Source organism: Triticum urartu, chromosome 7A (genome assembly GCF_056163025.1).
Source record: "Triticum urartu cultivar PI428250 chromosome 7A, HENAU_Tu73, whole genome shotgun sequence".
Classification (NCBI taxonomy): Eukaryota; Viridiplantae; Streptophyta; class Magnoliopsida; order Poales; family Poaceae; genus Triticum; species Triticum urartu.
In genome coordinates this window covers 749237266-749380451 of record NC_141879.1, presented here as the reverse complement: position 1 = coordinate 749380451, position 143186 = coordinate 749237266, and the positions used below count along the sequence as shown (strand labels likewise).

General features: G+C 45.7%; 9 protein-coding genes and 2 pseudogenes across 15 annotated transcripts; 4 read left to right on the top strand and 7 right to left on the bottom strand.

Annotated features, from left to right (window-relative positions):
• Nucleotides 1-20532: 20532 nt before the first annotated feature.
• LOC125522628 (uncharacterized) lies at nt 20533-21555 on the bottom strand. Its single transcript, XM_048687670.2, has 2 exons — nt 20935-21555; nt 20533-20807 (listed from the first exon to the last, which is right to left on the bottom strand). Exons 1-2 carry the CDS (start codon nt 21460-21462, stop codon nt 20709-20711), a joined length of 627 nt encoding a protein of 208 aa, XP_048543627.2. The 5' UTR covers nt 21463-21555; the 3' UTR covers nt 20533-20708.
• A 16761-nt stretch (nt 21556-38316) lies between these two features.
• Nucleotides 38317-42765, top strand: LOC125524709 (uncharacterized). Of its 7 annotated transcripts, none has more exons than XM_087534935.1 (10): nt 38317-38429; nt 38861-39624; nt 39716-39780; nt 39890-39944; nt 40177-40219; nt 40362-40672; nt 40793-40924; nt 41037-41182; nt 41372-41468; nt 42309-42624. In XM_087534935.1, the coding sequence occupies exons 3-10, from the start codon at nt 39728-39730 to the stop codon at nt 42402-42404; spliced, it is 933 nt and encodes a 310-aa protein (XP_087391061.1). In that variant the 5' UTR covers nt 38317-38429; nt 38861-39624; nt 39716-39727; the 3' UTR covers nt 42405-42624. The 7 variants fall into 7 exon arrangements, with proteins under 7 accessions (XP_087391061.1, XP_087391065.1, XP_087391066.1 ...); XM_087534939.1 differs by having other exon boundaries at nt 38328-38429; nt 38865-39624; XM_087534938.1 differs by lacking the exon at nt 38317-38429 and adding an exon at nt 38498-38659 and having other exon boundaries at nt 38865-39624.
• A 10261-nt stretch (nt 42766-53026) lies between these two features.
• Nucleotides 53027-53966, top strand: LOC147962771 (uncharacterized). The gene is made up of 3 exons (XM_087534301.1): nt 53027-53124; nt 53166-53899; nt 53941-53966. The coding sequence occupies exons 1-3, from the start codon at nt 53027-53029 to the stop codon at nt 53964-53966; spliced, it is 858 nt and encodes a 285-aa protein (XP_087390427.1).
• Nucleotides 53819-54862, top strand: LOC147962770 (uncharacterized). Its single transcript, XM_087537218.1, has one exon. It carries the CDS (start codon nt 54032-54034, stop codon nt 54758-54760), a length of 729 nt encoding a protein of 242 aa, XP_087393344.1. The 5' UTR covers nt 53819-54031; the 3' UTR covers nt 54761-54862.
• A 10989-nt stretch (nt 54863-65851) lies between these two features.
• LOC147962769 (uncharacterized) lies at nt 65852-67072 on the top strand. Its single transcript, XM_087534671.1, has one exon. The coding sequence runs from the start codon at nt 65858-65860 to the stop codon at nt 67070-67072; it is 1215 nt and encodes a 404-aa protein (XP_087390797.1). The 5' UTR covers nt 65852-65857.
• Nucleotides 67073-73395: 6323 nt separating this feature from the next.
• Nucleotides 73396-74106, bottom strand: LOC125519652 (protein VACUOLELESS GAMETOPHYTES-like). Its single transcript, XM_048684383.2, has one exon. It carries the CDS (start codon nt 74104-74106, stop codon nt 73396-73398), a length of 711 nt encoding a protein of 236 aa, XP_048540340.2.
• An 8718-nt stretch (nt 74107-82824) lies between these two features.
• Nucleotides 82825-88169, bottom strand: LOC147962768 (uncharacterized). The gene is made up of 4 exons (XM_087534300.1): nt 87266-88169; nt 85322-85504; nt 85118-85148; nt 82825-83929 (listed from the first exon to the last, which is right to left on the bottom strand). The coding sequence occupies exons 1-4, from the start codon at nt 88167-88169 to the stop codon at nt 82825-82827; spliced, it is 2223 nt and encodes a 740-aa protein (XP_087390426.1).
• A 301-nt stretch (nt 88170-88470) lies between these two features.
• Nucleotides 88471-92295, bottom strand: LOC147962767 (disease resistance protein RPM1-like; annotated as a pseudogene).
• A 1741-nt stretch (nt 92296-94036) lies between these two features.
• On the bottom strand, nt 94037-96691 carry LOC147962766 (uncharacterized; annotated as a pseudogene).
• Nucleotides 96692-101334: 4643 nt separating this feature from the next.
• Nucleotides 101335-107272, bottom strand: LOC125525123 (cysteine-rich receptor-like protein kinase 44). Its single transcript, XM_087537832.1, has 9 exons — nt 107022-107272; nt 106338-106446; nt 103461-103563; nt 103212-103345; nt 102850-103111; nt 102361-102589; nt 102102-102252; nt 101774-101989; nt 101335-101703 (listed from the first exon to the last, which is right to left on the bottom strand). The coding sequence occupies exons 1-8, from the start codon at nt 107138-107140 to the stop codon at nt 101786-101788; spliced, it is 1311 nt and encodes a 436-aa protein (XP_087393958.1). The 5' UTR covers nt 107141-107272; the 3' UTR covers nt 101335-101703; nt 101774-101785.
• A 21748-nt stretch (nt 107273-129020) lies between these two features.
• LOC147962765 (basic endochitinase A-like) lies at nt 129021-130449 on the bottom strand. Its single transcript, XM_087537833.1, has 2 exons — nt 129830-130449; nt 129021-129611 (listed from the first exon to the last, which is right to left on the bottom strand). Exons 1-2 carry the CDS (start codon nt 130411-130413, stop codon nt 129224-129226), a joined length of 972 nt encoding a protein of 323 aa, XP_087393959.1. The 5' UTR covers nt 130414-130449; the 3' UTR covers nt 129021-129223.
• Between the last annotated feature and the right edge of the window lie 12737 nt (nt 130450-143186).

Here is a 143186-nt window from a genome sequence, read left to right as displayed (position 1 = left end):
TTAATGAATGAACGGATGGATGATGTGTTTTCATGTGAACGCGATCGCACGACTGTCGACAAAGGAAGGGGGACACTTCATGCCTGTGAGTGTGCTTCAGAGTCAGATGCACGAGGCCAATGTTGGCGCCGTCGTCTCTTCTGTGGCAGCATTACACGGTTTAGGCCTCGGGGACGAGCGTTCATTTTTTCCGAATCCAGTTCCATGGGTGTAGACTGAACAAAAATTAAGTTCACACCCATATGATCCAACCATCATGTAGAACCGAGTAAATAGCATAAAACTACTACTTTACAGGTTAGGGTTCTAAAAAACTACCACTTTTTAATTTTTCTCAGAAAGCTACCAGTCGAGCGGTCCGCTGTTTCAAAAAACCCCTAATATCCATTGCTTAAAAATTAAACCTGTTTATGACATGTCGGGCCCGCACCTAAACATTTCGTTTATTTGACCGTGTGTTGACCGTTAGCTGACATGTGGGGCCCACATGTCAGTTTCGTCTTCCTCTTCTCTTTCCCTCTTCTCTTTCTTCTTCATCCATCCCCTCTCCCAGCCTCCCCATGGTCGAGGTGCTCGCCGGAGCTCTTGGTGGCTGCCCGCGCAGGCGAGGCAGGGCGTGGCCGCCGGCGCACACAGGCAAGGGGGGGGGGCGTTGCGGCGGCCACAACCCATGGGCGAGGGGCGGCGTGGCTGCGGCCACAAGAGAGGGGCGGCGTGGTGGTCGGCACAGGCGAGGAGCGGGGTGGCGGCGGCCAGAGGCGAGGCAAGGCGTGGTGGTCGGCGCCAGCGAGGGGCGGCGTGGTGGCGGCCAGAGGCGAGGCAGGGCGTGGTGGTGGCCAGAGGCGAGGGGCGGGGCGGTGGCCAGAGGCGAGGGGTGGCGTGGATCCGGCCGCCGCTGGTGCGGCTCGCCGGCCGCAGGAGGTGCACGGCGTCGGCCCGGAGGAGCAGGCATCGCGGTTCCAGGCAGAGGCTCGAGATCGAGCTCCAGCCATGGCGTGTGCGCCTCCTCTGGATATGGGACCTGATTGCTTTTTTTGAGAACTTCCAAGGACCTGATTGCTTTTTTCGGACACTGACACGTGGGCCCCACATGTCGGCTAACGGTCAAACACACAGTCAAATAAACAGAATGTTTAGGTGCGGGCCCAACATGTCATAAACAGGTTTAATTTTTAAGCAATGGATATTAGGGGTTTTTTGAAACAGCGGACCGCTCGACTGGTAGCTTTCTGAGAAAAATTAAAAAGTGGTAGTTTTTTGGAACCCTAGCCTGTAAAGTAGTAGTTTTATGCTATTTACTCTGTAGAACTGTAAGTTTTCTGGTGCAAACAAGCAAGATGCCAACTTCAACAGCATTACCATGTTGAAAGGTTATTTATAATCAATGAAAGATCATCCATACATAGTGGTGAAACAGGCATACAGTGACAATTGTCGACAGACAAAAGACCATCGATAGAAGGTGAAAAGAAAAGTGAACATAAGCTAACAACGGTGGTCACCGGTGACTGCTATTTTTCAAAATGCAGTGTGAGAACGCAGTTTTTGCAAAAGTGAGGCCGCATAATGTAACGACCAAAGAACATACACAGTGATGACAATTCTTGACAAATAAAAGACCATCATAACAAGGTAAACGGAAAACTGGACCTAAGCTAACTAACAAGAATGGTGACTACCATGCTAGCTGTTGTTCTCCTGAGAAAAAACTCCTGCATTCATGATGAGGATGCCCAAGTACGGTATTGTTTCTCCTCACCCTCCTTTAGGTTCAGTGCAGCACTGCAGCTCATCCGTTAGTTCAGTACGGTATTGCAGTTTATCTGGAAGTGTGCCAGCATAATGTACTCCCTCTGTAAAGTAATATAAGAGCGTTTAGATCACTACTTTAGAACCTATATCTGAAAGTGTGCCAACAATATTGAAGGAATCTATTAATTTGAAAGAAATTGAAGCAGCAATATTTGAGCGCCCTTCAAAGAACGTGCCTTTTCTGGCACAAAAATGAGAGACCAGAGGTTGCGTGAGCAGTTAGAAAGTACTGCAAAGAAGTTTGCTAAAAGAATTAAAAGCAGTTTAAATTGCTCATTTAGAACCTTATGTGTTGTATAACTTGCATATAGCATTTCACCTTTGCATCAGTACCCCCCCCCCCCCCCCCCCCAAAAAAAAAACACAAGGGTTAAGATTAGTCCATACCTCTTCATAAGAAAGGGCATGATGGTCATATTACTCTTCACCCGCCATATACGTGTACGTTGTACATGGGTAGCATCACACAAACCGGCGCACACACACCTCTGTCCTGGGTCTGGCCATTTTTTTCTTTATAAATATATACGAATATATATGTACATCATGCCATGATGTCATGTGGATATGTGCGATCGGTGCCACCTGGATGCGACTAACAGCTAGCTAGGTCGGTATTACTTGTTTTTGGACCAACTGTACATACTACTACTTTCATAATGCCAATCGCATCTTAGATATGATAGTTTAAGGGGAAGTTTGATTACGCTACCCTGTGCGATTGAGATGCGTGATGCTACATTATTGTTGTAACGAATGGCCTTTCAGTGGCGTGAGCCAAAGTCCACTAATAATCCACATTGTGGAACGATAAGCTAGCAAGACTTTGTAGAAATCTTAGTTTGTATAGAAAATAAGTACCGAAATGACTCCTTCACACGCGAGCGTCACAGCACGCGGATCGCCCCGCTCAACAGATCAGCTTCTAAAAGCTTGTTTTATTTCTTTTCAAATTTTTACTTTCCCTATTAAACGTGCTGGACCCACCCTGTAATCAACATATAATCTCTCCCTCCTGATTTTAAGGGTGGGGTGGGGGGCGTAGTTTCCCTGAACTGACACGTAGCACTTTACATATAATCACGTAGCACTTTCCTAATCAAAGCGAAACACAAAGAGGCTGTACACTTTCCTAACCCAGAAGACAACGGCCGGTCGGAAATCGATGGCGCCAACGCGCGAGCACGAATTAGCCTCTCCCAATAAGTACTACCTTCGTCCGGGTTTAGAATATATATGCACATCATGCCGTGATGTCATGTGGATATGTGAGATCGGTGCCACTTGGATGCGACTAACAGCTAGCTAGGAAGGTATTACTTGTTTTTCCGATTAAGTGTGATTACTACTTTCATAATGCTAATCGCATCTTGAATATGATAACTTAGGCGTTGTTGACTCTAGGTTGATGTTACGCTACGCTGAGCGACCGAGAAGCATAATGAATTGATGATGCTACATTATTGGTGTAATAACTGATGGCCTTCCAGTGGTGTGTGCCAAAGTCCACCAATCCACATTGCCGACGGCATAAAAAAAGGTAATTGCTACGTTGGTCTGAGTCTGAACAACAAAATTCATTTGCGCGTAGAGATCCATTATCATAGTCCTTACTGAATTTCCTTTCTTGTGACAGATACCACGCTTGAGCATTCAAGAAAAGCATTCACGGTAGCACGCTAATAGCGTATTTTAAAATATTATTTATTTTACTGTGGTGTGCTATTTTTTCCTTGCTTGGTGTGCATGAAAAAGCGTAGTTGCTACATTGATCTGCAGTCTGAACAACAAAATTGATTGGCTCGTAGAAACCCATTAAGATACTCCTTGTTATTTTGCAGATGAGCCCTCTCATTATTTACTAGATCAGGATTATTTTGCAGATGAGTATTATTTACTACTCTACCTCCTATCGTTTGTTAGGACTTAGGACTTAGGACATAATTAATTAAAAAAATTAAAAGGTCATAATTAGGGCATGTACAATGGTTTTATGTTAGCAATGCCACGTAGGATAAATGATGAGGTGGAGGAGAGAGAAATCATAAGAAAAGGCTTGTCTTCTCTTATTTAAGAGAAGACAAGAGATGATCTCTTAGCACAATTTGTCTCACCACATTTTTAGGAATAGCTAGTTATTTAAGATGAGGCTAAGATATGACCCATTGTAGACATATTTTTTTGCCTTCTCTAAATTACATGCAAGACTTAATATAAGACTATCTTATCAACCATTGTACATGCCCTTAATTAACTCGTCTATCTAAAACAAGATATCCTACCCTTCCAAATCAAGAAGAAAACGTCCACTTACCGTTCCTAATTCGGAAACCAGACAGTCCACTCTCCCAGCCTTTAGAACTTATGCACGTGGCCCTCCAAAATGTTTTTTTAGAATCATCCAAAATGGTTTTGGTATAATAGTATTGCCACAGTGATGGTGTTTTGCTGAAGTTGCAATCAAACATGGGTAATCTCTCTGTGTTATCACACTCTGAATCGAGGAACAGAGCACGAGATCACCACGGGAAAAACGGATCTCGCTCCCGTGCCGCTCCCGAGCGGCACCGGGGCGCCCCAACCCTAGCAGGCCTCGCCTGCCCACCATCTCCCTCCTTCCCAGCCGCCGCCGGCGCGTGCCGTCGGGCAAGGCCCGCGCGGTGCCGGCGGCGGTGGGATTTCTCTCTGGCGGCGGGCGGCTCCTCAGCGCTCTGGATCTGCGTGTGGCGGCGGCTACATGGGGAAAGCTCCTCTGTTCATGGCTGCACGGGGCAACGATGCAGCTCCACTTCCTGCATGGGCGTCCTGCTGCGGCGACTTGATGGTCGGGCGACACAGCTCTCCCTCGACGGCAAGACTGCCCTCTGCTGGATGGGCGCCTTCATGCGACGCCGGCTTGTCTCTTCTTGTGGCTTAGCTCCGGCTTGCTGCAGGGCGTGGAGGCAACGAGCTCGCGGGCTCCAGCGACTCACAGACCCGGCGTGGTTGCTCAATTCAGATCTGGACGGCTTGGTGGTGATGATCCAGATTCGATCGGTCGAGTGGGGTGACTGCAGACTGTGTTGCAGTGACCTCTCGCGGCTCCGCGGCGACGGTGATCACCGAGGGATCTTCGGGAGGGTTAATCTCTCTATGTCCAATGGTTGATTTCGGTGGTGAGATGCAAACTATAGATGTCGGCTTGACGCAGAGGAATGGTTGTGCAGTGGCGGCGGTCGTCGTATGTAGCTGCTGGTATTACGGAAAAGTGGTGGCGACAACACTTGAGTGACTTCGAAGGTGGTGCTGTGAGCACCCGGTCGCGAGATCCGGGGTGAAAGCCTAGGTTGACCTGAGCTGGTTATACCTGGCAATGGCGATGATTTTTTACATCGTTACCTTGTTGAAGGCATTGCTCGGATATGCTGGCACCGATTCTTCAGGGTGAAAACCTAAATTCAGGCCTTGGTGGTTGGATCCGGTGACGGCAACACTTGAGTGTTTCTCCCTTCTTGAAGGCGTTACTGTTGAAGAACCTCGTCGTCTATATGATGTCATGAGATGGTTGGTGCGGATATGGTCGTTGATATAGTTTGCCGATCGTGGATCTGATCGCTTCGGGTTTTTCTTTTACTCGCCTACACATAGCTTTGGTCTTATATGGCTTTGCTATCTGGCGTGTTTTTTGGTGTGCGTGTGTTGGTGTTGGCTGTGTACATCTTAGCTATGCAGAGCCCGAGTGTGTGCTTGTAAGTGCATCTAGTGCCCCTTAGTGATTTTGGTGTATTGAAAACTTATAGGTTAAGGATCTAATGTGTTTATGAGTGTACACGGGTCTATAAGTCTATGAGGAGTTTGATATTTACAGATAAAGTCGACCCCTAAAAATGAAGTTCTTCGACTGAATACTTTGATATTCTAAAGACTTTATGAAGACTTTGAAAGTGAAGAAATTGGTGTGACCTTGAAGACTTGATATTCATTCGAGGAACATGGAGCGTGAAGACATTTGTTTTCGTAGTTTCATTTTCTCCTTCATGAGTCATAGGAAACACCGTACTGTTAAAGGGGGTCGAGGAAATACTAAGGAAAAATTTCCAAGTGATGCTCAACTCAAAATCCTACACCTACCAATCCCTTCGAGTGAAGCCATTGGAAATCTCATACAGTTCAGTCAATTTCTTCAGTGACAGAGACGCGGTTCTTCTGGTCACTGAGGACTTTGTTCTGACTGAGGAGTTAGGAATTCACCAGTGCGAATTGCCTACACAGTGAGAAACATGATAGCCCTGAGGAATTTGTACCTCAAATTTCCGACCGTTGTTGTGCTACGCGCCAGCTGTCGCAAAATATCTTGTCCATCCAATGGTCATATCATTGAAGGGCATTTATGTCTTATCATGTCGGGCCACTCCCACCAGATGTACAACTGAGATAGCAGTTGGAAATGGTCTACCAAATCATTGTCTTGACCAAGCCAACTGGTTCTATTTCCTCAACACTTTCATTTCCTCATTACTGTGTTGCATGTTTGTTCATATCTGTGTTTCAAGACCTTGACTGAAGACTTTCTCAATTTCCTCAGTTCAATTTCTTCAGTCTGTTTGTCTTCATCTTGTGATATCCTGTGTTTACGCTTTCTGTACTCTGTGTTTGTTTTCATTTCATCATGATGATCATGCATGTATTCTGTTATGTTTACTTCTGAGTACTTATTCCGCTGCAAGTAGTTCTTCGCTAAGGATTTCCTCACCGGCAAATTCCTCAGTGAAGAATTCATAAAAATCGCCTATTCACCCCCCTCTAGTCGATATAACGCACTTTCAATTGGTATCAGAGCCCGATACTCCCTTGTTCTGTGTGATTTTGGTTTAACCGCCTGGAGTTTTAGTTATGTCGACCGCAGGTATGATCAAGGTCTTTGCTGGGTGTCCTACCTTCGATGGGACGGACTACCCCTACTGGAAGAACAAGATGCGTATGCATCTTGAGGCAATTGATAACGATCTCTGGTACGTTGTGGAAAATGGTGTTCCCTCCGTCTCACCCTCACTGAACGCTACCGATGTGAAGAGATTCAAGCAACTCGATTCCCAAGCGAAGAATATCATATGTGGCCATCTGAGCAAAGGACAGTATAGAAGAGTGAGTGCTTTGGAGACTGCCAAGCTTATCTGGGATAGGCTGTCCAAAGTGAACGAAGGAGTCTCAACTCAGCGTGACTCTCGAGTTGATGTTCTTCACAATCTCTTCAACCGCTTCAAAAGACTCGACAATGAAAACATTCAGCAAACCTTCGATCGCCTCACTGACATCTCAAATGAGCTTCAAGCACTTTGTGCCACTGACATCACCGACCGTGAGGTGGTGAAGAAATTGCTGAGATCGCTTGATTCCTCATTTGATACTCTGGCACTGATGATACAAGAGCGTGCTGATAACAAGTCCCCGCTGATATCCTCGAAAGGCTAAACACTCATGAGTTCCAGCTTGCTGAAAAGAGAGATCTCAATGGTTCGAGCTATGGCAGATCACGTGCACTGAAGGCCAAGGCAGTATCGGAATCCGTAGATGAAGACTCTGGTAGCAGCCTTGGTGACCCTGAAGAACTGAGTCATGATCTACCACTGCTTGTGAAGAAATTCCAGAAGTTCTCAAGACGTGGTCGCTTTGGAAAACCCTCAAGGAGCAATGATTCCTCATCTAGTGACTACAAGAAGAGGCTTTGTCACAAGTGCAAGAAACCTGGACACTACATTCAAGATTATCCTTAGTGGGAAAAGGAATCAAAGAAGAAGAAATACAAGGATTACAGTTCTGATGATGCGAAGAAAAAGAAGAAATCCTCAAAATCTTCATCATCAAAATCCTCAAAGTCTTCATCTCACAAGAAGAGCGGCTCCAAGAAGGCTCGGGCATTCATTGGCAAGGAAATGGACTCTGATGCTGAATCTGAGGAACAAGAGGAAGAGGAGGCTTCTGAGAACTCCGAGTCTGGTGTGGCGAGCCTAGCCCTCGCTACTGCATTCGTCAGCAAGTCTATCTTCAACCCTGAAGAAAATGACCTCACCACCAAGGCTGATGAAGGCAATGATGACTATCCTCCCACCTATTGCTTCATGGAAAAGGGTGCCAAGGTACCTAAATATACTTCCTCTGAGTCTAGTGAAGATGAATCTGATGAAAATCTTAAGCCCAGCTACACAAAACTTGCTAAGATTGCTGTGAAACAACAAAAGGCTTTTGAAAAGGCTCAAAACATGCTAGACAAAAGTGATGATATGTTGGGTGAAGAAATGGATCGCACTAAAGCCTTGACTGAAAATCTTCAGAGACTTCAGACCAGGTTTGACAACCTTCAAGGTCATCATAACACTCTCTTGTCTGATCATGAGAAGCTTTCTTATGAATTTCTTTAAAGAAAGCAAGATCTTGAGAAGCTAAGAGTGAGTTATGAAGATCTTCAGAAGGAGCGCGATTCATTACTTGCTCAACAAATCAGCGCTGCTCAGGAAGAATTTGTTCCTCCATGTTTGAAATGCATTGAACGAGAATCTGCTAATTCTTCACCTGAATGTTCAAATGCTTCTAATGTTACAAATTCTTCACCTGTCTCTGCTGTCACTAATTCCTCATCTGAGGACATTGCTAGTATCACTGACGATGCAGGGCTGAAGGAATTGTACATGACAGGCATGTACAAAAGCCTCAAAGGGCATCAGGCTCTTTGTGATGTGCTTAAAAAGCAGATCCTCAACAGAAACCCTAGGAAAGAGTGTATTGCCTTTGAGAGGAAACTCAATGCTGATGGTACATATTGGAAGCCTGAGTAGTACCCCAAAACCTCATGGGTTGCTGCAAAGGGACCTCCAGTTGATCCATCTAATTTATCTGGTTATACATGTGAATCTTCTCATTCTTCTGATGAGTCATTTGACTCCAACTATAAACTGTTCAAAAATCAGAATGGTGAAGTATTTGCTAGATATATTGGCACTAACTGCAGGAATGGTTCCCCTATGAAGAAAATCTGGGTTCCCAAAAAGTGCCTTGAAAGTCTTCAGGTGAATGTCCTCATGACACCACTTGTGAAGAATAGGAACCCCAGATCAAATTCTTCATATGGACCAAATTCTTCATATGGATCCAAGTCCTCATACGGACCAAATTCCTCACGTGGATCAAATTCCTCAAAAGGATCAAAGTCCTCATATGAAAATCATCGTGCTAACAACTCTATTTCGCAGGGAAGAGCCAAGGGCTATGAATATGAGCATTATTCTTCTAATCATTATGTTCATAAGTCCTCGAAGAATTTCTCTGCTTATTCATATGCTTACCCTAATCCCTCTTATGTGAAACGAAATGGTTTGGCCTCTATGCCACCATTCTCATATGGAGCTCGCAGAGTGATTAACTCTTTGCCACCCCTTCAGATGTGGGTGGTGAAGAAAAAGAACTAATCTCTTATGCAGGGTCAGGTCTCCAGACGCACTGTAATGTCTGAAGAATTTGCTGGGGACCAGACAAAATTGCCTGAAAAGACGCATGCTAATCATGAAGAAATGAATTTTCATTTCTCACGTCCTCACACTGCTTTATCTGTCTTAATGCTTGATGAAATTGATCTGATGAATTTGATATCATATTCTTCACTGATGAAGTATATGAGTTCGTAAGCTGCACTAATTCATCTGCAGGATGATCAACCCAAAGCCACTGAGTGGGTCCTCGATAGTGGATGTACAAATCACATGACTGGTGACAAGAATCTATTGATGGATGCTCCCTTATCATCATCGCATCTGAAGCATATCATCTTCGCTGACAAAAGCAAAAGTCAGTTATTGGGTCTAGGTAAGGTTGCTATCACAAAGGATTGACGCATGGACAAGGTCATGCTTGTTGAGAACTTAGGATACAAGCTTATGTCTGTCTCAATGCTTTGTGATCTTGATATGGTTGTTGTCTTTGGCAAGTATCGTTGTGTTGTGATTATGGAAGCTGACAATTCCAAAGTCTTCGAAGGCTTTAGGAGAGGAGACCTATATATTGTTGATTTCTCTGCAGATTCACAACCAGCCGTGTGCCTACTTGCAAAAGCTTCAGAAGGATGGTTATGGCATCGACGACTTGGTCATGCGGGCATGAGGAATTTGCACACACTTGCAAAGAAGAAGCATGTCATTGGCATTGAGAATGTCAAATTCCTCAAGGATCACTTATGCGGTGCCTGTGAAGCTGGAAAGATGACCAAGGCCAAGCATCCAGCGAAGACTATCATGACCACTACTCGTCCATTTGAATTGCTTCACATGGATCTCTTCGGTCCTAATCATTATTCCTCTGTTTCGAATGAAGCATCTCAATATGGCTTTGTTATTGTTGATGATTATTCTTGTTACACATGGGTACACCTTGTTACTTACAGACATGAAGTGCAGGAAGTCTTCAAACGATTTTCCTCGAGGGCTTCAACCAACTTTGGTGTGAAGATCAAGCACATCAGAAGTGAAAATGGCACTGAGTTCAAGAATTCGGGTCTCGATGATTATCTTGATGAACTTGGTATTACTCATGAGTTATCTGCTCCTTATACTCCTCAACAGAATGGCGTCGTGGAGCGCAAGAACAGGACTCTTGCTGAGATGGCTCGCACTATGCTTGACGAGTACAAAACCCCTCGCCGCTTCTGGGTTGATGCAATTGATACTGCGTGCCATATCATCAACAGAGTATATCTTCACAAATTCTGCAAGAAGACTGCCTATGAACTCCTCACTAACAAGAAACCCAATGTGAGTTATTTCAAAGTCTTCGGTGCTAAATGCTGGATTAGAGATCCTCATCACAACTCTAAATTTGCACCGAAAGCACATGAAGGTTTTATGCTTGGTTACGGAAATGACCCGCACACCTACAGAGTCTTCAACAATGTTCTTCACAAGATTGTTGAAACTGTAGATGTGCGGTTCGATGAAACTAATGGCTCACAAAGAGAGCACCTACCTTTTGTGTTAGATGAACCAACACCTGAGGATTCTATCAAGCACAAGGCTACTGAATATGTCATTCCTACTGAAGAATCTGTTGAAGAATTCATTCCAGAACGTGAAGAACGTCAAGCTGATGCACCTGAAGAAAATGCTAAGGAAATTGATGCTGAGGAAATTGCTGATCAAATTCCTCAACGACAACCAGCTCATCCTCGCGTTGCAAAAGAAGTGCAAGTGGAGAAGATCATCGATGACGTTAGAGCACCATGTCCTCTCACACGCTCAAAAGCTTCACACTTATGTAACTTTTGTGGGCACTATGCTTTTGTCTCTATCACAGAGCCCACTGAGGTTGATGAAGCATTTCCGGAGCCTGAGTGGATTCAGGCCATGCAAGAAGAATTACATCAGTTCAAGCTCAACAACGTCTGGGATCTGGTCAATCGTCCAGATCCTCGCAAGCATAATATCATTGGCACAAAGTGGATCTACCGCAACAAGCAAGATGAAAACAGCCTTGTGGTGAGGAATAAGGCACGTCTAGTAGCTCAAGGCTACACACAGGTTGAAGGAGTTGATTTCGATGAAACTTTTGCACCTGTTGCTAGACTTGAGGCTATTTGCATATTACTTGCTTATGCTAACCATCATGATATCATCTTAAATCAAATGGATGTGAAAAGTGCATTCCTCAATGGTAAGCTTGAGGAAGAAGTATATGTTGCTCAACCCCCAGGTTTTGAAGATCCAAAACATCCTGACAAGGTCTTCAGACTCAATAAGGCCCTCTATGGCCTCAAGCAGGCCCCACGGGCGTGGTATGATACTTTGAAGGAATTCTTCATGAAGAAAGGCTTCACACCCGGTTCACTCGATCCCACTCTCTTTACTAAATCTTATGATGGTGAACTATTTGTGTGCCAAATATATGTTGATGATATCATCTTTGGTTGTACTGACCAACGTTATAGTGATGAATTTGCCTATATGATGAGTGAAGAATATCAAATGTCTATGATGGGAGAGTTGAAATTCTTCTTAGGTCTTCAAATTCATCAACAGCGCAATGGCATATTCATATCTCAGGAGAAATACCTCAAGGATGTCCTAAAGAAATTCGGCATGCAAGATTGCAAAGGCATCAAAATTCCTATGCCCACAAATGGTCAACTATGCACTGATGAAAATGGTATTGACTTCGATCATAAGGTATACCGCTCCATGATTGGCTCTTTATTGTACTTATGTGCATCTAGGCCAGATATAATGCTTAGTGTTTGCATGTGTACCCGATTTCAAGCTGCACCGAAGGAATCAGACCATAAGGCTGTTAAGCATATTCTTCGATATCTAGCTCACACACCAAAACTAGGATTATGGTATCCCAAGGGCTCGGATTTTGATCTCATTGGATATTCTGACTCTGACTATGCTGGTGATCTTGTGGACCGCAAGTCAACATCTGGTACATGTCATTTCCTCGGACGATCCTTGGTCTGTTGGTCCTCGAAGAAACAGAACTGTGTATCACTGTCTACTGCTGAAGCTGAGTACATTGCTGCTGGTTCTTGCTGTGCTCAACTGCTATGGATGAAGCAAACACTCAAGGACTATGGTGTCAACGTGAAGAATGTTCCTCTCCTCTGTGACAATGAGAGCGCCATCAAGATTGCTCACAACCCAGTTCAGCACTCAAAGACAAAGCACATTCAGATTCGTCATCATTTTCTTCGCGGTCATGTGTTGAAGGGCGACATTTCTATTGAGCATGTGAAGACTGAAGAACAGCTAGCCGATATCTTCGCAAAGCCCTTGGATGAGAAGAGATTTAGCAAGTTGCGGTGTGAGATAAATATCTTAGAGTCTTCGAATGTACTTTGAAAAGGCACTCATCCTAACACTTATGCAAAATTGATGACTTAGATGTGCAACACATGAAGAAACGTTTTTTCTTCAATAAATGAAGAATAACACTCTAAGTGTGAAGAAATTAATGAAGAATTTGATTCTCAGAACCCCACGACAATTGTACGCGGTGTCTGAAATCAGCATTCTTATACGGTGGGTCACGCCACCACAAAAGTTGAGAATCTTCAATTTGAGTTTTTCCTCAGTTTTGAAATTCCTCAGTTGTTCAAATTCTTCAACTTTTCAAAATCTTCACTGTTTCCGTCGTTTTTCTTCATTGGCTATATATATATATATATATATATATATATATATATATATATATATATATATATATATATATATATGAGTTTATGTCCTCTACAGCATTCACTTATGGCTATTTCTTCAAGTTGGTGTTTTCTGCTAAGTGAATGTGATCGGACCCTTCCCCCTCCGTGCTATACTCAATCCAATCTATTCACAAATTCTTCATGTGCGTTCTATTTGAAACTCGTTCAAAATCTTCACTGTGTCCTTGTCAGCTGAAGAAATTGCGAACGAAACATTAAAACTAATCTCATCCATATTTTCGGTTTTGCCGCTCAAACCGTTCCGCATCCCACGATGAATTTTTTATTCACCCAACATCTTACATGATCTCCACCTCTCTGTACGTGGGTGACACATGTCGTGCGAAGGAGAAGGATCAGGGGCACGTTCGTCCCAAATCTTCGGGCAAACAGTTTTTCACTGTCACTATAAATACCCCCTCACCCCTTCCTCACTTCCTTTACTCCGCTCGATCTCTCTCTCCCGCTCGAGCTTCTCAAACACTAGCGCCGCCGCTACTCTATCGTCGCCGGTGAGGAAGAGCTTCACTGCCTCGACCTCGTCGCCGTCGTACTTGCGCCGACCGCGGAAATCTTCACCTCCGCCGCCGCCGTAGACATCTTCCTCCGCCAAGTTAGGGCGTGGAAGATCTACACCGACGAACCTCACTTCTCCATCTCTGTGTTCATCGTGTTCTTCGTTCAGGGTAATTAAAAGTTACTTTTACTGCCCTCTTTGATTCGAAGTTTCTCTACAAAATCTTCAAAAGGTGTTTTATTCTTCAAATCTTCACACACTAAAATACCTCACAAATCTTCTGCTCTTGATTCATTTCTCTAAGCTTTATTCTCTTCAAGATTCCTCAATTGTGTGGATATACGATCTATACAACTCTGGAACCTAAGACAAAGCACGCTTAGTGAAATTCTTCAAGACACATCTGGTCAAATTCCTCAAACTTGTTCTTTTTGAAAAACCTTCTGAGAATGCATATGACCTCTCCAAATTCCTCGCAACTATATTCTGTTCACAGGTACTCATGTCCGCTACTGAATCACTAGGTTCTCATCAACCTAACTCATTTGCAGCGTTCCTCGAAGAAAAACTGCATACTTCTTCAGATAATTCAATTGTTCAAATTCCTCAGCTGAAGAATATGGCAGATGGTAAGAAGCCACAGAAAGGAGGAAACAAACATGAGGTCATGACTGCTTTTGAGATCCCTGAGGACATTTATAAAGATTACTGCACACCTGATGAAACCAAGTTTGGCAAAGAGAATAAAAATCAGCGCAAGGTGCGCATTCAGAGGATAGAAAGAAGATGGGCAAGAGAATGGAAGGAGTACAGATATGTTACTCCAAAATATATGAAGAAATTCGCTCTCAACCCTCCATGCCCAAGACTTCCACTGGCACTTGGCCAAGTGGCTGATCCCACTAGCCTCAAATGCAGTGAGGACTTCCCTGAAGAATGGGCCAGGCGTCAAGCCAAGTTGGCAAGACAAGCCAGAGAAGCAGTGAGGAAATTCAACGAAGATTCTGCTGCTGCTGCTGCCACTGAGGCCTCTGTCAAGCCGAGGAAATCAATGGCAAAGAAGCCTTCTCGTAAGCCAAGTGCTTCACCAACATTGCTCTCACGGCTAAGTTCCTCAGCTGCGCCCTCACGGCCAGGAACTTCAAAATCTTCAAGACCAATTCCTCAAGCTGCTCCTGCATCTGGCCTTGTGCCAAAGGACTGCAGGCATCTCAATTGCCTCTGGTGTCTCAGCAAGTTCCTCAGCTGCACCGAATTCTTCATCCGGCCCCACTCTGCTGAAGACTAAGGCAACTGCTGGACGAGGTCCTCGGCCAAGTCCCAAGAAGAAACAGGTCACCTTCCAAGAGCCACCTGAAGATGATGAGGCTGATGATGATGAACTTGCGTAAATCATCAGAGATAGGCAAGTAAGGGCTGCTAGAGCCAAAGGCACACCTGTGCCACTGCTTTTGGATCCAAGGGCGATCCTCGATTATATTGATCTCTGGCATAAAGACCCAAATACACCTATGCCTGACTTCAAGTTGACACCTGGTCAAAATCACATGCTGACTCACTTCGTCCAAGAGGAGAAGTGGAAGTATGACCAGACCAGACAGATCAAGAAGGCCCAGTACAAGAAAGAGAAGTTTCTGAAGACCAACGTGGTCAAAATGTCGACCGATGAACTCATCAAAATACAGTCTGACATCAAAACCCTCAGCGAAAAATTCGACTCATACTATGCTGATTAGAAAGGAGCCAAAGTCAGGTTTGTGAAACTGACTAAGAAGTTCACCAATGTTGCAGCCCCATCGCAACAAGAAGTTCCGCAAGCTGAAGCTTCTGCTCAGCCCACTGAAGAACATGCCAGCACCGCTGATGACTTTCAGGCTGCTGAAGAAAATGCTAGTTCCAGGGCTGATGACTCCATTCCATCTACTGAAGAAATTGCCAGGGCATCGACTAGTGGTGCGCCTGAAGAAAATGAAGAAGTCGGGGCAACTGCATCAGTTGCGCCTGAGGAAATTCAAACAGATTCCTCAGCTCCACCTGTGCCTACACCAACTCCTATTCCTCCATCTGCATCAGATGTGAAGAAGACCAAGGCTGCAGAGCGAGCTGCAGTGAAGAAAAGGAAAGCATCAAGTGCTTTAGAATCTTCAGCTCCAAAGAAGATGAAGCCTATGACCAGCTCTTATGAAAATCCGATCGATGCTGTTCCGATTTCCACCATGCCATCAAAGGACCTTATTCCTTTTGGTGAAGAATATGAGATCCCAAGCGGATCTGATGAAGAAACTCAATCTGCTGCTTCGTCAGAGCAGATTGATGAGGAAATTGAAGTGGAAGCAATCCGTTCAACACCTGTTGTATCCTCACCAATGCCTCAGTTCACAGCTGAAGAGGCTGGTGTTGAAGAAATAGATGATGAAGACGTGGATATTGGAAGCACAACGCCAGTGATGAATGATGACTTTTGGGATTGTCAGCATCCCAATTCTCCACTCTTCACCCCACTACAGCAAATTCCTCACTCCCCTGCACCAACAATTCAATTGGGCTCTGAAGAAATTCATCCCACCTCATCTGTCCGTGAAGACATTCCAGCCACTAGTGCTGAAAAAACTGCTGTTGCTGACAATGTGACTGCACCTGAGGAGGAACCAGAAATTCCTCAGACCGATGAACCTGAGCTCGCGATTCCTGAGGTCGTGATGCAACTCACTGACACTCCTCTGCCAAAGCCAAAGGATCCTTTCTCAAGGAAGAAAAAGTTCAAGGCTGAAGACTTCTTTGGCGAGCACTTATTCTTCACTGATTATAATCCATATGACTCTGCTTGCATAAGGAAGAGGCGTTTCTGGACTGCTAGTCAAGCCAATTTCTATTCCTCAGTGCTGTTCAACAAAGACAAAGTCTTCAATCATGCACATATTCCTCACGTAGATATGGAATCTCTGCCGTGCTTCGAGCCAGTCCTCAGTGTTCTTGACGACGTTGGGTTGCTTAACTTCTACACTGACATCTATGATTGGAATGAAGAACTCATTCTTCAGTTCTATGCAACGCTGCACATCACAGGAGATTCTGAAGATGTGAATTCATGGGTGCTCGATTGGATGTCCGAAAATACTCATCACAAGGCACCAGCTTCTGAATTGCTTCGTGCCCTACCACTCAGTCCTCCCCTTGAAGATGCACGTTGTGTCTATAGTGAACCTGAGCTTTCAAATCACTACATGCAAGTTTTGATGAAGCCTTTGAAGCCAGGGCAGGCCTCTCGAACCAAATTCCTCGTCAAGGAATTACTGTATGTGCCTCGGACTGTCTATCGCATTCTGTCGAAGACAATGAGTCCTATCAAAGGCCACGACTCAAATGATGAAGAAGTCGTTGGCATCATGAAGAATATGCTTTTCAACATCTGTCATGGCGTTCCCGTCAACTTCCATGATTTCTTCATGAGGACTCTGCCCAATATTGCTATGTCACCATTTGAGCTGAAGCCTTATGCGCCATGGATTATGAGATTCATCAGGACAAGGTCTTCACTCAACTACAAAGCTGACACTCTGAACCACTGCAACTACTTGCCTCCAATCGAAGTCCTCAAACGGACATTTTCCTCAGCTGATGACAAAGGCAAGGCCGCTGCTGTGATAGATGAAGGTATTCGTCCAGTGGATGGTCAATTTCGCAAGGCTGCATCCTACTCCACCAATGATGACTCTGCCACACATGACTCTGCCGCCAACAATGCCAAGAAAAATCCTCAAGCCACAGCACCCAGGGTGATGACTGATCGTGAGTTACTCCTCAGGCTTCATCAGAAGGTTGATCGCAATCATAAATGGGTCAAGCGTCAGTTTGGTTCAATTCTTCACAACATGACTTCAACACACAATGCAGTGAAGAAAAACCACTACTACCTCCATGAAAACCTCAACCGCACCTGGGCTATTCTGTCTCAAGTTTATAGCGCTAAAGATCTGAAGAAAATGGGTCTCAAAGAAGAGTTTGACTGGTCTGCACCTCCTCCGAAGAAATACAAGAAGGTCAAGGTTCCTTCTTTGGTGGCCAGCTCCTATTCTTCATCACGTGACACTGATGAACATGAAGACTTGGACGATACTGCGGCAGGCCCTACTTCAACAACCGACCACAACAACGCTGGCGCTCCTTCATCAACTTGATTATCTTCAGGGGCGTTAGTCCTCAATTTCGATCCTTTTGGTCATTCGACGACAAAGGGGGAGAAATCTGAGTTAGTCTTCAAGCGGGTCTATTATACGGGCGTTTTTTTTGCCAAGTTACAACTCTCGTTCTTCCGAAACTTTTATTGGATCGAGTTGTAAACTTAAACCCGATGGTGGTCTGATACTTCTGCTGCGTTATTCTGCATGCTTATTCCTCGTTAATATTATCGCACGCATGCTGAAATACGTCAGTCACCATTTTTCATCACGCATTTCAAATTCTTCATAGTATATATCAAATGCGTGTATGAATTACAAGATATAGGGGGAGATCTCCATGATTCAACTCTTCAAGTGTGCATTGCTTCAAAAGCAAATTCCTCACTATGCACATCTTCATGGGAAGTTCTTCTATATCTTGCAATCAAATTCCTCAATATCAGTATTTACACTTCATATGTTTATCCCCGTTGAAAACCTAACCTATATTGTCATCAATCACCAAAAAGGGGGAGATTGTAAGTGCATCTAGTGCCCCTTAGTGATTTTGGTGTATTGAAGACTTACAGGTTAAGGATCTAATGTGTTTATGAGTGTACACAGGTCTATAAGTCTATGAGGAGTTTGATATTTACAGTGAAAATCGACCCCTAAAAATGAAGTTCTTCGACTGAAGACTTTGATATTCTGAAGACTTTCTGAAGACTTTGAAAGTGAAGAAATTGGTGTGACCTTGAAGACATGGTATTCATTCGAGGAACATGGAGCGTGAAGACTTTTGTTTTTGTAGTTTCATTTTCTCCTTCATGAGTCATAGGAAACACCATACTGTTAAAGGGGGTCGAGGAAATACTAAGGAAAATTTTCCAAGTGATGTTCAACTCAAAATCCTACACCTACCAATCCCTTCGAGTGAAGCCATTGAAAATCTCATACAGTTCAGTCAATTTCTTCAGTGACAGAGACGCAGTTCTTCTGGTCACTGAGGACTTTGTTCTGACTGAGGAGTTAGGAATTCGCCAGTGTGAATTGCCTACACAGTGAGGAACATGATAGCCCTGAGGAATTTGTACCTCAAATTTCCGACCGTTGCTGTGCTATGCGCCAGCTGTCTCAAAATATCTTGTCCATCCAACGGTCATATCATTGAAGGGCATTTATGTCTTATCATGTCGGGCTGCTCCCTAGGCTATAAATAGCCGCCCCCTACAACCACTAGCTGGTTGGCTGCTCCGAAAGAAACTGACACTTGTCATTTGAGAGCATCCCATCCTCCGAGGACTTAGAGCGAAAATCATCAAGTGAGGAAAATCCAAAACCCAAACCCAAACACCTACAAACCCAAAGTGATTGAGCATCACTGTAGAGGTTGATCCTGCGTGGATTCGACGCTTGTTACCTTTGAAGACTGTGCTTCTTCCAGACGGTTAGGCGTCATGGTCTAGAGCATCCAAGAGGAATTGTGGATCGCCGAGTGACCGAGTTTGTGAAGGTTCGGAAGTCACCTGAAGACTTACCACGAGTGATTGGGCGAGGACTGTGTATCCTTAGCTCAAGGAGAATACGGTGAGGACTGTGTGTCCTCAGGTTTAAATACCTAGCCGCTCCAACCAGATGTACAACTGAGACAACAGTTGGAACTGGTCTACCAAATCATTGTCTTGACCAAGCCAACTGGTTCTATTTCCTCAACACTTTCATTTCCTCATTACTGTGTTGCATGTTTGTTCATATTTGTGTTTGAAGACTTTGACTGAAGACTTTCTCAATTTCCTCAGTTCAATTTCTTCAGTCTGTTTGTCTTCATCTTGTGCTATCCTGTGTTTACGCTTTCTGTACTCTATGTTATCATGATGATCATGCATGTATTCTCTTATGTTTACTTCTGAGTACTTATTCCGCTGCAAGTAGTTCTTCGCTAAGGAATTTCCTCACCGGCAAATTCCTCAGTGAAGAATTCATAAAAATCGCCTATTCACCCCCCCCCTCTAGTCAATATAACGCACTTTCAGTGCTCTTTGGGTTCGTATCCTCTGGATGCTCCTCTTTAAGCTAATAAAATCCACCCTTTATCGAAAAAAATTCTCAGTCCTAACTAAACTGATGTTGGAGGCCATGCAGAAGACCATCTCTTGTTCCCGAAAATGGAAGACATAACCAGCTGCTTTTAAGTCCTCTTGCCGGTCAAGGTTACAACTTCATTTACCAACCTCATTAGGTGGTGCTTGGTTACTTGATATTTACTTTTGTTTCATGTTATCACGTTAATACACCAACATACTGTCTACCATAGAATAAAATCATTGAAAATAAACACCGCATGGTCACCACACTTTTGAGCATTGTCCGTTAAGGCAATAGTGAATTGAATATAAATGTGATGTCTTGGTGCCGGTGAAAGCATCCGCAGAAGAACGGCGAGGGGGTTGCTGACAATCCCGGCTCTCCTGAGGCAGCACTGCCATGGGCCGGATAACTTATATAAAAATTTCTGGTCTGGATCACAATTAATAATCATGGTTTTTATATTTTACATAAACCCCCCAGATTGGATCAGGATTAATAGTCGAGATCAGATATTTCACATAAAGCCATTGTTATTTGCAGATGAGCCATCTTCTTCCTGTGTCTGGGGCTTTGGGCTATGGGTTGTCGCTCCCCCCTTCCCACGTCTGGAACTTCATTCTGATCTAGAGAAGGAACTTGATTCAGGTCATGAGATGAAGTCCTCGGGGATGGCATTGTAGCTGTCAATTACTCTGTGCTAATGGTGAAAATGCACTCTTGCAGTTTTTTACTACTCGACGGTCCAGAAACAATGGTTTGTATATGCAGTTTAATGTATTTCAATTGTCAGAATTTCCAGCCGCCGGGCCGGACTAGAAAAATTCATACATACAAATACTTGCTCTCATATGAGCTGAGATTGCAAACAACCATGCATACAAAGTTTTGAACATAAAGACACTCAATTTGTTACGCGCTATTGTGTGACGAAATGTTGAAGCACTTTATTCGTGTGGACCTGCCAAGTGGATGCGTCAGGAGCATCACATCTAGAAGTACTCTCTGCGTACAGTATCTGCACAGTTAATAGAAAAAAATTAGAAACATTATAAACTTGGTTCTAGAATGCAATATATATGCTGAAATTTATGGAGAAATATAGCGTTGTAGTCAATTGGGCACAGCGTGCAAAGGGAACTTACAGGCAGGACTCCACAGGTCCAAGATGGCGTTTCTAGTCTGCTCTTGGATCCTTGATCGTACAATCTAAGCGTCAAGGGCATCTTGAGCCCCGCGCCGGTGTCGCACGCGACACAGTGGCCGTCGGCGATGACCAGCGTGAGGTCGTGCGTAGGGTCCCGCACCCTGCGCACGACTTGGGAAAGCCGCGCGCAGTTCGGGTGCATATCGAACCCACATGGTGGACAGCGGTAGAGGAAGGAGCTAGGGGCGCATTGCCCAAAGCAAACGTCACATGAGAGGGTTGCGTCGCGGCGGGTCTGGACGAGCGTGAGTGGGTGCACATGGTGCTCGGGGGAGGAGAACGTCTGGGAGTGGCCGGCGCAAGACTCGTGGATGCAGAAGTCGCAGCCGGCACGGCAGATGTATGCCGTGCCGGATAGGTCCTCCCAGCACATATCGCAGCGGAACAGCCCAGTGTGGTGGCGCTTCACGAGGTCGTGCCCTGGATGGGAGAAATGGCTAATGACGATGTCCTGGCGCTGGGCCATCTCCTGCTGCTGCTAGTGAGGAAGGATGGAGCTAAACACGCTTTGTGCTCTGTGTGTTTATGTGTTTGCTTTGGATTGCATTGGAACTGCATCTGCATGGATACTTATAGATCTTCAGAATGCTAAATATAGTACAACAGTTGTTTTTAGTTAAAATAAAATGTGCACTTTGTATACTTTTTGTTTGTGAATTTTGACTTTGCTAAGCACATGTGCCATGCAATTTTGTATACTCCATTATCGATTGTGCTAGCCAGGCTGTCCTTGTCAATGAGTTCCATAGACACCCGAAGTAGTTGCCAAGCATCCTTGAATCAGTCCACTACTCGTTCATGTTTTTATAAAATTGCAAGTCAGCTGGATGACAGCCTAATCGTGCATAGATCATCGTTCTAAACAAATCAATAATCAACCCCTCAGCCGCGCAACACCAAAGACTTATCTACCCACCTCCTTATCTGTCCTTGGATCAACATCCAGAACCTCCCTAATAACACATGATTTGGCGGGGTCCCGTGTGGAATGAATATGTAAGATTGTCCACTTGATTTTACACTGTTTCCATCCTCCATGTTGCCTGTAAACACACCCATACACCTCCTACACACGCACATATACCCACAAGATCACCACGCACTGATAAGTCACTCATTTGATTGCTTTCCGAATTTGATATGCAGGACGATTTCAATCCATTGATTGCATCGGAAAAAACTTCTCTATCTACTTTCCTCCTTCCTCTTTCTACACCCACCATTTTTTATGGCCAGACGCGTAAGTGTTTCCATGAGCTGCAGGCGACCAAGCCGATATGGGTGAGGTCCTACGGTCACTATTGGAACCGCCGCCGATGCCAAGTTCCCATGGTTCGCCGTGTTCCTTTTATAGGGAGCTCGAGTTTCCAGGTAACACCGTGGGTCCAATCTTGGAGGGCCTCCCCCACTAGGGTGTCTGCCGAATTCGATAGTGCCGTGCAACTCTGCAAACATCACTGTTCGCCCAGTGTAGAAAAAGGGACACAACGACAAAACGAAACTATAGATTAAAAGATATGCGTGATTGAAATTGTCAAAGTGAAAATAAAATGCATGTGTGCTTCATAAATACTTGTGTGTCAGCAAGAGATGGTCACGCATGCATATGTCCATCTGACATATGGCAGGTCCTAGTGCAGAAAATACACTGCATGCAAAACTAGAAAAAATAGTGAAACACATCTCCCGTATATGAGTGTTTGATGTGGTGTCACGTGCTGATTGGCTAGCTGGTTGCCGGTACATCCCGGTAACAATAGCTTTGCGTACTTACTACATGCAGGCATCGAAGACTCTTTTTTTTTTTGCATGGAGGCATCGAAGACCTAGTAGAGCGGCAACTGGCACATCTGGGAGCGCAATACATAAAGGAGTACGTGGCAGCCACCACAACTACATGCATTGACCTGATCTCTAGATTAAGTTCGGTTTCACTTAATTTCTGGCACTCAATATGTCCAATTTCTATCAAAGGCCATGCTGTTTTTTTCTAAATGTTTTATGTAAATGTCAAATTGTTTAATTCGATTTAGATGAAGAAGCCAAGACGCCTCGTTAGGACTCCTACACGGCTACACCATATACAGAATACCTACTATCGTAGACATCGTCACGAGGGTGTCTCAGTACACCGAGATCGTGCTTGCGTATGTCGAGAGTGCTATAGTCATATTTCGAGAGCGTTTTGGCATATTCTGAGAGCGTGAGAGCAGCCGCTGCGAGTGTGCAAGCAGCCGCGAAGAGTGTGTGAGCAGCCGTCGAAGCTGCGAGGACCACCCAAGAGGAGATCAGGAAGATGACGAAAGGCGAGGATAGCTCAGGATGGAGCTGAATAACTAGTGCGCTGCTTTCATGTGATCTATATGATTGATGTGTGTGAACTTAAGTTCTAAGTTGCTATGATGGAGCTAAACATTTGCTTCCCAACTACTAACGAACTGTGCAACGTGGTGATTTGTATCGTGTATGATGCTATGAAGATTAAGATGTGACTTTGCTCTATGTGATTGGATAACTATGGAATTAATTGGCTTCTTTATTTATTTAGGTAGATGAAGTGGAACTGGTATGTGATGTACACTGGGAGGAATCCTGGAATTTATGATTCATGTGAGATATGCAAAGAGCGAGTGGACGCTTACAAAAATAGCTGCTATAAAGGATATAAGACTAAAAAAAGAAGCTGAGGGTCATTATGCTAACTATGTCCGCAGAGAAGTTGACGATCATTATATCAATTATCACTAGTAGAAAAGGGGGCAAAGGTCCAGGCCGGGTCAGCCCATTAGTCCCGGTTTAGTCTAGAACCGGGATCAATGGGGGCATTGGACCCTGTTCGTGAGCCCAGGGGCCGGCCGGGCCACGTGGGACATTGGTCCTGGTTCATCTGGACCTTTTGGTCCCGGTTGGTGGGACGAACCGGGACCAATGGGCCTGGCTCCTGGCCCACCACCATTGGTCCCGGTTGGTGGCCTGAACCGGGACCAAAGGCTCCCCTTTAGTCCCGGTTCAAGCCACGAACCGGGACCAATGAGGTGCCTATATATACCCTCGCCCGCGAGCAGAGCACTCCAGTGCTCTGTTTTTCTCTGGCCGGCGAGTGGAGGGCTTTGTGGTGCTCTAGCTCACCTCCTATGCACATGAGGTGTTCGATGAAATGCCCGAGCCACACTAGTTAAGATTTCTCCTCTCGAAGCTCGACCTCAAAGCTCCATTTTCCTCGAGATTTGTCTAGACTTAGCGGTCCGTCACGCCCCACCCCCGTCTTCACCGCCGTCGCTCACCCACGCCGATCTCATCACCGACACCACCGTGGTGAGCCTCTTGTTCTTATCTTCTTTCTGAAAGGAAAAATATTCTTACTTGTATGTTTAGATAGATACTTGTATCATTTTCTTACTTTTATTATTGCATCTTATATAGTGCGATGGTTTTGGTATCCGCCCCCGTCGGCCCTCGTCCTGTCTATGATTCGGATGTGTTATATATATTATCTTTATAACTATTGGTTCATTTATTGTTTATGAAAATTATGCCGACCAACGTGACATAGATTTTATTTATCTAGGATGTATGTGAACCGGAAATTCCAACCGACCCTATTGTCGAGAGGTTAAATTTAGTTGAAGAAGAAAACAATTTCTTGAAGGAAAAAATAAAAAAAATTGAGGAGGAGAAGATGATATTGGAGTTGCATGTTGCGGATGTCGTCGATGATCACAAGATCAAGATGGATGCAATGCGCTTGAAGATTAGAAAGATTAGAAAATATGCCATTCATACCGAGGCTTGGTATCATTATGCCGTTGGATCAATTGTTACCTTGGTTGCGATTATGATCGCCTTTGTTTTTGCATTAAAATGTTTTACATAGTTTCAATATGTATGGTTTAATTAATTAGATGCTCTGGAGAGCTATATGTTGTTAGATGAGAACTATGTATGTACTTTGGTTTTAATGTGATGATGAACTTCTATTAATTTGGACACTTAATTATATATAATGCACGCAGATGAACCGGCAATGGATGTATGGTGACAGACACACCTCCGAGTACATTAAGGGCGTGCATGAGTTTCTCGATGCGGGTGAGGCAAACAAGCAGAATGGTTTTATGTGTTGTCCATGCACTAAATGTGGGAATACGATGTCTTACTCTAACCGGAAAATCCTTCACACCCACCTGCTTTACAAGGGTTTCATGCCACACTATAATGTTTGGACGAGGCACGGAGAAATAGGGGTTATGATGGAAGACGACGAAGAAGAAGAGTACGATGACAACTATGTGCCCCCTGAATACCGTGATGCTGCAACGGGGGGAGCTGGTGAAGACCAAGAGGAACCAGACGATGTGCCCAATGATGCTGCAACGGGTGAAGCTGCTGAAGATCAAGAGGAACCAGACGATGTGCCCGATGATGTTGATCTCCGCCGGGTCATTGTCAATGCAAGGACGCAATGCGAAAGTCAAAAGGAGAAGCTGAAGTTCGATCGCATGTTAGAGGATCACAAAAAAGGGTTGTACCCCAATTGCGAAGATGGCAACACAAAGCTCGATACCGTACTGGAATTGCTGCAGTGGAAGGCAGAGAATGCTGTGCCTGACAAAGGATTTGAGAAGCTACTGAAAATATTGAAGAAGAAGCTTTCAAAGGATAACGAATTGCCCGACAGTACATACGCAACAAAGAAGGTCGTATGCCCTCTAGGATTGGAGGTGGAGAATATACATGCATGCCCTAATGACTGCATCATATACCGCGGTGCATTGCGGTATAAGATCAGACGAGATGACCCTGGTGATGTTCACGACGAGCCCCACAGGAAGAGGGTTCCTGCGAAGGTGATGTGGTATGCTCCTATAATACCACGGTTGAAACGTCTGTTCAGAAACGGAGAGCATGCCAAGTTGATGCGATGGCACAGTGAGAACCGAAAGAAAGATGGGAAGTTGAGAGCACCCACTGACGGGTCGCAGTGGAGAAAAATCGAGAGAAAGTACTGGGATGAGTTTGCAAAGGACCCAAGGAACGTATGGTTTGCTTTAAGCGCGGATGGCATTAATCCTTTCGGGGAGCAGAGCAGCAATCACAGCACCTGGCCTGTGACTCTATGTATGTATAACCTTCCTCCTTGGATGTGCATGAAGCGGAAGTTCATTATGATGCCAGTTCTCATCCAAGGCCCTAAGCAACCCGGCAACGAAATTGATGTGTACCTAAGGCCATTAGTTGAAGAACTTTTACAGCTATGGAATGGAAACGGTGTACGTACGTGGGATGAGCACCAACAGGAGGAATTTAACCTTAAGGCGTTGCTGTTCGTGACCATCAATGATTGGCCTGCTCTCAGTAACCTTTCAGGACAGACAAACAAAGGATACCACGCATGCACGCACTGTTTAGATGACACTGAAAGTATATACCTGGACAAATGCAGGAAGAATGTGTACCTGGGCCATCGTCGATTTCTTCCGACCAACCATCAATGTCGAAAGAAAGGCAAGCATTTCAAAGGCGAGGCAGATCAACGGAAGAAGCCCGCCATGCGCACCGGTGATCACGTGCTTGCTATGGTCAATGATTTACACTACATAATCTTTGGAAAGGGTCCCGGTGGACTAGCTGTTCCGTATGACGCTGAGGGACATGCACCCATGTGGAAGAAGAAATCTATATTTTGGGACCTACCCTACTGGAAAGACCTAGAGGTCCGCTCCTCAATCGACGTGATGCACGTGACGAAGAACCTTTGCGTGAACCTGCTAGGCTTCTTGGGCGTATATGGGAAGACAAAAGATACACCTGAGGCACGGGAGGACCTGCAACGTTTGCACGAAAAAGACGGCATGCCTCCGAAGCAGTATAAAGGTCCTGCCAGCTACGCTCTTACGAAAGAAGAGAAAGAAATCTTCTTTGAATGCCTGCTCAGTATGAAGGTCACGACTGGCCTCTCGTCGAATATAAAGGGAATAATAAATATGCCAGAGAAAAAGTTTCAGAACCTAAAGTCTCATGACTGCCACGTGATTATGACGCAACTGCTTCCGGTTGCATTGAGGGGGCTTCTACCGGAAAACGTCTGATTAGCCATTGTGAAGCTATGTGCATTCCTCAATGCAATCTCTCAGAAGGTGATCGATCCAGAAATCGTACCAAGGCTAAGGAGTGATGTGGCGTAATGTCTTGTTAGTTTCGAGCTGGTGTTCCCACCATCCTTCTTCAATATCATGACGCACGTCCTAGTTCATCTAGTCGACGAGATTGTCATCCTGGGGCCCGTATTTCTACACAATATGTTCCCCTTTGAGAGGTTCATGGGAGTCCTAAAGAAATATGTCCGTAACCGCGCTAGGCCAGAAGGAAGCATCTCCATGGGCCATCAAACAAAGGATGTTATCGGGTTTTGTGTTGACTTCATTCCTGGCCTTAACAAGATAGGTCTCCCTAAATCGCGGTATGAGGGGAGACTGACTGGAAAAGGCACTCTTGGAAGAGACTCAATAATATGCAGGGACGGATATTCTTGGTCTCAAGCACACTACACAGTTCTACAGAACTCTAACTTGGTGACCCCGTATGTCGATGAACACAAGAACAGTCTGCGCTCCAAACACCCGGAGCAATGCGACGACTGGATTACATGTGAACACATCAGGACTTTCAGCAGTTGGTTGGAAACACGTCTCAGAGGTGACAACACTGTTTGTGATGAGTTGTACTTGTTATCCAGGGGACCATCTTTGACTGTATTGACTTACAAAGGATACGAGATAAATAGGAATACATTTTACACGATCGCCCAAGATCAAAATAGCACCAACCAAAACAGAGGTGTTTGCTTTGATGCAGCAACCGAGAGGGGAAAGGACACATATTATGGTTACATAGTGGACATATGGGAACTTGACTACGGACCTGATTTTAAGGTCCCTTTGTTTAAGTGCAAATGGGTCAATCTGTTAGGCGGCGGGGTACAGCAGGTAGACCCACAGTACGGAATGACAACAGTGGATCTGAAAAATCTTGGGTACACTGACGAACCGTTCGTCCTAGCCAATGATGTGGCACAGGTTATCTATGTGAAGGACATGTCTACTAGACCGAGAAAAAGAAAAGATAAGGAAGCGAATACATCATACGATGAGCCAAAGCGCCACATAGTTCTTTTAGGAAAAAGGGACATCCTGGGAGTGGAGGGCAAGACAGACATGTCTGAAGATTATGAAAAGTTTCATGAAATTCCTCCCTTCAATGTCAAGGCTGACCCAAGCATCCTGATAAACGATGAAGATTATTCATGGTTATGGCGCAATAAGCAAATGACACAAGCGAAGAAAAAGTGAAGACTTTCTCTCGCAACTATTATGATGATACCATGCCAAATTTGTAACAGACGAGTATGCTATGCCAACTTTTTCAGAGTTCATTTGAAAACTATGAATTTAGATCGAATTTTCTCTATAGGTGCATCTATGTTCATCTTTTTAGTAAAGTTAATCACAAACTTGTGATTCACACAAATTTCAAAGAATCCAAATTTTAACTATTCAAATTTGAAAACTAATGGCACTAACAGAAAGTTTATAATTTTTCTAAAACTAATGGCACTAACAGAAAGTTTATAATTTTGCTGACCTAAAAGCAAAAAGAATTAAAAAATAAAGCAAAAAACAAAAGAAAATAAATAATACAGAAAACAAAACAAAAAAACTGGAAAAAAAATAAAAATAGAAACAATAAGTATTTTGTTGTAAGTAGAAACAAAATAAAATAAATAAAGCAACAAATAAAACTAAAAAACTAAAAAACTGTTTTCAAATTTGAAAACTAATGGCACTAACAGAAAGTTTATAATTTTTCTAAAACTAAAAGCAAAAAGAATTAAAAAATAAAGCAAAAAACAAAAGGAACTAAATAATGCAGAAAACAAAACAAAAAAACTGGAAAAAAATAGGGCTCGCCCCTGGCCCATGACCATTAGTCCCGGTTTGTGCCACAAACCGGGACTAAAGGGTTGGCCCTCATTGCACCCACAGTTTAGTCCCACCTCGCCAACCGAAGGGCGCCCACACCTGTTTATAAGCCCATCCCTCTCTGCGTTGTTAAGCTCCTCTGAAAGTGAAAATAGATGCCCCTATACAGGAAATTGGACCTAAATTCATAATGAATTTCTCTGAAATTCTTAGAAATTGATTATGAATTTAGGTTTAATTTTCTCTATAGGTGCATCTATGTTCACTAACAGAAAAGTTTATAATTTTTGTGACCTAAAAGAAATAAGAAATCACTAAAAAACTATAAGTATTTAGTTCTAAGTAGAAATGAAAAAATAAATAGCAAAAAAGAAAAAAAATGCCTATAATATTTGTTATGGCTAACTAAAATTACCAAATTGAGTATAATGATAAAACACAGTAATATTAAATAGCAGGAAAAAGAATGACTCAAAAATCAATTTTTATAGTAAAGTTATTCATAAACTAGTGATTCACACAAATTTTAAAAAATTCTAATTTAAACTATTCTAATTTTAAAACTAATGGCACTAACAGAAAGTTTATAATTTTGTGACCTAAAATAAAAAAGAAATCACTACAAAACTATAAGTATTTAGTTCTAAGTAGAAATGAAAAAAATATCAAAGAAAAAACAATGCCACCTACTGGGCCACCACGGCCTGAATACGACTAGAAACCCAACCATGAGCCAGGATTCAGGCCCGCAGCAGGCCCATTAGGCCCACAGGCATTGCAGTGACAGATTAGGCCTGAAAGCCTGCAGTTGAGAGGAGCTCGAGAGGGTGGGCGCAGCAGCGGTTATAAACCACTCCCGATCCCTCTCAACTAGCGAGGTGGGACTAAACTTTTGGGCGCGGGGCAGCACAAGGCCATTGGTCCCGGTTGGTGGCACCAACCGGGACTAAAGGGGGGCATTGGTCCAGGTTTGTGCTGGACCAATGCCCCCCTTTAGTCTCGGTTGGTGCCACCAACCGGGACCAAAGGCCGCATCTTCCCGCCCTTTGGGCTGCTGAAAAGAGGCCTTTGTCCCGGTTGGTGGCACCAACCGGGACTAAACGGGGGCATTGGTCCCGGGTTGTGCCACGAATCGGGACCAATACCTTTCCTATATAACCAAACACTTAGGAAATTTCCCCCACCCGCCATTCTTCTCTCCAAACGCGCCAGGCTGCTGCGCTGCTCCTCGACGCCGGCTGCCCCGACGTCGCCGTCGCCTCCCCTAGCCGCCCGAGGTCGTCGTCGCCACCCGCTCGCCGTCGCCGTCGCCGCCCGCTCGCCGTCGCCCGTGCCCTTGCCCGACGCCGTCGCCGCTTGCCGCCCTGCCCCGACGCGCGTTGCGCGCCCCGGCCCGCCCGTCGCCGTCGCCCTGCCCCGCCCGTCGCCGTCGCCCCGCCCCGCCCGTCGCCGTTGCCCCGGCCCGCCCGTCGCCGTCGCCCTGCCCGTTGGTCCGGCCGGCGCCCCTCCCCTGTTATTTTATATATATTATATATGTTTGTGTATATTGCTTCTTTGTGTATATTATGTATATATGTCATTATATGTATTGTGTATATTGCTTCTTTTCAGAATTTTTTTTCATATATATGTTTGTATTTTGTATTTTGCTTTTTTATAAAAATGTATATATGTTTTTATGTTCTCTGTGTATATATGTTCATATATGCAAAAGTTAGATTTAAATATTTAGAAAAGGATTATCTATATATGTTCTCTGATTTAGTACATTTTAGGTTAGTTTCATTTTTAGAAAAGTTTTATATATTTAGGAGAGGAAAAAGGAAAATAAGAAGAGGAAAAAGGAGAAGAAGAGGAGAGGAAGAAAAGGAAGAGGAGAAGAAGAAAGGAATAGAGGAGAAGAAGAAAAAAAAATCTATTTTTTCTTCTTCTCCTCTATTCCTTTCTTCTTCTCCTCTTTTTTTTCTTCTTTTTTTTCTTCGATCTTCTCCTCTATTCCTTTCTTCTTCTCCTCTTTTTATTTCTTCTTCGTTTTCTTCAACACGAGGGGGGGGGGGTTGATGTAACCCCCTCCCGATAACTTCAACACGAGGGGGGGGGTCGATATAACCCCCTCCCGATAACTTCAACACATGGGGGGGGGTCGATATACCCCCTCCCAGATAACATTATTTTCCTGTGTATGTATGTCGTCGTTGTCGATATTACCCCCTCCCGGATAACTTCGACATGAGGGGCGGTCGATATATATACCCCCTCTCGACTGTGATAACTTATACCGCGGGAGCACCCCCCGACCCTCTCGCTCGACCAAAACTCTCGAGGACACCCAAACCCTAGAAAAAAAATGTCGGTCTCCTACCCCCTCCCGCCGCGCCCCTACCCGACAAACTCTCTCAAGGCCACCCCAAACCTTTGAAGCTTTGCCGAGGCCACCCCAAACCCTAGAGAAGCATCGTCGAGGCCACTAATATGATTCCTTACTATGATTAGCTAGCTAGTTCTACGTTTTCCACTAATATATCCATTTGTCATGTTTGAATAATAATTGCCATGTTGTAAATATTTGTAGAAACTATGGACACCGCCCGAGACGAAGCAAAAGAAGCGTTGTTGAGGGACATAATCGCAGAAGGAAGTGATGCCGTCTCATTGTTTCTCAACGACACCGATGGTCTGGAAGGAGAGGGTGAAGAAGCTGGCTCCGGTGACCTAATGTCGGTGCAAGAAGGAGAACGCGAGGAAGCCAGTTAAGAGGAATTAATCTTTGGACTAAGCAGAAGTCAAATTTCACCCTACCGTCAAGAGGATGATCCGGAGAAGCCAGTTAAAGAGAAATTAATCAAGTCTTTTGCTCTTAAGAGGATGGCAGACCTATTCAGGAGGTGGAAGAAAGTGCTGAATAGGTTTGTCGATAAAAAAGAGACACCAGAATTCAAGGGCAAATATGAGAAGATCAGAGATCACTGGCCCGCATTTGTGGCCAACAAGACATCGGAAAAGAGTAAGAAGATGTCGGCGACAAACAAGAAAAATGCTGCGAAGAAGAAGCTTCACCATCGCACGGGGTCAGGTGGCTACCTCGTAGCCCGTCCTAAGTGGGCCAAGGCTGAGAATGATCTGGTTGAAAAAGGGATCGAACCAGAGACAATGAACTGGCCAGACCGTTGCCGGACTTGGTTCTTCGGGGCTGGCGGAACCTTGGACCCTGTAACAGGGAAGTGCATTTGGACGGACGAGCAACTTGACATACCCTTGAAGAAGCTTCGGTACTATATCAGTGCAGTGCAGAAAGGGACGTTCCTTCCAAATAGAGAGAACGACGAGCTCATAAAGGCCCTCGGAAATCCTGAGCACCCTGGACGGACACGAGGCACGCTAGGCTCCATTCCGTGGAACGCCGGGTTTCCGGACGCAGGCGGTTACAAAAGCCACGAGAGGAGGAAAAAAGTGCAGCAGACCGAACTGCAGGCGCTGCACGCAAGGGTACAAGCGATAGAGGAACGAGAAGCAAATCGCAGCAAACGACTTGCCGAAGCTTCCCCTGAAGCTACCCCGCCATCTCAGCGGAGAAGCAGCGTGGCTTCCACCGAGCTGCTTCAGTCAGAGCTTGTCTTGACGGCTCCTGCCAGCTATCCCGTGGATGCTATCACGGAGGCTCAAAATTGCCACCTTATGACGCAATGGATTAATATGAAGGTCAAGGCGGCCGTTGGCTCTGTTTTTCCTAATGAACCCGGCGCAACTTTTCACTGCTGCCGATTCCAGAAGGATATGCTAAGGTGATGGTGGATGAAATAACGGAGGGATTTGAGGACCTCCCGCTTGACCACCCTACCGGAGAAGGGGAGACTCGGCTAGGTTCTTCTCTGAAGACTACATGCCTATGGCGGAAGGAGCTCATCAACCTTCCGAACTAGACGCCTCCGCCTCCTCCTCCTCCGGCGAGTCAGGGCACTCCGCCTCCTCCACCGCCTCCTCCTCCGGCGAGTGACGATCAGCGCCCTCGGCCGGCTCCTCCTCCGGTGCGTCGCGGCACTCCGCCTCCTTCGCCGCCTGCGCCGGCGCGCCCGAGCAGCCAGCCTCCTCCTTCTCCGCCTAGTCAGCAAGGGCGGATGAGACCCGCCGCCGCTCCGGCAGCTGCTCCGGCGCGTCGTAGTCCTTCTCCTCCGCCTCGTAAGCAAGTAAATAAGACAGCCGCTCTGTCTGTTCGGCTGGCGTCTAGCAGTACAGCCAGAGGCGGGAGGACATACAGATTCGGTCCTTCTCTGAAGACTCCAGAGAAGTTACCATACGAGAGGACCCCGGGGGAGAACGCGAAGATCGCGCGAACCGAAGTGGATGACTGGTTTTAAGGGTTGAAAGCAAAGAGACATCCACCTCCGGAGGAGAAGGTAGATCCAGTTAAAGTGAAGCGCACTCTGGCTGCCCTGGCAAAACCACCCAAGTCTCTGCCGAAAGGCAACTATGAGCGCATTATTGCAAAGACATGGGCCGAAACGGAGCGGTCGGGAAGTGCAGTCAGTTATCAAAGGATGAAAGAACGACGAGCAGCTGGGAAACAAACTGCCCAGCTCGGCGAACAAGCGAAGCAATCGTACCCCCCGCTCAAGGTGCCTAGCGACATCGTCTTTCCGAGGATGGTGCCCGGTTATAGCAATCTTGACGATTACCTGCCCGACGATGTACATTATGATCCCATGGAGGTGTAGATACACAGATACGAGTACGGGAAGCCTCTCATCAAATATGAAAAATCACTAACAACGATGATGCAAAGATTGCATGATTGGTACTTGAAAATCTGCAGAGAGTCTGGGGGGAGGAGTACTTTGTATGCGAGAGTTAAACCGGAGCATGACCTCGTTGGAATTGAACTGTTGCCTATTCCATTTGAGGAGTTCTATCAGTTTTTCAATCAATTGGCCCTCGATAAAGGAACGGTCACCTACTACTGTCTGTAAGTACTACTACTTCTGTCATTAAGTCTCTCTATATAGCTCAGCTCTTTCATTGCATGTATTTATAATTATCCTCACTATATTATGCAGATTGAAGATCGCCGAATTGAAGAAAAGACAAATCGGTGATATTGGGTTCGTTAACACATATCTCATAGATGCAACTGAGGTTGAACATCGTCCCGAAGATACCGAGGCCAACTTGCTACGATCATTCAAAACAAATGAAAACAAAGATATAATACTCTTTCCTTACAACTTCAAGTGAGTGTTACTGTCTTGTGCATATTCGGTTTCCCTTATATATTAGTCCAGGTTATAGTAATGTAATTGATGAGTTATGCATGCGTGCGCAGGTACCACTATATTCTCCTAGAGATTAGGCTTGAGCAGGGAGTAGTAACTGTCTTGGACTCTAAACGAAAAGATCCGCAGGAGTATGCGGACATGACTGAAATCCTCAAGAAGTAAGTTAAATCGATCATTATCCACCATATCAGCAACTTTGTTCATTTCCTGATATCAAGTAATTGTTTTCTTTGTCTGGCAGGGTTTGGAGAAAACTCACCAGAAAAGCTCCGGGACTGCCGAAGGAGCTGCAATTTAGACACCCGAAAGTAAGTACTATAGTAGCATGTTCCGCGCATCTCCTAGTGATTCAAGCGCTAATTTCATCAATACCATTTGGCATTCTTGCTTATCAGTTTGATTGACCTCTGTTTCTTGTAAAGTGGTTGTGGCAGGAACAAGGGAATGATTTCTGTGGATACTACGTCTGCGAGTCCATCCGCCACACGACCTGTGAGCGGGACGGGTACTCTGACGAACAATATGAAGTGCGTAAATAACAATATTCACAATTTTATTTTATTACCATTATTTGTGTTGAGTTTCATTCATTCATATATATATGTATTGACCCCTTTCTTCAAATTAGATGTTTCGGATGCGGAATGAACTCCTAGCACCAGATCGCATGCGAGAAATTCAAAAGGAATTGGCGGCATTCTTTCTTGACAACGTGATCGCTGAAAACGGAGAATACTATGTGGACCATGCGTCCGTAATTTAGGAGATTATATTTGTAAGAGATAATTATTGTATATATGTAGCCGGTAGTGTCCGATAGATATACGAGAACTTGTTGTTCGACCAATCTCTCGGAGAAGGAGAGGTGGTCGATATCACTTCTCTCTGTATGCATATATGTTCATGACGATCTTCTGTTTCCTTCGTTTGCTTACTAGCTAGCTAGCGTGTCTAGTCCTCTCTATACGTATGTATAGTACGCAGCATCGACCAAGCACAGACATAAGAGAGGACACTTCTCTCTATTAATTAGCTATCTAACACAATATATGAAATACCTAAATTAACCCCCCAAAACCCCCAAACCCCCCCCCCTTTCAAAAAAAACAAAAACCCCAGCCACGGAAATGCTGACGCGTGAATGCCTATTGGTCCCGGTTGGTGCCACCAACCGGGACCAAAGGCCCTCCTGCCTGGGCTCAGCGCGCAGGCCACGTGGAGGCCCATCTGTCCCGGTTCTGGTTAGAACCGGGACTAAAGGGTCAGGGCATTAGTAACGACCCTTTAGTCCCGGTTCAGGAACCGGGACAAAAGGCCCGTTTTCTACTAGTGTATGTCCGCAAAGAGAAAAACAACTATGAAGTATGCAAGACCGTGTGGACAAGTGGACGAGTAAATAATTTGATTATCTTTATCCAGCTCATTGTCATTATGGTATTATTATTATTATTATCATGAGGTCTTGCATGTATGTGTATGTATGAATGATGCGACATGAGTTTTTGTACACTAATGTGTACATCTATTTGTATGAAGTTTAGATTATTGCTGTGTTAATCATAATGTGTATGATTGCTTACATTAGTTGTATGTTGTAATGTGGTTTCTTGTATCCTGTAATGTGTATCAGTTGTTGCAATGGCTGGAGGCTGAAGAGGTAGTTGTGGCGGGTGTCAGGTACAACCCGCCAGAACTGATAACATATATCAATGGCAGGCAAGTAGGACCGCCCGCCACTGGATAGGCTCTAACAGAGGCGGGCTCCCCTGAGAGCCTGGCCCGCCATGGCTGGCCATTTGGCGCCCGCCACTACTAGGCATTCCCGCAGTAGTGATGCCTATAACCAACTGTTTGGATGTGTAATGGGTACCCTACCGTTTAGTTATCTAGGCATAACAATTCACCATCTCAAGTTATCTAACAAGGAGTGGATGTTTATTGAAGATCGATTTGAAAAGAAACTGAGGAGCTGGAAGGGCAAGCTTATGTCATACGGAGGTCGGCTAATACTAATAAACTCAGTGCTCACGAGTATGCCAATGTTACTCTTGTCCTTCTTTGAGGTACATGTCGGGGTATGAAAAAGACTGGACTTCTATCGATCTCAATTTTTTTGGCAGAGTGATGAAATAAATAAGAAGTGCATGCTTACTAAATGGGACATCATTTGTAGGTCGAAGGACCAGGGTGGTCTTGGGGTTGAGAATTTATAGGTAAAGAACAGATGTCTGCTCAGTAAATAGATGTACAGACTTTCTGTGGAGACCAAAGACACGTGAGTACAAATTTTACGTAATAAGTACTTACAATCTAAGACCCTGGCCCAGGTTACCGTGAGACCCAATGATTCACTGTTTTCGAAGGGCTTGATGACAACGAAAGTAGCTTTCTTCTATAGAATGAAATTCACCATTAGAGACGGTAATTCGACCAGATTCTGGGAGGATATGTGGTTAGGGAAAATGCCTTTGCCAAAACAGTATCCATCTCTCTATAACATTGTACAACGTAAGGAGGCTTATGTTGCTATAGTGTTATAGTCCAACCGTCTAAATATTTAATTCTGGAGATCTTTGGTAGGTTACCAATGGGAAGCATGGCTACACCTCGTCAGAAGGTTGATGGATGTGAACCTCTCTGATGTGTCTGATAGTATTCACTGGAAATTAACTACAAATGGATTTTTTCAACGAAATCTATGTATTTGGACCTAATTGATTCTGGTCCCATTCCGAAATCGCTACATATTTGGAAGATCAAGGTCCCATTAAGAATCGAAGTCTTCATGTGGTTTGTTCACAAGGAGGTGGTTCTGACTAAGTATAACTTGGCAAAACATAATAGGGAGGGTAATCAAAGATGTAGCTTTTGTGATCAAGATGAAACAATCAAACATCTCTTCTCGATTGTCCGTTGGCCAAACTTTATGGCGCTCAGTTCATATAACCTTTCTACTCCAAATAGTATTCACACATTATTTGGGACATGACTAAATGGAGTAGAGACAAATATTGCGAGGCATATTCGGATAGGAGTATGTGCATTACTTTGGATTATATGGAACTTTAGAAATGACATGGTTTTTAACGGACAAACTCGTATAAATTTTTTGCAGGTTATCTAAAGGGCCACTGCTTAGATCCGTATGTGGTCATTGCTCACTTATGTGGAAGACGGGAGCCTTTGGTTACTAGGTCTGCCCGATGAAAGATGGTAGCTCGGAATATCTACAATCAGTTTTTGATGGCGGTCCAGCAATAGGATAGGTGTTTAGTCATCTCATTCTATTTTCACCGGTTGTGGCATTTTCTACTTTTTTATTCAACTCCGTCTAAGCTTGTTTTGGATCACAGACACTTCGGTCACTTGTCTTAAGAAAGGGGCTTCATGCATCACTCTGGTGTAGAGGCTGGGGTTAATCCTTCTTCCTAAAAAAATTGAAGGGGCAGTTGGCCTTGGTATATATGATGAATAGATGCAAGTTTTTCTCAAAAATCAGAGGGCAATTGGTCGGCATCTTAAATGTAGCAACCCAAGGGGCATCGTGCCCAGATCCATATAATTAGATGAATGAAGCGTGGAATAATGTACATGTATATAAAATAAAGAGAAAGTGCTTAGTCGCTGACTTGCTGTGCTCGTTCTTTAAACAATAATGTCTTGACTTGTGTAGTCACCAAGAGCTAAAATGTGAACCTTTGGTGCTTATCCTTATGCGTATGCATATGACTAGAATATGCTGCTAGCATTATGCTTTCACATGTCTAGATTGTAAAATCGACTATAATTAGCAGTATGTATATTGGGTTGCAGCTGTCATTACACATTCATTACATGTCTAGACTAGAGTCAGACTATAATTAGTTAGCTGTACATATATGGCAACGCAGCTTTCATTACACATTCATCACACATGTCTAGAGTCAACTCAAATTTCTTTTTTGGAAAATGAGTGCAGCCTCCGACCCGGTCGATGAACACATCCGAAAGTCAGCTCAATTATTTCTTAGTTAAAGATGCATCCAGCCAGATTAGCTAAACTATCTCCGTCAAAGCGAGTAATTTAATCATATTTGGATGCAGATCTAGATCTCAATACAGTACCTCTCTGCTATGATATACCACATCCCCTCCCTCATAATATAAGCTTCACAAGACTAGGCGGCTGCAGGGCTTCTCTACAGGTGAGCTCCATTGATGATTTTCCTTTATACTCCCTCCGTTCGGAATTACTTGTCTCGGAAATGGATGTATCTAGAACTAAAATACGTCTAGATACATCCATTTCTGCGACAAGTAATTCCGAACGGAGGGAGTACATCTTTTTATTGATTAACTATGTTTAGGATGATGCTCTGTTTCATCATACCGCAGCTTCATGCATGCTTATTTGCTATCAGTTTGCTGCCAACATGTTAGTTGCCTACCTTCTTTGTCCAGTAAATAAGAGCTAGGATATTTATGGATTATGTTTATGTTAGACATCAAAGTTTTTGAAGCTATTTGCATAATGGAAGATGATCTCTCTTCTGTACATATGTCTGAACGGGGAATCGAGTTTGTTCTAGCTACTGGCCACATAATAATCTCCTAATCAGTTTGCTTTTTCTTAAAGCTAGGACAACTGGGGTGTATTTTCATAGCTGGGTACTAATGGATCACGAACCTAGTACCACAAGAAGTGACCTGGAGAGCATGCTACTTGATGAAGCATCGGAGCCCAAGGCCCAGCCATTATCAATTTTGGCAGAAATTACAAATGATTTCGCTGATAAGCAGGAAATTGACGGAGGTGGTTTTGCAGTGCTATGTAAGGTATGTACAGAGAAAAATCTCCGATGTGGGGTCTCATCGGTGACTATAATTCCCTGTAAGTAGTGGGAGGGGAGTCGGTCACGAGGAAGGACTAGAGGTTAGCGGTGAGATGAATTTGCCAAGGAATTACTAGAGGCGACGAATTTTTCTTTTGAAGGTCCTTAGATTTAATCATCGGAGAGGAGGAATACAAGGTAAAGAAGAACAATGGGAGGTTGGGGGAGGATGATAGCGGAGGAGAGATGAGGGCAGAAGTGTGAGTCTCGTGGTGCCTTATATAGGCGGATTCCCAGCGCATGGTGGACGTAACGTAGTGCACACGACAGCATTGACGGTGATAACAGAGCATCTCCGGTGTGATAGGCATGCTTGGAAGATGTGCCTAAGGGAGCAGAGTGAGACCAGGGTCCAGGGCTTGGCTTCTTGCCGTTGGAAGCAAGACCTGAGCAAGGAGAGAGAGAGAGTGAGAGAGTGGAGGTTAGTGTGCTGGAGGGATGGGTTAGGAGGAGGTAGAAGCGGTCAACAGGGAAGCAACCCCAGTCTCCAATACGGCCAATAATAAAGGTACCATGGTTTCTTTTCTCTTTCATATATACATAGATCGTTTGTGCAACTTAATTTGAATTATTGTTGACTAGGTGTTTTGTTGGATCAGATCACAGCAGGGATGTATATTATTGACTTGATATGTTCCCTGGATGCTCATCCAACAGAGCCATGGTGAGTTAATATATATAACATATTTCTTCCAGTTAATATGTTCAAGTGAATGTGTAGGATGCCATTATCCTCTACAATATACATAATATCCATATTAGTTGTTACACAGGATTATAGCAGGTGATTCGAAAGGAAACATTCACACTTGGAACTATCAGACGCAGGCAAGTTGATGTCTTCTATCAATAATTGTAGTTCTCAATTTCGATTATGTACTGTAGGCTGGGGTGAGCAAATTTAACTGGTCATCACAAAAAAAAACGGCTCTATCAAGCTGGGACAATGTAGGCAACAATCATCTGAGAAAACAAATTTGTAGTATGTTGGCAAATGAAAATGTATGACGTTTTTGAAGGCATCGAACTAACATTGTCGTTTGCATTTACTGGGCTGCAGGAACCAATGGACTCATTTGAAGTCTCAGAGCAAGAGCCTATAGGCATTCTTTCCGGCCAACTCCTTTCTCACTAAGCATTCTTTTTGATAGCGTAAAAAAAAGACTTCTTTTTTCCGCATCGGGATACTATCATGTACGTATAAAGCCATTGAGATGCATTCCTAATAAATTGGTTTCACTGCAGAGGCTATTAAATTTGTTGCAAGGAAGCAGTGGGTGCTGGCTGGGACATCTGATGGCTTCGTCCATGTGTACCACTGCGACTTTGTAACAGAACCGCAAAAGACCACGAGTTTCAGTGCAAGCAGCTTTGATTCACTAGCCGTTCATTCAAGCAAGCGCTATGTGTTTTCATCAGGGTGGGGCATGACGCTTTGGGACTGGGACAAGGGCTGGCAGTGCGCACACGATTTTGACTATGTCGCAAATGAAGTTGCATTTAACCCACATGACGCCAACAGTTTCGCGAGTGCGGCGTATGGTGCAAATGCAGAGGTGGTTTAACCCACATGACGCCAACAGTCTGACACGGCATTCTCCTTTTCTCTCTAAGATTTGACGTAAGACGTGGTTTACTAATAGACCTCAACTCCTATATATCTGGTTGATGTTCAGATTTGGAGCCTTGATTCCGGTCGCCAAGAATATGATCTCCCTGGGCATTCCAAGGGTGTGAACTGCCTTGATTTTTTCACACGTGATGGTCGACAGTATTTGATCACTGGTTCTGATGATTGTACTGCCAAGGTAAAGTATATATACATATATGCCCGTTTTCATTGAACCCCACACTCGTAATGTAGCGTATCCCACATAACATTGCTAATGCTTATAACTCATACTATTTTTATCAAATCAGATATGGGACTTGCAGAACAAGTCCTGCATTCATACACTGGAAACTATGTCTCCAGTTACATCTGTCGTTTCCCTTCCAGATGCTCCGTATCTGATTACAGGATCAAAAACTCACATTGTTCATGTGTGGAGCTCAACTGATTTCCGGTAATTTATTATCAGATTGTGAATTAAATGGATCAATATACTCCCTTTAGATAAAAAAATATAGATGTATTGGATTTCACTGATAATTAAATGTTCACAAATAGGGTGCCTACTTTTCAGGCATACATGCATACATTTCTCACATCTTTTGTATTGTCTCAATTGTCTAACCATTTTCCTCCACCTCAGGTTGGAGAGAATTGTTAACATTGGCGGTGGCATGTGGAGTGGAAGTGATGATTTGGGACGTGTTCAGTCTTGTGTGTTGTTTGGTGGGTTCACGAAGGTACGGGTCCTAGCTAGCATTTTTAATACCTTTTTACCACGTAAGAGCATATATTAATTGCTTCCTTGCCACATGCCTTGTATGTGGAAGCAATGATATAATTGAAGCTAATTAAATAGCTGACAGCCAGCAACCAAGCTTGCCAAACATCATACTCCCTCCATTCCTAAATATAAGCCCTATTAGTGATTCCAATATGGACCACATTCGGAGCAAAATAAGTAAACCTACACTCTAAAATATGTCTACATACATCGGCATGTAGTCCACATTGAAATCTTAAAAGATGTTACATTTAGAAACCGGAGGAGTATCATGTATTTTTAACAAAGTTTTGATTCCCAAACATTTATCTTCTATCTTCTATACCTAAATAGCTAGCCCTCTTTCTCTGAACATGCAAGCATGCCACATCATGGCAGAACATCCATGAGAAAAGGCCCAACTACACTACCATATCTCTCCCAACATGCAAGCATGCCACTTCATCATGATATGCATGAAAAAAGTGACCCATCTCAGCATGCAAACATACATGAGAATTTTCATTCTATTGTGGTATATATATATATATATATATATATATATATATATATATATATATATTAAACATTTATATAGTAATGAAACATAATAAATTATTTGTATTTTTAGTTTTAGATTTTTAAGTTATTACTTCAAATGTTCGTGTTTCATACAATGAATCACATTGAAATATGTTGCAAAATATTTCCGTAAGAACATGCGGTGTATCATCTAGTATATATAGTAACCACATATTTAATATATGCGCAAATATTTTCATTAATGTTGTGATTTCTTATGATTGGAAACTTATAGAGCATAGTATATTCTCTGGCAGAGTTGTTATTGGACAAGAATTTGCAATATCAATCATGCATATCGATGACAACTAAGAAGCAAGAAAATTGCTAGTGATGGCATCGATCGACAATAAAGATTCCTTATTGACATGAGGAAATCCTAATTAATTGTAATGCCAAATAAGGGGGCGGCCGCGGCTATGATGTATATGCTATATCGTAGCCTCTTTTATTCCTTTAGAATTAGATAACTTCATTGAAATTACATTTTATTTGTCATTGTATCCCATTGCCTTGTAGTGGCACAGATATATGAATTGTATTTTGGTGAACAGTTTATGCGTGGGTGTGCTGAGGACTAAAAACAGATATTGTCTTGCTACTGACGAGCTCGACTTGATGTGACAACTCTACGTCCGATTGAAGAGGCTGAGATTTAATTCAGAAGACAAAGTCTTCACCTTATTCTCCTTGATCTAAGATCACTTAGACCTTTCCCAATCACTCGTGGTAAATTTCCAAGGAAGACTTCAGAAACCTTCACAAACTCGTTCCCCGGCAATCAATAATTGATTCTTGGATGCTACGAACATAATGCTTAACCTCTTAGAAGATCACAATATTCAATGGTAATAATTCTTCAATTCAGACAGGACACAATCTTCAGTAATGTTAAATCACTTCGGCTCTAGGTGTTTGGGGTTTTCCTCACTTAGTATTCGATCAGGTTCTCCATAGGATGGAATTTTCTAGATGACACTTGTCATGCAATAACTCGGAACAGCTAACCACCAAATGATGTTCGGGGATAGATATTTATAGCCCGGCCGCAACCCAAAAATGACCAATAAGGCCCTTTCAATCTGACCATTGATAGGGTCAGATACACCTGCCAACTAGCACTCTCTCAGGAACGTTCCAAACGTTCAAACTATCAATTTCGTCACGGTAGAAAAACCACACTGGCAGTTTCCTAACTGCTTAGTGAGGACATTGTCAATAGCGTCTCAAAGAACTTCATCTCTGAAGCTGAAGAAAATAAACTCTATTGCATGAGATTTTATAAGTCTTCACTCGAAGAAATAGGATAGGTTCCCTATGACTCGTTAACAATATGGTGTATCACCTAGACCCCGTTAATAATACGGTGTTCGCCATGACTCAGTTAAGAAGAAAAGGAACTATTAGAAGACAAAGTCTTGATTTTCCAATTATTTGGAATATTTCATTAAGGGTACACCAATTTCTCTATGTATTCCATGCATTTTATGGGTTATATTTGATGGTTAAACCAAATCTTTAGGGACTATTCTCCCGTGTACACTCACAAATACATTAGTCCCTTAACCATTTTGTTGTTAGTACTTCAAAACCACAAAGCAGACACTAGCTACACGTACAGATCACTAGAGAAATGAGAGAATGAGCACATAAATTGTTTTGGAAAGTTCCAAAAATATTTTGGGTGATATGTGCATTGATCATCGGCTTCTAGTGGCCGAAATCTGCTACGACTGAGGTCTTGATGTCCTCCTTGAACTCCACCCTGAGATGCTTGAGCAGCTCCATGATATCCTCCTTCGTGACGGGCTCCATCGCATCCCGATGTAGTCAATATGCTCTCTGTGGATGGTTCTCGATGATAGACGGCACCATGACGCACAAGAAGGAAGAGTTGCTGGCTTTATATACCAAGTGTTAACTACTCAGCAGCATCTCTATTTCTGTCGCTCGAATTGGTGGAACAGAGTGTTGGAGAACGTAGTATTTTAAAAAATTTACCTACGATCACGCAAGATCTATCTATGTGATGCATAGCAACGAGCAGGAGAGTGTGTCCACGTACCCTCGTAGACCGAAAGCGGAAACGTTAAGTAACGCGGTTGATGTAGTCGAATGTCTTCGCGATCCAACCGATCAAGTACCGAATGCACGGCACCTCTGTGATCTGCACACGTTTAGCTCGGTGACATCCCTCGTACTCTTGATCCAGCTGAGGCCTAGGGAGAGTTTCGTCAGCACGACGGCGTGATGACGGTGATGATGAAGTTACCGACGTAGGGCTTCGCCTAAGCACTACAACGATATGACCGAGGTGGAAATCTGTGGAGGGGGGCACCGCACACGGCTAAAACAACTGTTGACATCTATGTCTATGGGGTGCCCCCTCCCCCGTATATAAAGGATTGGAGGAGGGGAGGGCCAGCCCTCTCTATGGCACGCCCCAAGGGGGATTTCTACTCCTAGTAGAAGTAGGTCCCCGCTTCCCTAGTTGGAGTAGGAGAAGAAGGAAGAGGGAGAAGGAGAGAAGGAAAGCCCCCCCCCCCCCAAATTCAGATTGGGCTTGGGGGGGCGCGCGCCTCCCACTTGGCCGCCTCAATTGAATAAACAGTTATGTTCTCATGTCATGCACATTACAAGTGTTGTTATTGCTCTATAGTTATCCATACTTATATTCTGTCTATTCTGCTTTGTCTTAAACAAATATTATTTGAACTGTGTCTCTATCTTGATTTGGCAACAAAAACTAGAATGATATAGACCATAAAGTGACCATGGTACATAGATATATGTTTGTTTCATGCTGTTATCCTGTCCACTTTACTACTGAACTCATTTACCAAAATGAGTTTCATATACAACATGGTAAACATGTGATGTGTCTGCTTGTTTCTCTTTTAGAATGCGGACAAAATATTGGAGAACAGTACACCGTTATCCAATGGTAAAGGAAGTAATGCAGATAAGGTTCAAGATAGTGAGACATCCCTGTTGGTCTCCAAGAAAGCCGATAAAAATTATCTTAACGACAGTGAGGGAACCCAAAAGTCCCGTCTTGATGTAGTGTTCGAGTTACTGGCCACTACTGCTGGCACAAGCTCTTCGAACTCGCTGCCTGAATCAATTCGTCTTCTTGAGTCTCAACTTCAAGTTGAAAGATATCGATCAGATGTGCTGCGATAGGAAGCTGAAGGACTGAGGTAGTCTCTGCAGAATTCAGATGCATATTTTCTGGTGCAACAGCAAGCGCTGGAGGATTTAAGCGCCAAACAAGAGAAAGTTAATAAGCTTGCTAAGCATCTTGCCAGCATTATGGGTACCCAGGATATTGTTTCTTGAGATCTTCTGAAGTGGTTTCAGTTCTAGATTTGTTTTGCTGCGGCGTTTATTTGCGCTGGTCGCCAACTTTGACAACCAGTGTATTTGATATGCTGCTTTGTTCCCTATATTTGCACTGGTGGCGAACTTTGATGCCCAGTGGGTGTAATATGTGTAATAGCCGTGATAGCCTAGAGTTAGTTGCTTGCTTATTTATTTCGTTGTAGTCCTGTTTATTTGTTTGCTTCTAGTCATTACAGTTCTTTTTCTGCGGTTAGCTAGTGGCTGCAATAACCTATTTTTTAAAACTAGGCCGCAATAACCATGGGCTAATATTTACTGTAGTGACACTGGGCCTCCTACTAGCTAGCCGTAGAAATAGTGGGCCTTCTACGGGCCGTAGAAACAATGGGCCTTCTACGGGCCGTAGAAACAATGGGGCTTCTACGGGCCATATTATCAATGGGCCTTATACGGGCCGTATAATCGATTGGCCAAACATGGGCCAAACAGACCGCATTATTACGGCAAACGGGCTAGAGTTGGAATCGTCCGTTCATGGGCCGACCATAACGGGCCATCATTAATAGGCCGTATTTGATGATGCTATGAAATCGGCCCAACATATTAACGGACCACAAACAGGCCGACTGTAACCACGGGCTGAATTTGGCCCACAAGCAGAAAATGACAGTAACGGGCCATAAGTAAACGAATGCTGGAAATGAGCCCAAGAATAAATGGGCTCTGAGAAGGCCGAAAGATAACATTGGCTGGAAACGGCCCAACGGAATAACGGGCCATTAATGGGTATAAAGTGATACACTGTTCATTATGGGCCAGTTTCACCACGGGCCGTTAATGGGTGTAAAGTGATACACTGTTCATTACGGGCCAGTTTCACCACGGGCTGTTAATGAGTGTAAAGTGATACACTGTTCATTACGAGCCAGTTTCACCACGGGCCGTTAATACGCCAAGAGTTACATATGGCCTCATATGGGCCGAAAGACGTCATGGGCCATACATGGGCCAGAAGTGAAAACGGGCTGGAATCATAGTGGATGGCCCAGATGACGCTACTGGGCCTAATTCGAATAGGGCGTAATGGGCCTTGGGTTAGCGGGCTGTAAATGGGCTATATGCGAACAGGCTGTTAACAGGCTTTCCATGGGCCGGCCCGCCACCTTTTGGCCAAGTCAAACGGGCCGGCCTTTTCACAGGAATGGGCCTCTGTTGGGCCGTTCCACGTGTCGACGTATCATAGGCGCCTATCTGACCCACTGACGAGCTGACACGTGTTTCGTCCGGCCAATAAGAATTTTACACGTGGAAATTTCCCATTGGTCGGGGCTGTTAACGGGTTATAGGATCCAAAACCCTACCCGATAGCTTAACGGCGTGCCGTTACGGTGGATGTCACGTGTCGGTCACCCTTGACGAAAGCACTTCTGTAACGCGCGATTTATCGTCATGGAAGTTGACACTTCCGTGATGATAATTTTGGCAATGTCATGGAACACTTCTACGACAGCACAGGTATGACTATCTTGATTCTGTCATAAATTTGTCATGGATGTACATGCATGACAGAAAACGCGACCTACTGTGACAAACGCGTATCATCACGGAAGTGTATTTTTTGTAGTGTAGATAATATTTTTGGTATTTTTGGTATAGAGATGCAAAACTAAAAAGTAAAAGGCAAAGTAAAAAAGCAAAGCAATAAGAAAGTGATGGAGATTGATATGATGAGAATAGACCCGGGGGCCATAGGTTTCACTAGTGGCTTCTCTCAAGAGCATAAGTATTCTACGGTGGGCGAACAAATTACTGTTGAGCAATTGACAGATTGAGAATAGTTATGAGAATATCTAGGTATGATCATGTATATAGGCATCACGTCCGATACAAGTAGACCGACTCCTGCCTGCATCTACTACTATTACTCCACTCATCGACCGCTATCCAGCATGCATCTAGAGTATTAAGTTAAAAACAGAGTAACGCCTTAAGCAAGATGACATGATGTAGAGGGATAGTTTCATGCAATATGATAAAAACCCCATCTTGTTATCATCGATGGCAACAATACAATACGTGCCTTGCTGCCCCTTCTGTCACTAGGAAAGGACACCGCAAGATTGAACCCAAAGATAAGCACTTCTCCCATGGCAAGAAAAACCAATCTAGTAGGCCAAACCAAACTGATAATTCGAAGAGACTTGCAAAGATAACCAATCATACATAAAAGAATTCAGAGAAGATTCAAATATTATTCATAGATAGACTTGATCATAAACCCACAATTTATCGCTCTCAACAAACACACCGCAAAAAGAAGATTACCTCGAATAGATCTCCACGAGAGAGGGGGAGAACATTGTATTGAGATCCAAAAAGAGAGAAGAAGCCATCTAGCTAATAACTATGGACCCGAAGGTCTGAGCTAAACTACTCACACTTCATCGGAGAGGCTATGATGATGTAGAAGCCCTCCGTGATGACGGCCCTCTCTGGCGGAGCTTCGGAACAGGCCCCAAGATGGGATCTCGTGGATACAGAAAGTTGCGGCGGTGGAATTAGGTTTTTCGCTCCGTATCTGGTCGTTTGGGGTACGTAGGTATATATACGAGGAAGGAGTACGTCGGTGGAGCAAGAGGGGGCCCACGAGGCAGGGGCGCGCCCTAGGGGGGGCGCCCCCCAACCTCGTGACCGCCTCTTTTGTTCCTTGGCGTAGGGTCCAAGTCTCCTGGATCATGTTCGGTGAGAAAATCATGTTCCCGAAGGTTTCATTCCGTTTGGACTCTGTTTGATATTCCGTTTCTTCGAAGCACTGAAATAGGCAAAAAAACAGCAATTCTGGGCTGGGCCTCCGGTTAATAGGTTAGTCCCAAAAATAATATAAAAGTGGAAAATAAAGCCCAATACAGTCCAAAACAGTAGATAATATAGCATGGAGCAATAAAAAATTATAGATACGTTGGAGACGTATCAGCTTGCACTTGAGCATACCTGCACGGCGCAAGAGATCACGAGAGTACTTCTTCTGGGTGAGGGCCAAACTGCCACGAGACTGATGAGCGACCTCAATACCCAGGAGAAAATGAAGCTGTCCCAAATCCTTAACTGCAAAATCACGACCAAGTGCAGTCACAAGAGCATCAGCAGCCGTCGGGGATGAACTCACCAGGACAATATCATCCACATACACAAGGAGGTACATGGTCACACTCGGTCGCTGAAACAAGAACAGTGAAGTATCAGCCGTCGAAGGGATGAACCCATGAGTGCGTAGAGCTAAACCCAGGCGAGCATGCCAGGCACGGGAAGCCTGCTTCAGTCCATATATGGCTTTCGTCAGATGACAGAGATGATGAGGCTGAGTGTGCTCAACAAATCCAGGTGGTTGCCGCATGTAAACCTCTTCTTCAAGCAATCCATGAAGAAAAGCGTTATGAACATCAAGCTGGCGGAGAGACCATCCGCGAGAAACCGCCAGAGACAGAAGAAGTCGAATAGTGGTAGGCTTGACAACTGGGCAGAATGTATCCTTATAGTCCAGGCCCTAACGCTGTTTAAAGCCCTTAGCCACGAGGCGTGCTTTGTAGCGCTCAATGGAACCATCTGCATGTTTCTTCACCTTGAACACCCACTTTGAATCAATGATGTTGACGCAAGACGGGGGGGAACAAGTGTCCATGTCTTATTCTTCATAATAGCATGATATTCTTGTTCCATAGCAGCCCTCCAGTGTGGAATACTCATAGCGGCTTGATAACTGCGTGGTTCGGCGGTTGGATCATCCACAACATGAGCCAGGCAAGCAGCAAGATAGGTGACCGTGCCATCGGTGCGCTCCTTGGGACGAACAATGCCACTGCGGCTGCGAGTGTGTGGACGCCACGGGGGAGCAAACACCGGGGCCGGCGGGATGTCCGGAGCAGGTGAGGCTGGTCCATGGGACTCTGGCGAAGAAGAACCGGGTGACGTCGGGCCGGGCGACGGCGGACCAGGCGACAACAAGCCAGGCGTAGGCCCCGGCGGCATGTGAGCCGCTACAGACCCGGGCGAAGTAGGCACCAAGGATGCCCGTGCGGATGGCGAGGGCGACGTTGGAGGGGAGTCCGGGCGAGGAGGTGGCGACGGAGACTGCTCAAAGGAGGCCGTCGCAGGCTCTGGCCCGGTCGCAGTAGCCAGCATGGGCTCCAGCCCAGGCGCGGTTGGAGACGGGGCGCCCGGTGCAGGGTCGAGGACGGGAGGCGGTGCATGCACCGGCCAATCGACGTGCACCACAGGCGATGTAGCGGGTCCATCAGGGAGGAGTTCCAGGCGAGCTCCACGTCCAATTCCTGCACCATGATTAGGTAACAACACATGCAAATATGCAACATCTTCAAATTGGCCAGGCATAAGAGGAGATGAATGCATAAAAGGTGTTGTGGTGGATGGCTGAGGCATGGCAGAAAAAGGGAAGACGGTCTCATGAAAAACAACATCCCGAGATATGTAGACTCGATTGGTTAGGACATGGAGACAGTTGTAGCCTTTATGGAGAGAACTATACCCTAAGAACACACACTTTTTGGAGCGAAAATCAAGTTTGCGATCATTATAAGGACGAAGATGAGGCCAACAGGCACACCCGAACACCTTAAAAAAGGTATAGTCAGGAGTTTCACCTAAGAGAAGCTCAATCGGAATTTTCATATTAAGAACACGCGTAGGTAATCTGTTAATGAGAAAACACGCGGTAGTAGAAGCATCACTCCAAAAACGAGAGGGTACAGAAGCATGAGCAAGAAGTGTGAGGCCGGTCTCAACTATATGGCGATGTTTGCGCTCAACAGCGCCATTCTGCTGATGTGTATGCGGGCATGATAAACGATGAGAGATCCCAAGTTTTTAAAGAAGGTGTTGAGGTTGCGATATTCGCCCCCCCCCAATCTGATTGAACATGGATAATTTTATGCTTGAGTAGACATTCAACATGCAATTGAAACTGTATGAAGATATCAAACACATCAGAGTTGCGCTTAAGAAGATAAAGCCAAGTGAAGCGACTATAGGCATCAACAAAACTGACATAATAGATGTGACCACTAACAGATGTTTGTGTCGGACCCCACACATCAGAACATCAGAAAACACAATTTCAAGAGGGTTCTCTACTTCTCTAGTAGATGAAACGAAAGGTAGCTGATGACTCTTGCCTTGCTGACAGGCATCACACACGGACATCTCTTTATTGCTAGGCACTAATGGAAGCTCATGATGGTGGATTATGTGGCGAACGATGGGTGTGGCAGGGTGACCAAAGCGAGAGTGCCACTGGGAAGGCGACACACGAACACCGTTGAAGACGCACGGGGCAGATGGATCCTCCAAACGGTACAACCCTTGGCTCAACCGGCCACTAAGCAAAACGTCCTGGGTTGCTCGATCCTTAACAAAAAGATTAAAAGGGTGAAATTCACATATGACATGATTATCAAGGGTGAGCTTAGGGACAGATAAAAGATTACGAGTTACTGAGGGTACCCATAAAACATTACGAAGATGGAGCTTCCTAGAGGGATGACTAGTTAAAAGAGATGCTTGGCCAATATGAGAGATGGGCATACCTACACCATTGGCGGTGTGAACCTGATCGTGCCCGTATTAGGGCTGGTAGGTGGAGAGTTTGTTGAGCTCGTTCGAACGTGATCCGTGGCGCCGGTGTCCATGTACCAGGCTGGATCAACAGGGTAGGATGGTGTGTATCCCTACTCGACGCGCGGGTCCTTGCCCTTGGCGGCGATGTGGGCAGACGGGACGGCAGCGATGTGGGCAGCCGAGGCGGCAGCGGGAGGACCAAAGTCTGCCATGGCAAACTGGCGCTCGTTGCCCTTGCCGTCGTTGCCGATGCCAAGGAAGCTCCTCTGAAAGCAGCGGTGACACTTGGAGGCGACATGGCATTCACGACCACATAGCTGGCACACCACCCTAGTGTTAGGGCCCCCACCCAGGGTCGATGCAGGGGCGGGGCTGCCTTGACAGGTGACGGGGCAGGTGGGCGCTGGCCACGAGAGGCCCAGAAGGCCGCCGGCTGGGCGGTGATGGTGGCAGAGGAGCGACGAGCCTCGACGCGTTGCTCGGTGAAGAGGAGGCGTGAGTAGAGCTCGTGAGGAGGCATCGCTGGCTTGGCGTTGTGGACGGCCTCGGCGAGATTGTCGTAGTCGGCGTAGAGGCCTTTGATGACGAAGCCGGCGAACTCCTCATCTCTAAGTGGCCGACCAATAGAGGTGAGCGTGTCCGCCAGCACCTTCATCTTGTTGAAGTAGGTCGTAGCGGAGGAGTCCAGCTGCTTGATGTTAGGGAGTTTGCTACGAAGGGCCGTCGAGCGGGAGGTAGAGACCTGGGCAAAGGCGTGCTCCAGGGTCGTCCAGGCATCCATGGAGGTGGCGGCGAAGAGACAAAGTCCAGCGACCCCGTCGCCGAGGGAACCCTGGATGGCATAGAGGATCGCCTGGTCCTGCTGCACCCACATACGGTGTTCTGGGTTGATGGCTGGGCCGTGGACGGTAGGGATGACCTGCGAAGGACACGTTAATGAACCATCAACAAACCCGAGGAGAGACCGGCTGCGTAGCACCGGTAGGACCTTGGCACGCCAGAACAAGTAGTTGTCCGGCGTGAGTCGGATGGCGATCAAGTTGTCGAAGTGGAAAGGCCCGGTGGGCGTGATTGCGCCAGCAGCAGGGACGATTGGCAGTGGAGCCGCGACAGGATCCACGACCGCGACCGATGCCGCGGGTGGCGGCGCGGGGACGATCGGGATCACGGCCGCGGGTGGTGCCGTGAGCGAGGCTGCGGGTGGCTCCGCAGGTAGCGTCTCCCCCGAGGTCGCCGGGATGACGACGAGTGTCGAGGAGGATCCAGAGGAGGCCATCGCGGGCGGCGGCGGCACGACTGTTGCTGAGGCCGTCTCGGGCGGTGACGGTGGGATCGGTGCTGAAAACAGGGAGCCGACGGCGGTGGTGCCGAAGAACTGAGGCACTGATGGAGCCAGGTGGCGAGGTGGGAGGTTGAGGAGGGCGGCAAGCGTCGCGGGGATAGACCCGGAGCTGGCGGCGCCCGAGGCCGAAGCGGTCATGGCGCCGGCGGCGGCAGCCCTAGGGTTTAGGGTTTTGGTGCGGCGGCGGCGGCGGGTGGGGTGGAGGTGGAGGACCTAGGTTAGACTCGATACCATATAAAACGTAGGTTTTGGGGGAACTGGCTCAACCCTCAAAGAGGTGGCCTATCACATATATATAATGATGACATACAAGTCCAATACCAATAAAATATGGTTTACACAGTAGGGCTACAATACGAAGTCTAACAGGTATATCCCTCATGTTTGGGGACAGTGGACACTTTCTTTATTGACGTGTCGCCTTTCCTCAAAACAAAAGCAAAAACATGATGTCAAGTTATTTCTTTACAGACAGCTAAAAGACCAGGTATAGCACGATTGTGTAATATGTATGGCATATAACAGATCAGAAAGAGGAATTTGTAGGTACCTTACCAAGCTGATCGCTTGGTCAGAAAGAGGAATTTGAGAATAGCTCCTCTGGTTTCCTCCGGGCGTACCCAGCTGACCTGCAATCCATGGACCAAACTGCTCTTGTGGTCGGCGTGGAAGCTCCTGCTCCACCGTCAATCACGGACTGCGACTGGACGGAGCTTCCTGCTCCACCGTCAATCTCGTTAGTATCTTCGGCACCCTGCAGATCCCGGATCTCTTCAGCTCCGGCGGTGTCTGCTGTTCATGGCAGCGCAGCCACCTGGAAGCCCGCCGGTTCCGGCTGTGCTCGCCGCACCAGGGCCCCTGCCTGGTCTACTCCGCGGCAGACCGTGACGACAGCACGGCCACACTGCACCACCTGACCACGGACAAGCTCTGCCACGTCACCATCCTGGGCCCTGCCTTTCGCTCCCGTTATGTCATGGGCTCGTCCCACGGCGGGCTCATCACAGCAGACGACCGGTCCCATCTCATCCTCGTCAACCCCATAACCGGTGCTCAGGTCAGCATGCCGCCACCGGAAACCATGCCCAACGTCGAGCTCCGTTATGACGAGGATGACCACAAACTGGATGGCTACGATCTTATTTACGTGGACACGGTGCCGCATGAATTCCACCGGAAAATAAAGCCATATGGACTTTCACTCGAACAAGGTCGCTTTTGCTTCGACATGATTGTAGCCATGTCGTGCAACCCGTCTAGTAAAGATTGCATCGTGCTACGTGTACACGAGCCTAATAACCTGCTCTCCTATGCTAGGGTTGGGGACACCAAGTGGACCTGGGTTGATACACATGAAGAATGCAAGAACTATGTTGATCTTTGTTACAATAGCAGTGATGGTTTGTTCTATGCTCTTCAAGGTTGTGGTGATGTGCATACCATTGATCTCCATGGACCATCTGCACTGGTGAATATTGTCTACAAGCACAAGGCCGATTACCGTACCGACAGTAAGTATATTGTACAAGCACCATGGGGCGAATTTTTCCAGATATGGAGGTGGGATCGATATCTTGAGGAGACGAGGAGGTGGTGGACGACCACGACGATAATGATGCCGATGAGGTGCGGAAGAGTTAGAGATGATGGGGGCAGAGATAGAGATTGATGAGGACGAGGAGGAATTAGAATTGGACGTGGAGGAGCATGAAAAGGTAGAAGTGGTGGGCGAGAATTTGAAGACGGAGACTGAAACAGAAGAGGAAGAGGAAGAAATAGAATCAAAAGTGGAGGAGCGTGAAGAGGTAGAAGTGGTGAGCGAGGATTTGGAGACAGAGAATGAAACAAAGGAGGACAAGGAGGCAGCAGATAATGCAGATGTGTCATTGGAAGGGGACGAGGATGAGGAGGAGGAGGAGGTGGTGGCAGAGAACGCAGACATGTTTGTGGAGGAGAAGGCGCACAATGCAGATGTGGCGGTGGAAGAGAAGGTCGATGAAAAGTGGGTCATGGAGGAGGACAAAGAGAAAGAGCGCGTGACATCCCGATTTGTTGTCTACAAAATTGATTTTGTCAAACAAAAGCTCACCAAAGTACACCACCTCAAAGATCACACGCTGTTCACGGGTTTCAACACTTCATTTTTAGTTTCGGCGAAGGACTTCCCCACATTAATACCAAATAGCATCTACCATGCGGATGACTTGAACCATAATACTTACTCCAAGAGATTTTCAGATGGACGGTCTTTGATTGACGAGGGCCTTCGGCAGGTTTTTATCTTCAATATGGAAGATAGTAGTTTCACGAATATACTGGTTCCTAATTCTTCAAGATTGAATTGGCCCCCACCGGTTTGGATCCAGCCATAACTTTCTTAAGCATAGATAAATTTATGTACCTACGACAAGAAAGTTGTAAAGTTTGGTGTTTCATCATTTAGGAATATTTTAAAGTTATTCAATCAGACCTTGTTGAAATGAAGATTTCCCCTATCTGTTCCTACATACCTGTAGTTTCATCTCATAGTTAATACAACTTAATATTGTGCAGTATGGTTATAGTTATTTATATTATCTCTATTTATGAATAATATTTGTGATATATATGCATTGAAGGTGGTTGTGTAATTGCTTGTTTTTTATGCAAAAGGTAGGAATATGTACTGACTTATGGTTCCAAAGTTTCAGATTGAACAAATATTATTCAGTTGCTTGATAGCTATCATTAACCGCATCTCGGCAAAACACTACGCATAAAGTACCTTTGTTAGGTCGTCCAAATGTTGAACAAAGATCGTCTTTAATTGAATCTTGGCAAAACAAAAAACCAAATCAAGGGCAGCATCGCGTGGGACTTCAGAGAACCGCCTAATAATTACACTGGCACCTCTAGTAATCTTTTATATTTGCATTGGTGTTGATGACAAAATAGTCCAGTTTTTTATCTAAGCAGTCAACTCTTAATCAGGATGTAACTTCTGCCAAGGGTTGACTTGCTGCTGGACTGCTTACATGAGAATCTTGTCTAAAACTCTAAATAGTACTTTGTTCCAAAATATAGTGCGTCCTCGGTTTCCGCGCTTCAACTTTGACCATAAATTTAACCAATGAGACCCGCAGTCGGTCTCGTTGGTTAAATTTATAGTCAAAGTTGAACCTCAAAAAGCATGGGTGCACTATATTTTGGAACGGAGGGAGTAATGGATCTGTGAGTGCTATTTTCCATACTTTTGTTACGACTATGAGTGGAGCAAATTCCAGTAACGGTTGATTCATACTGGTGGGTGCAGTTACCCCGCAAAAAAAAAGGACTGGTGGTTCCAGTTCTGAACTGCTTCGAGTTCTATCCTGCAAAAAATGCCCGAAGAAGTTCCTGAGCTGCATGGTGCTCACTCGCGAGCACTACGCTTGGTTCTTAACGTCTCTTAGAATCTCCTGAGTTTGTGATATTATCCTTAATGAACTGCAGCGAGTGAAACCCATCTTGGTCTTAGACCAGTTACTCACCAATCGGCTTGTGATGGCCCCATTGCCAACACAAGAAGAAACGTCGGTGGCTGTTGGGACGTGGGTATACTAAGAAAAGGGTCCGAATGAGCAGGAAAGGCAAACAAGAAGCCTGATGGTGGCTGAATGCAGAGGGAGGCGGCAACCTGTGAAATACAATTATCTCGCCTTGTTGTTTGTTGTGGGTCTCTTTGGCAGCACATGAAGCTGGTGGCGAAGGGGTCGGCGTCTGAATTCTTTAGAGCGATAAAAAGTCCTTTATTGAAAAAAATCAGGAACTAGCTTGTATTGCAGTTTGGCATGTGTTTCGAAGAGGGTAAACAAACAAACAAACAAACAAACTGCAAGGGAGTCTGCATTGCTCTGTGACTCTGTCCTCTCTTTCTCCCAAAGCAGAGGAAGGGGTAAATGGGTCTGATCTGTTAGTATTAGCTTGCCACTGGTCAATAGAGGAAGGAATAGAGATTCTATTGAAAAACTTGGAACCAGATAGGGATTCCTTCCTATTCCTTGATGAACGATGCATGTTTGGCCCCATCTGTTGACGGAAGAATTTTCTCCTGACATACCTATGAATGACTTCCGAACTAGCTGATGCAGTTTTCCTAAATTCATGAATACCAGAGAAGTTATTATTTGTTCCACACAAACATGCATCTGTTTAACGTGGATATAGATGCGCTGAGTTGCTTGGATTACAACATACATATTCTGTGGTTCATTCACCTATTTGTATTCTACGGGCATGTATCATCTATCTCCACTTACACCTGAAACTGCAGACTGCTAACACTAAGTTGTAACCATGAGTAGTACTACTACTTAACTGAAAAAAACAGCAGTTACTACTTAATTGTTCACTACATACCCAGATTGAACATGACTACTACTGGAGTTAGTGATAGGAGGAAGGGTACCTGCAGCGGAGAAGAAAGATTCGCCATGGAGGAGATCCCAGCGGTGGCGACTACCATGTACAGATCCATCACTAGTTAGACAAGATTCCTGTTCCTAACGATTATACAAGCTTATTTGCATGATTAAACATACATATCATATCACTTGCAATTTCCAATAGTTCTAAATCCTACAACCACTAAGAGAACAAACATTTGAATACCCTGTAGTACCCAGAACTGAGTTGTCGTGTATTGTTCTACTAGTATGGAGTCTCCGCAGGGTGCTTGAGACTAATCTCCCTTCCCCTCTCGGTTACTAAGCATCCTATGCAGCAAAATCATTAAAACAGTAACAGATTCAGATCTCGCGATGGTGGCTGGCTGGTGACGCCAGTCTTAAGGCGGATGCATTACAGACAACGCTAAAGCATCCAGCAGCATGTCGCTGGGTGAACAAAACGAAGCTTCAGATTTTGCACCTTGCGCTGATTTCATGCTGTGCGAATGAACTTTTAATAAGCACTACCGGCGGCAAAGAAATCAGAAGGACACATAGAGTTCTAAATCTCCCATGGCTGCTTACTTTACTGTTCTGCATCTCTTTTCTCGTGGTTGGTTGGTGTAGGCAGAAATAATTGTCTCCAGGGGAAGAAAAAAATGGTTGGTGAAGATGGGGAAGACAATAGGAAGCTCAACAAGGAAAACAAAGAAATAACCATGGGCTCCTTTAATGGGCTTTGTCTTCTACAACGAGTTGTACCCATGTGTGCTAGCAGTCTACTAACAGATTATATGTGTAAGTTGTACTAGCTTACTTTAATCAGACAGTTCAAGCCTTCGAGCGATGTACATACCTAGATTTCAACAGTGAGCTGTCGTCGGTATATCATAATGGTTGAGTGAGTAATTCCACACGGCTGTAATCCTAGAATACGCCCACATATAATGGTTACACTTTATTCAAAAAGTGAAACTAATCCACCGATTATATCACAAGATAAACCAATCCATCTATTTCTAATTCTATCACGATGAGTATGAGTAGTAAAAACAGAACAATCACTATACCGGTAAAGTCAATAGTACTAATTACACTTATAGAAATCAAGTTGCGGCGTGCCCCAGAGGTTTGGAATACATATGGAGGTAAGTGAGAGAGGAAGAGGATGATAGCTTTTGGTTTGGAACCATGTCAACTATGAAGAATGACCAAGGCAGAATCCGTTTCCAATATTGAATATGAATGTCTGCGTACCCAAAGTTTGCAAGACCATCGTTTCTTCTCTCAATGAAAGTATACCAAGGTCTGAGAAAGAAAACGAAAAACGGAGGACGGCAATGAACTTTCTGTATCTAATGAATTAGTATATGGATCTTTACTGGAAAAATTCTGAAGCAAGAGAAGCTGAGGTGATCATTAAAGTTTACTAATGGTCTTCGGCCCACAGCTTCCACACTCGAACAAAGCAATCCCAGAGTCACATCTAGAAAACATGTTTCATCTAAATAGCTAGTCTGAAACAAAATGAAGAACAGACGACGGCGATTACCTTTTTGATTCTGATGAATTAGTAGATGGATTATTACTGGACTAATTCTGCAGCACTAATTATTGAAGTTTACTAATGGTACTCCACGCATAGCACTAATCGTACCACTGCTTCCACACTCGAATTCAGCACTCCCAAACTGACATTTAGAAAACATGCTTCAGTTTCCCCATGAAAAAGTTCCACAAATTTCCCCAGCCACAGAAATAAAATTCCGCAGGAAGAGCAAGCGTCTCCCCGTGTCAGGCCCCTGGAAACGGAGCGCAGCACTAAATCTCCCAACAGCAGACGAATGCAAACGGAAAATCTCACGAACTTCCGCAAAATCGCTCGCGGGGTCTACTATAGCAGAGAGGCGTAGGAGGAGGCAGGATACCTGAGGCGACGGGGAAGCGGGGGTCTCCAGTGGTGGCCTGTCGTCGTTGGGGGAGACGACGCAGATCGGCGCTGAGGGCGGCAGCGTCCACCTCCATCGATTACGTTAAACAAGGATGGAGTACTACCTTACATTTGGCAACTTGTTTCTCAAAAAAAAATTAACATTTGGCAACTTAATTAAGCTCGCTTTGATTGAGTACCTCACATTTGGTAACTTAACTACATTTGTAAACAGAATAAATTGGGCGTCTCCAATTTACTATTGTGTTTCTGCGATCTGCAAATCAATTATCCATTAATTGATTTCTTCCACAAATATAATGGCATCTATATATATCCAAGCGCGAGGAAAGATCTCCACCATTGCCACCATCAGCTCACACACAATCCTTTCGACTTTGACGTCAAGTAGAGTTGCGCCGGCCGTAAAGATCGATCCAATATGAAGATAACAGTGCTGACGATCTTGCTCCTCATCGGATGCCTAGCAGCTATCGTACAGTGTAAGTATGCGTCACTCGTATACCTCATCAAAACCAATACTACCATTCGTTTTACTACAAAGAAAAGGAGGTTACCACCTATCCATTCGAATTGGATTTCGATTGATGCAAACAACCATATATGTACGTATCATATTACTAACGAACACGTAAGATTTGTTTGATGCAACAGGTCGATTGGTGGCTGGAAGGAGGAGCTATGTAGCAGTGGATCATGCCGGAGCTACAATGGTGGCCGTCAACGCAACCTCATTGGACGAGAGCAAGCTTACTGTAAAATTCTGCATCAAGAGCCAATGTACCCGCGGGAAGGACCCCGATTTGGAAACCTGTTTTTGCTGCCGGAATCTAAAGGCTGAACCGTGCTTCTTTTCGGATGATGAGTGCAAGAGCAAGTGCCCTGCCTGTGACCCCGTGTGCGCTCCTCCACCGGCCAACACCGATGAACAAATGCAGCGTGTAGAAATGGAAAATTAATTAATCTATTTTTTTGTGAACCAAATGAATTTTATGGAAATAAACATGCAAATGTGAGAAAAACAATGAAGTCCTTGTGCTAATACTAATACTGGCTATAATGTGGTATAAAATCCTGCTGCTATATCTATGTTTCGTATGCTGATTTCCTTCCATTTTCTCAGACTATTCATGACCTAACCATATTTTTATGTGAAACAAAATTCTGTCTATCCCGTTTCCAAATTGATCCGTGCATACCGGATCCCATCAACAGCCATCTGTCACACCGCATCATCCCACGGCTGGCAACCCAGATGCCATCCGCAAGAGTCGTCAAGCTGTAGCACATTGCAATCGGCTCCTTGCTCGCATACAAATGTAACTGTTTTCTTCCTGTATATCGGGTGGCCAGCACAACGGCCATGGCCGAGTGAGCTGAGCACCAGTGCATCACCCTCGTCGTCGACGGTGAGAAATCAAACTAGCTAAGTGGTGAACCTAAACAATCTCTAATCATCAGTGCTAATGGACGAACTAATTAAACGACGAAAGCTTGCGAAAGAGCTTCGGACAGGCTGGAAGTGTGCTCCTGGCAAACGGTAGATCATGAAAAAGATCCCGCCGTTGTTGGCCACCGTGTTCTCAACCACCTGTTCCTTGGTCAAGCACTTCCTCCACGATTTCTCAACCGCAAGCTTAAACCGATGTCGCCATTGAACACCCACAAACTTCCCAGTGGCGTATAATACGTCACATCTTTTCAGTTAGCCGCTGATGGGGAGGCCATATACGCGCGGGAGCAGGAGCAATGATGGGAGGCGTACAAGGTTGCACGGAGTGGAGACGCAAGGCACGTGGTCAACATGCTATCCATGGCAATATTAGGAGCTAGATCGATGTGCCAGCCAGTGAGGCGAGAAGAAACGAAGGCGATCGCGCGTGCGCGAAGCCGAGGCCGTTCATACGAGGAAAGATGGTGGCTTCAGGCTTATTCATATATTACTTTGTAAGATCTTGATAAATAATTAATAAATAGCTGCATGCTTCAACTAGATGCAGAGGCCGGGGGCCATGCTTGTTTTAATAAAAATACAAGAAAGCTGACATTTTCAAATAAATAAATATAGTCTAGCGCACTTCAATCGTTGCATTTCACATAGAGCACAATGACCAGGTGAAGCTTAGTAGCATACCTAGCTAGCTAGGGGGGAAAACTTCATGGCTCGTAACCGAGATTTAAGATCCATCTCCAAGAGGAGGGAGGAGGGATCTGAGTAGTAATCCAAATGTTCCATGGACATCTTCTTAGTCTCCAAGTCAAGGACGATGGACACAGTACAAGAAATTGGGCCCCCATTAGGAAAATATGTGTAAGTTATATCAAGCAACACTGCATTGCTCCCCTCACTGGACCATTTGATGATGGAAAACACATGACCGTCGGGAGCGATGTCCAGGTCCAGCCTCCGCAATTTCTCCATCATGTCAATCATGGCCTCTGGAGCCCATTCACCGCTTGGGAGTTGATGCCACATCGATAGTCGAGAACCGTCGGTGGCGAGCATCCTTAATAGCTTGTGCCCGTTCGGCAAGGAGTAGGACCCCAAGTGCAGTTGCTCTGCTTTGAAGTTTCTAGTAGTGGCTGGGAGCTGCACCATCATGCCTGGCTCTGCTGTGCGAACGTCGTAGGTAAGGATCTCGCTGCCATGTTGCACCAGCCATTGGATGATGCCGCCATAAAGAATGACTGCAGTGGCGTCCCGGCTTATTTCACACCACCGCTGAAAGAAAAAACCACCATGGGTGGAGACAGGCCCCCAAGCGCCGGTGGATGACGTGAAGATCTGAATTTTAATGGAGCCTGTAGTGTCTCCATTGGAGCCAGTTGATCTTTCGAGATAGCCTACAAATAGCAAGAAGGAGCAACCAATACCGTCGGCGGCAGTAAGCAAGACAAACTTTGGTAAGCATCCCATATGTTTCGGGATGCATGGCGGCTCACAGAGGAAGTTGTGGTGACCAGCGATTGGGTCATACACGCACAGGATAGGGCAGCTGCTGCTACGAGGACCAGCTCCAAGGAGAACAAGGCCTCCACGGGATGTCACGGGATAGTAGTATCCCAGGAGGTCGTCCAGGTAGCGTGATACGAAGGGAGAGATGAGATTATGGATGAAGGACATGGTAGTGGGCGTGATCGGGTGTAACATAGACAGGCCCCCCGACGCAACCTCCTCCTGGTCCTCGGTATGGAGGTATGATACCATCTTCTTGGGTGACGCGGCCGATGAAAGAGGGTTCGAGGATGCGATGGCGGAGGATCTTGCCCGTGGCGGCGCAGCGGACGAAGGTGATGGTGTCCGAGCGCGCGATGATCTCCAGCAGGAGATCCGCTGGGAGGGTCGATGGTGTTGGACAGGCCAGGCTGCATCGCTTGTTTCGGCGGAGTTTCCTCGGCGCCATGGCTCCGGATTCGGTAGATGTATAATGTGCGCCGGCCAATGCAAGGGAAGGCGATAGAGTTTGGTTGGGGAACACGACGAGCTCGAAAGATGTATAATCACGTACGGGACTAGGTTGTCCATATCATTTCCCCACGCTGGTGTACGTACGGGCTGTGGCCTTTTTCATTTTTTCAATGGGCTGTGGTCTTTTTCATATATTTTCTTTATGGGCTAGCTGATCTGTTCTTTTTCCTATTTTTCTTTTTCATTTATATTGTAGGCAACGTAAAGTTTGTTGGAAATAGACGATATGACACAGAAACGCACTGTTTTTTTTGTTTTTCTTCTCTTTCTCCATTTTTCCTTCATTTATAATCCACGACATTTTCGTGCAAGAATGCTTTTTGAAGTGTGGTAACACTTTATAGAATTCCTTTTTAAAAACCTGAAAACTTTTTCAAATGCATAGTTTGTAAAATAAATGGATATTTCCAAATGTTTAAATATTTTTCAAATTTTATTTTTTAAATGCATTAGTTTTTAAAAATAAATCATAACATGTTTTTTTACAAAGCACGTGTGACTAGTTGCATGTTCACCACTAAACTTGCAACTGTAAGCATTGTAACCCGGCTATAACTGCACGACTCTCGACATGACTACAACTCAACCAGTAGAGGGTTGTCAGCCAATTGCATGTCCATCACTAACATGCAACTAGCCACAGTTTTGTCTGTGGCGACTTTGTGAATCTCAACATGATGTGCCAGCTCAGTTTCTCAGAAGTGCTCATAGAGAAGGGTGTGCATGAGTGTATTCATAGGGATGAGCATATGTGCGTATGTCTGACTGTCTGCATTTGTAGCGTGTTAAAAAAAATCCATGCACGACCATTATCGAGAAGAAACCATATATCATGTATGTACGTTTATGCCTGTGTATGTCGCAATGAAAAAAAGCTAGCATAGCATACGTATGTATAATCGATGCAATATTAATGAGTCGATCAAAGCAGTCGTTCCATTCCAACATACGCATATATCTACGTACGTATATACGGCTAGTCAACTAGTTGCAGCAAGACGTGCACATGCTTTCAAGTGATGTGGACATGACATCATGCATGGTGACACGCACGCACCACATCGATCCCTAACTTAGCGCACGCATGGTGGGCGGCGTAGCTGCACAACTGGCCAACCCAAGACGACGGCCGCCGGCACGCGCGCAGGCTCCGGTCACCAGCGCTTGGCAAGCTCCGTCGCGGCGTGGCCTAAGTCGCTGCAGGTGGGGTCGCCGGCTCGCTACGTCTGATGTGGAACCTTGCCCGGGCACGACCGCAGCCCCTCATATTGCCCTCATATTTGGTCCCGATTTGAGGGGTGTTGGTCAATGCGGACGTTTAGGGATGAAGCGTGGGGTCTGGTTGGGTCACTATTTTTTGACTGTTCACTGACCAGGCGGACTTTTCGGACGTTTAGGGAGAAAGTAGGGGGTCCGGCTGTAGATGCTCTAATGCCCCAGCAAATTTATTTAAAAACTTAATGTTCCGTCAAATAGATATATAATAAATTATGGTATCTCAATAGAGGTGTGATCTTGAAAGATAATTTGGTAAAACAGATATAGCAACCGTGTAAAAATATGTTGCTTTTCTGAATTTATTGGTCGTGTCATCTCCTGTTTCTCTATCTATTGCATCGGAGATCCATAAACGACAATGACATAAAATAAAATATGAAAAGTTGCATATTTATATTTTAGGAGTCATAACATTTTCCTTTGGTTCAGCTAGGGCACCAGTAAGTTCGGTTACCAACAGTAACAAAAAACACTCCACACCGATGAGGCGCAAAAATGCTTTAGTGACCTGAAAATCTGTTTATTTGCATACTTGGCTAGCTAGCTAAGAAAATACTTTCATAGTTTCTATGTGGGATGATAGGTTGATCTCCCAAAATGAGAAGCCCCACTTATGTGTATGCATCTCCTTCGTCTGCAGATCAAGAACTATGAGCTGAGTACATCCGTATTTCCTATATAACTGCAGCAGTAGCACATCTCCGCTCCTCTTCCCGGAGCCCTCGAAATCAATGACTACATCGCTACTTCTGTGGGGGATGTCTGGGCACATCAACCGTAGTTTGTGCTCAATGTCGATCACATTTTCCAGCGACCAACCACAACTTGCTGTGACCGCAGGGAGTTGTCGCCACACTGATATCTTGAACCCCTCTATGGCAAGCAGTTTCAATAGGTTCCCGTCTGGTAACGTTGCCAAGTGGAGCTTGCTTTGATTGTGAATGGTGGGTGGGAGCTTCACCCGTCCCTACGCCCTGTGCCCACATCATATGTGAGAATTTTGACCCTGTAGTACACTAGCCAGTGGATCATGCCGCCACGAAGGATAGCAGTGGTGTTGTACCCAATTGTGTGCATCCACGGAAAGTCAGGGTGGCTCACATGAGAAGTAATGGGCCTCCAGGTATCAGAGGAGGATGTGGCAGCCTGTACTTTGATGCCCCATTCGCACACACTGGTGAAGAGCAGCTTGAAGGAGCAGTCGATTCCGTCTACGGCAGTGAGCAGGACGTACGCCTGCCGGTTGTCCCAGGTAGTCAGATCACCTGTCGGTCTTGAGAGAAAGGTGTGACGGCCCGTCATGGGATCATACACGCAAAGGCGAGAGGAGCGCTCAGATTCGGATTTCTCGTAAAAACTGAGGACGACGAGGCCGCCACGGGACGTCACTGGATAGTACTGGCTAGAGAGGTTGGCGGCGTGACGTAACATGCAAGGCGTCAGGTAGCCGTGGCAGAACTGCACGGCTGGAGACGTGGCCGGGTGGACCGGATTCAGGAGCTGCATGTCATAGGGGCAGTGTGCGAGCATGGTGGAACCCGCTTGCTGGCTGAAGCGAAATATGAACAGCGGACTAAGGATGTCACGGCGGAGGTGCTTACAGACAGCGGCACAACGGACCACGGTAACAAAGTCGGTGCGTGCCACGATCTCAAGGAGGAGATCAACTGGGAGCGTCGTTGCAATCTTTGTTGCCTCCATTGCACCAACAGTCGTGTGCGTTTGAGATGGAGCCTTGGAGGCCTTCGCTTCCTATAACCAGCTAGGAATAAGGAACGCCGGCACGTAAGTCGTCTCCGGGCTGGTGCACACAAACTCAAATCCTCCCTGGCATCTAATATTGCACAATATGTAGCCAGCCTGAATTGGACCGGGGAGAGAATCCTCCACCAGATCGGCCTCGGTCGATCGATCAAGAAATTAGCCACAGATCGAGATCGGACAAGACAATTGGCGTACTTGAGCGTCCAATACGAACCCCTCTATGGCCGGCCGCGTCCAATACATCCTCTAGTATGTGTTCGAGTTTGGAAGCCTTTTTAGCTATATCCATCGTGTGGTCGTTGTCGTCCAAGGAGAGTGGGCCACTTAGATTAGGCCCGTAGATCTTGAGGCAATCTCGTAGGAACTATGGAATCCCAATAAATCCTGGGAGTCCGATAACCCACGATTAGGTGAGGCATGCCCGTTGCAGACTCGGATACGTCACCGGTTCGTATTGCTGTATTATCCTCTAATCTTTATATACGTGTCCCCTTTGTCGAACTCAGTCGACAACAAAGCGTCAATCGTTCGTTCGGTTCTCGCCTGAAAGTTCTTTCCAGCCGCCGCCGCCTCTCTGGAACGGCAATCACTCCACCCTCCCATGGCGGCCATGTCACAGACCGACCAGGCCAGGCCGATGGCGACGGCTGATCTGGAGGCCGCCATTGCGGCGCTCCCCGTCAAGATGCAGCGCCTGCGGGAGTCCTTCCACCGCGTCGTTGCATGCCCGCCTCCCCGCGTCAAGCTCCCCTTCACCTGGGACGACATCGATGCCCACCTCTCCTCCCTTCACTCGTCCCTCTCCCTCCGGTTCCGCCAGATACAGCAGCAGCCCCACGCCGGCGCCCCTGTCTCAACCCCCCACGACGACGAGTCCATCCAGGAGAACCAGGAGATGCTTTGGGATGATGAAGACGCGTCCCCTGTTCAAGAGATGAAGGAAGATAACATCGAGAAAGATACAGTGGGCAAGAAGAAGAATGTAAGCCTCCCACGTCTAGACACAGGCATTGGCTTTGTGGCGGCGCCATGCCACAGGGCGGGAGGAACTCTTGATCAAGAGTTTCGGATTCCGACGCGGGTTCACGCCCCGTGCGCCGGCAACCCTATACTTAAGCCGCCATACATGGGGGCACTCCCGCCTGATGTGATGATTCCTACGCTCGGGCGACAACAACCATACATGGCGTACCAACACGAGTTTCCTGCCATGCCGATGAGCAACAATGTTCCTATGATGGTCCAGCAGCCATACACGCCGTACTTCGGCCAAGAGTTCTTTCCTGGTGTTTTGAGGCAACACACGATGGGCACCGACCATGTACTTCAGAACCAGCATTACATGTCGCACCATCAACCCTACTTCCCACAACACTCCATGTCGCACCATGGGTACACACAAAGGATGCATGCACTAGGTTTTCCAATCCCCCATGAGTTGGACACTGATGCTGTTCCCTATTCATCTTCTTTAAGAAAAAATACATTGGGTGAATTTTTTACTATGCTTAAGACCCTTGAGAATGGAATCCAGAAGGACGTCAATCAAGCAACGATGGTGAATAAAATAACCAACTTTAAGAAGAAGGACAAGTCAAAGAAAAAAGGCAAGTCCAAGGGTCCCAATAAGGCTGGTACACCTGGAAAGTCTAAGAAGATTGGCGCCACTGCTGATGCCGAGTGCTTCTTTTGTAAGGAGAAAGGTCACTGGAAGAGGAACTGCAAGAAGTATTTGGCAGAAAAGAAAAAGTCTGCAAATTCCAGCCCCAGTATGAGTGTCATACATGGGCTTGATGTATTCCTTGCTAATTCATAGTGTAATTCTTGGGAACTGAATATCAGGTGCTCATATTTGCAACTCGATACACGGAATATAGAGGCCTAAGCGATCGGCAAAGGATGTGGTGATGATGCGCGTCAAAAATGGAGTAAAAGTTGACGTGCTTGTCGTCGACGTCCTACCTCTATATTTTTATTTAGGATTTATTTTAGAGATTAATGTAAGACTGGGATTTGCCCCTCGAAAGGTAACTTTTGGGTACACCAAAAAGTATATCGTGGCGCTAGTTATGTAAGACTGGGATTTGCCCCTCGAAAGATATTACTGTGTTCAGCATTGCCTGGCCAGGTATTGTAATTAAGGAGTTGGTCACAGGGATATTGGAATATGGAAACAAGAAAAGAGTACAATCTGATTACGAGGATGATCTAGAAAATGATGGATATCACCAAGATTAATGAATGAATAAGCTAATTAGTTTGTATGTATGTGACCTCATACGATTGCGTCTATATGCATGCACGCTCGTGCTTCCCATCCTTTGCTTTCTGTTGTAGGAGAGACGAAAGAATTACGGCTCTTTTTCTTTTCCGTTTTGATGTTGGTCGTACTGTATCACACATGCACGTACTCGCACGTGCTGGTCATCACGAGGGTTATAAAGCTGCTGCCTGGCGTATGCATGTAGTATTTGTACTACTACTATATCAGAGCCGGACGGACCTTGTGTTAGCAGTTGCGAGCGATCAAGCCTGGTACAACCGTGGCACATGGCCTCACCAACAACGCTCCCGGCGGATCTCCTGCTAGAGATCGTCGAGCGCACCGACACCGCCACCCTCGTCCGTTGCGCAGCCGCCTGCAAGCTCCTTCACCGCCACATCCTCGATCCTTGCTTCATCCGCCGCGTCACCCAACAAGGAGGCATCGTGCCCTCGCGCTTCCTCGTCTACCTCAAAACCCAAAAAGTTTCCCTGCACCACCTGCCCCGAATCTCCCTGGTCCACCCGGCCATGCTTGACGCAGCGTCCTTCTGTGACAACCACCTGGCGCCATTCGTTTCACGCACGGCCAGTGTGTTTTGATTTTCGGTTTGAGCTTTTTTTCGCCCTAGGCCGAGATGGCCGAATTTCGGCCATTTTCAAAAATTTTGGCTGAAATTTGATCAAAATTTGACTGCAATTGGACCAAAATTTGCCAAATTTGAGCAATTTCGGCCTAAATATACTTTTCGCCCTAGGCCGAGATGGCCGAAATCCCCTTTTTTCGGCCAAAAATCAAAACACAAGGCCAGAGCCGACAACCGACTCTACCAATACGTTCCCCTAACATCCCGCGGTGGCCTCTTCCTCCTCCGCCGCTCTTTGGAGTTTAGGATAGATCCCCGCTACAACCTATGTGTGTACAATCCTATGACAGGTGAACGCACCTTCCTCGCTGATTCGCCGGACATCTGCACAGATTACGGCTGTCCGTGGCACAAGTCATTTGTCATGCTTACACCGGCAGACGGCATCACTTGCTCCTCCTTCTTGTTATTGGTGGCCGATCTGAGAAGCTACAATGGACACACTATCAGGATCCGAACGGCCACATCGGGCGGCGCCGGCTGGGGACCTGTCACTCATCCTGCAAATGTTGGCCTCACATTGATTCCTTTCATCGAGCAAAAAGATGCAATAGTTCTTCCCGGTGGAATCATTCACTGGCTGGTTCAGTATTGCTATGGAATCCTTCAATATGATGTCCCCACAACAAAGGTAGGTACGCTGAAGCTTTCACCTATCACCAGAAACAACGCAAACAGGCGCAACCTAGGGTTGGGAATGTCGCCGGGCGGGAGGTTGCGCTTGCTCGTCGTAGACAGGTTCAAGATTTCTATGTGGCTACAAGTCTCACCCGAAGATGGTGGTTGGAAGCCGGAGGCCGTAATCGACCCGAGGAGAAGTTGCAGTTGCTGGTTCCTAACATCCAAGCTATGATTAGCCCTAGTTATGCGTCCATCGAGTTCATGTATTCCGGAGAGAGGTGCTGTGTGGTGTTGCTGCGTGTAAATTCCCTGCTCGTCATTCTTGATGTGGAGACAAAGGAGATGCAGCATCAAGATTATTCGGACAACTCCACATTGTTGGAGGTCGATCTGCTACCGCGACTACAGACCATGAAAATATTTTCCTAGTCGTAGTTAACATACAGCTAGAAAATGCGAGCGAACATTGTGTTTCTCAGTGTGCTATTTGTTGACTATTAAACTAAGTAGGAGAGATCGCGAATGAATCTTTACAACCTGTATTATTTCGTGCGATTTTACCACATATTTCTGTATCCCTCCCGCCCTCCAATTCACTCCAGTATATATCTCCCCAAGCCAGTTGCTTCTTTTTTTCTACCCATTTGCATCGGCGAGCCGTGCGGGAACTCCAGTATGGATCGGCCGCTTGCACGGTGTGCTGTTTACAAACCAGTCGATGAATACACTGTCTGGGCTGGATTGGGCATTAACGGAGCCTGCAGGTCTGAACATGATACAAACCAGTCGATGAATACACTGTAGGGCGGGACTCCATTCATCCCCAAGTCTTCGCACAGCTAGGACTAGGTACGCCTTGTTTCACAGTTAATTAATGATCTTCCTGTTCTGAGAGTTCAAATAAATGGCTATGCTGCCTGATCGATGGAGTATACACGCACAGTAGCTGCTCGATGGAATGCCGCAACAGATGGATACCCTCTCGCTTGGTCCGTCCTTGTGCTGTATCCACGAACAGTGCCAGGGTTGGATTTAACCCTCTCCTCCATCGACGCACATGCTCATCCTAGCAGTTCTATTCAGGGCTATTAGTTCTCTATTCCTTCTCAGTAGCAGGAATTTCAACTATGGACCGAATGCATATGCACAGTGTGCTGTTCACGAGCAACATCAACAGAGTTCTGCAGCTGGAAGATGTGCAATATCGCGAAGCAAGTCGACGTCAATGTCTTAGCCTCTTGCCAACAAGACACAGTCCAGAGTCCACGCGTAGTGGGCATTGGTCAGACAAATTTGAGTCAGGCATCAACCCCAAATTTACTCCTTCCTGCATCTGGTTAAAATTTATGCGGAGGTGCTCGGGCAAGGTACCACCTACTACTAGCTCCTACCATAGATAGGACATAATCGATTACCTGGTCTAGCTAAGACAGAATCTTACTCTTCAAAATCTACTCCCTCCATTTTTGTATACAAGGCCACAAACCCATATTACAGGTACCAAGACAATATTTAATGTCTTCTAAGTCAATGTTGCATGCTAGCTTGTCTCCTTGTTTGCCGTATAAATTAATGTGTATTCTTCTCTTTCAGGCTGGTTGTAATGGGGAGTATCATATACTAGTATCATGCATATGATACTAGTCTATGATACTACATCCCTAATGCATAGTATCATAAGTTGGTATCATAGAGGACTACATTTATAGCCATGCATGACACAAAGTAACACATCATTTAATATGATACGGTATCATGATATGATACTCAAGCCTCTCTTTCTTCATTTAATTCTATGTCACCTCATCAAACTTGCTTAGTTGGCATGCATGATACTATCTATGATACTCCCATTACGGGCAGCCTCATGCACATCAAGCAAATGCTCCCACTCCCGCATGCATGCAAGGGATAGCTAATGTCCTTCTTTGCTATCACTACGAGACAAACACCATTAATATTGCATCGATTAGTGTTAGTGGCCTTATATATCTGCAAATTGTTATTTTGATAGTGGCCTTGTATATAAAAATAGAGGGATTATTAAGAAAAACTCCACTTAACCCCTTAATTATGAAACCAAACAGTCAAACTCTCTGAGCCATTATAAACGATGCTTGTAACCCTTGAAGATGGTTTTGGTGTAATGGTATTGCCACGGTGATGGTGGTTTTGCTGAATTAGTTGCAATCAAACATGGGAAATCTCTCTCCGTAATCTAAGACAGAATCTTACACGAGTAATCTATTTCTCTGTCCTTCTATCAAAACTGATTTTGGTGTAATGGTATTGCCACGGTGATGGTGGTTTGTTCCCAGAAATGAAAGACTTAACCAGCTGCTTTCAAGTCCTTTTGTCGGACAAGATTACAACTTCATTTACCACCCTGGCTGGTGTGCTTGGTCACTCGATATTTGGTTTTGTTTTATCATATCACATGAATACACCAATAGAATGTCTACTACAGAAGAAAGTCATTGACAATTTTGATGGTTGTCCAACACGTTGCACCTTTGCGAAATGAAACAGTCGTCAAATCTATGAAATTCATATGATACACCAGAGATATGAATACTCCACTATCCATACATCCCAAGCGAGATCTGTTGGATGAACAAGTCCGGTGCCGTTGCTTGGTCCATCCCAGAATAACGCCGTAGTCCGGCTTTGGTACAAAGCGGAGAGAAATCTTGTAGTTGTTAGCTTCTTGTTCCCGGCCAGTGACGCAGTCAAAATAGTGACGTTAAAGCGAGGGTGAATTGGATAGAAATGCGATGTGTTGGTGCCGGGGAAGGCGGCCGCAGAATTATGGCAATGGGCCTGGCAACGATCCCGCTTGCCGGTTGTAGCGCTGCCGTAGGCCTGATAGGTAATAGCTTATATAAACAATTCTGGTTTATGTCGCAATTCATAATCTCGGTCCCTTATTTTACATAAACCCCTTGGATTGGATCATGATTAATAGTTGCTATCAGGTATTTTAGATAAAACCTTTTTTATTTTGCACATGAGCCCTTCTTTTCCTCCATCTGGGACTTTGGGCTATGGTCCGTCATTCCCCCATTCGTCCGTCTGGGACTTCATGAGTTGCAGGTGGGAGGCTTGATATATTCTGCTACTTGCTCAGGTATTCAAAAGCAATCATGCTGATGTAGAGGAAGGAACATGATTGAGGTCATGACATGGAGGTCCTTGGGACTGGCATTGTAGATGTAAATTATTCCATGCTAATGGTGCAATACACTTTTTTACACTTGTCTGTTCAGAAACAGTGATTAGTATGTGCAATGGAATGTACTGAATTTGTCAGATGTTTTCTGGCCGCCGACCAAGACTATTTTTATTGCGAATATGCAATCATTGCATATCTTTTCATTGATCGGTCGAAGAGAACAACAGCAACATAGAGGATATCCGAAGAAGCCATCACAAAAAGTGTGGGTATGAGTAGAATGAGAGATACAATGCAACACTAAACTCGCCTAGTTTGTACTCCAGCTGGGAAGGCAAGGAGACGAAACACAGGACACCAAGACCGCGCCACGACCAATGTGAGGCACCTCCATCACACGACGACGACTATAGACCTGACATAATCAATGTAGCCCCCCCCCCCCTACCATAAGCGCCTAGAGGATCGACAAATGGGTTGCAGGACTCGGACATGCCAGAGGAAGAAACCATGGAGGAAGCATCGGCGATGTCGTACATTGCACCCCAGATGCCCACGCCATGAGAAATAGCACAAGCCAAGCACGCCGTTCAAATCCAAATCCAACACCAAGGAGACCTCGAGCAACCAAGACAACGCCTTCATGAACAGGAATGACGGCGTGACGTTGCAGCTGTCCGATCCGGTGAACTAGACCTAGGGGTGACTACCTGTGCCCAAATAGGGTACGAAAGACAGGCCATGATAGTGCCTCCAACAAGGGGGCGTCACCCGTAGGTGTCGCCACTATGAGCACAATCATGTTGAGCCGGGATTTCGCTCTGGCCTGTAATCGAACAATCCCAAAAGCCGCTACTTCTAGAGCTGGAGACATGACAATGTTGGTTGAAACGGCTGTCGCACGGCACCCAACACCAAAGAAGGCACGTGCACTGTCGGAATCACTGCAACCAACGCCAACCTCGCAGCAAAGAAGGCCACCGAGGCCGCCCATGGCCGCGGGCTAGATATAGGCAGGGAGGCCCAAATCCGCCGGCCAAGACTAATAAATTCGGTTCATATAAATACTTGCCATCATTTTGATTTCACATCATGCACAAATGAAAGAATTATGTGTGTCTCAAAAAAGAGGAAGATGCACACTTTATACTGTATTAAAACGATATGAATTGAGATTGGAAACAAACACGAATGTGAAGTTGTGAACATAAACACGCTCAATTTGGTATGCACAAGCTATTTTGAGACGAAATGTTGAAGCACTTTATTCATTTGGGCTTGCCGAGCAGATGCGTCCCGAGAATCAGATCTAGATGAAGTACTCTCTCTGTACGGTATCTGTATAGTTAATGGAAAATGTTAGAACGCAAGATATATGATGAAAACTACGAAGAAATATAATTTTAGTCCAAATTTGGACGCTGCAGCAACCACAGTCTATGCATGCAAGAGGAACTTACAGGAAGGGCGCAGCAGGTCTAACGCTGCGCGGTTAGCCTGCGCTTGGATCCTTGAACTTACAATCTCTGCCTGAAGGGCTATCTGAGCTTGACGAGCGCTGTTGTTCTCGGTGGAGGTCGCTGCACACGAGACGTGTAAGTCGATGTTGCATGCCGTGCAACGGTAGTACGACGCACGCCCCGCGCTGCCGTCGCATGCGGCACAGCGGCCGTCGCCGACGACCAGTGTGAGGTCATGCGCCGGGTACGCATGCTGCGCGCTGCGCACGACCTGGGGCAGCTGCGCGTAGCTCGGGTGCATATCGAACCCGCATGGTGGGCAGCGGTAGAGGAAAGAGCCCGGGGCGCAGCTTCCCAAGCAAACGTCGCACAATAGGGTCGGGTCGTGGCTGGTCTGGACGAGCACGAGCGGGTGCGCATGGTGCTCGAGGGAGGAGAACGTCTGCGTGTGGCCTGCGCAAGAGTCATGGATTGCAAAGTCGCAGCCACTGCGGCAGCCATAGCCGGCGCCGGACAGGTCCTCCCAGCACATGTCGCAGCGGAACGGCCCGGTGTAGTGCCGCTTCACGAGGTCATGCCCTGGATGGGAGAAGTGGCTAATGACGGCTTCCTGCTGCTGGTGCTGGGCCGTCTCTCGCTTGTCTGAGTCGTGTGCTCTACGTGTGTATGTGTTTGCTTTGGATGGCATTGGAGCTGCATCCGCATGTATACTTATAGCTCTCCAGGGTGACAAATATAGTGAAGCTGAGGTCCTTTGTCAAGTAGCGCAACATTTGTTTTTGAGTTAAAATATAATGTGTACTTGTATACCCCATTATTGGTTGTGCCAGTCTCACATTTTTTTCTTTGCCACTATTTGTTACCAGGGTGACAAAAGTTTACAGAGGGAGTAACATTCTATGTGTTACCAAGACTCAACCCACCTCCTAATCCTCCCTTGCATCAACATCCAGTCCTCCCAATACCACAAGATTCATCGGGGTCCACCATTAGATTGAAAATGTAACATTGTCCGCATGATTTTACTCTTTCCACACTCCATGCAACCTCTAAACACACCCAAACGCCACCTACACACACATGTACCCACAAGACAACCACGCGCTCATAAGTCGCTGATTTCATTGCTTTCCAGATTATATACACAGGATGATTTCAATCCTACATTGATTGAGCTAAAAGAACTTCCCTAGCTACTTTCCTCCTTCCCGTTTCTGCAGCCACCGTTGTTTCATGTCCATCTTCCTTCCAGAGCTGAGGAACTGTTCACCGAGTTCTAAGAGTTGCTCATGACAGAGCCTATATTTGTGAGCTCCCACAAGTGCAGCGTGGTGCTATGAAGACACACCTATCATACACCATTGGACCGAACTGTTTGCGATGCGGGCGTTGCACACCTGAGAAAATAAAAAAAATGTGCTAGCAAATGAAACGTTTGTGATTGCCGATCCATCTGGCACGACTTTGAGAAGGGAACTGTGTGCGATATATAGGACACACAGTTCAGAGGATGTTACAATATATTCGAACTAGTTAATGATTTTGATGCTAACACAATGGTTGCATGTGAAACAAAAAATGGGGCAATATTGTTGGTGTCAATGCCGGAGTGGTGTTCACCGGAGGAGGATAAAATCTCAGTATGGGAGGGGGCACATCTCAGTTCAGACAATATACAAGCTGACATAAGCTTCTTACTTTAATCTCCACCTCCCTTCTCTACGATAACGATCGGTACACAGTGGTGGACAACAGCACTAATTTTTGAATTTTCAATTTGTGACTTGTGAGTCAAAGTCATTGCCCCCAACTAACTCAAACATCAGGTTGGGAGAAACAAAGCCTCAGATCTACACTGCCAGTACATCATCCAAAGGAGATACACTGTTAAAACAATAGTAGTCGGCTTGAGATCTCGTGCTGGTGGATTCGCGACCATGTGCGTGACAGCGCTTAACCACCCATCAGCATCCTTTGGTGAAATGAAGTGTGATACTCCATGTGCGTGACAGCGCTTAACCACCCATCAGCATCCTTTGGTAAAATAAAGCATGATACTCCATGTCTCTCTCTTGTGGTTGGTTGGTGTAGGCAGAAAGAGGTTACTTGTCTCTGGGGAAGAAAGGGCAAGAAAGAAAACAATTATAATTTGTTTCAATGAAAACAACGAGCAGCTGGTCGAGATGAGGAAGACATCAGGAAGCTCAATAATGGAGACAACCAACAACCATCGCCTTTTACGGGACCGTGGCTTTTTTACCCTGTTCTATAGTAATTCGTAACCATGAGTACTACTATCTTAGCAGCAACGACACTAGCTGTTTGTCTTGTCATCAAGTTGTTCAATCTTTGTACTTCGAGGATTGAAACAGTGAGTTGTGATCACGTACCTTATCAACTATGCTGATGTATCATTGTTTTTCGGTGGGTAATTGTAAGCACGAACTAGGATCTCTCGATTATAGTTGCTGGAATTGCTCAGATCTCAAGCTAGTTCATGAGGATTCGACGAGAGGAAGGATTACAGACAAGTCTCATACGCCAACTCCTATCCTATCCATTCGGCCGAAGCCGCCAACCACCCGTTACAGTGAGGGGAAGGGAATACATATAGCGTGATTATCGGGCCCATTCTGGGCCACGCAGCCTTGAAGGGACCTGCGTCCTCCTCTTGGGCCTGGCCTGCTCCGTTCTGGCCAGGTTCTCCTGTAGCTCTTCAGTTCTTGTCGCCTCTTCTTCCTCAGCGCTGCTGACAGTAATTAATTCCAGATCGATGGCTCTAATCCTATAATACCCCCACGAAGAGTAAAACTAATCCATCGGTTTTGTGAGAAATGAAACAATCCATCCATCTGTTTATAATTCCATCGTATAGCCAAGATTAACACTAGATGGAATATTACCTTCTTTAAGAGTTGCTTGGCTATCAGCCAGCTCCAGGTCAACTGGCTGATTATTCACTGATTGTTAACCAAGGTGGATTACCTTCCTCGGTAGTTGCTGCTATCAGTACAGCTATGAGAAGTCTGAACGTGATACAGAGATAGACACATTGTTAAGTGACATCAACTTGGCTGTACTTAATTAGCTAGCTAGCTGTAAGAGGACTTGGGATTTGGGAACAGATCGAGGTCGTAATTAGGAAATTTGCTCATTGACCGGTCGGGCCTTAATTTGTTGACGTTGAGCGCACATGGAGCTTACCACTAGCACGTTTTCACATGAGGGGAGATCATGCCGCGCTCACTTTTTGTCTGACTGACGCCTACTCCAGTCCACTAAACTTGGCTGTACGTATCCTATATACCATGGTAATGCTCAGTGGGTAATTCTAATTCCACATTGCTCTAATCCTGCAGTACCTCTGTATATGTGTAATAGTTTCAATCTGTTCAAAAAGTAAGGCTAATCCGTCGATAATTCCGTTAGGGTGAGTAATAAATTGAGTAGAACCAACAAGCAGAACAAACAGTCAATGTTAATGACGAACAAATGTTTGAGTACCTTGCTTGCTTAAGTTCATTCAGTCGGGGAGAAGTTCGAGGTGGTGTTTTGCCAATCCATACCCTGCAATGCAGTTTCCAATTCACTCATTCTTCAGCAAAGAAACATAGTCGATGAAATTGATGCGATTTTAAATGTGGACGAAACAAATCATTCTCCAGCAAACAAAACAGAACCAAAATTTCATGGTCAGTACTAAGTAGGTGTACTTGCTGGAATGCGTAGTCGAGCTCCCTGTGGGCGAAGGCAGCGGTGATGCAGGTTGATAGGGCTATCGGACCCGCGGAGCAGGCGAAGGCATAGACAGGAGCCATGGACATGGAGATTGGAATGCATGGCGATGGAGACCGTGCTGGAGGGGTGGGGTTGGGGGGAGGAGGTGGATCTCGCTATCGCGGGAAGGGGAAGTAGGAGGAAACTCCCGCGCCCCATTTCGCTGTAGCGGCAGAGAGAGGGGAGTGGAGGGGGCTGTGTATGGCGGCGGACACTGTCGTTCCATATGTTTTCCTTTGGGTCCATTCATGTCTTCGTTTTTGCTAAGACAGCCCCTGGTACCCGTCTGTGGTGGAGCAGTTTTGGTCCTTCTAAGAGTAGAAAGCAGTGGAGTCAACTGTAGTCGTAGACCCCTCTATTCGTGAACCAATCTGTGGTTGAATTATTAGGAGGATAGTAATATCCTTAGCCCACTAGAGTTCAAGCCTAGACTTTGACATTGGTACTCGCATTTTCTTGGATTTATTTCAGACTTCCGATGACGTGCATTCAGTAGGAGGACACATTCCCGTTGACTATCAAGGGTGTGTGTGCGCTCATAAGAGTGAGTGTATGTGCGTATGTATGAGGATCTGCGTCTGTATTTTGTTACCAATAAGGGCATCTCCAGCCGCGCCCCCAGGAAGGCCTCCCCAGGCGATTTTTTCGCGCCGGCGCCGAAAAAACGGCCCAGTCACGCCCCCAGGAGCCCGATTTTCGCCAACTTGGGCCGAAAACAGCGCCGGCGGACTCAGGCCGAACCCGGCGCGCTGGGGCGCCCGGGGGCGCCGGGGCGAGCTATTTTGGCGCGAAAAAGACACGGGCCAGCCGCGTCAGCGACTCGGCGCCTCGTCTTCCCCCAACGGCCTCGCTTCCCGCGGGGAATCAATGGCAAGGCTGCCGCCGGTCAGCCTTGCCACTGATTCCTCACGGGCGCCGCGTTCACGGGACGGCGCGCCGACGCCTCCACTCCCTCGCACGCGTACACACGGGCGCGGCCCGGCTATAAAAGCCGGCGGCCTCCGCTCACCTGCGCCCACACCAGCCCCGCCCCTCGCCGCCGTCCAACCCTTCCTCTCTCCCCGAGCGCCGCCGCCCAGCCCCTCCCTCTACCTCTTCCGAGCCCGCCCAGCCCCGCCTTCGCCATGGCAGAGTGCTTCCCCGGAGATACGGCGGCGGCCAACGGCTTCGGCCGCCGTTCGCTGCGCAAACAGGAGTCGTGGCTCCTGTTCCAGGCGAACATCCCGGCGCCGCCGGGCATGCGTGCCGGGCCGACGGGGTGGAGACTCAGCGCCGGGGGAGTGCCCATTCCCCCGTTGCCCGACGCCGCGGCGGACCCGAGGTACTTCGCCGAGGAGGTCGACATCGTGCGCGCGTCCCTCACCGACGCCGAGCTCTCTCTCCCCCAGTACGCCGCCGACAACCACGCGGCCTGGGCGGCGTATTTCGAGCGCCGCCAACAGCAGCGCTTGGCGTCCACCAACGGCGCGCCGGTGGTCGGCAGCCGGCAGAACAGCGAGGGACGCTACCTCTGGTGGGGCGTCCCCGGCCGCACACTCGAGGGCGTGATCACGTACCTCGAGGGCGGCAACGACCCGCCGTTGGCGTACCCCCCGGCGAGGGTGGCCGCCCCGGCGCAGCACCGACGCGTCGGGCCATGGGCTCCAAGAAGGTTCGGCGCATCCTCTTCTTCTTCCTCGTCGTCCCGTTCTTCTTCCCACTCCTCCGGCTCTCCGGCGCTGCTCGGCGTCAAGGCCGAGCCCGCGGCGGAGACGCCGCTCGGCCGGCGCACTCGCAGCGCCGGCATCGTCATCAACGAGGGCGGCCGGCGCGCCCCCTCGTCGGCTCCTCCGCGCTTCGTCAAGCCGAAGACGGAGCCGGGGCTGGCGCCGGTGAAGACGGAGCCGGGTCTGGCGCCGGTGAAGGCCGAGTTCACCGACGACGGCGATGCCGCCCTCGAGTGGGCGCGCCAGGACTCCATTGCGATGGAGAAGGCGCGCCGCGAGAAGGAGAAGGAGCGCCAGCGCGCCGCCCTACGCCGCTTCGAGGAGCGCCGACGCGGCCGCGAGGAAGGCGGGGTCGTCGTCCTTTGCGACAGCAGCGACGACGACGACGCGCCGCCGCCTGTTCGCCATGGCGACGCCGGGCAGGGGTCCAGCAGGGGCGCCCGCGTCAAGGAGGAGAAGGCCGACGACGACGATGGCGGCGACGGCGGCGACGACTTCCCCCTTTCTTTTTTTTAGATTAGGTTAATGTAATGTTTGGACGAATTTCGCCGAAATTTGCCATGTTTGGCCGAAATTTAACTAGTTTTATCATAACTTCGCCGAACTTTCTTTTTTTTGTTTTTTAATACGCGCCTGGGGGCGGCCCTGGAGGCCGACGGCTGGGGACCGACTCGCCCCCAGGGCCATTTTTTGCGCCGGCTCACCCCCAGGCGGCGCTTTTAGACGCCCCCCCGGGGGGCCAACGGCCGGAGATGCCCTAAGACTCGACTCTCTTTGTGATTCGGTCCAAAACATTTCAAATTAGCTGAATTTTCAGTGATTATGTTTGGATTTGTTTTTCTGAAGCCCTTTAAATATTTTTGTTTTCCTTAATTAGTCGACATTAAACATGACAACATGTCGCGGATAATATCGAGGCCGGAAAAAAGCCAACAGAGTGAGCACTCCCTTTTACTTGTGATCTACAGGAATGTAAGGAGAGCTGAAGAAAAGCCACACCGTTTGTTCTTTGTTAATTTTTTTTTGCGGGGGCCTTTTCCTTACGTTAATCATATTTTCATATCTGTATATTAAAGATAGATAGATCAAGAGAAAAGAAGGATTAACACAATGTCAGTGTAAATAAATCCAGTTGAATTGAATTGAATCTCCAAGGAACTGGAGTGACCACTTAATGTTAATTCTAGCAGTTTATGTTTGTTTTTCTTTCTCTTCGACAATGATTTCCTAACCAGATGTTAATGATTATAGTAAAGTTTCTTCATGTCACTTACCCAGTCCACTCTAATGGACAGACAGTCATACTAGTGGTACTACTACTGGTTACAGTTGATCGAATTAGTTGAATGTCTAATGAGTTAGTTGATCAACTCTCACAAGTCACAACTCACAACACACTAATACACATACTGTCATCTCTGCTCTCTCCAACTTTGCTCTGCTCTTTTCTTCTCTATGTAGGGTAGAGTAAGAGAGTAGGGACAGCCAATAGAGTCAGGGAAATCAAAAATAAAGCATGATGTATGTACTTTATGTTTCTTGGTGAACGGATACATTTATCTTTTTAGAGAAAGGGTGAACAAATACACGTACAGTGTAAAAAGCAAATAAATCCAATCCATCACTCACAGCTTACTTAGTTCCACATATGTACAAAACAACCCACCCTTACTTGTATCTATCGCTGGGGCAGTAGCAAGTCTTCCGGTCACAGAATCTTTCGTGTAAGCCTTTCTTTTTAGTACAACAGTAACTCTTCTGATGTGTCTAATCTGTCTAATCTTCGTAAGATTTTTTTTTGAAAAATCGCGCGCGCGCGGGGGGGGGGGGGGGGGGGGGGGGGGGAGCTCCCCACCTGAATACATTTCTTAATTTTGTAACCCAACGTTCGCCTGATTACAAAGGTGAATTACATAAGCATGTGTAGTCGTTCAAACAAGTAGGAACACCATGAGTAGGCAGCCTATTTATGCGCCGGCTTCTTCATCCGGTGCGTCCAAAGCATAAGGTCATCGATTCGCTTCAGGGTGAAAACGCTGTGGTGGTTCTGTTGCTTGAAAGTCATAGCATTTCTGGAGTCCCATATCTTCCATAGGATAATGAGTAGGATGGAGTGCCAGATTATCGCATCTACCTGGCGAGGTAGACGGCAGTCCCAAAGGTCATCGATGGAGCTGGGGGGTCCAATCCGTTGCCATATATTCGCTAAGCGAGCGGGCAGTCGATGAAGATCTGTGAGCTGGTCTTGCCGTCAAACCCACATCGTGGACATAGAGAGTCTGCAATGATGTGCTTGCGGAGGAGGTTGCATTTGGAGTTGAGACGCCCACGGAACAGGAGCCATGCAAAGATCTTCACGCGGTTTGGAACACATGAAGACCAGATGGCAATGGCATGCGCGTCATCCTCATTGTCGCCCATGGTCAGCTGGTAGGCGGCCTCGTAGAGAAGCGCAGGCCACCGTTAAGGTAGCGCTCGTCCAGTCCTGGCGACACCTGGAAATCCTGCAAGAGAGAGAACAAAGAACACAAGTCGTAAGATAATCAGTGCATTCCTTTCGTTCTCTCTTTTGCCGAAGCTTCTCTATGAGCTCCTTGTGCGAGCGGTCAAACGTCTTGCCCTTCTAGGGGCGACGTGTTCATGTTATATAGGAGGGAGCCAAAACCCTAGATGCCTTTACATGGTGCGGTTACAAGAGATAAGAGAGAATCAAGATACAACTTGAGAAAGAAGAAAAGGAGGAGATAGTTACAGGAATATCTCATACAAACTACCTCCTAGCTATATCTCTATATCTCAACAATATACCAACCGCATAGGTGTTTAACACCCCCCCCCCCTTAATCACAACTTCATCAAGTTGAGATTATGCTTAAACTCTTCAAAACTTTTGATAGGCAGGGCTTTAGTAAACCCATCGGCAACTTGATCCTTGGAGTGAATGAACCGAATATCAAGTTGTTTCCGTGCAACTCTTTTTCTGACAAAATGAAAATCGGTCTCTATGTGCTTTGTTCTGGCATGAAAAACTGGATTTGCAGATAAGTAGGTAGCTCCAAGATTATCACACCATAAGCATGGATCTTGAGAACTTTTTATACCAAGTTCTTTTAGCATTGATTGAACCCATATAATTTCAGCTGTAGCATTTGCCAGTGCCTTGTACTCTGCCTCTGTGCTAGACCTAGACACTATGGCCTGTTTTCTTGCACACCATGAAATCAAGTTTGGTCCAAAAAATATTGCAAATCCACCAAAGGAGCGCCTGTCATCCAGACAGCCTGCCCAGTCAGAATCAGAGAAAGCACTAACAAGAGTGGAGGATGACTTGCTGAAACTAAGGCCAATGCTCAAAGTATGTTTGACATATCTGACAATGCGCTTTGCAGCAGTCCAATGCACAGTGGTAGGTGCATGCAGAAACTGACATAGCTTGTTGACAGCAAAAGAAATATCAGGCCTTGTTAGAGTCAAGTACTATAGTGCACCTACCAAACTCCGGTACTTTGTACTGTCCTCTTGATTCAAAAGTTGCCCTTCTGTGAGAGATAGCTTTTCTGAGCTGGATAATGGGGTGAAGGAGGGTTTACAACTTTGCAGGCCTGCCTTTCTTACCAAGTCGGTTGCATACTTCTGTTGAGAGAGATGAAATCCATACTTGTGTTTCTTCACCTCAATTCCAAGAAAGAAATGCAAATCTCCAAGATCCTTGAGAGCAAATTCTGCACTTAAATCCTTCAACAATGATGCAATGGCCTCACTAGATGAACTTGTAACAATAATATCATCAACACAAATAAGAACAAATATGTATGTATTGAGCCTATTGTAGATGAACAGTGAGGTATCTGACTTGGAAGGGACAAAGCCAAGTGATTGCATCTTGTGACTAAGACGGGAGTACCACACCCGTGGGGCTTGCTTCAAGCTATAGAGTGCTTTATCAAGTTTGCAAACAAATGAAGGTTAGATTTGCTCTCAAACCCAGGAGGTTGTTTCATGTACACCTCTTCTTCCAGAACACCATGGAGAAACGCGTTCTGCACGTCTAGTTGTCTAAGACTCCATCCTCTAGACACAGCAATAGAGAGAACAAGTCTAATGGTAGCAGCTTTCACAACAGGGCTAAAGGTATCCTCATAATCAATACCATATCTCTGTTTAAACCCTTTTGCAACAAGCCTAGCTTTGTATCTGTCAACAGTTCCATCAGATTTTCTTTTAACTCTGAACACCCAATTGCAATCTATAAGATTTTTACCTTGCCGTGGGGGAACCAAATGCCATGTTTTATTTTTCTTTAGTGCCACATATTCTTCCATCGTTGCTTTTCTCCATCTTTCATCTCTGACTGCCTCATCCAGAGTCCTTGGTTCAGCTTGTTCATCTGTAGAGCAAACTAGGCCATATTTACTCATATGTTTGTAATTAAGAGGTTGAGTTACACCTTTTTGCAGCTGTGTGAGGCGCCGTGATCCCACCACAGAATCAGCCAGCGCAGAAAATCCTGAATCATGCACAGGAGTTGCTGGTGCAGGCGATCCCGAGGTAGATCCGCTCGGCACCCGCGCCGGATCTTTTGTGGCTCCAGCGTGCAGCAGAGAAGCTATTTCTGCCGCAGAGGATCCTGGGTGGCCAGCCGGCTCATCATGGGCACATGATTGCGTTGGGCCACGCGAATCAGCACCGAGACCCGCGCCCACCTGGCTGGATGGCTCAGCGCTGGGCCCCACGTTGGTCGGCTGCACCTGGGCGCGCCGCTTGTAGCAGCGCGGTTCGGCAGGAAACCGCGGGCCGCCCGAGCCATCAGGACGTCGCCACGTGGAGCCTGGCGATTGGAGCGGGGCCGACAGAGGACTGCCGCCACTCGAGAGCTGGCGCGTGGCGTGCGCGGAGCCGCGGGAGCCCGCGCGGGCGTCAGGTCTGCTGCTGTCGGGTCTGACGCGTCTGCAGGCGCTGATCCCGGCGCAGATCTGCTGCCCTGCTGCTGATTCGGTGACGATCCCAAGGAGGATCTGCTCCCCAATTCTGGACACAGCAAATATGGCACTTGGAGGCCAATTTCTTCATGATTCTGCTCAATTTCTTCATCATTTTTCTCACTGTTTGTTCCTATGACATCACAAGAGGACTCATTGGCACCATTAGGAGGGTTAGTCAGCATTGAATCATCACAAGTATTTCCCCCTTGATCAAGGCCGAGAAGATGGGATGGCAGGAGGAGGATTTCTTGGCGAAGCAAGGCACCGGCGTTGGGATGTAGGTCAGCAAAGGGAAACTTTGTTTCATCAAAAACAACGTCACGTGATATATAGACGCGCCCGGTGGATACATCTAGGCATTTTACACCTTTGTGTTGAGCGCTATACCCGATAAAAACACATTGTTTTGAGCGAAACATAAGTTTGCGTTGATTATATGGGCGAAGATTTGGCCAACATGCACACCCAAAAACACGAAGTGTTGTGTAGTCAGGTTTAGTGTGGAGTAGCCGTTCTATGGGAGTTTCATTATTGATAACACGACTAGGAAGCATGTTAATGATGTGAACGGCTGTGAGGAAAGCTTCATCCCAGAATTTGAGAGGCATGGAGGCGCCAGGTAAAAGAGCTAAAACGACCTCAACAATGTGCCGGTGCTTGCGTTCGGCAGACCCATTTTGTTGGTGAGCGTGGGGGCATGACACATGGTGAGAGATGCCAAGAGTTTGAAAGAAGGAATTTAATTTCTCATATTCTCCACCCCAGTCTGATTGGACAGCAAGTATCTTGCAGTCAAACCGGCATTCAACGAGTGCTTGAAATTCTTTAAAAACTTGAAAAACATTGGATCGTTTCTTGAGAAGATAAATCCAAGAGAACTTACTATAGTCATCAATGAAGCTCACATAGTATGTATGTCTACCAACTGAGGTGGGGGCAGGACCCCACACATCGGAAAAGATTAATTGCAATGGTTTGGTAGAAACACTCGTAGAAATAGGATAAGGTAGCTGATGACTCTTAGCTCGTTGACAAGAATCACAAATAGTTTCAATATTGCGCTCACCAACAAACGGGAGCTTATTCTTTCTAAGCAATTTTTCAACTAAAGAAAAAGAAGCATGTCCTAAACGATCATGCCATCGTGTGGATGAAAGCTTGATAGCACCACAAGCTTGTTTATTCAGTCTCCTAAGCTCTGGAATCAACGGATAGAGTCCACGAACACGTCTACCTCGGTAGAGGATGCTCGTCGTCGCCTGATCCTTGATCAAAAAGAAATAAGGGTGAAATTCAAGGAAAACATGATTATCAAGGGCAATTCTATGGACAGAAAGGAGACTCTTGTCGGCGTTGGGAACATGCAAAAAATTTCTAAGATGGATTTTACGAGAAGGGGTACTAAAACTTGAATGACCAATGTGACGGATCTCCATACCTTCACCACTAGCTGTGTGGATTTGGTCCTTGCCGCGGTATTTCTCCTTCACGGTCACCTTCTCGAGCTCGTTGGTGATGTGGTTGGTGGCGCCGCTGTCGACGTACCAGTTGGTGTCGATGCCGTAGGAGCCATCCGCAGCCGCCGCCACCTTGTCATCATCTTGAGAGGAGTCGTCATCCTCTTCATAGCGGTGAAGGAAATATGCCCTAGAGGCAATAATAAAGTTATTATTTATTTCCTTATATCATGATAAATGTTTATTATTCATGCTAGAATTGTATTAACCGGAAACATAATACATGTGTGAATACATAGACAAAACAGAGTGTCACTAGTATGCCTCTACTTGACTAGCTCGTTAATCAAAGATGGTTATGTTTCCTAACCATGGACAAAGAGTTGTTATTTGATTAACGGGGTCACATCATTAGTTGAATGATCTGATTGACATGACCCATTCCATTAGCTTAGCACCCGATCGTTTAGTATGTTGCTATTGCTTTCTTCATGACTTATACATGTTCCTATGACTATGAGATTATGCAACTCCCGTTTACCGGAGGAACACTTTGTGTGCTACCAAACGTCACAACGTAACTGGGTGATTATAAAGGTGCTCTACAGGTGTCTCCGACGGTACTTGTTGGGTTGGCGTATTTCGAGATTAGGAATTGTCACTCCGAATGTCGGAGAGGTATCTCTGGGCCCTCTCGGTAATGCACATCACATGAGCCTTGCAAGCATTGCAACTAATGTGTTAGTTGTGAGATGATGTATTATGGAACGAGTAAAGAGACTTGCCGGTGAAGATATTGAACTAGGTATTGGATACCGACGATCGAATCTCGGGCAAGTAACATACCGATGACAAAGGGAACAACGTATGTTGTTATGCGGTCTGACCGATAAAGATCTTCGTAGAATATGTAGGAGCCAATATGGGCATCCAGGCCCCACTATTGGTTATTGGCCGGAGACGTGTCTCGGTCATGTCTACATTGTTCTCGAACCGTAGGGTCCGCACGCTTAAAGTTTCGATGACAGTTATATTATGAGTTTATGTATTTTTATGTACGGAAGGTTGTTCGGAGTCCCGGATGTGATCACAGACATGACGAGGAGTCTCAAAATGGTCGAGACATAAAGATCGATATATTGGAAGCCTATATTTGGACATCAGAATAGTTCCGGGTGAAATCGGCATTTTACCGGAGTACCGGGAAGTTACCGGAACCCCCGGGGGTTATTGGGCCTACATGGGCCTTGAGGGAGAAGAGAGAAGGAGGCAGGAGGTGGCCGCGCGCCCCTCCCCTTCCTAGTCCGAATAGGACAAGGGAAGGGGGCCGGCGCCCCCCCTTTCCTTCCCCTCTTCCTCCTCTTTCCCCCCTTCTCCTTCTCCAACTAGGAAAGAAGGGAGTCCTACTCCCGGTGGGAGTAGGACTCCCCCCTGGCGCGCCCCTGGCCGGCCGCCCCCTCCCCTTGGCTCCTTTATATACGGGGGCAGGGGGGCACCCTAGAACACACAAGTTGATCTTCGTGATCGTTCCTTAGCCGTGTGCGGTGCCCCCCTCCACCATATTCCACCTCGGTCATATTGTAGCGGTGCTTAGGCGAAGCCCTGCGACAGTTGAACATCAAGATCGTCACCACGCCGTCATGCTGACGGAACTCCTCCCTCCCCGAAGCTTTGCTGGATCGGAGCCCGGGGAGCGTCATCGAGCTGTACGTGTGTCAAGAACTCGAAGGTGCCGGAGTAACGGTGCTTGGATCGGTTGGACCGGGAAGACGTACGACTACTTCCTCTACGTTGCGTCAACGCTTTCGCTTCTGTCTAAGAGGGTACATAGACAACACTCTCCCCTCTCATTGCTATGCATCACCATGATCTTGCGTATGCGTAGGAAATTTTTTGAAATTACTACGTTTCCCAACAAGCGGTACCAGCAATCTTTTGCTGTGTGCCCCAACTTGCCACATATTTGGCAACAAGGAGCATCAGGACGTGCGCGAGGGTTGCCGCCGCCGCGGCGAGTTCGGTTGTTGGAGGAAGAACGCCCGCCGCCAGTGCAGGAGTTGGGGCCACCGCCGTTTCCGCCACCACTAGACCTCCCCTGCCACGGGAGAAGCCGTCGCGCCGAGAGGAGCCACCGCGACCACGAGAGGCCGAGTTCGCGGAGGATTTGAAACCGCCGCCGCTGGACCCGTGGAAGTGCACCATCCTCTGATCAAAGTTGGAGAGCATAGCGAACAGCTCGTCGAGGGTGACAGGGGTCACGCGAGCGTCCAGAGCAGAGATCAGAGGCTGGTAGTCAGCATCGAGCCCGTGGATGATGTAGGAGATGAGCTCGTCGTCGAGGATCGCCTTGCCCGCCGCGGCCAGCTCGTCGGCGTAGCCACACATGGTGGCGAAGTAGGAGGCGACGGAGAGGTTGCCCTTCTGCGCATTGATGAGAGAGGTGCGAATATTGTTGATGCGACTCACCGATTGCGATGAGTACATGCCGGCGAGCGTCGTCCAGAGCGCGCCCGTGGTGGTGACCGTGGTCACCGTGAGGAGCACCTCCTTTGTGAGATTGCCCAGCAGGTAGCCAAGGACCTGCTGGTCCTCCCGGACCCAGATTGGGTGGAGAGGGTTGGGCATTGAAGTCTGCTTGCCTTCCTTGTCGGTGGTGACGAGCAGCTTTGCCGGCTCCGGCTGGGTGCCGTCGACGTAGCCGAAGACCCCGGCGCCACGCAGTTGGGGAATCATCTGCGTGCGCCACAGCACGTAGTTCGTGCAGGATAGCTTCTCGGTGACCTGGCCATTGAGACTAGCCGGGAGGGAAGCGCCGGAGGAGGAAGACATGGTAGCTTTGGCACAGATGGGTTTTGGTAGCTAGATGAGTTGAAGAAGAGGGGCTCTGATACCATGTGCGAGCGGTCAAACGTCTTGCCCTTATAGGGGCGATGTGTTCATGTTATATAGGAGGGAGCCAAAACCCTAGATGGCTTTACATGGTGCGGTTACAAGAGATAAGAGACAATCAAGATACAACTTGAGAAAGAAGAAAAGGAGGAGATAGTTACAGGAATATCTCATACAAACTACCTCCTAGCTATATCTCTATATCTCAACAATATACCAATCGCATAGGTGTTTAACACTCCTATGATGTGTCACTCAGATATAATTCTTCAAGGAGTGTAAGATGCTCAACACCATGCGGAAGAAACTTCAGTTCAGGACAAACTTGCAAGCAGAGCTCGGCAAGGCTTCCCATTGCACCCTCTTCTATTTCAACTTAGTTGAGGTGCGGTGCATCCATATAGATAGAAACCCAAGTTTTGGAAAAGACCATGCAGTGAAGTGCAGCTTCTTCCCTTCAAACGCGTTGACAACCGAAAGGTGAAATAAAACCACGTAGCTTCAAGAGACTGGAAAATGATTCCTCATCAATTATGGTGGGACCAAGATGAGATAACTTGAGGCATCGATGTCTTATTGAGCTGCAGCACCTCCTTCTCACTCAAATTTATGATTTCTAGATGCAGAAGATGTCCCATTTCTTTGATAGCATTTCTCAAGTCAGCCGAGTGTTCAGTTTTCACCTTGCAGACAGCAAATGTTCTAAGCTGTGTTAAAGCTGCTACACCCTGCAGAATTTATGAGCATGCAGTGAAGTCAAGTGCCTTACCGAAAAAGGCTTTCGCACCGCTTTATATATAAAGCAATGTCCCTCATACAACCGAACCGAACCATACAACACATCACCCAAACACACACACACAAAGCAAGATACAAAGGTGCCGGAGATCAGCTAAGCCAACTCGAAGCGGACAACAGATGTACAACAAAGCATCACTACGAAGATGGCGGAGCCCTCCACCAAGAACAAGCCATCATGAAGAACATAGCTGACCGCCGACGAACCGCGAGCTCCAAGGTAGTGCCTTCAAGAAGGGCACGACACTGGAGTGCCGACACCACCCGATCCAAAGATCAAGATTTTCATCCGGAGCAACACGGAGAATCAGGAGAGACCGCGACGGAGCCTACAGGAAGGGGACGACGCCCGCGGACACCGCCTCCTTCGGTCTGACCGTGGTCAGACAAGGATTTCACCCCGGTATACCTCTCCATCTCCGATCACCACAGGTCACCGAGCCCGAACCACCCCGCCGCCCACGCGACCAAGGTCGCCAGTCCGCACCCGAGCTGTGAGCTCCGCTCACGAACACCGCAGCTCCCACCGCAGAGCCGCCGCCCTGCCACCCGACACCCCCAACGACCGCCCAAAGGAACGAATCCCCACCACCAGCAGATCCCCACCATCGTTGGAGCCGCCAGCGCCTCGACAGATGGAGCCGGAGGTAACCAGGCCAGGAAGAAGAGGAGGGGGCGGAGCGGTGCGAGACCTCGACCGGCACACCCCCGCGCCGGTGACGGGTGGGCAGACCACCCATCCCTCCAGCCAGCCTCCTCACGTTGCCCCCTGCAACGCCCCACCACGGCCTTCAGATCAGATCAGCGAGGAGCACGTCGAACACCCGGCTGACAACGAGGACGCGCAGACGGTCAGATCCGTCCTGGAGACGACCACAGGGGGCGCCACGCCGGGCCTTGCACATCGGCCACCGGCAGCCGCGCGAGCCGCAGCAGATGTACCGCGACCCGCTGGCGAGATGGCCCGCGCCGTCCAAGGCCGCCGAGCCGCGGATCTGGCCGAGCCAGACCCAGCCGCCGCCCCAGCCCAGGACGCGCGCACGCCCGCGAGGCCCAACCACGCCGCCGCCACTTGCTCGCGACCCCGCCGCCAGAGCTCGCCGCTGCGCCGCCGCGCCCCTCGCCAGCACGACGTAACGCCCGCCGCCGCCGGCCCGCGCCAGCCGCCGTAGGGCGAAAGGATGAAGGGGCCCCGCCGCCGCCGGCGCTGCCTGGCGGCGGCGAGGAGGGGAGGAGGGGGGGGCTGAGGGGAGGCGGCTAGGGTCCCCCCCCCCCCCCCGTCGCTCGCGGGAGCGACGCGAGAGGGGGAGGGGCCTTATACCACTAGGCACCTTTACACCACTAAAAATTTTAAATTCTCCTGCTTTGGTAAGAGAACATGCGAATAGGTATCCAACCTCTGAAGTTATACAATGTTGTTTGGTAAAAACGACAGTGGACCATTGCAAGCATCCATGATTTCTAAGTTTTGCAACCTTCCTATTTCTTCAGGTAGACTTCCAATATCAGTATCTAAGGCCCAAATACCTTGAACAAGTTGAATACCTCAGTTGGCAAAATCTTGATACAAGTACCTTGCAGAACCAAAGTTGACAGCAGGTTGAAGATTCTAGGATAGGCCTCGGTAAATCAATATTGAGATAACTGTTAAAAACATGTATTGCACGGACATGTGTAGCATCAGATTCACTCAGGGGTTGAAGGTTTCCACTCTGGATTGATATGCGACTTGTGCGCTCTACAGCGAATGCTCAAGGGCCATCATACACTTCACCAAAGCATTCCTCACCAGCTTTTATTGAGGGCAACAAGGCAGGCGTATGACATCATGCATCTGGTGATATTTCAACCGCCCAGTATAATTTCTCTCGACCACCTGCAGTAGGCTTCGGTTCACAAGTTCAGTTAAGTATTCCTCTGCCACTTCCTCCAGAGTTTTGTTCTCCCTTTCCTCGATGAATCCAACAGCAATCCAATGCCTTATTACTGTCCTCCTCTTGATGGAATAATCTTCTGGGAATAATGCACAATGTAAGAAACAATTCTTCAAATCATATGGAAGGTCCTCCAAGCCGACTTTCAGAGTCTCAACACGAGGCAATAGACAACCCATCACATTTTTCACCAATTGGAGCTCTAAATCATCATATACCTTTTTCCATTCTACAAAAGTTTGACCTTTTCCTGATAGCAGGCTGCTTAGGCATACTATAGCAATAGGCAACTCATCACACTTTTTGACAAATTTCCAAGCCAAACTCTGTAATTCTGGTGGACATTTTCTGTCAGCATCATTCCAAAAAACTGATTTGCAGAATAACTCGCAGGAGTTATCTTCTTCAAGTGATTTCAAATGAATTGAAGACATATTAGTTGCCAATAATGAAACTTCATGCTTTCGTGACGTGATAACAAGTCGACCACTAGATGGAAAGATAGTCCTTATCTCTGACCACACATCAGTAGTCCAGACATCATCTAGAATTAAGATGTATCTTTTACCTTGGAGATACTCATAGATGGTCTCAGCTAGGCTTCTGATATCCATGGTAGACACATCAATTGGTACACCAAATTCTCTAGCAATCTTCTTCAGCAAGTCCTCAACATGATAACTCTCCGACACAGTTACCCATGCAGCGACATCGAAGGATACTTTTATAGTTTTGTACACATGGGCAACCAAAGTTGTTTTCCCCACACCTGGCATGCCCCATACAGTGGTAATCTCGCTTCTTTCCTCCTGCATATCACCTGTCAGCCATTGTATCAGCTGCTGCTTGTGCTCAGCGATCCCTACAAGATCCTCATGCCTTGTGAAACTGAAAGCTTGCTGAGCACTGCCTCCATAATTTCTGCTGATTTCTGGAATGGCGTAGTGCTCCTTCCTCAGTGTAGCCGCTTGAAGCCTGCCGTTGATATCTTTCAACTTGTGTGCAAGTCGGCGCCAGGTCTTGACAGCAAACCCTCCATGCTTGTCCTCCAACTTATAGGTGAACTCATCGACAACATCTTCGACCTCGAAAGCAAATCCCCTGATCCTCTCAACAAAGAGGCCAGTTGTCTCATCGGTGTCCTTGAACCGCTCTGCCCCTTTAAGGTAAGCCTGCATACTCTCAAGCTCCTCCTTGGCTTCACGAATCTCAGCAAAGAGACCCCTGAGGGCAGAGCCTTCACTGCAAAGCAGGGATGCGGCATAGGTTGTTGCCTCCTTCCCCAAGGCCGCACCCAGCTTGCCAATCAGCAAACCTACAATTGCTTCGGCCATGGCGGTATTGGTGGTTCAGAGGCGAGTTACAATCTTAGTGCTCTTTGCGTGTGTGTTTTGGGGGTTGGGGGTTTGGTGAGGGGAGGAAGGTGCGGCCGCTGCCATCGATGTTGGCGCGGATCAGAGCATGAGTGGTCAAGCCAAGCGTGAACTCCGCCACTACTAATTGTTCTGTTCTCGGTTGCTTGCTTGCTTGCATCTGTATCTGATACTGCTAATTGTGTGGTGTCGTAGAATGGATTGAGCTAGGAACTAGCGATGATTGGTGTTGGGCAACAAATGGAGATCTTGTATGGAAGCACAACGCGGCCGTCCATATAGCTTCTGCAATTAAGACAACAAATATTTTCAACATTCCACCAAAAAAAACTAGCATTGCTATTATTGAAGTGTTGTTTTCAATGACTAATAGTGAAGTGGAAACAAGTCTAACCATGATGAGGTGAAATCCAGGTAGGAGTACGAGAGACAACGAAAGCAAGCAAGAAAGCTTAATTAGCAAGGTGTTAGGACACAAATTAATGTTGAACTACCTCAGTAACTAAAGAAATATATGCCAAAATAATCTTCGGTTAAATTTTAGTATGACCTATCGTGAAGTTACCCTCACGCTTTAATTTTAAGTTAAATTTTACTATGACCTATCGGACACTTAGCATCTCACCTGCATATATAGATTTAGAATTCAAAGGAACAAACAGTGCCAGATGTACTTTTTGATCAGTTAGCTAATTGATGCGGCCTCCCTCCAATGTCAATTTGACATAGTATAGAAGTTGCGTCAATTAATTTCGGATCGGAGGGAGTACAATATTCTATACATGCAGACAGAGCATTTTGCAGCAAGTAGAATCGGCTAGCAGTCTAATATAATCCTGAAGGGGAAACAAGGAAAAGAAGCAAGAACTTAATTAGCTACAAAATTTGTTAGAAATATGAGCAAATTACTACGAGATTTAATCCGAATAAACAAAAGACAAATCATGAGAGCAATAGCAGAGATTAAACTAATCATGTGAACTAGCATAACAGATGAACAGATCACATCTAGAGCACATACTAGAAACATGAATTCTACCACGATCTCGAATAGGAAGGATAGAATCACATACGGTGCAGCGGGAGCAGCACCGCTGGCGTTGACGTTGTCGCCCATGTCGTCGAGGATGAGGTTGCCGAGGTCAGGGAAGAAGTCATCGTTCGCGAAGTCGTCGCTGCCAGCAGTCGCGCGAGTGCCCTCCCCAAAAACCTGATCGCCCCTCTCCCGTACAGGATCACGAGCGGCGGGGTTCCGGAGGCCTGCTGTCCCTTCTCCCGGTGCACGCCGAAAGGAGGGATGGAGAAGACTTGCTTGGCGGTACAATGATCTGGAACGGTGGTGAGAAACCATACGAAGCGGCAGCGGCTAGGGTAGACGTCTGCCTGACTATACAGTGCGAGCCGGGTAGGTCGTGGGAGTAAACCCCACGTCCGAGTCGTCACGATCCAAAAGAATCGGAAACAGTTCAGTAATTAACGCGTCCGTTAATTATTAATTAATGACTCATTGATTTTTCCCGTGCAGCAAAAATATAGACAACGTGCATAGCTCTGTCCTCGGCTCGGCTCAATCCCGCAACCCCAGGGGCGGAGCCAGGATTTGGATATGGGGGGCCAAGCCAAACCAAGCAAAGAAAAAAAATATCCAGTACATAAATAATCATATAGAACAAGGTTTTGCTGGAGTGACATAGAAATATCACTACATTTCTATTAATTTAAAGTGGCCTCTACGATTGCCAATAAGATCAAAAATATTAATAATTTCATCAGAAGATATCTTAGCTGCTAATTTTTTTTCTATGTAAATTATCATGCAATGGCGAAGCAAATCATCTCCCATTTTACTTCAAAGACGTGTCTTGACAATTTTCATAGCCGAAAAAGCCCGCTCTGCAGTTGCCGTTGAGACTGGGAGAGTGATAACTAGTCGCAGCAACATGTCAACCATTGGATATGAAGAAGCTTTTCCGGTTTTAATTTTGTTAAACAAGCAATAGATGGCAAGGTCATCAGTTCTGGATGGTTGCACACATCTAGCTGAAAATGAGGTAGCTGACTTTCCAACTGAGCTAATTCTTGACTTGAAAAATCAGCAGGATAGAATTTTTCTACAAGCATGCTTATCTTTGGGATATCAAAAGATTCATGCCTTGGATCCAATGATGAACAGAGAGTAAGGAGCTCAGTTGCTTGTGTACTGAATCGATCATTCAGTTCACTCAGTTGTTGATCAATTGCAACATTGAAAACATCAACTTTGTAGTGGTGGAGCGTTGTTGTGTTGTCATGCTTATTTCGAGATTTGGTAACATCAACATACCTATTAATTTCATTACAAAGTCAGCTAAATTCTCAAGATAAAAAGCAACCAAGATATAACTTAATATAAGTTAAGTAATTTTAGAAAGTAGAAAAACATACTTGCGGTCCAAATCTGGGATATCAATCTCGTGCTTCACACAAAAAGATTTGACCTCCTCTAAAAGAGAGTCCCAACCACGTTCCCTTAGCTCACCCAGTAGGACCTTTGTGTTAGAAACAGAATCCATGGCATTTAAAATATCCAAAGATTTGTATTGGAGTTTTTGACACAACACATCAGTGATCTTCATAATCTTTTCCATCAGATGTAGAATGAACACGAAATCAAATGATATGACAATTTTAAGGGATCCAACGACATCTCCACGAGAATATTTTGAGACTGAACGGTCACTTGCTATACCTCTTAAGACGGCAACTGTAGCAGCAAACATATTCTTTAAGCTCTGTATGGACTTATAGTGTGAACTCCATCTTGTGTCTCCTGGCCTCTGTAAGCTTCCTATTTGGTTTTGCCCTCTGCCTGTATCAAGCTCTCCCAACTCAATTTCACGAGCAATTTCCTCCGCTTGGTTTGCTAGTAGCTCATCGCTGCACTTTGTAGAAGCACTAACAACATTTATTACAAAATTTGCATTCTGAAAGAAGTTATGTACCTCATGTACCTCTCGTGATGCAGCAACAAGCGCCAATTGTAATTGATGAGCCATACAATGAATATAGTAGGCATATATATGGACACTCACGGAGAATAAGAGCCTTCAATCCATTCCACTCCCCTCTCATATTACTTGCACCGTCATATGCTTGGCCTCTGATGTCTTGTACATTCAAGTTATTATTTGACAGTACAGCACAGATTGCATTTTTCAAAGTTAAGGCAGCAGTGTCATTAACATGAACTAGATCAAGGAAACGCTCAATTATTTCTGCTTCTTTGTTGGCAAACCGAAGAACAACTGCCATTTGTTCTTTTTTTGATTCATCCCGAGCTTCATCAACCATTATACAGAACTTGGCATTACCTATTTCTTCTCTAATTGCTTTTTGCACTTCTAGAGCAAGTATGCCAACAATCTCTTTCTGAACTTCTCCGGATGTATACTTTGCATTACCTGGAGCATTTTCCAGAACAACTCCTGCGACATCCTTATTGTACGAAGCGAGAATCTTAACCATTTCAAGAAAATTTCCTTGGTTCTTAGACCCCGCAGATTCATCATGACCTCTAAAAGAACAAGCTTGGAATATCAGCCACCTAATGGGACAAAGCAACTAGATGTTAGATACCAAAACATTAAGTCATGTCAAATTCTAGTTGATGTAAAAAACTTGCTTACCTCATGGCATCGATGGTTGTCTTAAGCCTCAATCTCGCATTAGTAGCTACTTTCTCATTTTTCTTTTCCATCATCTTGTCAATATGAGCCATACTGGTCTTGAGATCTTCATAGCACCGAACGGAATAGTTGTGAGTAGAGTCCGGGCCCCCAACATGAGTTAAAAAAGCACATGCTTTTCCATCGTTAACCTTTTTCCATTTTCTAAAACCCTTGACCGAGAATGTATCAGACCCACATCTCCCAACAGGTTTTTTTGAGAAGAGAAAGCACGGCAAACAATATGCGCTATCATTGTGTGTTGAATACTCAAGCCACCAGAAATTTGTGTACCAATCTTTTTGAAATCGACGATGGTGTTTAGACTTTTCATCAAATGGGTACTCTTCCAACTCCGGTCGATATGCTCCCTTAGATATATAAAAATGCCGAGCATCATCTTGCTTGTCCGGTGGGAGCTCCCAAATTTGACAATGTTTACCGGGGTCTCTCTGATAAGGTGTGGTTATAACTTCTGCTTGTTCTGCAACATTTACCACGTCCGGCATATCCTGATCAGAAGCGTTAACTAGACTCGGATTTGTAACTTGCACATCTGCCTCACTAACAATTTCAGTAGGTTGAGAACTTGAAGCAACTGGCTTAAAAAAGGCATTAATCTTAATGGTGTTTGGCCCTGCTTTTCTCTTCATAGCTGCTGCCTGCAGATTGGAATGGAGTCATGGAGAATTAACATACTGTATAAGTTCGACATAATCGCAGATAGGAACAAATACAAGATAATGGATAATTAAATTAAGAAGGTGGAAGAAGGGAGAGCTACTAGCGAACAGGGAACAGGGAACTCTTCATAGAATCAAAGACCATAGAATCACAAATTACACAACCAAATTACCAAAGCAAAAAAAAATCTGGAGCATCAATTCGACAGGGATACAGGATGAGAATCGACTTGCTAGTTTGTGGATTGAAGCGAGACTGCAGGAAGAACTGACAAGTGCAGCAGCCATTTACCTGAATATGTGAATCAGATCGACTGATCCCTGATCGAGAATCAAGAGCAGGCAGGACTGAGAGCAGGACTGCAAGAGCCACCGAGCCAGGAGATGAGGAGAAGCACTGAAGCAGGCCTGGGTCCTCGGCAGGAGCAGCCGAGCAGAGCGGGGCAATAATGGGCAAGAAGGTCAAGAGGCGAACGGGGGCGAGGGCGTCGAAAACTGGAACGGCGGCGGCGACTAATCCCATGTATATGTAGAAAGAAACACAAAAGCTTGACAAAGCAACTAAAAAGGCTTGACATGATGTACAACTCACCTCAGCCTTGATTCACACACCGAAAACAAACAAATAAATACGTCCCCTGAAGCCTGGTCAAAATTTAAACAAATAAATACTTCCAACATTTCAAACACACCACCTATCGTCGGCCCGGTGGTAAATCTCAGCTGATGACGAGTAACATTCATTCTTGGTGCTGATTGCTATGATTATTTTGCCAAGGTTGATTGCCTGCAATTCTCAAGACCACATATTTCTTGAGATGATCCCAGCGTTCTCAAAGTGTAACAACTCAACAAAGCCTGCGAATAGAGTCAGGGAAATCAAAAATTAAGCATGATGTCTGTACTTTACGTTTCTAGGTGAACCGATATATTTATCTTTTTAGGGAAAGCGTGAACAAATATACGAACAGTGTAAAAAGCAAATAAATCCAATACATCACTCACAGCTTATTTAGTTCCACATATGTACAAAACAACCCACCCTTACCTGTAGCTATAGCTGTGGCAGTAGCAAGTGTTCCAGTCACAGAATCCTTTCCCGTAAGCCTTTCTTTTTTAGTACAACAGTAACTCTTCTGATGTGTCTAATCTTTGTAAGATCATCATTGCATTCATTTGGTTCTCTGTTTTGCCGAAGCTTCTCTATGAGCTCCTCTGATGTGTCACTCAGATATAATTCTTCAAGGACTGTAATATGCTCAACACCATGAGGAAGAAACTTCAGTTCAGGACAGTCTTGCAAGCAGAGTTCGGCAAGGCTTCCCATTGCACCCTCTTCTATTTCAACTTGGTTGAGGTGCGGTGCATCCCATATAGATAGAAACCTAAGTTTTGGGAAAGACCCTGCAGTGAAGTGCAGCTTCTTCCCTTCAAAAGCCTTGACAAGCGAAAGGTGTAATAAACCACGTAGCATCAAGAGAATGGAAAATGATTCCTCATCAATTTTGGAGAATGCCAGATTCAGCCAAGTGAGCCTATTAATGCGGGACCAAGATGATTTGAGGTATCGATGTCTTTTCGAGCTGCCCTTCTAAACCAACTTCTCACCCATAGCTGTGATTTGTAGATGCAGAAGATGTCTCATTTTTTTGATAGAATTTCTCAAGTCAGCAGAGTGTCTAGTTTCCATATTGCAGATAGCAAATGTTCTTAGCTGTGTTAAAGCTGTTGCACCCTGCAGAACTTCTGAGCTTGCTTCCACACATTGCAGAGCATGCAGTGAAGTCAAATACCTTATACCACTAGGCACCTTTACACCAGTAAAAGGATTAAATTCATTTTCTTTGGCAACACAACATGCAAACAGGTATCTCAACCTCTGAAGTTTTACAATGTTGTTTGGTTAAAACGACAGTGGACCATTGCAAGCATCCAAGACTTCTAAGATTTGCAAACTTCCTATTTGTTCAAGTAGACTTCCAATATGTTTGAAGATTCTAGGATAGGCCTCAGTAAATCCATATTGAGATACCTGTTAAAAACATGGATTGCACGGACATGTGTCGCATCAGATTCACTCAGGGATTGAAGGTTTCCACACTGGATTGATATGCGACATGTGCGCTCTACAGAGAATGCCCCTTTAACAAAGAGGCTAGTTGTCTCATCGTTGTCCTTGAACCGCTCTGCCCCTTTAAGATAAGCCTGCATACTCTCAAGCTCCTCCTTGGCTTCACGAATCCCATCAAAGAGAACGCTGAGGGCAGACGCTTCACTGCAAAGCAGCGATAAGCCGAACGCTGAGTGACCTAGCTTTGGCTTTGCTAGGCTCTTTTCTTTTCTTTTTGCACCAGGAAAATGTTTATTTTCCACCTACTAATTTCTCGCGCCTGTCCCCGTGGATCATATGAAACTCTGGTATAAATGTAAATGTAAAAAGTAAAATAGTTAATCATGTATATGCAAAATGTTTGTGACAACTATAAACTATCACACATTTCAAAAGAAATGTACATGACATTGTAAAAAATGTTTATACAATGTAAAATAAATATACGTGCAATTCAATAAAAACGTTTAATATATTAAAAAGATGTCCGTTACATTTAATAAAAAGTCTTCACAAGTTTCGAAAACTTAACATTTTCAAGAAAAACAAAAATGTGTCCATTGTTAACAAAAAATATTTTTATAATTTTAATTTTTTAAATGTGTATTTTGAAAAAGAAAATTTCTTATCATGTATTTTAAAAAACATTTAAAACATGATTTTGCAAAAAAATCATAGACATATATTTGAAAAATGTTAAACGGGTGTAAAAAATGTTGAAATATGTACAAAAATGTACAAAGGTGTATACAAAATATTAGACATGCATTGACAAAAAGAACACAATGAAAATTGACAAAGGAAACAAAAACAAATATGTAAAAACAAAAGAACCAAGAAAGCCAAGAAAATAGAGAATAAAGATTGAAAGAAACCGTTGAAAAAAAACAGAAACCAAAGCATAAAAGAAGAAGAAAAACTGGTGGAAAAACTAAAACTCAAACGAAAAAACAGAAGAAAACGAAATTGAAAACAAAGAAACCAGACCAAGCCGATTGAAGCTTCGACCAAATGAGGATGAGCGAATGCAATGAACATCTAACATATAAATAGGCCGGTCCGATACTACTCTGAACATAGGCGATTTCTAATAGGAATCGGTGTGGGCGAGACATAGCATTTGCGCAAATTAGATCCCTTGCAAAATGCTCACCGACCACCAACTATGGTCTTGGGCTCGCCTCGCTTGTTTCTTCGTCGCTCGGCTCCCTTGTTCCACTATGCGGGATTCTATTGTTTTGGTTTTTCGTTCGCACCTCTGTTGAGGCACCAATAAATAAAGCTTAGTACCAGATTTTGATTGATTGCAGAAAGTTCATAAAATAAAAAATTATTCATGGATTTGAAATATGTTCATGAATTTAAAAAAATAGAAAAACCATTAGTTTTGAAAAGTTCATTTCTAAAAAAATTCATGAATTTAAGAAAATGTCAATGAACTTAAAAGTATTCCTGAATTCAAAAATGTTCATGAATTCACCAAATTTGTAGGAATTGAAAATGTTCATAAAATAATATGTACGCAAATTTTCAAATGTTACTGTATATTTCATTTACATTTATGAATTTTAAAATGTTCATATTTTGTTCAAATTTTTCTTGAATTTAATTTTTCTAATTTGAACTTTGTTCAGGAATTAAAAAGTCATGAATTCATTAATGTTAAAAAGTGTTCAGGAATTTTTAGAAAGTGCGTGAATTAAAAAAATTGTTAATGAATTGGAAAAATGTCCATGAATTAAAAAATGGTGCTGTGCCACACTTGTGTCATGCGTTTGTTAGATGAATGACTATTTGCCATTTTTGTTGTTCAATTGCTGTAACCAGAGGGATTTGCCCCCCACAATTTTCTTGTTGAAGAATTTGGAAACATAGCGGCAGTGAGTGTTGTATGTTTATGATGGGTGTTTTGGTACTGTTCAGCTAGAGCAGCTGTTACCGTTAGGAGTGTTCTGGATGTCATCCTAATTAATGTGTTCGCTGTCGGTATTTAAAGTGTTCTGGAGAAGACAGTATGAATAGTGTGTTTGTGACATTTCAAATGGTGGGTGTTGACTGTACCAAGGTTATCCGGATCTGGAGGTGAATTGGGCCAACTGAAGGTTTTATCTGGTCTATTTGTTTGCAAGAATATTTTATTTCCTCTTGTTGATTCAATTCCTCAGGAATTCAGCGGACCAACAGCAGATATATGAACTAGAGAAAGCAAACACATGAATCCATCACAGCAAGCTAGCTGTGCTTTAAGTTTCGGTGCCCTGCATATTAGTCACCTTCATTGCACTTCATCTTTAATCCCTTGCCTGGTATATATTAGATTTACTGAACAAGAAACGAAGTTGATAAATAGCTGTGCCGTGCCAAGGGAAAGCATGAGTTGCACAATTAGTTAGTAGCTATATCTAGACAATTAATGTGGCACAATATTTATTTCAGCGGTCTAGATGCCACACTGGTATAGGAATTCAAATCTGCACCCTGTACAACCAGAACATCAAATCCATGCTTTAAAAGATAGGGGTTTGATTGTGATATTTACAAAACTTTCTTGTTTGTGCTTTTCCACGCCAAGCTCACTCTTCACCTGTATTTTTCCATACAATATTGAAAAAAAAAACAGAACAGGAAAGTGACAGGATATGCATACACCCATCTGTTGCTGCTCTTCTCGTCGCTCTTCACCTGTAAATACAGTCCGCTGGTTGCATCTTTATACACATCAGAATCCAGTCCCTCTTTTCCAGCCTATTTGCTCTCTCTGTGTTGATGGCCATATTGTGTCCTTGACTGCAGTTTTGCTATTGTTATTTTTTTTTCATTCATGTTAGGATAGCCTGTACTTTTCAATTGGTGCGATGACAGTGGCTCGTTACTGAAAGAGAATGAAAGGGTTAGCAAATACACATGTTCAACGTACATAACCGTTGAGTGATCATATATACCTGTCCTAGTGATTACATTGCCTTCTTTCTACTGTACTCGATACTTTCTGATCCTTGGAGCATACTGATAGCCTTTTTTATCGAAGGCCTCTTGGTGCGGTCTGGATGCACGCAGATCATACCTACCTGAATGCATCTCCTTATTTGTTCGCAAACTGTTTCTAGGAATACATACCTTGGCGATCTCTGCAACACATTTCTCCATTTCTTAAGTATCTGTGGAATCAAAACAAACATCTAGAATGTTAGTTTGCAAAATGTAAAATGCAACATCATGTCTGTGAAACAAAGATCCTTCATTTTGAAATGTGAGACATTATTTCCTTACAAGCTCGATAAAGTCATCTGAAGGTGTTATAGTAACGTCTGGGTAGTCCCTGTGTCCCGTTACTACCTCCAAGATTATGACACCCAAACTGAATATGTCTGACTTCGGTGTAATTTTACCTCCAAGTATAAATTCTGGTGCCATGTAACCTCTGAATGACAACAGGAATACAATTTTTAAGTGTTAAGTGACCCTAATGAAAACAAATGTTATTCCTTATGACTAGAATGCATGGTACTTAAAACTGGCATTAACTTACAATGTTCCATCACGAGATTTAGTGCAGATAGTTTGTTGTTGGTAAAGTAGTCTTGACAGACCAAAGTCTGCGATTTTTGGTGTCATACCGTCATCAAGCAGTATGTTCGCCGGTTTCAGATCAAGGTGGATAATTGGCTTATCAATTTCTTCATGAAGGTGGCATAAACCATAGCAAATCCCCTCAATTATATTGTACCTTGTGCTCCAATCAAGTCCAGAAGATTCATCTGCATTTGTAACCAGAAGAAGAGCAAGCATTCTGAGACAGATGGTACATATTGTTCCCTAGATAATACTTTATGAAAGGGCTACGAAATTTTACAGCACGTTTACATTTTTTGCTTGTAGACTGATACCAGAACGACACATTGATCCATCACAAAACTTAACATATGTGAGTAAAATATTGTTTTCTTGAGCTATATGTTCAAAGCTTGTCAAACTGGATAAACTATAGTTTGAAACAAAGATGGAACGGAGAAACAACCTGATATATGCTTATCAAGGCTTCCCTTTGACATATACTCCAAGCAAAGTAACATTTCTGCCATCTCAGCAAAAACGTATCTCCCATCGTATGGCAAACACTCTTTCTGTATTTCATAGCAGTGGCCTAGACATCGCACTATATTGGGGTGCTGAAGCATCTTAAGATGACAGACCTCGCTCTCGAACTGATCCTGCAGGCCTGGCTTTAACGACGACATGATCTTCTTCACAGCAATCATTTCCCCATTTCTCTGCACTCCCTGTTTGAGTTTTTGGATCAAGTGCAGTTACAGACAGAGATAAGTATTTTTGAAACAAAAGAAACACATGCTACTTGGGGTAATAATCAATGACTTATACCTTATATACCACACCAAAACCACCATGGCCAAGTATTCGCTTGTCGGAGAAGTTATCTGTGATCTCTTTTAAATATTGCAATGTTGTATTGTATGGTCCTGGACTCACAGCTTGCAATAGTATGGTCTTGATCTCTTTTAATGCAATAAAGCACATAATCTCAGTACTTTATGCAATAAAAAAAATATTGACATCCAAACGAAGATGATAAATTGTGAAACACTCAGTTTACTGTATATGGTACCTTACCAGAGTTGTTTTGATTTGGAATCACTTGAGCATTTCCAGGAGCCAGTTGTGTTTGCGTCTCCAAAGGGTGCAGCTTCAGAGGAATCCTCCGCAAATAATCAGACTGGGTAATACAAAAGAAAATGATGTAAAGTTTTATACCAAATTACTAATAGTGACTTGCAACCAACAATTCTTGTGTGCTTAGCAGTTTAGCACGGTCAAGAAGGTGTTTCAGCTTTTAACATTTGAATTCAAAAAATGACATATAGGCAGCAAAGCACACTGCCTCAAATAAGTGGTATGAAAAGAAAATCTAAATCAAAATAGTGACAGTGTTCCCCAACTTATCAAATAAACAAATATTCACCAGCGTAGTACTATCATTTTAACAGAAGACTTGGATGCATGGTCGTGATCGTTGGTAACACTACAAGATTTAACAAGTGATCGTTGGTAACCAAGATCATGATCAGTGTTTTGGTCTATCATTTTTTTTTAGAAAAGGAGGATGACCCCCGGCCTCTGCATCTGGGAGATGCATACGGTCACTTTATTAATTATTCTCACAAGACCTTACAAAGTAATACAACAGTAAGACTAAAGCCGCCGTGTAAGCACCTCAATCCAACTGATGAAGGGCGCAGATAGCCTGGGCCTAATACCAAACAGACATCGCAGCCAAACCTAACATCTATGACCTGAGAACCCATCCAGGACGCCTGCCGGGCATGGGTCTCACTGGTCCGGCGTGCACTCAGATGCCGCCGCCGCCAACTGCCACCGCTCCATCTTCAGAACTGTACTGATGCATCAACCTTGCTCGGTCTAGCTATCGCCGACGCCACCACGGCGCCAAACGACACCTCCTCCCTGCGCGCAAACAGCTGAGCACATCGCGGTCGCCACTGATACACCTCAGCGCCATGCTGCCAGGTATCACCAGCCGACACAGCTTGAAATCCTTGAAAGATCTGTCGTGCGTAGCACCTGCCGACCAGGCATGACAAAGCGTAGCACCTGTCGGTCAGGCATGACTTGACATCACCACCGAAGCTCCGTGCAAGACGAAGCCGCTCCACCTCCTGCCTCTGACATCCAGCGCTGCTCCACAAACGATGCTCCCAAGAGAAGAAACGACACCGCAGTGCCGCCATCGTCCGATCTGGAACACCAGATCCTAGGGTTTCCCCCGCAGCAGCACGAGTGGGTCGACAATAGTTACACGACGATGCCTTCATCAAGGTAACGGCGAGAACGCCGCCATCGCCCGCCGTCGGCTCGGTTTTCACCGGCAACCATGTCTCCCCTACTCGCAGCCGGTACAAGATGATGGATCTCGAGATCCGATCACCAAGCCTCTGGCCGGCCACCTCGGGATGAAGATGACCACCACGTCCACCAGTGTCACCATGTCGGGCACGCGTCGCTGCCGGCACCCCCATGGTGCCTAGAGGCCGACAAGCCCCGACGAACCCCCTGCCTCGCCAGCCGCCATCGCCCAGACCCCGGCACCACCAGATCCAGATCGGATCGGGGTCCAGGGCCCCAAGCCGCAACCGCCGCGGAGGCAGCACCACGACGGTGCCTAGCCCTCCAGCCCGCCGCCGAGTCATCGCCGGAGCTCCGCCACACCACGCCGTCGAGCCGCCGCCGGGATACCTCGCGCCGCCGCCAGAGAAGCCACAGCCGCCGTGCGTTGGAGAGGCCTGAAGCCGCAGCTGCACCACCGCCAGGCAGGGGCGCCGCCACCCAGCACGCCCTCCGCCGCGCCGACGTTGCCGCCGATCCGATCCCACCGCCGTGCGACGCCCCCGATGGAGATCCCGATCTAGATCGAAGATGACCTCGACCGAAACCCTGCCACCAGCACCGCCACACCGCGCCACCTCCTCCTAGCCCAGTCGCCGCCGGATCCAGCCATCCCCACCCGGGAGACCAGCCGGACGAGGCGCCCCTTGTCCCCGATCTGACGGCCCGCGCCGCTGCCACGAGGACCAGAGGAAGGAGGGAATGCCCCGCCGCCGCCCGCGCCGCGCGGGCTTCGCCCGGCGGGCGCACTCTGGCGGCGGCGAGGGGAAGGCGACGCTGGGGAGGCGACGGCGGCGGCGGCCGATCGGGATCTCCCGAGGCGCGCGCGCGGGGCGCGCCGCGGGAGCGAGGTCGCAATATATCAAGTTCAGTATATATGAGTTGAGTTTTGGTCTATCATTTATGTAACATAACATTACATGTAGTAACTTAGTAACTTATACGAGTATTTTTTATGTATACCAAGTGTGACAATGCTAAAATAACTGGAATGTGCTCGAAATGGTTTGAGTGTGCACGTTTGCACACCCATGGCCCCAGTGGCGGAGCGTGAACCAAGTGTTAGGAGGGGCCAAAACGAGTGTATGAGATAGAAAAAGCTAGGATGATCAAACATGCCGGAGAATTAGTAGAGCGATTAGTTGAAATATAAGCCTATTATGTAAATTTTTCTCTAGCAAGGGGGGGGGGGGGGGGGGCAAGGCCCGGTATTGTCCCCATTACGCTCCGCCACTGCATGGCCCCAGTTCATGTTCCGGCAGCACAAAAAAATTGCGTTTGCTCCCACGCACGAGAAAAATAAGGATACTTTCCAAAGAGTAGGTAAAAAACTTCTTTTTAAAAAAAATTATAGGTGATTTAAACTTTGGTAGCCAGGGAGCAAAAAATTCACCCGAGCATTCACAAAAGAGGGGAGAGGGGGGACTGCCAAAGGTACTAAAACCTGATGTAAAAAAACTTCTACAACAATTGGAGCTCTATTATTAGAGCATATGTAAACCCTGTTTGACAAAAAGAATACCCCATAACTACTAATGTGTGCTCTGCTCCCAGAAGTAGCGAAGAGGCAAAGATAGATTAAATTACCTGATTGGTCGCTTGAGTATAGATCTTTTCTTCGAATCGCACAGCGACTTTTCGAAGTTCGTTCAGTTGCTCTGGTTCAGATATCATAATCATCGTCAGGGACCCCACTCTACAAGCACAACGCAAAATATGAATAAAATTGCGTCCCGGAACAGTAGTAATAGAATAGTTTACCCTAGGTGATGAAACAAACGTTGTGATATTCTGTGCCATGGCAAATTTTTCAGTAATGAACTTGTGTTAAACTGTTGAAGGTTAATGAAGCTGGATTCAAAGCAGAGCAGCTGCGCTACAGGTTGCTAGCAGGGAATTTTGACTATATAGAAATCAAACAGAATCACTGTTTTAAATAGCCCGCTATAGCGTTTACAAAAGGTCTTGCGCTAAGAGACTTTGGTCCAAACAAATGACCAAACATTTTAAATAGCGCGCTATAGCTTCGTTATAGCACGCTATAGCATTTGGAAGAGGTCCGCCGCTAAGATGCTTAGCGCGCTATTTAAAACTATGAACAGAACACAAGTGGAGCTTGATCGACGACGGAAGAATCAAAGCTATATTAGATATGAAAAAAATTCCTCCTCTCTCTTTTTTCCTCTATAATATTTGGGAAACAGAAAAGGCGGAGGAAGGGGTAATCAGATCAGATGAAACTGAGAGCAAATCAAATCAATTAGTACATACATCTCATCGGCGACCCTGGCGCGCGCCTCGGGATGGAGCTGGGCGCGCCAATCGCCTCCGGTGGCGGTGGGGGGCGGGTCAACGTCGGCGGCCGGGTCGAGTTGCCAGTTGGAGTTCATCTTGGTGCGGATCGGCGATTCCCCCCGAGTTGCTTGGTCGTCTCTCCTTGACTTGGCCGCTGCTGTGAGTCTCCTTATCTAACTCTCGTCTGTCTCGCGCACTTTCCATCCCGCTTGCATCCGTCAACCTTGCATTTCCATACATGGGCGTGTGGGTCCGTCTTATCAGCATACTCGTGGAATGATCCATCTATGACAGTTGGGTCTCACTTGTCAGCGGCGGCTTGGAAAATACTCGATTCGTTTCTAATTATAAGACCTTTACATATTTCAATACAGCCTACACATGGATATATATAGACATATTTTAGAGTGTACATATTGAAATCTCTAAAAATCTTATATATTTATTAGAAAAGGAACGGAGGGAGTACAAAAAAATGAAATGAAATCCTATTTGACGCTCTCTGTGTCGAATGGTCGAGGAAACACACAAGTGCGTGATTAATAGGGCCGTCCCATCTCCTGCAGTTCGCAAATAGCTAGAGGTGAACATTCTAGAAGGTTCCTGAACAGGTTTTTCCTTTTCCTTTTTTTCATTTTTTGTTTCTTTTTTATTTTATTCAATTTTGCTTCTTTCAATTGTAAATTTTTGAAAATTGTTCAAATGTTTGAAATTGGTTTGTGTTTCCAAAATTTCTTCATTATCTTAAAAATTGTTCGAAGTTTCTAAAAGTATTCGCATTTACTAAAAATGTCTGCGGCTTTTGAAAATTGCTTGAAATTTTAGAAAACCATTCCCATTTTCAAATTTTTGTTCACCTATACAAAAATTGCCCGCATTTTCAAAATTGTTCTTAGTTTCAAAAAAAATCTGGATATCAATTTGTTTCCCTATTATTTTTTTTTCACCAATTCAAAAAGAGCTCAAGTTTCCAAATTTTTCAAAAAATGTTCTATAAATTTAGAAATAATCTTGTTTACATTTTTTTGAAAATTTTATGAATCTTCAGGTTTAACAATCTTTATGAATTTCATGTTTTTTGGTAGAAATTCAGAGAATGTTTGCTTTTTTAAGAAAATCTTTTGCAGTTTCAAAATATGTTCTGAAATTTGAAAAATTGTTCGGAGTTCTATAAAATTATTTGTAATTTCAAAACAGTATTTGAAATTTGAAATTTTGTTTTCAGTTTCTTAGGTAAAGTTAGGTTTGCACCGCTGTTTTTGGTTCTTTATATCTTTCGCTATGCATTTGTCAACAACACTTGGTAGTTGCACTGGCTAGCAAGGTGAGTGCATTAACAAGAGATTACAGTTCGAGTCCCAAAGTAGAATGTAGAATGTAGCGAATAGGAACTCCCAACAATGGACTCTTATAAGGACGATTAAAACCGAATGAATGATTTCGTTCATGGGAGAAGCCCGAACACACACAATTGCTCCCCCACACTCCTTTTCCATGTAAAAGAAGAAAAGGAAAAGAAAGCCCAATAGCGACAAAAAAGAAAAGCACAGATTTTTACTACATTTGCCATTGTCCATAAAAATCACAAAATGGGCTTATATTAGTCACAACAAAGAACAAAATTTGGGCTTTATAGTAAAAGTTTGCCATGGCAAATAAAGTATGTTTTCTATTGTCCATAAAGAGTAATTTTGTCGTGGTGAAAAATAGAAAGTAGAAAGTTTCCATGAGCGGTTTAAATAAAATTTGTCGTGTATGTTATAGTAAAAAAATCCATGGCCGTATAGGAATATTAGCCATGCAAATATAAAGGTAATTTGCCATGGGACAATGAAAATTAATTTTTGCCATGGTTGAAAAGGAATGAAAATTTTCCATTGTACAAAAAACTGAAATTGCCCTGCTACATCTGAGTTGTGTTGGATTTTCTCCGAAGAGGAGTGGAGATGTAGTACAGTAGAGATAAGTATTTCCCTCAGTGACAACCTAATACGTCTCCGTCTAGAATTTTTTATTGTTTCATGCCAATATTTTACAAATTTTGCATACTTCTGGCAACAACTTATATGATTTTCTTGGAGTAACATATTGATCCAGTGCCTAGTGCCAGTTCCTGTTTGTTGCATGTCTTTTTGTTTTGCAGAAAATCCATATCAAATGAAGTCCAAACGCGATAACAATTTACAGAAATTTATTTTGGAATTTATGTGATTTTCGGGAAAATGAATCAGCGCGAGATGATGCCCAAGGGCCCCACAAGCTCAGAGGGTGCGACCCCCTACCATGGGCGCACCTAGCAGGCTTGTGGCCACCTCGTAGGTCGGTTGGGGGCATCCTTCTACCACAAGGAAGCTAATATCCGAATGAAAAACCGCTCAAAATTTCAGCCCAATTGGAGTTACGGATCTCCAGGAATACAAGAAACGATTTTTGGCCAGAAAATAGAAACAAGAAACAGTGAGAGATCCAGTCTCGGAGGGGCTCCTACCCTCTGGAAACCATGGAGGCCATGGACCATAGTGGAACTCTCGTCCCATCTAGGAGGGAGGCCAAGCAAGAAGAAGAAGGAGGGGGGCTCTCCCCCTCCCTCTCTCCCGGTGGCACCATCGTGACGATCATCTACACCAACAACTTCATCGCCATCATCACCAACTCTCTCCCCCTATATGCAGCAGTGTAACACCTCTTCTACCCGTTGTAATCTCTACTTAAACATGGTGCTTGATGCTATATATTATTACCCAATGATGTCCTATGATGTTTGAGTAGATTCGTTTTGACCTATGCATTACTAGGGAAAACCTTATACACAGAACTTTAGCAGTAGCGAGGGTCAAAAAAGCACGCTGGTGCTAAGTAGCAATAGCGCGCCTGTTCAAACCGTGCTGCAGATAAAGTTCTAGCTGTAGCGCGTCTTGTTCTAAACACGTTACTACTAAAATTCCCACGGCTTAGCTGATAGGCTACACATAGTAGTAGCGACCTATAACAAACCGCGCTACCACTACTTTCTTGGTAGCAGCGCGTTTTAATCTAAACTCGCTACTGCTAAAGTATATAAAATTAAATGGAAAGCAGATAGAAAGGTAACTGAAAATGAAAGAAATAGAATAAGGTGAAAGGAAAAAAATAAAATGTGAAGAAAACTAAATGAAAAAGGGGGAAAAAGAGAAAGGAGTAGCAGTAGCGTGTATTCCAGAATGCGCTGTAGCTAACGTAGCAGTAGCGCCCTTTCTGGAACGCGCTACTAGTACTTCTGACTTAACCACGGGGTTCGTCCTTCCCCACGGCCACTTCCCCCAAATCCAACTCTCCACTCTCGCCGCCGCCGTCGCCCGTCGGCCGCCGCGCGCTCTCCGCACACCCTCTACGCCGCTCCCGACCACAGATTCAACGCCGCCCCCGCCCCGACCTCAACGCCGCCCCCGACCCCGACCTCAACGCCGCCATCCGCCGCGCGCCCGAGCCCCGACCCCGACCTTGACGCCGCCTGCCCCTCCCTCGTCGCAGGCACCCGAGGTGAGCACACCTGCTCCTCCCTCTCCCCTACTTCTGCCTAGGGTTTCTTTATATTTTAGTTGCATCAAATTAGTAAGGGTTCATGTAAGGGTGGAAACGAATCGGATGCGGATGCGGCCTCAAATGAGTTAGGGTTCACGTAAGGGTGGAAACGAATCAAATTTCTAAGATGAATCATAAAACGAGTAAAAATTGACCACTTATTTCACTTTATAGTTGGATAATTGGAATATCCGCTACCACTTTCCACCCCTATAGGTTCATCAAATTAGATGGTAATTAGGGCAGTAGTTCCTAGGTACTAATTAGTTAGTAAGAACTAGGTACTAAATAGGTACTAGAATACTTTTATTTATAGTAAGTTTATTTGTAGTAAGAACTAGTTGAATTTTTATTTATGGAACTAGTTAGTAAGAACTTGTTGCTATTTTTTTAGTTAAAGCAATTTTTCCCGCATCGACGTGGACGATGCCTATCCCACATCCTCGTCGTCGAGTCGGCGGAGGACAACACCTGCTTGACCAGATGGGCCATGTCCGGGACTGGGCTCCGCCGGGGTGGTACTGGGAGGCGCTACCTATCGGGGGGCGCAGGTTGGTGAGGAGCCATCCTGTCGTTGACCCGAACCTTCTTTGGTGGCGGTCGCGTGGGCCAGTGACGGTCCAGAGGCTCGAGGACTCCGCGGAGGTGGTGCGTCACCGTGTCAGTGAGGAGGACGCGCATGTCCTTCGCTACTTGTTTGCGTTGGAGCACAGGTTCTCCAATACCTGGCAGGTTCTCCAGGGATCTCACTGGAGCTATGATCCCGTGATGGTTCCTTCTCTGTGGGTGTCCACCGCCCGCGCCGATACCCGTCGTGTGCGAGGGTTTTAGTTGTATTAGTGATGTTATATGTATGACACTATTCGGGATGTATTAGCGATAATATTAGACGATGTACGGACGCATGAGATGATTTACTTTTGCTTATTGAATGCATGCTAATTTGAGTCCTATAAGATATTTTGAAATGTATATCTTGTGTTGCTCTATATCCAAGTGGCCGGTCCTGTTTGCAGGTTACACCTCCGAGTGGCCTATGTTTTACCGAAGTGTTGATTCATTTCCGTTCCGGCAAATTTCAGGCGCTCGATATGTCTTATTTTAGCAAAGGTCATGCCGGATTTTTCCGTGATTTTTGGCATGACTTGTGCCAGAATATGTAGGAAATATCGAGTGCCCCGGATTTGTGTGTTGAGTATCCTGGTAATTGTCTTCGATCGATTTTCAATTAATGTTTTAACTATGAACATAGGAAATGTCTGACGACGAAAAGGATTTCGGTATTTGCAAATACTGCAAAGACGAGCGCGGCCTGTGCGACAGAATCTTCCTAGATGATGATAGGCGCTTCAGCATGAAGCTGGATGAGAACTTCGAAGTGGATACAGTAAATCACAACGACAAGTCTTTTTTCGTAATTAAGCATCACATCTGCTTCAACTTATATATTTTTTTACTATTCTACTAGCGTATCCCCTGCCATGCAAGAGTTTTTGTATTGGATAAGATAGGTTTCAGTCATACTATGGAGGTAAAGAAAGTTTACTTGAAGACCCAGCATGGTTATATTTTTCACACAAAATTATACAATTCAGACGACTACGCCTATTTTGGATGCAAAACATGGCGAGCACTATGCAAGACTTATGCATTTGAGCCTGACATGGTTATCACCTTTGATATTCGTCCGGAAGATGATATTGAAGGTAGTACCGACATCTGGGTCAATGTGCAGACGCCTCCAGTTATACCATTATGTAAGTTTCTCAACCATATTTATGTCTTTGATATTGTTTATTCAAAAATAGTTGACAACTAATTTGTATTGTTAGCTTATTTTGGTGCAAGCAAACATGTCCAACGCTTGGTAGACAGGACCTACTACTGTCCCGGGGCTGAACTCAACTGCGAGGAGCTAAGTCATTATGTTTCATGGCTTGCGGATCTTGATACTGTCAAGACAAGTTCTCTTCCTGCATTTAGAAATGTTAGTACTAAAAACGTGCGACCAATAGTGTTCGTAATGAACTACTGTCACATCTATTTAGGAAGGATGGTAAGATTTTTACTATTTGTCCTCAGTGCATCTTTTCCATACATTATTTTTGAAGCTAAACTTCATTGCTAAGTATGTTACCATACAATGTTCTTCAACAGGGACTCCCGATGAATGTTATGCCTTATGGGATCGAGACTAAAGGTACCATGAGTATTATTAGCTTACGTCCAAGATATCCTAAAGATTATTTTAGTGCATTCAAGATTAGCGACGGATGCTTAATAGTGCAAGACTGGACCAAATATGTGATGGGAGAGCGCAGAGAAGTACTAGGGGGCAGCAAACAGATGCACTATCCATGATTAGGAGACAGGTTCATCTGCATGCTCCAACTCACTGGTAGAAAAAGGGCCTATAGTCCCGGTTCGTAAGGGCCTTTAGTCCCTGTTCCTGAACCGGGACTAAAGTGTCGGTACTAATACCTCCCCCCTTTAGTCCCGGTTCAATCCAGAACCGGGACTAAAGGCCCTCCACGTGGGCAGTGCGCAGAGCCCAGTCAGGAGACCCTTTGGTCCCGGTTGGTGGCACCAACCGGGACCAATAGGCATCCACGCGTCAGCATTTCTGTGGCTGGGTTTTTTTTTGAAGGGGGGGGGGGTTGGGGGTTAATTTAGGTGTTTCATATATTGTGTTAGCTAGCTATAATTACTAGAGAGAAGTGTCCTCTCTTATGTCCGTGCTTGGTCGACGCTACGTACTATACATACGTATAGAGAGGACTAGACACGCTGGCTAGCTAGTAAGCAAACGAAGGAAACAGAAGATCGTGATGAACATATATGCATACAGAGAGAAGTGATATCGACCACCTCTCCTTCTCCGAGAGATTGGTCGAACAACAAGTTCTCGTATATCTATCTGACACTACCGGCTACATATATACAGTAATTATCTCTTACAAATATAATCATACGGACTCAGGGTCAACATAGAATTCTCCGTCTTCAGGGATCACGTGGTCAAGAAAGAATGCCGCCAATTCCTCTTGAATTCCTCGCATGCGAGCTGGTGCTAGGAGTTCATCCCGCTTCCGAAACATCTAATTTAAAGAAGGGGGTCAATACATATATATATGAATGAATGAAACTCAACACAAATGATGGTAATAAAATAAAATTGTGAATGTTGTTATTTACGTACTTCATATTGTTCGTCAGTGTAGCACCGCTCACAGGTCGTGTGGCGGATGGACTCGCAAACATAGTATCCACAGAAATCATTCCCTTGTTCCTGCCACAACCACTTTACAAGAAATAGAGGTTAATCAAACTGATAAGCAAGAATGCCAAATGGTATTGATGAAACTAGTGCTTGAATGACTAGTAGATGCGCTTAAAATGCTACTATAGCTAGTACTTACTTTCGGGTGTCTAAATTGCAGCTCCTTCGGCAGTCCCGGAGCTTTTCTGGTGAATTTTCTCCAAACCCTGCCGGACAAAGAAAACAATTACTTGATATATCAGGAAATGAACAAAGTTGCTGATATGGTGGATAATGATCGATTTAATTTACTTCTCGAGTATTTGAGTCATGTATGCATAGTCCTTGGGATCTTTTCGTCTTGAGTCTAAGACGGTTACTAGTCCCTGCTCAAGCTTAATATGTAGGAGAATATAGTGGAAACTGCACACGCATGCATAACTCATCAATTACATTACTATAACCTTGACTAATATATAAGGGAAGCCGAATACGCACAAGACAGTAACACTCACTTGAAGTTGTAAGGAAAGAGTATTATATCTTTATTTTGATTTATTATCAACGATTGTAGCATGCTGGCCTCGGTTTCTGCGGCATGAAATTTAACCTGAGTTGCATCTATGAGATATGCGTTAATGAACCCAATATCACCGACTTGTCTTTTCTTCAATTTGATGATCTTCAATCTGCATAATATAGTGAGGATGATTATAAATACATGCAATGAAAGAGCTAAGCTATATAGAGAAACTTAATGACAGAAGTAGTACTACTTACAGACAGTAGCAGGTGACAGTTGCTTTATCGAGGGCCAATTGATTGAAAAACTGATAGAACTCCTCAAATGGAACAGGCAACAGATCAATTCCAACGAGGTCATGCTCCTTTTTAAATTTCAAATACAAAGTACTCCTCCCCCCAGAGTCTCTGCAGATTTTCAAGTACCAATCATGCAATCTTCGCATCATCGTTAGAGATCTTTCATCTTTGACGAGAGGCTTCCCGTACTCGTATCTTTGTATCTGCACATCCATGGGTTCATAATGTACATCGTCGGGCAGGTAATCTGCAAGATTGCTATAACCGGGCACCATCCTCGGATCATTAGCGACGTTGTGGCTAGGCACCTTAAGCGGGGGGCACGATTGCTTCGCTTGTTCGCCGAGCTGGGCAATTTGTTTCCCAGCTCGTCGTTCTTTCAGCCTTTGATCACTGACAGTACTGCCCGACCGCTCCGCTTCGGCAAATTCCTTTCCAATAATGCGGTCATAGTTTCCTTTTGGCGGATCAGACTTCGGTGGTTTTGTCAGGGCAGCCAGAGTGCGCTTCACTTTCACCCGATCTACCTTCTCCTCCGGAGGTGGATGTTTCTTTGCTTTCACCCCTTCAAAGAATTTCCTCACTTCTTCTCGCGCGATCTCGGCGTTCTCCTCCTGGGTCCTCTCGTATGGTAACTTATCTGGAGTCTTCAGAGAAGGACCGAATCTGTATGTCCGACCGCCTCTGGTTGTACTGCTAGACGCCGACCGAGCAGACGGAGCGGTTGTCTTCTTTACTTGCTTAAGAGGCGGAGGAGAAGGACTACGACGCGCCGGAGCAGCTGGAGCGGCGGCAGGTCTCTTCCGCCCTTGCTGACGAGGCGGAGAAGGAGGCTGGCTGCTCGGGCGCGTCGGCGCAGGCGGAGAAGGAGGTGGAGTGCCGCCACGCGCCGAAGAAGGAGCCGGCCGAGGGCCCTGATCGTCACTCGCCGGAGGAGGAGGCGGTGGAGGAGGCGGAGTGCCCTGACTCGCCGGAGGAGGAGGAGGAGGCGGAGGCATCCAGTTCGGAAGGTTGATGAGATCCTTCCGCCATAGGCATGGAGTCTTCAAAGCAGACCCCAGCCGAGTCTCCCCTTCACCGGTAGGGTGGTCAAGATGGAGGTCCTAAAATCCCTCTGTTATCTCATCCACCATCACCCTAGCATATCCTTCTGGAATAGGCTGGCAGTGAAAAGTTGCGCCGGGTTCAGTAGGATAAACAGAGCCAACAGCCGCCTTGACCTTCAAATTCATCCATTGCGTCATAAGGTGGCAATTTTGAGACTCCGTGATAGCATCCACGGGATAGCTGGCAGGAGCCGTCAAGGCATGCTCCGGCTGAAGCAGCTCGGTGGAAGCCACGCTGCTTCTGCGCTGAGATGGCGGGGTAGCTTCGGGGGAGGCTTCGACAGTACGTTTGCTGCGATTTGCTTCTCGTTCCTCTATCGCGTCTACCCTTGCTTGCAGTGCCTGCATTTGGGTCTGCTGCACTTTTTTCCTCCTCTCGTGGGATTTGTAACCGCCTGCATCCAGAAACCCAACCTTCCACGGAACGGAGCCTGGCGTGCCTCGTGTCCCTCCAGGGTGCTCAGGATTCCCGAGGGCCATTGTGAGCTCGTCGTTCTCTCTGTCTGGAAAGAACGTCCCTTCCTGCGCTGCTTCGATATACTGCTTAAGCTTACTGATTGGTATGTCCATTTGTTCGTTCGTCCAAATGCACTTCCCTGTTTCAGGGTCCCAGGTTCCGCCAGCCCCGAAGAACCAAGTCCGGCAACGGTCTGGCCAGTTATTTGTCTCTGGTTCGATCCCTTTAAGAACTAGATCATTCTCAATCTTGGACCACTTAGGCCGGGCTACGAGGTAGCCACCTGACCCCGTGCGATGGTGAAGCTTCTTCTTCGCAGCATTTTGCTTGTTTGTCGCCGACATCTTCTTACTCTTTTCCGGTGTCTTGTGGGCCACAAATGCGGGCCAGTGATCTCTGATCTTCTCATATCTGCCCTTGAATTCTGGTGTCTCATTATTTTCGACAAATTTATTATTCAGCTCTTTCTTCCACCTCCTGAATAGTTCTTCCATCCTCTTCAGAGCAAAAGACTTGATTAATTTCTCTTTAATTGGGTTCTCTGGATTATCCTCTGGCGGTAGGGTGAAATTTGACTTCAGCTCAGTCCAAAGATCATTTTTCTGCATATCATTGACATAAGACACCTCAGGGTCTTCTGTAGCCGGCTTAAACCATTGCTGGATGCTTATCGGGATCTTGTCCCTAACCAGAACCCCGCACTGAGCAACAAATGCGCTCTTTGTCCGGAGGGGTTCAATAGGTTGGCCGTCGGGCGCGATTGCTGTGATCTCAAACTTTTCATCCGAGCTCAACTTTTTCTTCGGGCCTCGTCTCTTTACCGAAGTTGTGCTCGATCCGGAGGGCTAGAAAAAAGAACAAAGACTTAATTAATATGTGTACATACCAAAACAATGAATGCATCAATCAGCTAGTCAGCATAGGCTTAACTAATATATATATATATACCTGGCCGGACTCGGTTCGGTCACCGGAGCCGTCCTCATGTTCTTCTTCTTGCACCGGCATTAGGTCACCGTAGCCAGCTTGTTCACCCTCTCCTTCCAGACCATCGGTTTCGTTGAGAAACAACGAGATGGCATCACTTCCTTCTGCGATTATGTCCCTCAACAACGCTTCTTTTGTTGCTTCGTCTAGGGCGGTGTCCATAGTTTCTACAAATATTTACAACATGGCAATTATTATTCAAACATGATAGATGGATATATTAGTGCCAAACGTAGAACTAGCTACCTAATCATAGTAAGCTATCGGGAGGGGGTATATATCGACAACGACGACACTACATCTATGTCCCTCGACGACCCTCGTTCCCGATAAAAAAAGAGGAAGAAGAAGAAAAATAAGAGGAGAAGAAAGAATAGAGGAGAAGATCTCCTCTATTCTTTCTTCTCCTCTTTTTTTTCTTCTTCCTCTTCTTTTTTTATCCTCTTCTTCCTCTCATGTTCGATAGGATCGCCGAGGGGTCGGGAGGTTGCGTAGTGTCTCAGGATTCAACAAAACCATGTCTTCATCATTAGGCGAAAGTAACATGTGCATGATGGTACGAAGCTCTTCAAAGTTGTTCTGGAACGGACTCCCAGATAGGATAATCCGCCTTTTGGTACAAAGTTCAGCAAGAGCCTTCCGAATATCGCTATTTGGAAGGCCTTTGCTGAATTGGTGCCAAAAGGCGGATTATTCTATCCGGGACTCCATTCCAAAACAACTTTGCAGAACTTCGTACCAACATGCCCTGGTTACTTCCGGCTAATGATGAAGGCATGGATTTCTTCAATACTTTGACACTAGGAAACCTCTCTCTACTTCCGGCTAATAAGAATAAGAAGAAGAAAAGAAGAAAAAAAAGAGGAGAAGAAGAAAGGAATAGTGGAGAAAAGAGAAAATAGAATATATTCTATTTTCTCTTCTTCTCCACTATTCCTTTCTTCTTCTCCTCTTCTTTTTCTTCTTTTTTCTTCTTCTTATTTATTTCTCCTCTTCTTATTTATTTCTCCTCTTCTTTTCGGTAGAGGAAACCCTAAATAGCTAGCAAGTTTCGTGGGTGTGAGATACATGTGGCCTTCGGTGTCGGACACTACATCCACGTCCCACAAGTGACGTGGGCGTCGAAGCCCGCGCCACTTGTGGGATGTGGGTGTAGTGTCCGACACCGACGGTACATGTATCTCACACCGACGATACTTTCTATTTAGGGTTTCTCCTCTACCGCTCCTCGACCTCTCGACGACCCTCGTTCCCGATAAAATAAAGAGGAAGAAGAAGAAGAAAAAAGAAGAAAAGAAAGAATAGAGGAGAAGACTTCCTCTTCTTCCTCTCCTCTTCTTCTCCCTCTTCTTCCCCTTCTTTTTTCTTCTTCTTATTTATTTCTCCTCTTCTTCCTCTCCTCTTCTTCTTCTTATTTAGTTCTCTCGACCCCTCATCCCTCTCTTGACCCCTCGATGACCCTCGTCCCTGATAACATATTTTTTCTCCCCTCGACACCTCTCGACCTCTCGTCCCACTCTCGACCCCTCATCATCATCTATCACCCCCCTCGTTTTCTTTAGCATATATCCATGAACAAAATAGAGGAGAAGATCGAAGAAAAAAAAAGAAGCCTTCCTCTTCTTATTTTCCTTTCCAAACTCCTTCCTTTTCTTCTTCTTCTTCTTCCTTCTTCCTCTTTTCTTCCTTTTCCTTATTTTACTTTTTCCTCTACACTAACCTAAAATCGATATCTACTAATTAACAACCTAAATAAAAAAATGAATACATATATGAAAAAAAACATCATATAAAAAAACATTTTTGACATATTTAGCATATTCTGATCCATAGTTCAAAATTTTCAAATTTCATTCAAATGAAATTTGAATCGGATTCAAACAACTTGTTGAAAACCTATTCTAAACCTCTCCAAAAATTCTGAAATTTTGCCATCGCCTTTGTCTTGCATCAGTACCTCACCACAAATTTTTTTAAAAAATTCCAAAAATGCCCAAAGCCATCTAGTATTTCATCAAACACCTTCTATATGGACAAAAAAATTCCTCCTGTTCCAAAAAATTCAGAAAAGTGGACAGCGCATTGCTGCTGCTCCACTTCTCCTCTCCTCTACTTCTCCTCGGGCGCTCGGGGCCGGCGGAGCAGGGGCGGAGCAAGGGCGCAGGGGAGGAGCCGGGGCGCTCGGGCGGCGGCGACCCATGGAGCAGGGGCGGAGCAAGGGTGCTCGGGCGGCGCAAGAGTGGCACTCGAGAGGGGGGCTCACTTTGAGGGGGGCGGCGACGACTGGAGTCCGGCGACGAGGACAGCCGGCTCGGGGACACGGTGACGGGGACGGTAGCCGGGGCGGCGGGCGTCAGGCAAGGGGCTGGCGCGGGCGACGGCGAGGGCGGGACGGGGCGGTGCGCGTCGGGGCAGGGACGAGGGCGACGGCGACGGGGGCGGGCCGTGGCGGCGCGCGTCGCGGGCGACGGCGACAATGGGGGCGGGGCGGCGTCGGGGCAGCCTGGCGGCGTCAGGGGCGACAACTGCAAGATGAGAATGAAAAATTCCAAAGTGTGGCCTTATATAGAAGAGGCTTTAGTCTCGGTTCGTGGCAGCAACCGGGACTAAAGGTGGGCATTAGTCCCGGTTGGTGCCACAAACCGAGACCAATGGCCTCTTTTCGGCAGCCCAAAGGGCGGGAAGCGAAGCCCATTGGTCCCGGTTGGTGGCACCAACCGGGACTAAAGGGGGGCAATGGTCACGGCTGGTGCCACCAACCGGGACCAATGCCACCTTTAGTCCCGGTTAGGGCCACCAACCGGGACCAATACCCTTGTGCTGCCCCGCGCCCATAAGTTTAGTCCCACATCGCTAGTTGACAGCGCCCAACACCAGTTTATAAGCTCTGCTGCCTCCTCGCTCTCGAACTCCTCTGAACAGCAGGCCTATGGGCCTAATTTGACACTGCTTTGCCTGTGGGCCTATTGGGCCTTCTGCGGGCCTGAATCCTAGCCCATGTAGGGTTTCTAGTCGTATTCAGGCCGTGGAGGCCCAGTAGGTGGCATTTTTTTTGGTTTTTTCTTTTTTATTTCTATATTTTTTTGGTTTTTTCTTTTTTTATTTCTACGTAAAACTAAATACTTACAGTTTTTTAGTGATTTCTTTTTGCTTTTAGGTCACAAAAATTATAAATTTTCTGTTAGTGCCATTAGTTTTAAATTTTAAATATTTTAAATTTGAATTTTTAAAAATTTGTGTGAATCACTAGTTTATGAATAACTTTACTATAAAATTAGAATTTTTTTTCTATTTATTTTTTATTTCTACTTAAAACTAAATACTTACAGTTTTTTAGTGATTTCTTTTTGCTTTTAGGTCACAAATATTATAAACTTTCTGTTAGTGCCATTAGTTTTAAATTTTAAATAGTTTAAATTTGAATTTTTAAAAATTTGTGTGAATCACTAGTTTATGAATAACTTCACTATAAAATTAGAATTTTTTTCTTCTTTGCTATTTATTTTTTATTTATACTTACAATTAAATACTTATAGTTTGATTTTAGGTCACACAAATTATATTCTTTTTGCTATTGAAGAATATTATAGTTTTATTTTAGTTGATCATAACATAATATTTTAATTGATTGTTTTTATTTTCATAAAAGTTTTGTAGTTCATTCTGTTTGCTATTAATTCATTCTTTGAGCTAAATGACTCTGAAATTGGAAAGCATTTCAAAATGAACTCTGAAAAGGTTGAAAGTTGGCATGGTATCATCATTTCACCCACATAGCATGTTCCAAAAAGTAGAGAGGGTTACGACAAAAACTTGATGCACTTCGTGTACAAAATGGACAATCACTTTCGAAGTATCAAAGTTTCGAACCATAAGACATGAAAGCATTTTAAATGAACTCTGAAAAAGTTGAAAGTTGGGATGGTATCATAATTTCACCCACATAGCATTTGCTTATTGCGGGAGAAAGTCTTCACTTTTTCTTCGCTTGTGTCATTTGCTTATTGCGCCGTAACCATGGATAATCTTCATTGTTTATCAGGATGCTTGGGTCAGCCTTGACATTGAAGGGAGGAATTTCATGAAACTTTTCATAATCTTCAGACATGTCTGTCTTGCCGTCCACTCCCAGGATGTCCCTTTTTCCTGAAATAACTATGTGGTGCTTTGGCTCATCGTATGATGTATTCGCTTCCTTATCTTTTCTTTTTCTCGGTTTGGTAGACATGTCCTTCACATAGATAACCTGTGCCACATCATTGGCTAGGACGAACGGTTCGTCAGTGTACCCAAGATTTTTCAGATCCACTGTTGTCATTCCGTACTGTGGGTCTACCTGTACCCCGCCGCCTAACAGATTGACCCATTTGCACTTAAACAAAGGGACCTTAAAATCAGGTCCGTAGTCAAGTTCCCATATGTCCACTAGGTAACCATAATATGTGTCCTTTCCGCTCTCGGTTGCTGCATCAAAGCGGACACCGCTGTTTTGGTTGGTGCTCTTTTGATCTTGGGCGATCGTGTAAAATGTATTCCCATTTATCTCGTATCCTTTGTAAGTCAATACAGTCACAGATGGTCCCCTGGACAACAAGTACAACTCATCACAAACAGTGTTGTCACCTCTGAGACGTGTTTCCAACCAACTGCTGAAAGTCCTGATGTGTTCACATGTAATCCAGTCGTCGCACTGCTCCGGGTGTTTGGAGCGCAGACTGTTCTTGTGTTCATCGACATACGGGGTCACCAAGGTAGAGTTCTGTAGAACTGTGTAGTGTGCTTGAGACCAAGAATATCCGTCCCTGCATATTATTGAGTCTCTTCCCAGAGTGCCTTTTCCAGTCAGTCTCCCCTCATACCGCGATTTAGGGAGACCTATCTTGTTAAGGCCAGGAATGAAGTCAACACAAAACCCGATAACATCCTCTGTTTGATGGCCCATGGAGATGCTTCCTTCTGGCCTAGCGCGGTTACAGACATATTTCTTTAGGACTCCCATGAACCTCTCAAAAGGGAACATATTGTGTAGAAATATGGGCCCCAGGATGACAATCTCGTCGACTAGATGAACTAGGACGTGCGTCATGATATTGAAGAAGGATGGTGGGAACACCAGCTCGAAACTGACAAGACATTGCGCCACATCACTCCTTAGCCTTGGTACGATTTCTAGATCGATCACCTTCTGAGAGATTGCATTGAGGAATGCACATAGCTTCACAATGGCTAATCGAACGTTTTCCGGTAGAAGCCCCCTCAATGCAACCGGAAGCAGTTGTGTCATAATCACGTGGCAGTCATGAGACTTTAGGTTCTGAAACTTTTTCTCTGGCGTATTTATTATTCCCTTTATATTCGACGAGAAGCCAGTCGTGACCTTCATACTGAGCAGGCATTCAAAGAAGATTTATTTCTCTTCTTTCGTAAGAGCGTAGCTGGCAGGACCTTTATACTGCTTCGGAGGCATGCCGTCTTTTTCGTGCAAACGTTGCAGGTCCTCTCGTGCCTCGGGTGTATCTTTTGTCTTCCCATACACGCCCAAGAAGCCTAGCAGGTTCACGCAAAGGTTCTTCGTCACGTGCATCACGTCGATTGAGAAGCGGACCTCTAGGTCTTTCCAGTAGGGTAGGTCCCAAAATATAGATTTCTTCTTCCACATGGATGCGTGTCCCTCAGCGTCATTCGGAACAGCTAGTCCACCGGGACCCTTTCCAAAGATTACGTAGTGTAAATCATTGACCATAGCAAGCACGTGAACACCGGTGCGCATGGCGGGCTTCTTCCGGTGATCTGCCTCGCCTTTGAAATGCTTGCCTTTCTTTCGACATTGATGGTTGGTCGGAAGAAATCGACGATGGCCCAGGTACACATTCTTCCTGCATTTGTCCAGGTATATACTTTCAGTGTCATCTAAACAGTGCGTGCATGCGTGGTATCCTTTGTTTGTCTGTCCTGAAAGGTTACTGAGAGCGGGCCAATCGTTGATGGTCACGAACAGCAACGCCTTAAGGTTAAATTCCTCCTGTCTGTGCTCATCCCATGTACGTACACCGTTTCCATTCCACAGCTGTAAAAGTTCTTAAACTAATGGCCTTAGGTACACATCAATTTCGTTGCCGGGTTGCTTAGGGCCTTGGATGAGAACTGGCATCATAATGAACTTCCGCTTCATGCACATCCAAGGAGGAAGGTTATACATACATAGAGTCACGGGCCAGGTGCTGCGATTGCTGCTCTGCTCCCCGAAAGGATTAATGCCATCCGCGCTTAAAGCAAACCATACATTCCTTGGGTCATTTGCAAACTCATCCCAGTACTTTCTCTCGATTTTTCTCCACTGCGACCCGTCAGCGGGTGCTCTCAACTTCCCATCTTTCTTTCGGTTCTCACTGTGCCATCGCATCAACTTGGCATGCTCTTCGTTTCTGAACAGACGTTTCAACCGTGGTATTATAGGAGCATACCACATCACCTTCACAGGAACCCTCTTCCTGAGGGGCTCGCCGTCAACATCACCAGGGTCATCTCGTCTGATCTTATACCGCAACGCACCGCATACCGGGCATGCGTTCAGATCCTTGTATGCACCGCGGTAGAGGATGCAGTCATTAGGGCATGCATGTATCTTCTCCACCTCCAATCCTAGAGGGCATACGACCTTCTTTGCTGCGTATGTACTGTCGGGCAATTCGTTATCGTTTGGAAGCTTCTTCTTCAATATTTTCAGTAGCTTCTCAAATCCTTTGTCAGCCACAGCATTCTCTGCCTTCCACTGCAGCAATTCTAGTACGGTACCGAGCTTTGTGTTGCCATCTTCGCAATTGGGGTATAACCCTTTTTGGTGATCCTCTAACATGCGATCGAACTTCAGCTTCTCCTTTTGACTAATGCATTGCGTCCTTGCATCGACAATGACCCGGCGGAGATCATCATCACGGGCACATCGTCTGGTTCCTCTTGATCTTCAGCAGCTTCACCCGTGGCAGCATCATTGGGCACATCGTCTGGTTCCTCTTGATCTTCACCAGCTCCCCCCGTTGCAGCATCACCGTATTCAGGGGGCACATAGTTGTCATCGTACTCTTCTTCTTCGCCGTCTTCCATCATAACCCCTATTTCTCCGCGCCTCGTCCAAACATTATAGTGTGGCATGAAACCCTTGTAAAGCAGGTGGGAGTGAAGGATTTTCCAGTTAGAGTAAGACCTCGTATTCCCACATTCAGTGCATGGACAACACATAAAACCATTTTGCTTGTTTGCCTCAGCCGCATCGAGAAACTCATGCACGCCCTTAATGTACTCGCGGGTGTGTCTGTCACCGTACATCCATTGCCGGTTCATCTGCGTGCATTATATATAATTAAGTGTCCAAATTAATAGAAGTTCATCATCACATTAAAACCAAAGTGCATACATAGTTCTTATCTAACAACATATAGCTCTCCAGAGCATCTAATTAATTAAACCATACATTGAAACTATGTAAAACATTTCAATGCGAAAACAAATGCGATCATAATCGCAACCAAGGTAACAATTGATCCAACGGCATAATGATACCAAGCCTCGGTATGAATGGCATATTTTCTAATCTTTCTAATCTTCAAGCGCATTGCATCCATCTTGATCTTGTGATCATCGACGACATCCGCAACATGCAACTCCAATATCATCTTCTCCTCCTCAATTTTTTTTATTTTTTCCTTCAACAAATTGTTTTCTTCTTCAACTAAATTTAACCTCTCGACAATAGGGTCGGTTGGCATTTCCGATTCACATACATCCTAGATAAATAAAATCTATGTCACGTTGGTCGGCATAATTTTCATAAACAATAAATGAACCAATAGTTATGAAGATAATATACATAGCAAATCCGAATCATAGACAGGACGAGGGCCGACGGGGGCGGATACCAAAACCATCGCACTATATAAGATGCAATAATAAATGTAAGAAAATGATACAAGTATCTATCTAAACAGACAAGTAAGAATATTTTTCCTTTCAGAAAAAAGATAAGAACAAGAGGCTCACCACGGTGGTGTCGGTGATGAGATCAGCGCGGGTGATCGACGGCGGTGAAGACGGGGACGGGGCGTGACGGATAGCTAAATCTAGACAAATCTCGAGGAAAATGGAGCTTGGAGGTCGAGCTTCGAGAGGAGAAAGTTTAAGTAGTGTGGCTCGGGCATTCCATCGAACACCTCATGTGCATAGGAGGTGAGCTAGAGCACCACAAACCCCTCCCCTCGCCGGCCAGAAAAAAACAGAGCACTGGAGTGCTCTGCTCGCGGGCGAGGGTATATATAGGCACCTCATTGGTCCCGGTTTGTGGCAAGAACCGGGACTAAAGGGGAGCCTTTGGTCCCGGTTCAGGCCACCAACCGGGACCAATGATGGTGGGCCAGGAGCGAGGCCCATTGGTCCCGGTTCGTCCCACCAACCGGGACCAAAAGGTCCAGACGAACCGGGACCAATGGCCCACGTGGCCCGGCCGGCCCCCTGGGCTCACGAACCGGGACCAATGCCCACATTAGTCCCGGTTCTACACTGAACCGGGACTAATGGGCTGAGCCGGCCTGGACCATAGCCCTGTTTTCTACTAGTGACTTGATCAAGGAGGAGAGCTACACATGTTTTATGTTATTTTACCTAAGAGAGAGCAGCAGGAGTGATTAGCTAGCTAGAAATGAGTTTGAGGATGATGATGTGCTACACTATTACTATGATGATAAAATAGCTAGTTTTGGTGGTAATGACTATTTTGGTTATTATTAGCTAGTGTTGGTGGTGATTATCTAGCTAGAATGAGTTTGAAGATGATGATGTGTGCTATACTATGACTATGATGATTAAATAGCTAATGTTGGTGGTAATGACTATGATGATGATTAAATAGCTTGTGTTGGCGGATTAGATTCAAGTGGAGGCAACACGTGGTGCATATCGAAAGTACTACTAGTCCAAACTAGATCAAGTTTGGATTAGTAGTATACTTTTGACATGCACCACATATTGCCTCCACTTGAACCTAATCCACCTTCATTTGCCACACTGTTATGGACATAATGATGTAAACCTCATAACCGGTATTGTACCAATATTTGTATGATGGCGCATAAATACAATAAAAATAAAAAAATAAAAAAAGAATACTAGTAGCGATGGAGATAAAGCGCGCTGCCAGTAGTTACGTTAGCAGTAGCGTGGGAATGAACAAACGCTGCAGTTATTAGTAGCGCACCTACCCGCGCTACTAGTGACCACAAAACCAGCGCTACTGCTAGGGTTTTCCCTAGTAGTGATGGGTTGATTGACGATCGTGATTGGTTTGAGTTGTATATTTTATTTTGGTGCTGTCCTATGGTGCCCTCCGTGTCGCGCGAGCGTGTGGGAATACCGCTGCATGCTGTTGCAATACGTTCACAATTCTCTTATAGTGGGTTGCATGAGTGACGGAAACGCAAACCCAAGTAAGGGGGTTGTTGCGTATGGGAGTAAAGAGGACTTGTCACTTAATGCTATGGTTGAGTTTTTAACTTAATGATCTTTAGTTGTTGCGGATGCTTGCTAGAGTTCCAATCATAAGTGCATATGATCCAAGTACGGAAAGTATGTTAGCTCATGCATCTCCCTCATATAAAATTGTAATAATGATTAGCGTTCTAGTTACCAATTGCCTAGGGACAAATACTTCTCTTGTGTGACAAAATGCTTTCTACTAAACAACTAACTTTTATTTTCTTAGAAATTATTCGTAGTTTTGTTCTAGCTAAGTACTCCTACTTTTATTCTTGCAAGCTTATCCTATTACACCTACAAAGTAGATCTGTACTTGTTCTAGGTAAAGCAAACGTTAAGTGCATGTAGAGTTGTATCGGTGGTCGATAGAACTTGAAGGGAATATTAATTCTACCTTTAGCTCCTCGCTGGGTTCGATACTCTTACTTATCAAAAGAGGCTACAATTGATCCCCTATGCTTGTGCGTTATCAGAACCAAAGTTTATCGGACCAATAGAAGAATCACGCAAAGCCCCGTGAACAACACCTGCACACACAAAACGAAATACTTGCACCCAACGAGGGCAAAAGGGTTGTCCCCGTGAACTTGCTACTTGCAAGGATCAAATCTTGTACTGGTAAATAGAGAAATTGCGAAATGAAATAAAAGGAAATAAAATTGCAGCAAAGGAATTTTGGTTTTTATATTATGATTAAGTAGACTCGGGGGTCATAGTTTTCACTAGAGGCTTCTGTCTCAAACACATAGCATATGGTGAGTAAACAAATTATAGTTGGTCAATTGGTAGAAAAACACATAGTTATTACGTATTCACGGCAATGATCATGTATATAGGCATCACGTCCGAGACAAATAGACTGACTCCTGCCTATATCTACTACTATTACTCCACCAATCGACCACCATCCAACATACATCTATGGTATTAAGTTAATGAAAAACGGACCAATAGATTAAACAAGATGACATGATGTAGACAAAGTAAACCTAGTCAATACGAATAAACCTCGTCGTTTTACCCTTAATAGCAACAATACCAATATGTGTCTTGTCCCCTTCTGTCAATATGATATAGAGCAACGCAATATTGAACCCATTACAAAGCACCTCTCCCATTGAAGATAAATCAATCTAGTTGGCCAAACTAAACGGATAGACCGGAGAGAAATACAAAGGTATAAAAATCATGAATAATAAAGTTCAGAAGATTTTCAGTTACTTTCAATGAATATTCATATCATAAACCCACAATTCATCGGATCCCAACAAACACACCGCAAAAGAAGATTACATCGGATAGAACTTCAAGAAGATCGAGGAGAAGGCTGTATTAAAGATCAAAGAGAGAGAAAGAAGCCATCTAGCTACTAGCTATGGACTCATAAGTCGATGATGAACTACTCACACATCATTGATGTCAACAATGATGATGTAGAAGCCCTCTGTGATCGATTTGCCGTCTAGTAGGCCTCAAGATGGGACCAGGAAGAACATAAACTTGCGGCGGCGGAAAAAGTGTTTCGGGTGGCTCTCTGTTGGTTTGATAATATTTCTTAATTTATAGATGTGGAATTAGGTCAAGGGGTGCTATGGGGGCTAACAAGCTCAGGGGGCGCGCCCTATTAGCTCGTGGCTCTCCCGTAGATTTTCTGGCCTCCTTCCGAACCTTCAAGGTTCCCTTTTAGTCTAGGAAAAATAATCATAAAGTTTCATCGCATTTTGACTTTGTTTGGTACTGATTTTCTGAAAATCCAAAAACAAGAAAATACAGGAACTCACACTGAGTACTGGGTTAATAGGTTAATCCCCAAAAATTATATAAAATAGCATATAAATGCATATAAAGCATCCAGATTGATAATATAATTGCATGAAATAATAAAAATAATATAGATATGTCGAAGACCAAGACGTACCATGCCTATGAGGTTGTTGAAGCTACAAAAAGTGAGTTGTGATGCACTAGTAACCTCATTCTTCAGTATGACAATAAATCCTAGAACCCCATGACAGAAGTGCATCACAAATACTAATGTAGTTTGGACCAAACTAACAATATTGTTAAAATACTACTTACTGTAGTTTGAAACCTGCATGCCAAATATAATAATTCCACCACAGAACTGAAATGTGACTGGTTAGCCACATAACAAATAGTTTGAAGTAAAGAAATGGGTAAGTAAAGCCATTTCTGCTCTAAACGCCCGTCCATTTATTAGCAAAATTACTGGAGTATGAAAGATCAGGCGACATATATTTTTGCAGACGTTAAACGAGAATATTTTTTTAATAAAAGGTGGTGACACTTCCTTTCCGTGCATCAATATACATATACTAGTACAGATGTGTCTCGGAGGGTCTGGTCATCCATTTATTTGGTCATAAAGTACTTCCCAAGATAATTTAATGGGTGATCACATCCACACATCCATAGATCGAGGACCCACAGTCTTAGGATCTCACTGTACCGCGAGCCCGATGTTGAATGACAATTGGTTGTAGCAGTCGAGGTTATTTCCGTAGCCGATGTCGAAGATGTCACAGTAGCGCTTGTAGAACCCAATCCGATCGGCCACCTTGTCGTTCTTCCCCTTGCCGCATTCGATCCCGCCGTTGATGACATTGTTGATCACGCCGTAGCCTGGTACTCGACCGGCCGCACTGTCCCTGGCAGTCGGCCTCCACAACCCTGTGATCACGTCGTGGCAGGACGGCTTGTTGGACTGTGTCGTCATCCAGAACCATATGGCCGTCTTGAACGCCACCGTCGGGTCCGTGGCCACCAGGTCCGGGTTGTTCAGCAGGTCCACCCCGATTGCGCGGCCCGCCGGTCCGTAGTTGTAGTTGCTGGATCGATCAATCATGAAATAGACATGTGTTCAAAATATATTTATTATATTTTGACCAATCTAAACAATACGATATGCAAATTATATTGATCTAATTACATTGGTGACACTTTTTCATATAAATTGGTTAAAACTCAGAAAGTTTGAGCTACGAGAGAATTAATACACGCTGTATTTATTTTATTATGACATGATTAGAGTTTTGTGGTTGCTTACTGAGTGAGCTGAATGGGGCCGCGGCCGTAGTACTGCTTGCCGGGCGCGCACGGCCAGTCGGCGCTCTGGCTGCAGTAGCTTTCCGGCGGGCTCTTCTCCTGCTTGAAGCAGTAGCCCCATGAGAAGGGGCCGTCGGGTGCGGTGGCCCACCCGCCGGTGGTCTCGTGAGAGGTCTGGCCGAAGAAGGCCGCCACCTCTCTCTTGCGCGTGTCCAAGTCTCCCGTGGTGCCGAAGGCCGGGAACGCGCTGGTGGCGGCCAAGAAGGCGTCGTAGGTGTAGAACCCGCGGGCCAGGCACGCCGCGTCGTTGCGATGGAGGAGGAACCGCTCGAAGAGATCCCTGGAAACGATGGATGCAACCCCGCCGCCGCTTCCGCCGCAGCCATTGCACTGGCTCTGGCAACCGCCACCGCAGTAGTCGGAGGTGCTGCCGCAGAACCCGAATTGGCTGCAGCAGAGGCAGTTAGCGCACTTGGCGCCGCCGGCCTGCGAGCCGCACTGCTGGGCCGTGGCCAGCTCCACCGCTGCGGCCGCCAGGACGACGGCCAGGATGGCCGTCGCACACGGTGCTCTCAGCGCGGACATGGTTGCTGGCTGCCGGATGAAACAATGGAGGCGCCGAGTCTGCCATTTTATACAACAGCGCCGAGTTTACGCCTGCATTCTGGAGCACGGCAGCTGGCCAGAAGAAGTTTCGCCTATCACCCTCTTCAGCCTGGTTGTAATGGGTAGTATCATACCTTAGTATCATGCACATGATACTAAGCTATGATACTACTTCCGTAATGCACAGTATCATATACTAGTATCATAAGTAATCTTATTTATTGTCATGTATGACACATAGTAGCATAGCATTTAATATAATACAGTATCATGATATGATACTCAACACTCTCTTTCTTCATTTAATTTTATGCCACCTTAGCAAAATAGTCTAGTTGGCATGCATGATACTGGCTATGATACTACCATTACAACTGGCCTCATTATTGCAAATGCGCAGGGCCCATGCATGTCTCTTGAAAGTTTCGCCCTTATCGTCTTCATCACTGCACAGGACCAATAATTCATCGTCGGTCAACCACGTTTGATTGATAAATTAGTTAATGCGATGATGATGGAGTTGGTGTAGCTACTAAGACAAGACAACAAGATTATCCTATTACTAGAAAAGAACATTCTACGCCTATATATATTAGTAGAATGCCCGTGTGTTGTCACGGGCTTTTGAAATATTTTGCTCGTCGCCCTCTACCCGAGTCGCTGCCTCCCTCGCCAGCCAACCCTCTAAATCGTGCCACAATCTCTAGCGCCCGCGACCTTCCACACCACAATCTCAATGGTTGGCAATATTACGAAGAAAAAAGAAGGATCAAGATGGTTCTCTGAAGAAGTCATACCATCTCTTGTTGCACATCATGTTCATGGATCATACGCATGCTCTCTTCTCTCGGCATCATTATTATATTTTCAGACTACAAAAATCTAACACTCGTGTTTTGAATAATCAGTAGTACAAATCAGTTCCAAGAACATGTCATGGGTGAATCATTTGGGTGCTATACTTTGAAAATTCATTTATGTCATGGGACGTTAGATTGAGTTTAAGTGATGAACGATAATCCTTGTTCTGTTTTATTTTTGTTAAGGAAGGAAAGCCACCAAGCATCTGCATCCTTGGCTGCACACAGCCATAATTTTATCTATCTTGTCTAATCTAGCCTATCTATTTGGTCTAATATCTCCTAAAGGCACAATACGGGTCAAAATTAGAGAAATATGCTCGAAATTTTCATAAAAAACTGAAACATCGACCCTTTGATCCGGGAGATAAGAAAACCAGAATCTACAATGTCTAATATGCTAGAAATATTGACCATGTATACAAAATATGTTCAACTTGTATTTGAAAAATCTTCAATGTGTATAGAAAAATATATTTACCATGTATTAAAGAAATGTCTAACTTGTATTTAAAATATGTTAATAAATCATTTTAAAATAAAAATAAAAATATGTATATAAAATATGTTGGCCATGTACTAATTTTTTTATTTGGTATTTCAAAAATGTTAAACGTATGTTAGCAAAATATATAAGATATATACAAAATTGTTAAGCGTATGTTAGAAACCCGAGAGTAAACAAAGAAAACGATATTGAAAAAGGAGAAAGAAACAAACAAATCAAAATAAAAAGGTAGGAAAAGAAAAAAACCAGTGAAATCGGTTAAGAAATAAAGAAAACTGAAAAAATGTTGACTATGTATTGAAAAAACTGGGAAAAAATGAAAAAGTGAAAATAGTGAGGAAAACAAGAGAAAAAACCGAATAACCCCCTAAAAAACAGATAAAAATGAAAACGGGTGGAAAAACTGCCTCCATTCACCTCATGTACGCCTCGCCCCAACTTGATTTCACGATTTGGACATTGGCGTGGTGGCTAGCTGCGCGGGTTACCTTCTAATAGACCATGGTTGGATGCCTGCAGCTCCGCTTTTCCTTCTCCCTTTATCAGCGACTTATATCTCGCATTCAGTGTGACCGTAGGGATGTCTCACTGAAACGGCTATAGTAGTCGGGCCGGCCCATTACACGCACCTTAGCCTGCACGCGAGAAAAACTGCCTTCGTCGACTGCAGAATTTCTATATCAACCACCCCTTAAAATTTGAGATCGATCCGACCATCTGAACTCCAGAAAACGTCCGAGGAGTGCATAAATTTTTGGATCTATTTTCTGCACGAAAACGAATCCGATTCATGTTCATCTATTCATGAACGGGTTATGAGACGTCCTTTTCGAAGGAATGTTTTTCTAGCCTATTATGTTTTGTTCCCAAATACGTGCCCACAATGTTTTAGCCTTTTTCAAGGCGATCTTTGACCGTCACGCCGGTGTCAAACCAATCCGACCACGTCACCCTAAGGATTGCATGAGTCGGTCGCATCGGCATCGCCACGTGTTTACTTCATCAAGCTGGCATTCACCGTGTCACAAATTTCGACCTGCTTCAGCATCACCGCACCGTCGCATCTTCAAGCCGATGTCTACCACGCTGACACACTTCGACACCTAGGCTGGAATTGGGGTTTCAACCTCACCATACCAACCTGCTCCGTCACCTCGGTTAGACTGGGGACTTCGACATTTATTCATTGACATACTCCGGGGGCTTCATCATCACCAGCCGACCGGCTTAATCACGACAGCTGGAGCGGCGGCTTCTCCTCACAACATTGACCATCTTGCGTCGCCACTTCGTGGAGCCAAGCTCCTCGCTCGGTCACATCGGGACGAGCTTGGGGGCTGGGACCTCGGTTAAGCCGAGGACTATGCACCATGTTGGATCTGTCAAATTTCGATGGACTTTTTCATCCCACCACAAGCCCGGACAGCGTCAACAACACCAAGCACATTAACCGGCTAAGTGCTTTCATGTTCAATTTTCTTCTAAAATTTTAATTTTTGATAGGTTCAACCAATCATTATATTTGTGTTAAAACTAAAAATTGTTTGTTTAAAAAGATGTTTATTAAAAATAACTTTCTTCACCCAAGTGAACTAGGGCTTTTAAATTTATATGAGTTGTTTTATAATAAATGTTTTCTTCTAAGTCATTGCAAAGTATTTTTCTATCATTCCTTTTATACTCAAGTGTATGGTCAATTAGCCGGATGGTCTGGTTTGTCGCTAAAGCCGCTCATGTTTAGTTCGCTGAACTGGCCTGAGAAGCACCCCGCCTTCGGCAATAGGAGGTTGAAGACGAAGGCTGATCCGCTTGAAGTCTAAAAATAAGATGTGTCATGTTAAAACACGACGGAAGCACAAATTAACTTTAAGACCAATTTCGGTTGGCCCCAAGAAACTTGATTTAATATAGACGTAAAGTTTGTATGTAAGATTTTTGGTTTTCCGAGCTTATGACATCTTTGACCTATTTTATATTTTTTCTTCGGGAGGCGTGACATCCTCTTGCTCGAGGTGTCATGTGTGATGGTTCTGCTAGGGAAAATTTTCTGACTCGTAGTTCAGCACCTCTGCGTTGGCCAAATGGACATGACAGTAAAATAGTTCCCCAAGTGATACGATCCTAGGGTCGGCCATATTGCCCAACCCAAGTCTCCGGGGCTACTGCATTGACAATTCAATGCAGAAAATTCAAAGTACAAAATGGTTTCTGAGGAGATTAGCCCCCGAGACGGGGTCGTCCACTGGCTCGCAGAGCGGGGCAAACAAATCCTTACCTATGACGTGAGGACAAGGTTGCTGGGACTACTTAAGCTCCCACCTATCAAACGCAAGACAGACCAGCTCAACTTGGCGATATCACTAGATAAGAACCTACTGAAATTGTGCGCCACAGATGGGTTCATGATATCCATGTGGCTCCAGCTCCCTACTACCACAACAGGTGGGGGTGGTGATGGAGATGCTTGGGCACTAGAAACTGTGATAAACATAGAGGAGAAGCTACGGTCCTTCTACCCAGAGCTCCCTGTTTGAGATGGCCTTGATGTACTGGCTGAGTTTAAGGAATCCGGGAAGTGGACCAATGACAAAGTTCTGCTACAGATATGTAGTTGATTTTGTGCAGTTCTTGATTTGGAGACGAAGGAAATACACAAGCAAGAGTGGGGATCCATGTTCTTGGATATCGACCTGGCATCTCACCTACAAAGCATGAAAGTTTTTTCCTAACTAGCTACCAAGTAAGGACGGTGAGGGTAGGTTACAAATGGATTTATCACCTTTATCAATTGATGATTTACAAATTGGTATTTATCTTTTTTTGTCCTATCAAATGAACTGATTGTGACAAGGTCTATTGAAAAATAAAATCCACGCAGCACTAGATACCTTCTCGTTGGACTATTCTACAAGCAGTTGCAGTGCATGTCCCCAAATTATAAGCACAATGTCGTTTTCCCAAATATGTTTTTTTTAAAGGAGGAAGACCCCCGGCCTCTGTATCTGGACGATGCATGCGGCGACTTTATTAATTATCCATAAAAGACCTTACAAAGAAATACAACAATAGGTCTGAAGCCACCGTCTAGGCAACATATGTCGTTACTCATATCCAGATGATGAAGTGATGCTGATAGTCTGGGCCTAATACCATAGACCTCGTAACCAAGCCTAACATCTAAGACCTGAGGCCCCAACCAAGCCACTTGCCAGGTCTGGGGCACACACTGGTCCGGCGCGCTCTCAGAGGCCGCCGCCGCCAACTGCCACCACTCCATCTTCAGAGCTGTACTGACGCATCAATCTTGCTCACTCTAGCTATCTCGACGCCACCACGGCGCCCAACGGCACCACCTCCCTGCACGCGAACAACTGATGTTGGGGATATAACTATTTGTGTAAGCCGCCCAGGAGGGGCCGGGTTACGCAAAGAAGACTCATCAGAAAGAAGCACAAGACCAAGCATGAAGATGGCGGTTCAATAAAGGGTCTAAGGCCCACATGCGACTTAAGGCCCATAGTGGTAAACTGCCATGATGGCATGACTTGTAACATAAGGTAGAATTAACTAGTCACCGAGCCGGACACTGTCTACGAGCCGGCCGGGACTCTGTAGGCCGCAGGGCGTCAACCCGTGTATATAAGGGGACGACCCACCGACGGCTTAGGGCAAGAAACAACTCATCGAGAGCCGGGCATAACGTATCTCGCTCCCTGGTCATCGAAACCTCAGCAATACCAACCCAACTAGACGTAGGCCTTACCTTCACTGTAAGGGGCCGAACTAGTATAAACCTCTCGTGTCCTTTGTCCCGATTAACCCCTTTAAGCTTCCTAGCTGCGATGGCTCCACGACAAAGTCCTTGCAAGAGGACATCTGCCGTGAAAATTCCACGATAGTTGGCGCCCACCGTGGGGCCAGCGCACGGTGGATTTGAGTTCTTGAAGGGCAGCTTCGAAGGGCTCAAGGGATACGCTGTGGGCCGGATGACCAAGAGTCGTCGCGGCAAGATCTACATCGACGACGAAGGCTGGGGCCTCGACGCCGGCTCAATTGAGTACGGGCCGGGTCCCCTTCGGCGGTATCCACGTCTTCATCGGCCGGATTGGTGAGCCAGGCCCTGAGCCATACAACTGCACCGACCTCGTCGAGACGACTCAGCGCGCGAGACCCGCCCGAGCTCAACCCGTCGTGAAGCATACCTTCGTGGGTTGCATCCACGTAGGAGAACTTTCTGAAGGATCTGAAGATGGTGGTGAGACAGTTGTCCTCTCCGACGGTGATTCGTCCGCCGGTTCAACAGATTCACTGCATCCGTTACAAGACGGCGGGCTTGGGGGCTGTTCCGATGGCAGCAGTATTCTGGACCCCCCCGAGCCGCCAAGCTGGGCAGGAGTCTTCATGGCTAGTACTCAACCCGGCCAAAACTCTACGGCCGCAGCAGCAATAACGTCCGGGTCAGGAGCGGCCGGGGCAGGAAGCCCTGTGCGCCCGCCGGCTCAGGTGCTGATGGATCTCATGGATAAGCTTACGACTTTGTTAACCGCCACAGTTATTCCTGCGAATCAAGATGAGCATAATGCAGAGGTGGCACAGGTCCACGAGGAGATAGCTCGGGCCAAGGAGGCCTTAGCAGCTGAGGACACTAGATTTTCCACTGAACGGGCAGCTTTGGATGCACGGGCGCAGCAACTCCAGTCAGAGGCTTTCTAGCTTACGATGATCTGGAACGCATCTAACGAGGTGATGAGGAGGAGATGCCAGAAAACTCAATCTCGTTTGCCTCCGGTTTACGATCCACGAAACCTCTTTGCTACATCCGGAGCTGGCCCAAGTAACCCGCCAGAGGTGAATCAGTTCATGATAGCCGGAGCGGGAGGACCGGCTCAGCCTTGGGAGATGGCACCTCCTCATAGGAATATGGCCCCGCCCCGCTATGTACCAATACCACCGGGTCACTTTTCCAACCCCATGGAGAACTTAATCGCAGCATCGGCGCGCTTGGCGGCTCTCCCAGTGGACGGTGATGATCCGACAGCGATGGAGACCCGGAGGATCAGAGAACTTGTCCAGACGGCTCTAGCTCAGCAAGAGACTTATTCCTACAGCCGGGACGGGATTCATTCAACTCCTCCGCCCTAGTTAGCTCCGTCTTGTCCAAACCGGAGCCCGAGTTACAGCAGGCACATGGAGTCAGAAGCTTTGTCAAGCAACGCTCAGCGCCATAACCAGCCCGGCGGTTATAACCTGGTGCAGGATCGGATACGTCAGGAGGATGAGCGGGTGGCTCAGCTAGCGGCTCACCTAGCGACTCAGCCAACGGCTCACCAGGCCTTTCCGGATTATCCGACGACTTCTGTTGAGGCGGGAGTAGCTACCAGAACCGGCGGCGTTCCGTGTCTGGTGTCGGCTTTACGCAATGTGCGTTTACCTAAGGATTTCAAAGGACCTCGAAAGGTGCCAAATTATACGGCCGGCTTACAGCCTGGGACATGGATCAAAAGCTATGAGATGGCCATGGAGCTGTTGGAGGTCAGTGATGCAGCAATGGCTAAGTACTTTACCATGATGTTGGATGGAACGGCCCGGTCTTGGTTAAAGGGTTTGCCACCCAATTCCATTAGTTCATGGGCAGAGCTAAAGGCCCAATTCATCCAGAACTTCAAGGACACTTGCAAGCAATCTACGTCGATTGTGGATTTAACAAATTGTAAGCAAGAGGAGGGTGAATCCACAACTCATTGGGTACGCTGGGTCAAGGAGATAATACATTCGTCTGACAAGATGGATGCCGGCTCTGCAGTCCTCATGTTGGAGAAGAATTGCCGCTTTGAGCCGCTAAGATAGAAACTAGGGCGCCTTAAGCGTGATTGCAACGATATGGGTACGCTGATGGCAACTTTAGTCAAATACGCTGACTCTGATAGTACCAAGGATCCCGCGTCTGATGAGGAAAAGACAGGGAAGGGAAAGAAGAATGGCAACGGAAAGGGTCAGCAGCATAACCCGATGAATCAAGGAGGCAATAAGCGTAAGATGGAGGGTAATCCGGAGTTCATGGCCAACACCAATGCGCAGGGTAACAATCAGAGACATAAGGGAAAACCGCCCCCTCGATCTGGTGGGTCAGGTCCATCTCTTGAGCAGCTACTCAATGAGCCCTGTCCGAGACACGGCACCCGGGAACGACCCGCCACCCACTCGTGGAAAGATTGCGCAATCATGAAGGCTTTCAAGAATTCCAACACGTTTGATGGCAATCATGGGCCGGGCGGCGGTTCAGGTGCCGGCGGCTTTCATGGCCCGGGCGGCGGTTCAAATTCTGGCTTTCAGGGAAATCAAGGCGGCTATAATCAACAGCAGTCTGGTCAAGGAGGACAACAGCAGCAGCAGTCGGGTTATGAAAGCCATCCGAAGCAGCTGAATAGTGGGCAGTACCATGTGTTCACCACTAGCTTGTGCAAACGTGACTAGAAGATTCATAAGAGGGCCATGAACTCTGTTGAACCAGAAGTTCCCTCTTACTTGAGGTGGTCAGAGCAGCCTATTGTATGGATCAGGGAAGATCACCCTCCCCGGGTTGATAATTCGGGTCAGTTAGCCTTGTGGTGGCACCTCAGGTCGGTGGATATAAATTCACCAAAGTACTCATGGACGGAGGTAGCAGCATCAACATTCTCTATTACAAGACCTTTCGATGCATGGGTTTGACTGACAAAAATTTAAGGACATCCAACACCGTTTCCATGGAGTGGTGCCTGGTAAGTCGGCGTACCCGGTCGGTAAGATTGAGTTGGAGGTGGCTTTTGGAGATGAGTAATGATTCCAGGGCTGAGAAATTAACGTTTGAGGTGGTCAAAATCAAGAGTCCATATCATGCTCTGTTTGGGCGGCCGGCTTATGCCAAGTTCATGGCACGACCGTGTTATGTTTATCTACAACTTAAGATGTCGGGTCACAAGGGCACCATCACTGTGCATGGGAGTCGAAAGATAGCCATGGAATGTGAAGAGGGCGATGCAGCTTATGCTGAGTCTGTGTGTGCAGCAGAGGAGTTGAAGTTTTATCAAGATAACGTTGACCCGGCGGATATGACCTCTCTGAAGAAGCTAACCATAGAGCATGACCCGGCAATGAAGTTTAAATCGGCTGCTTTAACTAAACTTGTTGATTTCACTCCAGGCGACTCATCTAAGCAGTTCAGCATCAGCGCTAACTTGGATCCTAAATAGGAAAGCGCGCTCATCGAGTTCATCCGTGAGAACCGGGACATCTTTGCATGGAAACCTTCTGACATGCCGGGTGTACCGAGAGAACTCGCTGAGCACACTCTGAATATCGATCCGAAGTATGAGCCGGTCAGGCAGTTTCTTCGACGGTTCAATGAGGAGAGACGGAAAGCTATTGGAGAGGAGGTGGCCCGGCTCTTGGCGGCCGGGTTCATTGTTGAAGTTTTTCACCCGGAGTGGTTGGCTAACCCGGTGCTCGTGCTCAAGAAGAACGGCACCTGGCGGATGTGTGTGGATTATACGGACTTAAATAAGGCTTGTCCGGCTGATCCCTTTGCTCTCCCCCGTATTGATAAAATCATTGATGCTACGGCGGGTTGTGAGCGTTTGAGCTTCTTGGATGCTTACTCCGGTTATCATTAGATCAAGATGGCAGTTAAGGACCAGGAGAAGACGGCTTTCATCACTCCGTTTGGAGCCTTCTGCTATGTATCTATGCCATTTGGGCTCAAGAGTGCCCAGGCGACTTATCAGCGATGTGTACAGAACTGTCTCCACGATCAAATTGGGTGCAATGTTCACGCTTATGTGGATGACATCGTGGTGAAGTCTAGAGAGAAGGAAACCTTGATATCTGATTTGAAAGAGACCTTTGATAATCTCCGGGTTTATAAGATGATGCTTAACCCGGCCAAGTGTGTATTCGGTGTACCTGCAGGCAAGCTTTTGGGTTTCTGGTCTCAAACAGAGGCATTGAAGCTAATCCGGAGAAGATCAAGGCAATTACCTCTTTGGCTAAGCCGGCGTGCATCAATGATGTTCAACGACTGGCAGGTCGTGTTGCTGCTTTAAGCCGGTTCATAAGCCGGTTAGGTGAGAAGGCCCTACCACTGTATCAGATGATGAAGAAAACAGACACTTTTGTCTGGAGTGATGCTGCTAATACCGCCTTTGAAGATTTAAAGAGAAAGTTGTCTGAGCCGCCGGTCCTTGCGGCTCGTATTGATAGAGAGCCATTACTGTTATATGTGGCTGCTAACTCACGAGCCGTCAGTGTTGCCATCATGGTGGAGCGCAAGGAGGCTGGCAAGGAGCATCCGGTTCAACGGCCGGTTGACTACATCAGTGAGGTGCTCATTGATTCGAAACAAAGGTATCCACATTGGCAGAAACTTGTTTATGGAGTGTTCATGGCAAGCCGGAAGCTGAAGCAGTATTTCCAAGGTCATCATATCACTGTGGTAAGTTCTGCCCCCTTGGGAGACATCATCCAGAATAGGGAGGCCACGGGACGAGTCGCCAAGTGGGCTATTGAGCTTGGGCCTCATGGTTTGAATTACATGCCACGTACTGCTATTAAGTCTCAAGCCTTGGTGGATTTTATCAATGATTGGACAGAGATGAAGGCACCTGAGGAGAAGCCGGATAACACATATTGGATTATTCACTTTGATGGGTCCATGCAGTTGGAAGGCTCGGGGGCTAGAGTTGTTTTAACTTCCCCTCGAGGTGAAAAATTTTGTTATGTGCTCCGGCTTATGTTTCCTTATACTAACAATGCAGCTGAGTACGAGGCCTTACTCCATGGTCTCTGGATGGCCAAAGAGATGAATTTAAGCCGGGTAAGGTGCTTGGGGGACTCAGATCTTGTGGCTCAACAGGTGCCAGGCAAGTGGGACTCCAAGGATCCCCTCATGGCGGCTTACTGTCATGAAGTTGTTGTTGTGGCTGGGCACTTCAAGGGTTATCAAGTGGAACACATTGATCGAAGGAAGAATGAGGCGGCTGATGCTTTAAGCCGGCTGGGATCTAAGCGTAAGCCGGTACCACCTAACACCTTCTTGGATATCTTGCATAATCCTTCTGTTCAGTTACCTACAGAGGAAGACTTAGCTGTTCCAGACCCGGAGGCACAATTGGTGGCGGCTCTTCACGTCATCCCAGATTGGACAGTGCCATATTTGGCTTACATGACCCGGCGAGAGTTACCTGAGGACGAGACCTTGGCGATACAAATCATCCGGCGGTCTAAGTCTATGACAATTGTTCATGGTGAGTTGCATCACCGCAGCGTCATTGGGGTGTTTCAACGTTGTGTATCGCCTGTGGAGGGTCAGGAGATACTTCGTGAGATCCATGAAGGGGATTGCGGTCATCATGCCGGCTCAAAATCTCTTGTGTCCAAGGCTTTCCGTCACGGTTTTTATTGGCTGACGGCTCATGCTGATGCGGAGGATCTGGTCAGTAAATGTGACGGATGTCAAAAAATTTCACGACGAGCTCATGTGCCGGCTCAAGAGTTGAGGATGATTCCAATTACTTGGCCGTTCGCAGTCTGGGGGCTTGACATGGTTGGACCTTTCAAGAGGTCTAAGGATAAAAAGACACACCTCCTGGTGGCGGTGCATAAGTTCACAAAGTGGGTTGAGGCAGAGCCGGTCAGTAAGTGTGATGCAGCCACGGTGGTTCAGTTCATGAAAAAGGTGATCTTTTGTTTTGGTTTTCCACACAGCATCATAACTGATAATGGCACTAATCTCTCCAAAGGTGCCATGGAAGAGTTCTGTCAACGAGAACATATCCGGCTTGATGTTTCGGCTGTCGCTCATCCTCAATCCAATGGTCAAGCAGAAAGAGAAAATCAGGAGATCTTGAAGGGTACCAAACCCCAGCTCTTGGTCCCCTTACAGCGGACGCCGGGTTGTTGGGTGGAGGAGTTACCTTCTGTATTTTGGAGTATCAATACTATTCCTAACAGATCTACGGGTTAGACACATTTCTTCATGGTGTACGGAGCAGAGGAGGTCCTGCCAAGTGACATCCGTCATGACTCGCCCCGCGTGGCGGCTTACGTTGAGGCTGATAATGAAAAAGCTCGTCAGGATGCACTTGACTTGTTGGATGAGGAGCGAGACTTGGCAATAGCCCGCTCGGCGATTTACCAGCAAGACCTGCGCCGCTATCATAGCCGCCGGGTTAGAAGCAAAACCTTTCAGGATGGCGACTTAGTGCTCCGGCTCATCCAGGATCAGTCTGATATGCACAAACTATCCCCTCCTTGGGAAGGGCCCTTTGTGGTCAGTAAGAATCTGAACAACGGGTCATACTACCTTATCGATGTTCGAGAGCACAAAGACTCACGTAAATCGAAGGAGGAGACCTGCCGGCCGTGGAATATCGCTCATCTTCGGCCTTACTATACTTGAGCCACTGGCACTCAAGATTTATATATTTTGACGATGTATATATTATATAAAGCAATAAAGCAGGACCTCTGTCCTTTTCACCCTCAAAAGTTTACATGTCTTCCTTATCATGTGGTGGAAACAACCAACAGGGAGCGGATCATATCTGAATCCGACTTTCTCTTTGGTCCGTCTTATGATCATATCTGAATCTAGCCATGATCACTTGGGGGCTTCCTATTCAAACATAGGTCGTATTCGAACCAAAGAGAACATAGCTGTCGATACCCTCTTGATCGGCATACTGCCAAACCCACTTGGGGGCTTCTTGATCATATTTGAATCATAGCTTAACCCCTTTGGGTCTGACGTGGATCGTATTCGAATCATCGTCATTAAACAACTCTTGTGGTCACTTGGGGGCTTCCTGTTCAAACATAGGTCGTATTCGAACCAAAGAGAACATAGCTGTCGATACCCACTTGATCGGCATCGCCAAAGCCACTTGGGGCTATATGATCGTATCCGAATCTTCGCTTAACCCCTTTGGAACGGTTCACTGATCGTATTCGAATCAGAAACCTTTAAATTTTGTCTATTATTCATCATACTATATAAGTGTAAGTATTTGACTATCTTGAGGCCCTCTTGAAAGTACTATGGAGTGGTTCTTGTTCCACCGGTTTAATATTGCTCACCTCAGGTTGTTAAGTGCCGGGTGAACATTATATGTACCAACTTTCAGGAGTTAAACTTACCCTCATGGGTTGGGTCATATAAACCGGCGAGATTACCGAAAGGATCACAGGTATGCTATTATAGTTATGTTTAAACAGATGTAATCATAAACCGGCCTCTATATGATGTTTTCATTCACAATCCGGGTTATCAGTGTTGGGGAACGTTGCAGAAAACAAAAATTTTCCTACGGTTTCACCAAGATCCATCTATGAGTTCATCTAGCAACGAG

Excerpts from the sequence above, each read along its gene's own strand:
- LOC125522628 (XM_048687670.2), bottom strand. The coding sequence starts at position 21,462 with ATGGCCCAGCGCCAGGACATCGTCATTAGCCATTTCTCCCATCCAGGG. Across the intron at positions 20,808-20,934 it reads GGACCTGTGGAGTCCTGCCT|ATACTGTACGCAGAGAGTAC; the intron begins GTAAGTTCCCTT and ends TTAACTGTGCAG.
- LOC125524709 (XM_087534935.1), top strand. The coding sequence starts at position 39,728 with ATGTATATTATTGACTTGATATGTTCCCTGGATGCTCATCCAACAGAG. Across the intron at positions 39,781-39,889 it reads GCTCATCCAACAGAGCCATG|GATTATAGCAGGTGATTCGA; the intron begins GTGAGTTAATAT and ends GTTGTTACACAG. Across the intron at positions 39,945-40,176 it reads CTTGGAACTATCAGACGCAG|GAACCAATGGACTCATTTGA; the intron begins GCAAGTTGATGT and ends ACTGGGCTGCAG.
- LOC147962771 (XM_087534301.1), top strand. The coding sequence starts at position 53,027 with ATGGACCAAACTGCTCTTGTGGTCGGCGTGGAAGCTCCTGCTCCACCG. Across the intron at positions 53,125-53,165 it reads CCTGCTCCACCGTCAATCTC|CTCCGGCGGTGTCTGCTGTT; the intron begins GTTAGTATCTTC and ends GGATCTCTTCAG. Across the intron at positions 53,900-53,940 it reads GGCCGATTACCGTACCGACA|ATATGGAGGTGGGATCGATA; the intron begins GTAAGTATATTG and ends GAATTTTTCCAG.
- LOC147962770 (XM_087537218.1), top strand. The coding sequence starts at position 54,032 with ATGATGGGGGCAGAGATAGAGATTGATGAGGACGAGGAGGAATTAGAA.
- LOC147962769 (XM_087534671.1), top strand. The coding sequence starts at position 65,858 with ATGGCGGCCATGTCACAGACCGACCAGGCCAGGCCGATGGCGACGGCT.
- LOC125519652 (XM_048684383.2), bottom strand. The coding sequence starts at position 74,106 with ATGCCATCCAAAGCAAACACATACACACGTAGAGCACACGACTCAGAC.
- LOC147962768 (XM_087534300.1), bottom strand. The coding sequence starts at position 88,169 with ATGTCTTCCTCCTCCGGCGCTTCCCTCCCGGCTAGTCTCAATGGCCAG. Across the intron at positions 85,149-85,321 it reads CCACACAGCTAGTGGTGAAG|GATCAGGCGACGACGAGCAT; the intron begins GTATGGAGATCC and ends TTTTTGATCAAG. Across the intron at positions 83,930-85,117 it reads GACGAGCATCCTCTACCGAG|AATTGGGGAGCAGATCCTCC; the intron begins GTAGACGTGTTC and ends TGCTGTGTCCAG.
- LOC125525123 (XM_087537832.1), bottom strand. The coding sequence starts at position 107,140 with ATGAACTCCAACTGGCAACTCGACCCGGCCGCCGACGTTGACCCGCCC. Across the intron at positions 103,564-106,337 it reads ATACTCAAGCGACCAATCAG|TCTGATTATTTGCGGAGGAT; the intron begins GTAATTTAATCT and ends TGTATTACCCAG. Across the intron at positions 102,590-102,849 it reads CCTTGATAAGCATATATCAG|ATGAATCTTCTGGACTTGAT; the intron begins GTTGTTTCTCCG and ends TTACAAATGCAG.
- LOC147962765 (XM_087537833.1), bottom strand. The coding sequence starts at position 130,413 with ATGTCCGCGCTGAGAGCACCGTGTGCGACGGCCATCCTGGCCGTCGTC. Across the intron at positions 129,612-129,829 it reads GGCCCCATTCAGCTCACTCA|CAACTACAACTACGGACCGG; the intron begins GTAAGCAACCAC and ends TGATCGATCCAG.